Source organism: Sorex fumeus, unplaced genomic scaffold (assembly GCF_029834395.1).
Source record: "Sorex fumeus unplaced genomic scaffold, SorFum_2.1 ptg000014l, whole genome shotgun sequence".
NCBI lineage: Eukaryota > Metazoa > Chordata > Mammalia > Eulipotyphla > Soricidae > Sorex > Sorex fumeus.
In genome coordinates, this window is record NW_026606071.1 from 17,224,812 (window position 1) to 17,368,990 (window position 144,179).

The 144,179-nt window shown below is 39.0% G+C and overlaps 1 protein-coding gene across 2 annotated transcripts; it reads right to left on the reverse strand.

Annotated features, from left to right (window-relative positions):
* Positions 1–50,492: 50,492 nt before the first annotated feature.
* Positions 50,493–101,741, reverse strand: FTCDNL1 (formiminotransferase cyclodeaminase N-terminal like). 2 transcript variants are annotated; one of them, XM_056111830.1, is made up of 6 exons: positions 101,640–101,741; positions 99,681–99,799; positions 96,794–96,889; positions 95,091–95,243; positions 65,868–66,053; positions 50,493–53,507 (listed from the first exon to the last, which is right to left on the reverse strand). In XM_056111830.1, the coding sequence occupies exons 2-6, from the start codon at positions 99,793–99,795 to the stop codon at positions 53,071–53,073; spliced, it is 987 nt and encodes a 328-aa protein (XP_055967805.1). In that variant the 5' UTR covers positions 99,796–99,799; positions 101,640–101,741; the 3' UTR covers positions 50,493–53,070. The 2 variants fall into 2 exon arrangements, with proteins under 2 accessions (XP_055967805.1, XP_055967806.1); XM_056111831.1 differs by lacking the exon at positions 95,091–95,243.
* Positions 101,742–144,179: the final 42,438 nt, after the last annotated feature.

Genomic DNA, 144,179 nt, shown 5'->3' on the forward strand with positions numbered 1-144,179 from the left:
TCCTTTCCTTTCCTTTTCTTTCTTTCTTTCTTTCTTTTTTTTTAATTGAACCACTGTGAAATACACAGTTACAAAACTGTTCATGGTTCAGTTTCAAACAATGTTTCAACACCCATCCCTTTACTAATGTACATTTTCCACCACTTATGTCCCCAGTTTTCCTCCTGCCAATCACCTACCCCCGAACGTGGCCTTTCTCTATGGCATTTTGTTCTTTCTCTTTCTTTCCCCTTTTGGACATTATGGTTTGCAATACAGGTACTAAGAGGTTACCATGTTTGTTCCTTTACCTACTTTCAGCACACAGTTCTTATCCAGAATGATCATTTCCAACTATCAATGTCATAGTGCTCCCTTCTCTATCCCAACTGCCTTCTGCCCCAGCACTTGGGGCAGGCTTTCAACCATGGATCAATCCTCCTGGCCCTTGTTTCTACTGTCCTTGGGTATTAATCTCATACTATAATTTTTATATCCCACAAATGAGTGCAATCTTCTATGTCTGTCCCTTACCTGATTTATTTTACTCAGCATGAAACTCTCCATGTCCATCCATTCATAAGTAAATTTCATGACTTCATTATTCCTGGTGCTTAGCTTTTTCTTGGAGTAGCTTCTAAGGATATGTAAAAGAAAATTTAAAACAAGACATTTTCCCAGTTTACAGTGGTTCAACGTACATTGTAAATAAAACTAGTTGTATTAAATGCATTTTAGACTAGCAATATTTTCAACTTACCAAGCTCTTATGTAACCCCCCCCCTTTTTTTGGCTTTTTGGGTCACACCCAGTGAAGGGTTACTCCTGGCTCATGCACTCAGGAATTACTTCTGGCGGTGTACTGGGGACCATATGGAATGCTGGGAATTGAACAGGGTCAGCCGTGTGCAAGGCAAACACCCTACCTGCTGTGGTATTGCTCCGGCCCCTATGTAACCCTATTGTAAGTGGAGAAATATCTGCATTGCCATGGATCATGAGGGATTTTCTATCAAGAAAAAGTTAAGAATTTGAATGATTCATTAATGACTCCTGATGGTTGCATAATGTTTCATGAACTGACCACTTCTCCAAGGCCAGACACATGCCCAGAGGGCAAGAGTAATAATGATATAGATGTGCCTCCAATAGAGCTGGGCCTCAGGACCCTGCAGAGATGACAGAGATGGGAAACAAAACAATGAGCAGGGGACAGAGCAATAGCATAGTGGAGAGGGCATTTGCCTTGCACATAGTCAACCTGGGTTCAATCCCCAGCATCCCATATGGTACCCTGAGCACCGCCAGGAGTCATTCCTGAATACAGAGCCAGAAGTAACCCCTGAGCATTGCTGGGTGTGGCCCAAAATGCCAAAAACAACCAAGACAAACAAACAAAAAACAATGAGCAGTATAGGATTATCTGTAGCTTTTAGTATTCCCCTCACTCTATAGTAAAAGTGTTATCTCAACATTCCAACCCCCAGAATACAGGCTCTAAGCCCCTCAGCCTATTTGAGAGTTGAGTGCGACCATGTGACCCAAATAAGGTGAATGGGATAAGTGGAGGAATTAAAGATAACATCTAAAATATGGCCCCAAAGAGAAGTAAGTGGCACATCCTCTCCTGTCCCCTTTTCCCCATTCCTATGGGCTAAAATGATGTTCTGGAGCTCAGCACCCTTAGATGAGAGGAAGAAGGCATACACAAGGAACAGTGGACAAAAGATGGGAAGCACCCCACCAGGCAGGACAGCTCATGCCTGGCCATGTATATTAGAAATCACTTTCATCATTTCTTTAACCTTATTTAATTATTTATTTTACTAATTAAAGTCATTATCTCTTTAATATTATTTTTATAGAGGGGTAAGTGTTGGACCACACCCAGTATTGCTCATGTGCTATGCCTGGTGGTGCTACACCCAGATTTGAACCAGGGTTGTGACCATAGCCACAGGTTAGGTAAATGCCTGAACCTTTGCACTATCTCTCAGGCCCTTGTAGCTATCATTCTAATCATTCTCATAGTTAATCCAAGTCAGTTTCTAAAGATTCTCCAATGGGTTAAAATGTTCTGTCCTACAATGGCGAGGGGAAAAATCTTTGCTCACATAACTGGATGAGGGGGGTAGAGGGGACCCAGAAATTTTATGCTGACCCCATGCAGAAGAAGCTGAATTCCAAAGGGAGTTCAAGGCTTTCTGAAACCATTTCCTTAACTGCCACAAATGAAAAATAAAATGGCTTATGCACATAGCCTAAAAATATTTATCTTTTTCTAATAGTTCTTTGAAAAAGGATCAGGTCTCAGGATTATTTGTGGTAGAAAATTTCCATTTGGACTTTGGGAATCTCTGCAAAAGACATTCCCAGATCAGCAAAACTGTGAAATCCATCATCTTGAACATACCTGAGTGAAACAGAGTCGAGTTTTACTACCAGCCCCATAAGTGACATCAGCATCCCCACCTGAATGCTGTAATGCTTTACGTCTCTATTCCACCTTTAGAAAAGTGGGGAAACTAAACTATGTTAAAGATTGTAGCATCATAAAGATGGAGGGTACAAGAACCTGTTGGACGCCCGAGTCATCCATACCTCTTCTCCCTTGTCACTGTCCCCAGGAGACAGGGGCTTCACCATCAACCAAGTTGATACATTTAGCATAATTTTTGTCAAAATTATCTATTTCCTCTGATTTATTTTTGTAGCACTAATCTGGAAAGGAAATATGAAACAGCACCAGGAAGCAAAAACACACCTTGAGGGCAGGGTGATCTTCATAGATCTTCAGGGGACCTGGATAAATGACAAAGTCTCTAAGTCTCATCTTCCCAAGAAAATGCCTTATATTTTAGGGATTTCAAATGAACATAAAGTGGTATAGTACCTGCCCAGAGCAATTACTTTATGATTCTAGGATCACCGTTGTTGCTACTTTCATCATTCTCAGCTTTATGGAAAGTATAGAAGAGTACAGGGAAACAGCTGAGGTCCAAATCCCAGTTTAGTTACTCACTGTATGACCAGACAAAAGTCTCTGAACCTTTCTGAGTCCACATTTACTCACCTATCAGTGAGAAATAATCATAAAACATCACCGATTTGCCGTGTACAACAACTAATACTTTGATCAGCTTTTTATAACTACGCATCAAGTACAGGTCAGCTCCTGGGATCATTAAGGAGTCATAGCTTGCAAAATCAGAAATCCTGTGATTCAGGAGGAGACTAGACCCTGCCTAGTGTTCTAAAATAAAATTACAGTTGGCTGATGTAGAAAAACTGCTGCATCAAGTCAACTGTAAACTGAATGAAGAGCATCATGAATGTGGATATTTTGGAACAGCGCCGACACAAAAGACCTCTTATGCATGCCTTTATAGTGAATTTGTCTCTCTAAATATATATTTAGTCAGGGTAATATTACATGTTCTCAATACGAAACAGTAGCAGAGGAAATAGGAGACAATCTGGGACAGATAGAAGTTGGATATGTATAGAGTTTTAAATTAAATAACAAAAATTTTAAATAATAGAAGATTTTAACTTAAGCATATGCTTGTATATTTTTCCATTGCTAACCATGCTGAGAGTTCAGGAGACTGCTTGGTCAAGGTAGCATTGGAGAGGGATCCTTATATTCTCTTGACTGAGCCCTATTACCAGCCCCCTCCCCGACCAGTCATTGACCTCTAGTGCGCCACTTAATATCTCTAAGCCTCGATTTCTTTGCTGGAGAAATGAGACACTGTAAGGTCCCTGCAATTTCTCATACTCTAAGATTCTATGTATTAGCAAGTAAGCACATGGTCTGGTTTTAGCAATACCTTTTCTAGGTGTTCTGCTAAACAATCTCATGTTCTGCTAAGTCTTTCCTTAAATGTTAAGGAAGACTTTGTGGTGAGACAGGCAAATGAAAGGACACTAGATTCATCTCAATAGGATTGATTATGCTGCAGTAACAACAGTCCCAGACACCTCAGTGACTCTCAGTAATTCATTTCTTATTATCTTTACATTTCATGTCAGTCAGGGCCAGCTTCTTTGCCACCCTGTGCTGTTTTCAAATCAAGACGTCAGCTTATGGAGCAGAGTTTGAGTCTCTCTCTGGCCGTGGGTGTTCTTCTGGGGAAAGATACATCTCAATCATAAGCTGGATCTTAAAACTATCCAGTGTATATTAAACACATAACTTGTGCCCACATTCTATTGGCCAAAGAAGATCACCTGGCTTGTTCTGACATCAACAGAGAAGCACTGAATAATCACTGCAAGCAGAGGAAAAAGCATGACAAGGAAATAGAATGGAATATTTCTGAACACTAGTTCATTCTATTAGAAATGTCAATGAAGAATCACTCTCCTGAAATGGAATATGATTCATCTCTCAAAAGAAAGAAGATGAGCCTGTACTAGGTTAAGCGGTGGGGAGCATGGGGGGAGGGGAGAGGCATCCAGACAGAACTGTTTAGGACCAAATACACAACTATAAGAGCACTTCTAGGAAAACAGTAGCTTGAAGAGCAGTTTCCTTTTTGCTGTTTTGTGAAAAATAATGCCAATAAATAAGGGAGAAATCAAGAAAAGGGGTGCTGCTAGGGATGAGGAGAGAGATTGGGAACTGGGGAAACCCAGTCTTGGAGAGATGACACCATTTTCTGCAGCTCCAGGCAGTTCCAGCTAATGACTACGTGCAAGCAGAATGTGAATGCAAAGGATGCCAGCAAGTACATAAAAGGCAGAGGAAGAAGGATCAACATGTTTTGCTGCCATTTCCAGGAAAGGGATGGTGTCCCCAGCAGTCTCCCACAGTAGATGACCAGAAAAAAAAAGCAAACACAAATAACACTCATTGAAAATCCGAGTCGTGACTACTGTGTTTCTCAGCACATCCTCCCTCAAATCCTGGCTGCAAACCAGCCCAGCCACTTGAAGCAGCATTGGCAGCTTGCTCGCTCTTGGCACTGGGTATGCGTGGCAGCTGGATGGCTTGTAGTCAGTGTAGTTTTGCAGCTGGTGGTGGTAGCAATTGGCAAAAACTAACTGTCCAGATGGGCATTAAATTTTCTTTAATGTTTATAATATGTCAAAAGAGAATAATCCTATGTCAAAGTAGCTTAGAAGAACTTTTACTCAGGAGCTTATAGAAATTCCTCTTTGACAAGATGGAGGTGGCATTATTTCAGTTGCATATGGGAATCTTCCTTCCTGAAATTATTCCAGGATTCTCCTTCACCATGGAATCTCCTTCAGCTACAAGGGGTTGGGGATGACTCCAACCTATTCCCTTTCTCTGGATTTCCACAATTTTTTGATCATTAACCAACAGTTAGAATTCTGAGAACAGAATTCAAGTTGAAAGTCCAAAAGGAAAACACTGCTTTCTCCTGAAATGTTTATGCCCCTCTGAGAGACTGCCATGATTAAGGTAATGTTATAAAATTCGGAGTAAAATATTAATTGTGTATTATAGAAGCAAGGACACTGAGCAAAACATTTTTAGACCTATAAAACAAAGAAGTGATTAATATCTGGAATATCTATTGATTTATCTCTACATATGTGTGTGTTAATTGTTATCAGTCAACAAGAAAAACAAGCCAGCAGTCTATTTTTAGGATGTGCTTGGGGTATAATATACTTTTACAGAAAAGAGTCAGATGGCCTGTACATTATGAAATGATAATCAACATCATTATTGATCAGAGAAAAGTGAGATATCAATTCTCATCAAACATACTGGGGACAAACTAAGGATTATCATCATCAAGGGCAGTGAGCATGTGAGGAAACAAGTACTCTCCTATTTCATACTGTGCTGAAAGGGACAGGCACATAAACAAATACATAGCAATTTTGAAGGATAATTTCTCAGGGTCTATACTTTTCAAATCCACAAGCCAGAAAAAATCCTTCTTTTCTATCTTTGAAAAAATTGTATTGATGCACCATAATTTACAAAGTTATTCATAGTTGAGGCATAGAGTGTTCAGCTAATCCCATCACCAGCATCAACTTTTCTCCACCAGGTTCACTCCTTAGCCTGCCTTTGACAGGCACATTTTTTTAAATTTTATTGAATCACCGTGAGATAGTCACAACTTTCATGTTTGAATTACAATCACACAATGGTCAAGCACCTGTCCCTCCACCAGTGCACATTCCCCACTACCAATATCCCCAGTATATCCCCCTACCCCCCATTTCCCATCCTCCCCCTGCCTCCATGGCAGACAATATTCCCCATACTCTCTCTCTACTTCTGGGAATTATGATTTGCAAAACAAACACTGAGAGGTTATCATTTTTGGTCCTTTTTCTACTTTCAACACACATCTCCCATCCCGACCGGTTCTTCAAGTCATCATTTTCTTAGTGATCCCTTCTCTATTCCATCTGCCTTCTCCCCTTTGCTCATGAGGCAGGCTTCCAGCTATGGAGCAATCTTCCTGTCCTGTGTATCTACTATCCTGAGGAGTCAGCCTTATGTTATGTTGTTTTATTCTCCACAAATGAGTGACAGGCACATTTTTAAGTTTGTTTGTAGTTAGGATCTCATGTTTTCAATTTTGTAGGTTCTTTGGTGCAGGTATATAGACATACCACAGCGCTACACCAGCAACATATCTGATACCCCTTCCCTCTGCCCTTATTACCACCCATCTGTCCTCTGGGTTTGATTTCCCCCGCCCCCCGCCATCTTTCTCAATTCTGTAATTTAGAGACAATGGTGATCTAGTCCTCAGCTTTTATACCATGCAGTCCCTTGTCCTGTTATTCTATATACCAAAGACAAGTGAAATCATCCAGCATTTCTTCTTCTGACTTACTTCACTTAACTAATATTCTCCAGTTTCATCCAACTTGCAACAAATTGCATGTAAATCCTTCTTTATCACCACATTCCTCAATCTCTAAGTAAAAGCATAAACAAATGTGAGCAGAAGTCTATGCACTACAATTCCCTGTAGGAGTACAACTCCAAGTATGGTCCTTGGACCATGAGCATTGGTATTCTCTAAGAACTTGTACAAATGTTTGAAATACAGCATGGGGCGGGGTCAGGAGATGGCTGAACATGTTTCTGGTGGCTATGCTCTCTATGGTCCTCACTCACACCATAGACAGGTATATTTCAGCGCTGGGATTTCACAGTGAGAATTCCCCCTGACAAACAAATTGCTAGCAGGAATGTGACCTTCCCCTCAAGTGAGCATGTGACTACAGTGTGCAAGCACCATAAACTCAAAGAGATGGAACATTAGTTTTGTATGCAGTATGCCCAGGTTTGATTCCCTAGTACCACATGGTCCCGTTAGCACTGTCAGGAATGACTCCAGAACACTTACCCATAAGTAACACTAAAACACACTGGAGAAAGAATGAAGGAAAGAAAGAAAGAAAGAAAGAAAGAAAGAAAGAAAGAAAGAAAGAAAGAAAGAGAGATAAAGAAAGTAGAAAGAAAAAGAAAGAAAGAAAGAAAGAAAGAAAGAAAGAGAGAGAAAGAGAGGGAGAGAGGGAGGGAGGGAGGGAGGAAGGAAGGAAGGAAGGAAGGAAGGAAGGAAGGAAGGAAGGAAGGAAGGAAAATGAAAGAAGGAAGGCAGGAAGGAAGGAAATGAAAGAAAGGAGGCAGGAAGGAAGATAGGAAGGAAAGAAGGAAGGAAGGAAGGAAGGAAGGAAGGAAGGAAGGAAGGAAGAGAGGCATGCATATAATACAAAGTACAGGGCTAAAGTTGCTTGTCTTTCATGTGACCAATCTTGGTTGTTCTACCCTGGCATCACATGTTGTCACCTAAGCACCACCAGAAGTGATCATGAAACAGTCAGGAGTAAGCCTTGACCACTTTTGGGTGTGCCACCCAAATCCAATCCTTCATAAAAAAAGTAAAGAAGGAAAAATGAAAATAATATAAAATTCAATCACATGTCATGCCTTGCTTATATTTTACAAGATGAACATGGCACAAAATGAAATGTATACTATATTCATTGTTATTTTAAGCTGTAGAACAATGACCTATATTTTCATATACATATCTTTCTATATCTGTATTTCTATAATGTGTTATATGTATTCAGCCAAACATGTGAAGTAAACATATCCATATCCATCAGTGATTATTCTGGGAAGAATATAGGAACTGGAAATATAAACAGTCAAAGAAAACTATAGGACTTTCACTTTATTTTTTGTCATTTTCTCTTTTACAAAAAAAGAGCTGAGTGACGGGCTACTGTGAACCACATTGCAGCCAGGAGATCTGCATTCTATACCCTTCCCAGGCACCATTCAGCTATGCCATCTAGACCTTCCACTTGAAACCTCTTTTGCATGAGAAATTTTTATGTACCCCTGGGCACAAGAAATAGGTATACAAATCAAACAATTACTGATGTTTTATTTATAAATAATTTATCAAATAAATTTCGTAAAGACATTTCTTTTACATGAGGCTCAGATTCCATTATGTGACCCACAGTTTAAGAAACTGGGAGCTAGAGCAAATGCCAGTCTCCCCAGATGTCCATTCCCCACCATGCTAAGCCAGACGTGGTTTAACTAACCCTAAAGTGTTTTCACTCAACTTTTTCATGCTGTGATTTTTTTGTCTGAGCCATTTGACTCTGTGAAAGTCTAAATCTTACCAGTGAAATTAAGAGGAGGGATATCTGTGTCCCTTGAGAAACTAGTTAATGATTATTTCCACATGTCATCTTAAGACAAATGACTGACACGCATTCAACCCATTTAAATATAATGGTTATGAGAAAATGCTCCACTTTAAAAGTAAAATGTAGGGGCCCGATAAAATAAATTGCTCCCGGGAGCCCAGGTTTGACTTAACAGCTAATAGTATCTGCCTTGCAGACATGAAGCTGAGAGTTTGAACTCAGCGCCAGTCCACATGCATTTCATGTGGTCCTTTCAACTGCTGTCTAGACCCTGAGCACCACAGTAGAGTGTGGGATCCCCAATGAGTACTGTAACTAAACTGCATGTGAGCACATGGCTCACAGCACAGCTAGCTTTGGGGAGCACTACACCAGGTTGTGCATATGCACTGCATCTGAAATAGCATGGCCCCTGCCCAGCACCACCACTGCAGGTGTGAGCACCAACATCAACACCCAGCATAGGTGTGGACTGAGTCAGAGCAGCAGCAAAAGGGAAGGAATATACTGTGTGGGGGACAGGCAATAACCCTACGCCCCAAAGAAATTACTCCAAGGCTCAGATTTAAGTGAATCTTCAGGATTCTGGTAACAGTAGCATCAGTGTGTGAACACAAAAGAAACAGGACTGCCCCATCCTCACAGAATGTATTGGCTCAGACGGTAATCACGCATGTGGTGAGTATGTAAATATACTGGGCACGTAACTGGTGTCAGATTGAAGAGTTATAGTGATAGGCAGTATCCTGTTCTCATTCTAACTGAATAACTAGAGATCGGTGTCAATCATTCTGTATTTCTTCAATTTTATATATCACCTAAAAAGAAAAAAAGAGAAAGAAATGAAAAAGAGATGTAGCTTATATCACATATGAATCTGCCTTGGTTTTGACTGAAATACAAAGAAATCTAAATAATCCAGGACTCCACCAGACTGATAAAAGAATCTTGATTAAATAAGAATTAAAAGAAAAACAAGATATGTACCAAAAAGCATAGCTAATTACAAATTACTTTGCCCCATAAGACAAAATACTTCTCTCTTGATCAAATGCAGCATTTAGACATAGCAATGAACCAGAAAGAATTTTAGAGACCATTAGCAGCCCTGTCATTTTATAACCAGTAAATGATAAATTTGGAACCAGAATCCAGTTTTCCTGTCTCTTAGGCCCAGATCTCCTTCCTGCATGCATATAGAGCAAACACAAAAGTCTTGGACACCTTAAATGTAAGTGGAGGCAACAGCCCAATTTCATAAGGAAACTCTTTTTTAAAAAATCAAAAACATGTAACTAAATGCTTTTCACTGTTTTTCTCTAAAGTTACTTTTAAAAAATATTTTTGGGGAAAACATTCTTTTAAAAATATAAACACATTATGTGGTCTAATGCATGGTATTTAAAGAAAAAATTCTACTGAAGCGATATCAAACTGAAAAGAAAAAATATATATATACTAAAATTATACAGTATTGAGTTTAATAATCCTGGACATAGAGTCCTTTAACACTCATCTTTATTCCCTGCCACTAAAACACAAGTGTACGGGTGGTGTCCATGTGCTTTTTCATCTTTCCCTGCCCTCCTCACGCCCCTGGAGGTGACCTCCACAACCTTGCCTACAGGTTTCTGCTGCACAGTTCATGGGGACAAGGTCAGGAGAAACCAGTATCTGGAGAAGACAGAGAAACTTGAGGTACCCTTCTCTTCCCCAGCAACTACTTTGACCCTGCTTTCTCCTACCTGAATATCCATCTGCCCTCTTCTGAGGTGCTGAACTCTGGGACTCTGGCACCAGAGGTCTCCTAGTCCCTCACCATCACCCCATTTTTGGTGGCCTTCACTCAGCCCATACCTCTAGAACTAGTCCCTGCATGAAATCACTTTTTAGTGGCTTCTATAAATACACCATCAGTTTCCTGCCAAGACCCTGGGGCTCCCTGCAGAGAGTAATCAGAAGCCTGGAGTTCTCTGGGAACACTGGGAGGAAGCCACAGATGGTAGGGAGGTCCCGTGCCATCCTGAATCAATCCTGGTCAGCCTGGGATTCCAGGCTGCCTCTCTGTACGCTGTCTCCACCTGGCTTGGACCTACTCACCTACAAAGGATAGGAGGCTCCAGCCACTGGGCATAGGTCCTCAGGCTCAGTGGGGAACAGGTCAGCTCTGTGTCCATGGCCAGTGAGGTGCGCCTTATCAGTGAAGCAGTGGGGACACCGTTTTCTGTTCTTTTGCAACTCGCAAACTCACCCAGTGAGTCTGCATCATCCCACTGCCCTTCTCTGTTGTCTCCCTACTGACTTGGGCAAGTGGGGGAAATGACACAAACATGATGCCAACCGAGACTCGGGAATCTTACTCGTCCTCACTATCCGTAATAGGGACAGATTCCAGCTTTTTTCCCTGTACACTTTTCGTACACTGCTCCATGCTATTTCAGGGTTGGGCATTTTCTGTGCACTCCACATAGAACGCTGGACAGAAGGTTTCCCAGGGCCAGGTCGACTTCCCCGAGCCTCAGGTATAGACTTCCACCCCTCTACTCCAGTCTAAAGCATTGCTCATTGGGTTTGCTTTCCAGCTTCTAAAATTATTTCTCAATTGTTTGATGCTTATCTTTCAACCACTAAAATGAAAACTCTGGTACAATTGAAATTTAGGGGATTTTGTTCTAATGTCCCCAATATTTAGGATCTTTCTTGATCTAGCACAGATGTATACTTGATGAATGACTCATAAAATGAGAAAGCCTTTATTTACAATGGCAGCCCCTGTTGTGAGATTATTGTACATGATTTAATCTTCAGGTGCCTTCTTTTCAGAAATAAGAAAATAATCTGCCAATGTCAGGTATATGACATGATATAATGTTGTTATATTATCATTGTGCATTTGTATAAAATAATGCATTGAATCTTTTGGGTTATAGGTAACAGTCAAATGGGGTGTTTTGTTGTTGTTTTGTTTTGTTTTTAGGTCACATTCAGCAATGCTCCAGGGTTACTTCTGACTCTGCACTCAGGAATTTCTCCTGGCAGTGTTCAGAAGGACCAACTGTGGATTGAATTCAGGAAAAATTATAATTTTAAAGATTGAACTTAGGTCAGCAACAAGTAAGTCAAGTGTCCTACACAATGCACTAAACAACCCTTAATTCTTTTTTTCCTTAGTGGTCAGGCCTTACTCCTAGAATCCAGGAATCACTGAGAGTGAGGCTCAGAGCCCTAGGAGGTGCCAAGGATCAAATCTGGGTCAGCCGTGTACAATGCAAGCACCCTACCACTGTACTATTGCTCAAGTTCTGTTAATATCATTTAGGTAGGTGACATAATAGTAACACAATGCATTTTCAACACAAGAAAGGGTTCTGATAAGGAAGAGGAGACAGAGGCACATCCTAATATATTCAGTTCTAAGAAATAACAGATCATTGTCTTCTAAATATAAGAACTGTTAAGGGTCTATCCATTATAAGTCACCATAGTTATGAGACATCTGCCGAGAAAACAGTGCCTTCACTGATGAGGTGGAATCTACCAGCCTCAAAGGAAAATAAGGCTCATTGACCAGGCTCTGTCTGGGGTTTGGAAAGTCCACACTCTCTTATGGCAGAACTTACTGTTGATATCAAGTTGTACAGAGCCTTGGACAATGAGGAATATCTTATACCACAAAACCAGTTTGAGAACCAATAGAAAAGACGGAAAGGGTTAAAATCTCCCTGCATTTAATACTTTAATGAAATCCCAACCATTCAAAACTCACTCTGGGTCTGCAGGAAAAGCAGTGACATCCTTATCAGCCTCCATCCCGCTGCCTCTTAATACTCTGCATATAGCCAGTTCCCGGCATGCACCTGCCTGGTCTCCCACTTTACTGGGGTGACTTTCCAGGAACAGAGAAACCTGAAGATCTGAATATGGAGAACAACCCTTAAAAAATAAAAATGAAAATAATGCTGAGATGGAAGAATTCAAAGTTCAAAATTTCTGGCACTTATGACTTCATTGATTCAAGGATTCATGGTCAAACTGGAGAAATCCTTATCAAAAAATTTTAAGACAATTATATCTGAAAGAATTTTCATTCTTTAAATGATAAGGTCAGAACATTTACTTAGAAAATGCTGCAGAGAACATATTATATGCCAAACAACAGCTAATAAGATTAAAATTACTAAATAAAATTACTAAAACATTAATTCTTACAAAAAACACTTAAATGCATATACTACTATTATGCTTGTTATATTGATGAAAAAAGATGCAGAACATTTATGTCACCTTCCCAAAATTATAGATCGAAGAGCATCTGAGTTCTAATTCCAAAGAACCTGGCTTTAGGGGTCTTCTGTGATCTACTAAGCCATTCAACCACCTAGATTATCCCATGTCTGACTTTGTGATCACACTCTTGATTCAGTTTCCCCAGGGCCTTAAGGTCCTATATATCTGCTCATGTCTAATATTCACAAGAGGAATCAATAGGTCACATTCTCTCTACTTTCCATCACATAAACCTACATTCTGGGTAATTGGGGATATGGGAGACAGATTTGATTGTCATTAAGCACTCTACAAAGGTGCCCTTTTTAGGGACCAGCAGACTCTGCCTGCTATTTATTTCAGTGGAGATAAATGCTGTAGATGCCTTATGCAAATTGTTCCAAATAGACCCAGACCTATACATATAGATTGAATTTCTTTTGGGACAGCTCTGTGGGCATGTGCAGCCTTGTGCCAGGCACACCAGCTTTTTCCTTCCTTGCTGCTACTTTCCACTTGCCCAAAATAGTGTTCCGACTTTTCCAGGCCTAGATCTGAGATGTTGGTTGTGGCTCTAAATCCTGGTGAAGCTGTCTCAAGTGCTCTAAGCATAGCTAAGTGTCAGTGTCACTTATTTTAAACAGTCTACACCCGATGTCCTTTTCCTTTCTTAACACTCAGATCAACAAGGTTCAGGTCCCAAATATTCAATAGCAAAAAGAATTAAATAACTGCCCAAAAAATGTTGAAAAGGTAATGAAACTACTCTGTATAATACTCTAAGGATGGATAACATGTCAAAATACATTTGGTTCAAACCCATGGAAGGTAAACTAGCAATTGCTCACCCTACTGCAAACTGGGAATTTCGATGATAATGATGCATCAGTGGGTTCCTTGGTTGTTTCAAATGCACCACATTGGTACCAGATGTTGGTTGTGAGGAATCTGTGGGTGTCTGGAGGCAAAGGTATGTGGGAAATCTGTGATTTTCACACAATTCCATGGCAAATTTAAAAGAGAATTAAAAAATAGTATCTATTAAAAAATAATTACTAAAGTTTTTACAGCAGCCTTTTGAAAAAAAGACTAAAGGAAAATCCCATCCTAAAATGACAACCACATGGTGTCTTTTCTGTCTTCTGAAGACTTTAGTGTTCTGAAGTCAAAGACACCACTGGCCTACTTCTATTCTCTGAGCTACTCAATTCATTTATTTTTCTAATAACAGTTTCTCACATATGTATACATTCCCCCTCCACCACCACAGAGGACAACAAAGAAAATAAGTCAATTTAGTTTCTCCTTTATTACTATTTTCTTCATGCTCCCTTTTCTCCATAACACAAACAATCACTGATAACCCAAACTTATCTGTATTTATCTGGGCAGGTACAGACAATGACATGAAACCTTTCTCAAAATATTGAGTAGCTGTAAATGCAATAAGGCACATTGTCCATTTTAAACTGCATGAGATATAAGATGCTGTGATTTTGAAACACCACTTTGACATAGTAAGAATACTGTAAAGTAAAGTAAAAGTAAAGGCCTTCCCGTTGATCATCAATTTGCTTGAGCGGGCCCAGTAACATCTCCATTGGAGACTTTGTTGTTACTGTGTTTGGCATATCGAATACGTCACCGGGAGCTTGCCAGGCCCTGCCGTGCAGGCGAGATACTCTCGGTAACTTGCCGGGCTCTACGAGAGGGGCGGAGGAATCGAACTCAGGTCGGCCATGTTGGCTGCGTGCAAGGCAAACGCCTTACCACTGTGCTGAATTTTGAAACAATGTTTATCACACACAAATAAACTTTTGTTATATGACCTAACTTTAAAATGAATAAATTGCAAACTGAATTACTGAATTTAGCCATTGCTTTGTCCTTTCTACATTATGCAATAAATGGAATTCTCCTCCTGCACCCATTCTCTTGCATCAACGGATTAGAATTCCATAAGGGCTTTGAGATTTAATTTTGGTTATGTGGTCAAGATTATCATCCTACTAAAATTATTTTCTTCCCAATACATAATATAGATATTAAAATCACACCATGTTACAGTTCTGGTATGAAATTCAACATTTCATTTCCTACTTGAATATTAATATTTTCCAAAGAGAGAAAAACAGTGGGTTTTTTTCCCAGTGTATGTGGCCCTGAACTTAAGCGTTGACTTGATGGTTAATGATGCGTCTGCTAAGTGTGCAGATTGTAAAGGAAGTACTTACTATTGTTCAATAATATGTCCTATTTAATTGCTCTATTATTGAATAAGAATCCCTAAAGAATTTTCACTTCCAGCAATGGTTTACGACTTTCTTTTGGTGTCTAGACAATAATGATTTACTGAAATGTGTGGGGAGCAACATAAGAGAAGGTCTTAAAAATATTTACTCTAGAGTTATTGGAGCAAAATGGAGAGGGACAAAAATAAGCAATATTGCACATTTCTAGGAAGTATCTGGATTGAAACAATTTTTACATAAATAGGATCTAGTGATACAAAACCCCAATGTGAAGTGTTATACTTCATTAAGATGGCAATGTCAGGGTCACAGGTACAATGCTTAACTGGTTTTCTATGAAAAATTTGAAGCACAGAGCCAAATATTTTGTATTTTTAGGGTTATACTTGGCCATCCTAGGGGCTACTCCTGGTTCTGTACTCAGGAGTGACCCCTGATAGTTGTCAGAAGGCCCCATACAGTGCTTGAGACTTGAACTATGGTCTACCAAATGCATAGCAAGTGCCTTATCTCCTTTGTTATCTCTCTGACACCATAAACTAAAAATAATTTTTAAGAAACAAAAATTTGGGGGTATGGTGCCGCCAGCAGGTCAATCTCTACCTGTGAGGTGAGTGTTTCAGCAGCCTGATGGCGCCTTCAAACTTCCAGACACCCCAAAATTTCTGCTGTGCCTTTGGTCAGACCCCAAAAACTTGGGGCAAAGTTTACCAAGAAAGTAAACGGCCAAAAGTTAGGTATGTGGGAGACACACCCACAAACTACCTCTGGCTCAGCTATATAATTGGAGGCATGGCCTCTCTGGTTCCTGATTGAACTGCGTAATGGCCATGATCCCAGAGACTCAGAAACAAATCTCGAGACCCAGTGGCTTTTGTCAGAAACGCGTCCGGTCCCTGCAGTAGGTTACCGGTGCTGGGCCAACTCAGGTGGGAATAAGTTTCATGCCTTGGCCTGTTCCCCCCCGGAGGCCCAGTGGCCGCCATACTTCAGAGGCCACTGGACAGTCAGGTTTGGGCCCCCAGTGACGAGACACGCTGGGCCTCACGGGATGGGGGTAGAGCCAGTCCTGTCCTCCCCACCCCAACAAGACCCCAAATCATCACCCATGAACGGCCTCTCTGGCTCCTGATCAAGCTGCTCAACAGCCATGATCTCAGAGACTCAAGGGCAAATTTCGAAACCCAGCAGGTTTTGGCAGAAATCCTTCCTGGTTTAAGTGTTAAAATTTCGGAATTTCAAAATCACCTCGCCCTACTGCAGCCACGTGACATCATATGTTATTCATAACCAGCAATAGAACACAAATTGTCTACTATTGTCTTTTCAGCAGATCTGAGTGTTGGGGTAAAATCTCAAATAATAATGGCGGGTCTGGTGTCGAAATATTGAATGTGATAAAAGTAGAGAGAGAGTAATGTGGAAATCATCTGCTCCACAGCTAGGGGGAGGGTCTGGGATGGGGGTATACTGGGGTTTTTGGTGGTGGAGAATGGGCACTGGTGAAGGTACAGGTGTTTCATTCTATGACCGAGACTTAGACCCAAAAGCTTTTTAACTGCTCTCACAGTGATTCAATAAATAAAATTATAAAAAATTTAAAAAAAGTAAGGTGGAGTTCATGCACAATTCAATCAGCTAATCAGTGGCTGAATAAATAGCAGTACTCCTACATTAAAAAAAAAAGAAACAAAAATTCTTCATAGTTACATACTTTCCCACACCAGACACCGTGTTTGCTACAAGTATTTTGAATAAGCTTGATTATTTTAGTTTCCAGAAAACCTGCGAAATTTAGACATCAGAAGCCCTTGGAGCTTGATCTTTCATTCAGCTTCCAAATCCTCTCATGTCAGAACCACCAAGGCCTCTACTTGAATTCCTCTATTATCACAATCTATTTGATACTGCTTGGCTAAAATTAACATTCACCATCTAGTAGTAATTTAACTGCAGGTCAGTAATGGAACAGCATTAATTGATCATCTAGTTTATAAAATCTCTTGATAAGCACTGCCCAAACAGGATTTCAATAAATTAAAAGGCCACAAACAAAGAAATTTCTCAATAAACTGACAATAATTGTGTTCCATTTGACTAGAAACATACATATGTAATATCTCGTCTATTTTTTAGTCTTGAAACAAGCCATGATGCACAGGATGGGGGCCTGTGTTCCACTTATTTCCAGATACTAGCTCTTATAAATAAATAGTGTTGATCTGAACACAGGTATTTACAAGTCTTTTTGGATTACTGTTTTTGTGTCCATGGAGTATAGGTATATTTTCTATCTGTGAAAAATGAGAAATCTACTTTAATTATTAACTGCTGAGGTTCCAGTGTTCCTTCTCTGCTTAGTCTATGCTTGGTTATTAAACTGGAGAATGAGAGGATGACCAGTGTAAAAGTCTGCCCTTCCAGAAAGGAAAGACTTGAGTGACTGGACCTGGTGAGCATTATTACAACAACCAGGAAGTGTTTGGAAATGATTTCTATGTTCCTTCACAAACTCTGAGCAATCTAATTTTGTCCATCAATGGAGAAACAGTGCTCAGACGCCCGACAAGTACAGTGCCTGGTCATGATTTCCAAGACTTCACTGACTCCCCCATTCCTTCTGGTTCCCACTTGTACATGCATGAGTGTTATGCTCCTATTTTGTTGGGCCTTTGAATGAGATTGTATAGATCCTCTTTTTCCTCCTTTTTCACCTGTGTCCCAGAGGCTGACCTTCGTGAATCTAGATCAAGCCAGGTAGAGACTCCAGAGGTAAATGAAACATGGGACAATGAGATGAGGCTATTTCTACCCTCAGTTTCTGTCAGCAGGTTACAGTAGCTCAGCTTCCATCCACTTCTTTACTGAGGGTGTTTCTTCTTTTTGACACTCAGTCCCTGTGATAGTAAGTGTTCCAGTCCCTTGCGTCTTCAGGTCCCTGTGTCACTAATTCAAGACATTATCTCATTTCTGTTCATTTACCTAAGCCTCAGCTCTACCTATGTAAATGATCTCTTCATTAAACTGTACTTGATTGCCTAGGTAGCGCGATCCATCTGTTTCCTGCCAGGATGTTGCGTCACTCTCAAATCAGCAATGACTTATTAACCTTCTTTCAGGCCACCTAACTTTTACTTCTCTAAAGTTTATTTCAGATTTTTGCTCAAATCTTGGGCTGGAGTAATAGCACAGCAGATAGGGCATTTGCCTTGCATGCAGCCGACTCAGGTTCGATTCCTCCGCCCCCCTCGGAGAGCCCAGCAAGCTACTGAGAGCATCTCGCCCACACAGCAAAGCCTGGCAAGCTACCCACGACATATTTGGTATGCCAAAAAAAAAACTGTTGCAACAAATCTCACAATTTGTTCTGAGATGTTTCTGGTGCCCTTTCGAGCAAATCAATGAACAATGGGAGGACAGTGCTACAGTGTGACAATGCTCAAATCTCAACTTCATGCATTTCTCTCTGGTATGATCCATTTGATATATTTTAGACTAACAATCTGCAGTTCACAGTTTACTCTGGTTCTGCCTCTTTTCCATTTCTTCAGCATTGCAGTACAGTTAATAACATACTTCACTTACCTCCTTACAACCCATTTCCGTGTTGGATGAGTATAAAATCCATTGAATAAAAGTCTTCCAGGGATTCTGTTATCACTTCCTCCCTTTAAGGAAGGTAAGAATGCAAGTCCCCCAAGTCTTATAATACTCCATAGCGTCTGATGGAGTAAGAAGAAACTGTCAGGTAATTTGAACCAATCTCCCTTTGTGGTGATGAGAAAACTGACACTTAAAAGTAATTTATCAGTCTAGCATCTAGCAGTAGGTGCCAAAGCTTGTACCCAAACCAGGAATTTTCCTATAACATTTTCTGATGCTTCTGATAATACCTTTAGTATCTTTGTGTCTTATTAGTAAAAAAAAAATTCACCTCATGATGAAATCCTTAATAAATTCCTTCCCTTTCAAAAACAGCATGTATTTGTCTCTCTTAGTGAAACATAAGTTTCCCAAGCCCATCTGAGCTGTTACCTATTCAGGCATTACCTCTGCACCTACCAGTTTTAAAATTAACTACCCAGACAAAGACTAGATTCTATTCTTTCCTGGCATATCTGGGAAGAGGGGAATAGAGCCCTTTGCTTCTTTGCTTCAATAGTCACAGATAAATTCAGATTCACACAAAGCATATTCTGGCCATTGTCTGCAGCTTCACTCGGAGCTACATGCTGAATAGAAAAGGGATCAACTACCCATGTTTAAAATATTCATAATTATGCACTATGTCCGACAAAAAGCACCTGGCTATTAGCAGAGGTATACACAGGGAAAGCTGCACGGGGCATGAGCTGTTACTCTGCCAGGGAATCCAGCCTCAGGAGAGGCAGACACTGGAGCTCTGAATATTCAGCCCAAATACAAGTCTGCAGGGCACGTACCCCTTGAGAAACCCATATTGTCTCAATACCTTGAGTGCTCTGTGTGAGGAAGCCATAGTGAATGTATTCCTTGCTCTGACAGGGAATGAGAGTACCAGAGTTAGTCACCTGAGCTTTCACAAGACATTAATGCTAAGATTAACACTTTATTGCTCCATTCGGTTTAGTCACATAAGTCAACGATGGGACAATAGAGAACATGAAAACAATGGAGAGCTATGGCCCATGATATGACCCGAAACATTGCAGCATGGGTTTCAGACAATGAGTTACCCACCCCTTCCTATATTAGACACCTCATTTCATGCAACACTTTTATTACATTAAAGGAGGCTCCACATAAAAATGTCAGCAGCAGCCAGTTGACTCATGGAATTGAGAACTGTGCATTAGCTGCCGATTTAAATTAATTTTGCTTCTTGAACCATGAAAAATAGTTCTTTGAACAAGAATTCATGATAAATACACATGTGTAAAAGGCCTTTAATCATAATTATTTTAAATGCATAAAACAGGGTTTAAGACTCTCAGCCTCATTAATTTCTTTTGGTATAAAAGAGCAGAAACAAATGGTAAATGAGAAAAGTATAAGTCATAATTTGAATGTATTATGCATGGTCATTTAGCTCATTAAATGAAAAGACTCTTTGTAAACTCTGGGCTACAGAACATTTCTGCATTACCCAACAACAGGGAGAAATGGTACAATTTTCTTGTGGAGAACTAAATTTTTATATCATTTTTGTCTTAAAAGGCTTAATCTACAATTTGATAAGGCAGAATTAGAATAATGAAAGCATTTTATAACTCTTTGGATCACCTCTTTCAGAACACTTAGCTCACTCTTTTCCTGCAGAAGACCATAAAACAGGTACATATTCTCAAGGTGTAGCTCACAGCAAGACTCCACAAACTACTAACAGGACTAACTCCAGTGGGAAGTATGCTCTGTATTTATATAACCATAGTGAGCTAATGCGATGTTCTTTAGGACATCAGGATGATCGAGAACTCTTCAGATTCTATTGTAAGAGGGTGAGAGGAGGAGAGTTAAAATAACACTTAAGCAAGATTTTATTTAATTTCATTTTTATTTTTTTCAAACTCTGAAGTGGTCCTTTTATTTTATTTAATTTTTTTATTAGTGAATCACTGTGGGGTACAGTTACAAACTTACACACTTTCATGTTTGCATTACAGTCATACAATAATAATTTACCCATCCCTCCATCAGTGCCCATTCTCCCCCACCAATGTTCCCAGCATCCCTCACATCACCCTCACCCCACCCCCCACCACCCCACTCTGCCTCAGTGTTAAGGCATTTCCTTTTATTCTCTCTCCTTTTGGGTGTTGTGGTTTGCAATAGAGGTATTGAGTGGCCATCGTGTTTGGTCTATAGTCTACTTTCAACATGCATCTTTCAACCCGAATGGGTCCTCCCAACATCCTTTACTTGGTGTTCCCTTCTCTATCTGAGCTGCCTTTTCCCCCAGCATGTGAGGCCGGTTTACAAGCCATGAAGCAGACCTTCTGGTCTTTATCTCTAATACTCTTGGGTGTTAGTCTCCCATTCTGTTAGTTTATATTAAACAGATGAGTGCAATCTTTCTTTGCCTGTCCCTCTCTTTCTGACTCATTTCACTTCAACATGAACTTTCCATGTTGACCCACTTATATGCAAATTTCATGACTTCATCTTTTTTAACAGTAGCATAGCATTCCATTGTGTAGATGTACCAAAGTTTCTTTAACCAGTCATCTGTTCTTGGGCAATGGGTTTTTTATTTTTCAGATTTTGGCTATTGTAAACAGTGCAGCAACGAACATACAAGTGCAGATGTCATTTCGACTATACTTTTTTGCCTTTCTGGAACGTATTCCCAGGAGTGATATTGCTGGGTCAAATGGGAACTCAATTTCTAATTTTTTGAGAATAGTCCATATTATTTTCCAAAGGGCTGAACCAGTTGGCATTCCCACCAGCAGTGAAGGAGAGTCCCTTTCTCCCCACATCCATGCCAACACCAGTTGCTTTTGTTCTGTTGGATGTGGGCCAGTCTCTGTGGTGGGAGATAATATCTCATTGTTGCTTTGATCTGCATCTCCCTGATGATTAGTGATGTAGAGAATTTTCTCATGTGCCTTTTAGCCATTCGGATGTCTTCTTTGAGAAAGTTTCTGTTCATTCATCTGGAAACAACCCAAGTGCCCTAGGACAGATGATTGGTTAAAGAAACTTTGGTACATCTACACAATGGAATACTATGCAGCTGTTAGGAGAGATGAAATCATGAAATTTGCTTATAAGTGGATAGGTATGGAGAGAATCATGCTAAGTGAAATGAGTCAGAAAGAGAGGGACAGACATAGAAGGACTGCACTTATTTGTGGAGTATAGAATAATATAACATGAGGCTGACACCCAAGGACAGTAGATACAAAGGCCAGGAGGATTGCCCCACAGCTGGAAGCCTGCCTCATGAGTGGAGGAGAGAAGGCAGATGGAATAGAGAAGGGATCACTAAGAAAACGATGGTTGGAGGAATCAGTCGGGATGAGAGATTGTGCCGAAAGTAGATAATGGACCAAACATGATGACCTCTCAGTGTATTTCAAACCGTAATACCCAAAAGTAGAGAGAGAATATGGGAATATTGTCTGCCATGGAGGTAGGGGGAGGGTGGGGAAGGGGGGGTAGGGGGTATACTGGGGATATCGGTGGTAGGGAACGTGCACTGGTAGAGGGATGTGTGTTTGCTCATTGTAACCCAAACATGAAAGCTTGTTACTTTCTCACAGTGATCAATAATTTTTAAAAAGTTTCTGTTCATTTTATCACCCCATTTTTTGATGGGGTTGGATGTTTTCTTCTTGTGGAGTTCAAACAGTACCTTGTATATCCTTGATATCAACATCATCTTCCGGAATTGCTGTACCATATTTGATAGGGATCAAATATGGTAACACCTACGAGGGCAATTAGAATTCGCCCCAAAAGCCTCTATCCCTCTTGGAAAACCTAGCAAGCTACTGAGAGTATTCCGCCCGCACGGCAGAGCCTGACAAGCTATCCGTTGTGTATTTGATATGCCAAAACCAGTAATTACAATGGGTCTCATTGACCTGACCCTGAAGGCTTCACCAATATGGCAGCATTGAGAAGAATGAGAAAGGAGAGGCCGAAAAAAATCTCAAGGCCAAACTAGGCTGCCACAACGAAGGAAGACAAAAATGATAGTCTGTACTTTCAATGCACGTACGCTAGCATCAGATGCATCCATCGAGTACATGATGGTACAAGCGCGAAAGATCAAGTACGACATCATTGGTCTGACCGAGACAAGAAGGCACCAATCTCATCATGCCATTTTCGACACTGGAGAAGAATTGATCCTCGGAACATGCGATAAAAGAGGTGTCAGAGGCATCAGTGTCCTTGTCAACACAAACTTGGCCATGAGCATTGATTCATTCAAATGCCTAACAACCCGAATCGGACGTTTACATTTGAATAGATGTGGCTCACTGCCGGCAGTTTCTATCTTTATTGTCTACGCACCAACATCTAATTATGATGAAGGAGAAATTGAGAAGTTCTATATGGAGCTGGAGAAGTTCTATAAAGAAGACCACACCTTCTACAAGATCATTGTGGGTGATTTTAATGCCAAGATAGGACCGAGAAGATCAGCTGAAGAACTTCACATTGGGACCCATGGCCTAGAATAGAACAAACAGGGTGAGAGACTGTCTGAGTTCATCATGTCGACCAAGACCATCCATGATAACTCACAGTTCCAGAAGGCCGAATCTAAACGTTAGATATGGGAGTCTCCCGGTGGACGATTCCACAACGAAATAGACCACATCATATTCAATCGACGGTTTTGCCTGACCGATGTCACTGTTGTCCCAAAATTCTGAACGGGATCGGACCACCATCTCCTTTGTGCAAAATTCTACTTCACAGTGGGTACAAAGGACTGCAAAGTTTAAAAAGAGAACTCCCAGAATGACCACCTACTGGGAGCTCTTTGGCACTATTGCGGCAACATGGAAAGATGCCATTGTTGACAACATTGATGAGGAATACGATTGACTGGTTCAGCACCTCCATGATTGTGCAAGGAACACCAAGAGAGAGATAGCCACAAAAAAATGCCTGTCTTCGAAAACTCCTGAGCTTATTCACCAAAGTGGTTTGGCGCATGCCTCAGGCAACCGCAAGTGAACATCCGAGCTCGCAAAGCAGTGCAGAGATGTGATCAAGGAAGACCTCAAAAAGAGAAGAGCAAAAGTGCTGGTAGATGCGGCAGAAGCCGGGAAAAGTATTCATAACACCCACCTGTCCTTTGCCAACTACAAGACCAAGATGACTGCCCTCTGACGTCCTGATGGATCTATCACATCCTCCAGAATGGCAATGGAGAAGATTATCCATGACTTCTACTCAAATCTCTTCAATAGCCATGTCCACTTGCCGACATACAAAATTCCACAGGATGGATATGTCATTCCCAATGTTCTCCCTTCCGAAATCTGGCACGCCATTTCGTCCATAAAGAAATGAACAGCACCCGGCCCAGACAAGGTCAGACCTGAACACCTGAAGAACCTGCCGTCAGTACTCATCAATACACTGGCTCGGCTCTTCACACACTACCTGTCTGAATGCAAGGTTCCGTCCCAGTGGAAAACTAGCAGGACTGTACTACTGTACAAGAAGGGAGACATCCATGACATTGGCAACTATTGCCCAATCTGTCCATTGTCTGTCATCTACAAGTTGTTCACTCGAGTCATCCTAAATAGGATTGGCAGAACACTAGATAAAGGACAACCATGCGAGCAAGCCGGGTTCCGCAAAGGATTCAGGACCATTGACCATATCCACAAGATAACCAAGCTCATTGAGGTTTTTTGGGAGTTCAAGATGTCGCTCTAACATTCATTGATTTAAAGAAGGCCTTTGATTCTGTTGAGATGGAAGCGGTCATTGAAGCCCTAGCCAATGAGGGCATTCAAGCTCAATACATCAAGATCCTCCGTGAGTTGTATTACGGATTCACTACAACGATCTCACCATTCTACAAAGAAGTAATCATTGATGTCAAGAGAGGGGTTCGGCAGGGTGATACCATTTCACCGAAACTCTTTAGTGTTACCCTCGAGAACATCATGCGATGACTGGAATGGGAAGAAATGGGAGTGAAGATAGATAGTTGGCAACTACACCACCTCCGCTTTGCTGATGACATTGTTTTAATAACACCAAATATCAGCCAAGCGGGACAAATCCTGGCCAACTTCGACCGTGAGTGTGGAAAGGTCGGACTACAGCTGAATCTTATGAAGAAAATGTTTATGAGAAACAGCCTCGTTCCTGACGCCCCGTTCACTCTCAACGGAACATCCATCTCCGAATGTAACAGCTATGTGTACCTAGGTCGAGAAGTCAACATGACAAATGACCTGGCACCCGAGCTGTGCAGGAGGAAGAGAGCGGCTTGGGACTCCTTCAAGAACGTCGAAGAAATAGCTAAGAGGACGAAGAACCTCCAGCTCCGGGCACATCTCTTTGATTCCACTGTTCTTCCTGCATTAACATATGCCTCAGAGAGCTGGACCCTACGTAAATAGGATGAGAACGCTATTCGGGTCTCCCAAAGAGGAATTGAAAGAGCTATGCGTGGAATATCATGTTTCACTCAAATGAGAGAAAGAATCCGGAGTTCTGACATCTGTCGACGATCAAGAATCAGGGACGCTGTCTCATTTGCCAAGGTGTCAAAAATCAGATGGGCTGGTCACGTAATGAGATTTAAAGATGACCACTGGACTAGAGCTATTACCGACTGGATTCCACGGGATGTCAAAAGACTGCATGGTCGCCCACCTACCAGATGGTCAGACTTCTTCATCAAGATCATGAAAGATTGGTTTGAGGCTCTTCATGTTCCTAGAGTGAACAGACGCCATTGGGCTACACTAACACACGACAGGGACAAATGGAGACGTTACTGGCGCCCGTTCGAGCAAATTGACAATTAACCGGAAGTCAAGTGATCAAGTGATCAAGTGATCAACACCTTGTGGAATGGGTATTGGGTGAATATCCTTTCCCATTCTGTAGACTGTGTTTATTCTGGTCACTGCTTCTTTTGAGGTGCAGAAGCTTCCTAGTTTAAGATAGTCCCATTTGTTTATCTGTTTATCTGTTTTCACTTGCTTGGCCAGTGGTTTGTCATCTTTGAAGATACCATTAGCTTCAATGTCACGGAGGGTTTTGCCAACCTTGTCTTCAATGTACATTACATTTCTGGTGTCATGTTGAGGTCTTTAATCCATTTTGATCTTACTTTTGTACATGGTGTTAGGTGGAGATCTGAGCCCATTTTTTTTTGTTTTGTGTGTAGCTGTCCAGTTTTGCCAGCACAATTTGTTAAAGAGGATTTCCTTGCTCCACTTCACATTTTTTTGCTCCCTTGTCAAAGATTAGATAATCATATATTTGGGGGTGTGTGTCAGGATATTCAACCCTGTTCCATTGGTCTGCGGCTCTGCCTTTGTTCCAGTACCATGCTGTTTTAATTATTACTGCTTTGTAGTAGAGTTTGATGGGGAGGTTAATTCCTCCCATTTTCTTCCCAAGAATTGCTTTAGCTATTTGTGGGGGCTTATTGTTCCATATGGATTTTAGGAGTGTTTGCTCCATTTCTTTGAAGAATGTCATGGGTATCCTTATAGGGATCACACTGAATTTGTACAATGCTTTGGGGATTATTGCCACATTTTCACAATGTTAATTCTCCCAATCCATGAGCAGGGGATATCTTTCCATTTCCTCACATCCTCTTTTATTTCCTGAAGTAGCGTTTTGTAGTTTTCTTTGTACAAGTCCTTTACCTCCTTAGTTAAGCTGATTCTGACATGCTTGATTTTCTGAGGCATGACTGTGAATGGTATTGCTTTTTTATGTCACTTTTTTCTCTCTTGTTTTTTTTTTTTTGCGTTTTGGGTCACACCCGGCGATGCTCAGGGGTTACTCCTGGCTCATGCACTCAGGAATCTCTCCTGGCGGTGCTCGGGGGACCATATGGAATTCTGGGAATCGAACCTGTGTCGGCCATGTTGGCTGCGTGCAAGGGAATCGCCCTACCCTCTGTGCTATCGCTCCAGCCCCTCTCTCATTATTTTTAGGCAAGATTTTAGATGTGTACTATTGTCCATATGAATGTAACCAGCTCTGTTTCTCCTTCTTAATGAAGATAGTAACGGGCACGCTTGCCAGATCTATGATACACACCATGTAGGCCTAATCATTGAGTCTATTTGCCAGGTCAGTTGAGGATTTGGCACAGCAATGGCCACATCACATTACCATTCTGAGCCAGATTGCTGTCTTCTTGATTGTATAGACAAGACTTGTAGATCTCTCATTGCTTTTTCACTTTTCTCTTAGTACATCATCCTATACTTCCCTTTAGATGTCTGCTGAACTTTACTTCATTGATTGTCTGAAAGGTAAGAGGTAAGATTGTCTGAAAAGTAAGAGGTCTAAAAGGTAAAGGTAAATTATGAAGTATATCTTACCAAATGCAGGCTTTTGCCAAATGCAGGCTTTTGCACTGTTTTTAATCAAGGGAATAGGACAACGTTGCTTTTAACAGGAAGAAGTGGACAATATTTACAACTCAAAAGCCAGATAAAGGAAACTGGAATTTAGACTTTTTTGTGTTACAAACCTCTTTAAACCACCTTTTTGCAATACTTGAAATGTAATGCTTTTCCAACCAGGGCCCAAACCTTAACCTAACAGACTTTCAGGGATTGAAACTTTCACCTTCTCTGGAGATAAGTCACTCTTCCTTAATTATGGCCTAGAATTTTTCAGCTCTGGATTACAGGAAGTAAGATTCTTTATATATCCCCAAAGAGCTCTTCTGACCTTCAATTATCTCTTATATTGATGATTAATCACTCAGTCTTTCATTTGTCTTTATCCACTGCATAAAATTGCATTCAACAACATCCACTCAGTTGCATCATCCTCATAAGTATGTTCCTTAGAATACATTTATATTGAGAACACACAGTCTGAGATATTTAAAAGTACCTTTCCTTCTAACAAACCTGAGATATTTAAACATGCCTTTTCTCCTCCCATTAACCCATTCTTTGTCATCACTGACGGAGATGTAATGGTCATAATACTAGAGAATGTTAGCAAGTTTCAGCACTTTATCTAGCACCAATAAGAGTTTCCCATTTGCTACCTGGCCAGAGAGTATTAAATCTCCAAAATCACACTTCATTGTCAGATTTCTTAAACCAATGCTGACACCAATTGTCTTACATCCATATTTCCAACAAATAGATTCTGAGATTCCAATTCCTGTTGTAAAGAAAGTTAATTGGAAATTGCTTTCAAGAATAATACTTGTGAGAGCATTAAAAGGTAATATTGATCACTTGATCACTTGACTTCCCATTACTCATCGATTTGCTCGAGCGAGGGCCAGTAACGTCTCTATTCATCCCTGTTGCGTGCTAGTGTAGCCCAGTGGCGTCTGTTTGTTCTAGGAACATGAAGAGCCTCAAACCGATCATTCAGGGTCTTGACGAAGAAGTCTGACCATCTCGTAGGTGGGCGGACATACGGTCTTTTGACATCCTGTGGAATCCAGTAGGTAATGGTTCTAGTCCAGCGGTCATCTCCAAATCTCATTACGTGTCCAGCGCATCTGATTTTCGACACCTTGGCAAACAAGACAGCGTCCCTGATTCTTGACGTCGACAAAGGATGGAACTCTGGATTCTTTCTCTCATTTGAGTGAAACGTGATACTCCAAGAATAGCTCTTTCGATTCCTCTTTGGGAGACCTGAATAGCGTTCTCATCCTGTGTTCCTAGGGCCCAGGTCTCTGAGGCATATGTTAATGCAGGAAGAACAGTGGAATCAAAGAGATGTGCCCAGAGCCAAAGGTTCTTCGTCCTCTTAGCTATTTCTTCGATGCTCTTGAAGGCGTTCCAAGCCACTCTCTTCCTCCTGCACAACTCAGGTGCCAGGTCATTCGTCATGTTGATTTCTTGACCTAGGTACACATAAGTGTTGCATTCGGAGATGGTCGTTCCGTTGAGAGAGAATAGAACGTCAGGAATGAAACTGTTTCTAATAAACATTATCAGTAAAGGTAATATTAGGCAGAAAGAAAAGTTCAAAGTAACATTGCTATCACAAAGACCAAAATGGATCTGTCAGTGAGTTCTGGAGTAGAAATGGTACTTCCGAGTAGGACCAAATTGAGACAGGGAAAGTGAATGTAAACATGAGTGGTTAAGTAACTCCTTTACAACAAAGGAAAATTTCTGTGGATACTTGGCTGTGTGTTCTCAATAGCCAACAACCTAGCAGTTTGGGAAATGAGTGACTTTGCTCTGAAACAGCCTCAGTCATCCTATAAGTCTATTGCACAGATGAGACCACTTCAAGCAAAGAAAGGAAATTAATTTTCACTTGCACACATAGATCTCAGGCAAACTAAATCCAAATGTTAAATTCAGGCATGATGAGTTAAAACTCTATTATTCCTTGCACTACGTTCTATTGTTCAAAATAGTGCAGATCATCAAAGTCCCCCATTTGAGGGCATTTAAGTTTTGCTTACATTCTTTGTGAAGAGTTTTGGTAGTTCCTGGTCGAGGAACTATCAACTTCCTGGTTGAGGGCACTAACTGTGAGAAATGCCCCCACCTGGTAGCATTAGTCTTCTTGATCTCTCCCAGATGTCTGTGCTTATTTTTTAAGTTGCTGAAAGTAAAAGTAGCATCGAGTAAAATCTCCTCAGCGGTGGAGAGACATTCTGAGGGCCTGAGAGGTACCAGGCTCAGTACCAGTGTCTTCTAACTTCTCATTTGCCCTTCAGAACAATCCCATGAAACAGGGCTTATCTTCTGTTTATAAAGTGAGCAAGGCTTATAGATTGTTTAACCATAACAGAATCTTTTTTTATGTTGCTATGACCCTTAAATCCTCATATCTGTAGAGAAGCCAGAAACTAATCTTTCCCAAAAAAAAGTCTAGCTCCCCTGCATTAAGACTCCCAACAAGTGAGCCATTGTTCAAGTTGACAAAGATAGTAGCAATAGTTAGTAAGTACATTAACATACAATAGATATAAGAAAAGCAGAACTTGGGCTATTTCATATAGCCAATCAGCAGACACTCTTAATGTATAAAGTCCCAACATGCCCTATTCTTTATTTGCCCATTGTGTCTTCTACAGCTGAAGGACCCTAAATCTGCAAAGTTGGTTGGCAGGACACCCAGGAAGAGCTGATGTTTAGTTCAAGTTTGAAGGCAGTCTGGCTTGCTGAGATCCTCTGTGTCAAGGAAAGTCAATTTTTCTATGACATTTTCTTCAACTGAGTGGTGAGACCCACTCACATCATGGAAAGTAATCTGCTTTATTCAAAGTGTATTGATATAACTGTTATTCTCATTTGAAAATAATCTTTACAAAAGCATTGAGAATAATGTTTTCCCAAATATCTGGATACTATAGCCCAGCAAGCTTGACACAAATATGTATTACACTCATATATATATATGTATATATATTATGGCCTAGCAAGCTTGACACAAACATGTATTACACTTATCTTATATGTATTGCACACACATAGTTTTCTAGGGAGAGCAGAACAGTCCCAAAGCAGATCTAAAATGGCCTAAGAGAATTTGGAAAATGTACTGCCTTGTGGGATGAGGGGGGGGGGGGGTTGAGTAGCAAAGAGGTGGGGCCAGGGTTTGAGTTCCCACATAGAAGGAAGGGCTCATGTGGTTTAGTCTTCAGTCCAGCATTAAAGGAAGCTTTCTTCTGGGCTTTCTCACCAATAATGGCTAGGGGTGTGGTTCAAGAGGGAATAAGGATGGATGAAGGAGTCAACATTCCCACGTTAAAAAAAAGTGCCTCCAAGCTCTATAACAAAAAGGAAAGTCATAGTTTACTTCGTGTAATAGATGAAAAAATGTAATGGGAGCCAAGAGTAAGAAATATTAATGAAAGGTTTAAACCCTACTAGATTAAAACTTCAGACTCCATCATTCATACAGGCAGTTATTTAAAGTCTCCACCATATATCATATACACTACCAAATAGAATAATATAGGATATGCATTTAGTTTCTGAAGTGCAGCTGGTACATTTCTGGACCTCAGGAGCTAGATCTTATCTTCCTAACACATTTTAATGATTATTGTCTTTTTTTTTCATATTGGGATCAAATCTAAAAGAGAAATCACCCAAAGTATGTTTTTAAGTGGGAACAAATAAAGATTAAGAATACAGTAGAAATGCAGAAAAATAAAGACAATCTCCACCTGTGGTATTACACACAGAGCTCCCATCTAGTCATTGATTTTATAGAGAACCTTTTGAAGGTAAAAGACCCATGTCAAAATTCAATGCCTTTCTTTTAACGTGTCTAAGGGCACCTGAGAGAACTTTAGGTTTCTTTAAACCAGGACAAAACTTTAATTCCGCTTTCTCATGAGCCAAGATGTTGGTGAACTCAACAAGCATATAAATTAAGACATGAGTCTTATTTTTCCCAGCAAAGCAACTTCAGAATGTACCATATAATTCTCCAGGCTTGACATACCTCTATTAAAGGGATGCCCACTGAGTGTGGGATTACAAAAAAGAAATTATAGATTTTCTAATAAATGTTTCAAACTGCCAAGAAAATCTGGTTCTCAGGATATTTTTTTATTTTGTGGCTGAAAATAAACATGTTCACTGCTTTATAGCTTCCTGAAATGATGACATTCTAGTATAATTGCAAATTCTTGTGACAGGAAAACAATTTTCACTGACTGTAATGACCTATAAATGGGACAGGGTAGCCTCTATCAGTGGACAAATTATCAAGTAATCATTATGAGAGGTTTTTTTTTTGTTTAGAGGGAGTACTTGGTCATGTACTTTCCCACCAGATTGCAATAAAAACCTCTGTTCAACCTTATAAGATACCTTTCTAAGTTTGTGAGTGTAAAGATTGACAGTAAACCAAAGACAACATAAATTGTTTTGACTGTTCTCTAAAACCATGGGAACTTAAATAGCCACCTACTGTATTCAAATCAGAGTTACTTACACAAAGAGTATATTAGAGTATATTTTGTATTTGTCACTGTCACTGTCACTGTCCTCCCATTGTTCACTGATTTGCTCGACCAGCTCCAGTAACATCTCCATTGTGACACTTGTTACTGTGTTTGTAAGTTGACTAAATTGTTTGTTTAAGCACAATTTCAAGACCAGAAATGCAGTGTTGAAATGAAATATAATCTAGAAGAGTTATTTGTTTATCCCAAAGAATCCGAGTATCCCAAATTCACTGGATAATTTTCTAAGTGTGGTCAACTATCTAGACTTGGGAGGCTCACTTCCTAGGAAAAATCATCGTGTACATGCTTTTTATTCCAATCTATCTTTTTCTCTAGAACCAAATGGATGTTGCATCACTTGGGCCTGATCTACTCTTAAGAGATTATCTGCCAGGCAGTCTTCCTCCACAGACTACACAGAGACTGGGAAGTAATGTCAAACGATCCTAAGCAATTATTCAATAACGGCAAATCCTAAAAAATTGTGATTTGTGTGTTCCAGGTAAAAGCAGGGAATTGAGATAAAAAGATTGACGTTAAACTCAAGTAAATATGCTTGTTGGGTCTATGACTTAAGGAGTAGTTCTTAAGTGTTTCACTCCTCAGAAGGTTCAATTGTCCCTTTTGAACCTTCAATTGGCATTGTCCCTTCCTTGATCACCACCAGGTAAATTCTATGAACAATACCAAAATGAAATCTCAGGAGCTACTGGTACTCCATTTAATACAAGGATGGGACTCCTCACACCCAAGCAACTCCCAAACCATACCCTAGACTGAGTTCCTTGGGAAACTAATCCCATGGAGACTCTGGGATTTGCCAACAAATATCTGTAACTAGATTCGGGGGATCACAAGATTATCTGAGTTCACAATTTCCAAGAAACACCCTTTATAATTTTTGCGTGGGTGGAATTGGAACACCAAGCAGTGCTCAGGGGCTACTCCAGGCTTTATACTTGGGATTTGCTCTGGGATCGCAGAGGACTATGTGGTGATGTTTGGGATAGAACTCATGCATGCAAAACACAAACTCAGCCTCTTTCTGGCCCCTAAATTATTTAGATAATTTTTCTTATGATACCTACAGATATACTTTCCATTATTTATCTATGTTAAGTAAAGTACACATATTTTGTACTTTAATAGCTCTGAAATCAGAATATGTCTTCAAATTGCTATCAGCCAAGTAGAAAACTCTTTTATGTATTATTATGGCTTATACACAGAACACATTTGTGACTTATTTATTATTTTTAAATTGTAGAACACTTATTCCTTGTAGGGACCAGGAGGAAAAATAGTTGAAAGTAATACTAGGCATAAATGTAATGTGGTATATTCATTTTGCGAAGTAATATGGCAAGTTCTACAAAATTTTCAAATACATAATATATTCTTTGACCCTTTGATTTTTAACCTTTTAGACCCATACCATAGAATTGGAAACACCATGGGTTAGTGAAGACATATGTATAGTGATAATCATGAAAGCATAATTCATTGAAGAAAAAAGGAAACAGGATGGTTCATTCATTGAACTTATAAATGATGGCCCATTCATAACTACATTCATAAGTAGCTATTAAAGGGAATAAATAAGAACTACTGTATAGCAGTTAACTGGGAGAATTTTTATGAAATCCTAATTTATATTTTGTACCTGCATTTTTATGCCTATAAATAACTATGAAAGTGGAGAAGGAAAAGGAAAGGGTACACACCATTTGTTAACATAGTTTAGTAGATGGGTAAGGTAAAAAAGAGGAGAAAGGAGATATGATACCCAGCAAAGGAAAAAAAAAAGAAATGTTAGTATGTAATATGATCAAATGATATACTTACGTAAAGTTATAAACCCACATATGTGTACACAATTTTTAAAAAAATACTCAAACATAAACATCACCTACTAGATTTTGATTGAAAAAACATGCCACTGAATTAAGACCCAGGGGAAAGACATCATAAAGCATTACAATTTAGTCACTATGGCAACTTGCAAAGTATTTCTACAGAGCTGCTCTCACTGCTCCCACATGTACAATCAAAACAAATATGCTAAATACTAAAATTTAAAGAGAATTGGTCATTTTATGTGTTGCATTAACACATTTAATAGTGTCATTGTACATAATGTAAAATTTATGTTAAATCCATATAATATAACACAGTGAAGGCCATCCATTTTTGTTTACTTTGATGACTGGAGTTTCCAAAGGACTAACTAATAGTATAAAGAAAAAAAAATAATGCTCTACCACAAGGTGGCAAGAGGGACCACAACAATTAACCATGAGGCCCAAAGGTGTTCTTTTCAAATATATGTGTATATATGCATATCTGTATGTACTCTCAGCTTTTAAAAAATCACATTGATTATATGAATTAATTTCCACAATTGTTCTTCTTATATAATAGCACACAGATAAGTAATGCAGAGTGCTAACTATTACAAATTTTGTCTTTTTTCAATTTTAAAATTTTATGTGTAAAATATAATCTGCAAATAATTCTGTTGAAAAAGAAAACATACTGAAACACTGTCCTTCCATTGTTCATCGATTTGCTCGAGTGGGCCCAGTAACTTCTCCATTTTTTAAGACTTGTTGTTACTGTGTTTTGGCATATTGAATACGTCACAGGTAGCTTGCCAGGTTTGCCGTGTGGGTGAGATAGTCTAGGTAGCTTACCGGGCTCTCTGTGAGGGATGTAGGAATCTAACCCGGCTCGGCTGGGCTGGCTGCATCCAAGGCAAACGCCCTATAGCTGTTCTATCGATCCAGCCCATGTTGAAAAGGAAAAAAGCCTAAAAATAACCTTAAAATGATAGAAGATGGAATTTGAGGAAAATTGTAAGTCATTTTTCTATCATGCTTAATGAACTGTTAGAAAGTTTCACTAATACCTAAAGTATAAAGCTCCCAAAGCAACTGTGAAACAAGGCATCATAAAATAATGTTTTTCACTGAATTTACTAGATTGATACTAGATTTTATTCATTTTAATGTTTTGACCACCTCAGTCTATGCTCAACCCTTACTCTTTATCATATTCAGAGTTCACTTGTGGGAGAGCACAGGAGGACCATATGCAGTACCAGGGATCGAGCCCCAGCAAGCATCTTACCCGCTATCTTTCTGGCCCCAATACTAGCTTTTTGTTTATTTCAGGCTGGAGTGATAGCACAGCAGGTAGGGCATTTGCCTTGCACGCGGCTGACCTGGGTTCGAATCCTCCATCCCTCTCAGAGAGCCCGGCAAGCTACCGAGAGTATCCCACTCGCACAGCAAAGCCTGGCAAGCTCCCACTGACATATTTGATATGCCAAAAATAGTTACAACAAGTCTCACAATGGAGACTTACCGGTGCCCACTGGAGCAAATCGATGAACAATGGGAGGACAGTGCTACAGTGCTATTTTGTGTCACACCCAGCAAAGCTCAGGGCTTACTCCTGGCTCTGTGCTCACTCCTAGAGAGGCTCCAGGGATTATAATGGGTGTTGGAGATTGAACCCGGGTCAGCAACCACTTGCAGGGTAAATTCCCTAACTCTATATTATCACTTTGGCCCCAATGCTAGATTTTAAAATACGTTAAAATTTCTTTCTCATCACAGATCTCACTTCTGATAAACTAAATCTAATACTCCATATATCTGAAGTCTGTAGCTATTAGAAACTTGAAGTTAAAAACCAGGGCTTGGTAATTTCTGGACCTTTGCTGTTTGTTGATTACTTGTGTGCCCACCAACAGCCCATGTACATGATGTCTACTTTTCATTTCTGTGCTTTGCTTCTGTATTTTATTCTATCCCCATTTCGGTGATATGTGTTTTTTACACAGCTGATTGTATTTTCACCTAAGTTCCTATTTCTGCAGTCCACTTGTGTCCAGCATAGAAATTTATCTTTATCCTGGAGGTAGAGCTCAAGTTCCTTTCTTCTTCTCTATTTTCAATGCCACAATAGTATATGTAAGATTAATATATTCAACTGTCTACAAGTTTTTCTATGTCTGAAGTTTCCTTGGAAACAATGATATGATTGGAAATGAAAATAATACATGAAGTTGAAAATGATAGTAATTTATCATTTAGATAACGATTAAAGGGCAAATATGGTTAGGTATGATTAAAGGGCAAATAACCCAATGTATGATTTTTGTCTAGTCTTCAACAGAAACTTTCTGGAGTTAGTGCACATTGTCTGGGGAATAGATGAAGAAGGAATATTTACTTGAGCAACTGACAGAAACATAAAACACGTATTAATGTTCCACAATAAAATAAAAATTTAAGAATGTTTATAAAGCTTTGTCCTTGTGAATCTTTATCACAAAATATTATCCACTCTTTAAAAATAACCATTAGTTTAATACTAATTAAAGGGTAATTAAAACTCAAAGTCAAATTTTGATATCTATATGTATGCATTCAATTTAAGAATCAGTGTCTAGAATTAAACGCACAGCACATATGAATGAAGTGAGCATCTAAACAGATATTGGACTAGTATACCTCTGAAACATATGGCATTGACATCAAGAACTCAGAACCACTTGGGCCAAGACCTAAACCAGCTGTAATGTGAATCTGCTGAAGAAGCAGAAAAAATTCCCGGGTTGCATTAAGCTTTAGTTTTTTTCCAGAGGTATTATTTTAACAGATACTCATTATATGTGTACTTCACTTTGTTATCATTTTTCCTCTGCAAGGTTAGCTCAAACTGTTGGACCAAAACCTCACAAGAGGAGAGACATAACGAGTAAGATCTGTATCTCTAATTATTTCAGTTAAAGATCACTTTTCCAACCAATGATGTCAATCTGAATCAGAAAGGTGGATGCTGACATATCTTAGAGGAACAGAAATGCTCTAAACTTCATCATTGAAAAAAACATACACTTCCTAACTATATTATTTCAGATGAATAGTAATGTGTTCATCTTAGGAATACAGACTGGTCAAAAAATAGGATTTGGCAAAATTTTAATACATTTCCAAGGCTATTTAAAGAAATTGGGTGGATTTTACTCAAAACAGGGGGCTGACTATATTAGTACAGACAAATCTGCACTCTAATAGCTGAAAACTCCAAAAGCACTAAAGCCAAAGTAAACGTTTTTCACTTGAGGAGAGAAAGAACTCATAGATTATGTGAATTAGTCATCCATGGGTCCAAACTTACGAGATAGGAGCCATATTTTCTATACATGGTGGAAAATCTTGAAGCTTTTAGTGAGGCCAATCAGATGTTGGTAGACCTTAGCAGTTCTAATTTTTGCCAATAGACCTTTCAGTCTCCCTCATTTCACTAAGAGCATTAGTATCTGTCACATTTTGAAGGTATTTTAATAGTCCTTTCATGTTGCTATGTTTCCAGGTATTTCACCCTTTGGGAAAGATGACGATATAGGGAGGGACTTTTGGAGTCAAACAGACCCACAGTCAAATCCTGACTCCACCATTCAAAATTACATGGGCCTGAGTAAGTGCCTTAAATTAAATTATTATCAGAGGATAGGAAATCACAGAAATTTTGTTACTGCTAGAAAATGCCCAACCCTATGCTTCCTGTGCAAGACACTTAATATAATAGTAAACAGAATAGTTTTTCAGGATATTAATTAGAAAAATAAGGAATCCTTTGATCTGCACATTCTTGTTAGCTGTATCTTTCCCACTTGGTATGATGTGTCAAACATGATTATTATTGTAAAACATGTTTATTCTGGCTGGAGTGATAGCACAGCGGGTAGGGCATTTGCCTTGCACGCAGCAGACCCATGTTGGATTCCTTTGCCCCTCTCGGAGAGCCCAGCAAGCTACTGAGAGTATCTTGCCGGCAGGGAAGAGCCTGGCAAGCTATCCGTGATGTATTCGATATGCCAAAAAACAGTAACAAGTCTCACAATTTGTTGTGAGACGTTACTGGTGCCTACTCGAACAAATCGATGAACAATGGGAGAGCAGTGCTACAGTGCTACATTCTGGCTGTCCTAGCAACTGACCTTTCTTCATACAAGCACACACTATTTCTTCTGTCCTCTATTCAAAGGGTGTCTTATCAATAAAGCTGTCTCTCACCATATTCTCCAGACCCCCGACTATCCGATATTTCCTCTTCAATTTCATTTTCAATATTTCTATGTGATACTCAGCACCATAAGAAATCTCAATTTCCTCATCTATTCGTAGGTTATCAGTAGAAAGCATGCTACAAAGAACAGACACCTGGTTCACTCTCGGCTATATCTCTTAGTACTGCCCAACCACAGTATCCTCAGTAAATACTTGTTGAATAATCTTATGAAAAGAATAGCTATTTCTTGACAGGTACTGATCTGGAAACTCCAGAAATCATTTTACACCTCTTCTAAGTCCGTGTTGAATCTGACAGTTTGCTGCCCTTCAGGCTGAAATGAGAAGAGTTTGAGGGATGCTTGTCTGACTGTACTTTCCATGTTCAATTGTCACTCCACCTTTTTCACTTTTTAAAAAATGTGTCATCTGCCTTAATTTCAGTTTTTGAGGGAAACTCATCATGTCATTATAATTTTCTACTACCATTAACTTTCAGGTGTTTTGTAAATGCTGGAGAAGAGATGATGTTTATTGTGTGGAAAACATGGCCCTCTAAAGTTTGATGGAGTCAATCATAACATTGTGAGAAATGGTACACATGTTGAAAGATATCATTTATTTATTCCAAAGATTGATGTTATAAAAAACAGAACATATGTAAATCATTTTTCCTTAAATTTTTAATAGGATAAAAAATTAAGAAAATTTCTTATTACTGTCATTTAAAAATCCTGTGTAAATCTGCCATGATGACTATAAAAATAATGAAAATATAAGGAAATTCAAAAAAGTGGAATCTTACTGAATTACTCCTTGTAATTACCCCTTGTAAGAACAGTTGCTTCAGCTTGTTACTTTTCTATGTCTCATATTAAATGACACATTTAATACTAATCATAATCAAAATATATACATTCAATGAAACTTAATACCCTCAACTAAAGCATATTTCTCTAGCAAATACAACAATCCCCAGAGCCAAAAATATGTGAATTGTATTTATAACACTAAAATTGTATACTTCTTAAAATTGACTTTATTGAATTACAATTAGGAGACTATTGACTTGTTAGTTGTTGAGTGCACTGATTTTAACTTTAAATAATCAAGTCTTGATCGGTCAGTTATTTCTTCAAGTCGATGTCCAGATTTTAATGGATAATTGAATATTTCAGATCTCATACACATAAGCTGATTAATTGTGATTGACACAATCCTTGATGCTAAAGTCTGAATCAATGGCAGACTTACTTCTGTTATAAAATTTTGTTTATGCAAGGGCTCCTTTTTGTTAAGTAATATCTTTTAAAAGAAAATCCCAATCAACTTACACCAAAATGCTCTTTCTGGCTTAGAAAGAAAGCAGTAACTATTTAATAGCCTTTTACATGTCTAATCTTTTACAGAGTAAATTGTGTTAAATTGCAGGACTATATGCTTTAAGTCCCCACTGACCAATTCAAATGTACAGAGAGACTCTGCAATTTCTGAAGAACTGACACTGAAAATTCCAGGTGGAAAAAGGTAAAATACAAAATAATTCTACATCTTATTTTATTATGTATTAGTATTACCATTATCATGAGAATTATTAATATATGTTTATAAGCCATAGAAATTATTTTAATAAACATAATATTGAATAACCATAAGATATACTTCCAATTTCATTTTCAATCTGTGTTTATTAGCAAGAGTAGCAACTAAATCTTACTTAAGTAAAAATGAATCTCAATAAGTTGGATGAATGAATCAATTACACTGTAGGTAAAATTCCACAAGATAAAGATATATTTACTCAAAGAGTGTAGAAAGCTGCATATTATATTGCCAGGGAAGGAATACCTGAAATCCCATGCTTTTGAGTGCTTAAATTCTTTTTTTTATATTTACAAAAAATTCACACACCCAAAATGCTATTTTAAAAATCAAAGAAATCTGTTCTGAATCTCATTTTACTATTTAATAGAGCAGCTGAAAAATGACTTAAAGATGTGGCCATATGGTGTGAAAATCCAGAATCAAGGAAAGAATGAGATACTGTAAACATGTAAAAAGCAATAAAAGGAGGCAACTCAGAGCTCAGTTAATGAAAAGCTGATGATGGAGACTGTCTTTTATTGATGACATTTGAGGACACTGACTCACTGGTGTTTTCCAAAACATGAATCCTGTATTTCAAGTGTTTGAAAGATTCAGCTAAGTCGCTTTCCCTCAGCCTGGGATTGTTTGCACAGAAAGACTCCACAGAATAAATTACTGAACCATCTAACACAGCTCAATTAACTGAATGAAGCAGGGAGAGCAAAGATCCAATCTGGTAGCCACAGAACAGAACTTGGCATCATTTCTGCTTAAAGAGTTTACAAGTAGATGGTGGGGCATTTAAAATGGCCCTGAATTTAAGAGCAGAGATAATAGAAGAGGTGTGAAGGACTCAAATGAACACATTTCCCTCCCCTGGCATTCCAAGGCAAGTTAGAGGCAGGTGTCTGCATTCTGGAGTCATTTTACCCTCTGCCTTTATGAGGAATTTTGGCATCTCCATGTCTGATCTCCATCCTCACAGCATAACCTTAGTCAAACTTTATGTTTCCAAAAACTTCCAAGGAGTTTCTTCTTTTAACTGAACCTCCTCAATGTGCCTCCACATTATGCGATGAGACTTTGAGTCACTTGATAAATGACGGAAATGTCTGCCTGGACTGAGGGTTGTGTAATTCTGACCCCACACCTGGACTCTGAATTTGGCTATTTTGTATTTCAGTGGATTTACTGAAGAGCTTCTGATGCCAGTCATCGAAATTACCAAAGTGAATAAAACCATCTCTGTTCTCAAATAGCTCACAGTCTAGCAGGAAAAACAACCTGGCAAACAAAATTCATTATAAATCAGTGAACTATGCCAACCAAGGAACGTAAAGTCCCCAGCTCGGACTTCCGAATCAGGACATGCTCTGGGTTCTGCCCTCTTTCAGTTTACCCATGCCCACAGAGCAGTTTTAGTTTTCAGTTCTTAGGAAACATGTGAATGTTTTAAAGGCATTATAGACATTTTTCTCCTATCCTTAAAAGTGAAACGTGTCCCCTCCCAGCCACCCCTTCCTCTTAATTCCAGTGTGTGGGTGGCCAAGAGAGATCAGAAGGGGACTGTGTGTTCTGAGGTTGACTTAGATTCTCTGCCCCTTGGCATTCCCAAACCACTTGGTGACAAGACAACAATAAAGAAGGAATAATGCTAACAATCGTAGGGTTTGCTTACACATTAACAACTGACTATTGCCTTCACCATACATAAGCCCACAGTCAAATAACTTGGTAGCTGTGGAAGTTGGGAAAACCACATCTTAAAGGCTGAACACCCCACATTGTACCAATGGCGTTTCCTTACAAATAGATGACATCCTCAGCAGTAGCAAGTGCTGAAAACACCAAGAATGGCTGAAAGATAGGAGCGATGGACATGTGGGCAGGGGAGGGAAGTGTGCTGGATGAGAAGTAGACACACTAACCTAACTGCTTCTGCCACCAGTCCATAGACTGCTTTTCCACCCAGTGCTCCTGCCTGCCTGGAGAGCTTGGCCTGACTCCAGTGGCAATGCCCTCTTGTGCTGCAACTGCAAATAAAACAAAGGATATCATTCATCATATTTTTCAACAACTGGTTTCTTTTCTTAGTTTGGAAGAAAAACTTGGCAATCACAAAGCTAAGTTTTTTATTTTTATATATTTTCTTCTTAGTGTCAAAATAAACTGAAAACTTTTTTTTAATAGCCCAATGGCAAGAAAAGAAAAATACACAAAACTCTTCAGAGCTCAGCCGGCCACACACTGCCATTCTGACACCAAAGCGTGGAAGCAACACTCTCTTTCTCCCAACCCAGAGAGCCAGCTGCCTTCTGCTTCTGTATGATGTGGCTACTTAGGGAAATTCAAATAGGCTCCCAGTGTTAACTATGCAGCATATTTACTTTAATCAAAGTGACATTACCCAGATGGTGTCATCCAGAAAAACCTCATCTGAAATGAAAAGTATAAGAGACCTTACTTGTACATTCCAGGGAAAATTGAATACAGGTGTCCCTCCATTTTCAGATGACTCAATCTACAAAAACATCAACGGTTTGAAATCGATATATTCATGGTATGTGTGGCTACCACACCCAAGTCCCACAAAATGAGTACCTGGTACCTAGAAAGAGTAGCAGACTTCCACAGGAAAGTGTGGGTGAGGAAATAATTACACCTCTCCACTTTCAAATGTATAACCCCGATACTCTTAAGGCGTTCATTTGGACTCCCTTGTCCTACAGTTTGCAAAATGCTCCTCTGTGATTGCCAGGGAGGAAGAGAGATGAGAAAGAGTTAGAAACAAGATGCTGTTCTAAGGTGCCTCTGAAAATTAGCAAACCTAAAGAAATTAATTCACTGATTTTTATTTGCTGAGCCTCTTTTAAAAAAATAAACAGAAAACAAAAATAGACAAATGTCGAAACATGATGATAGTATTCACTTTAGTAATTCCATCATTGTGATGTAAGGGCTGGGGAGAGAGCACAGGGGTTAGTTCTTGGTTTGCGTGCACTCAACCCTAGTTCAAACCCCAGAATTGTCTACCCCCAAGCATCACCAGGTGTAGGCCTGGAGGCTCCTGACAACCACTGAAGTAGTGAATCCCTCTAAGTAGAGGAGGAGCACCTCTGCTAACTCCAATGTCCCTTGGCACTACAACATCTTAGCAGCTTCACATCCTTGGGCTGAGCCTCACATTAAAATGCTGGCCAAGTTGGCGAAGAATCACCAGGAGTGGCCCAGGTCTCCTGGGTACCACTCAGAAAACCTCAGGGCGCCCAAATTTTGCCATGGGTGATGATAGTAGGAAAAATACTGGTCTCAAATTTTGTGAGGCTCAAGTAAAATGATATGTAAATCACAGACTTGCAGGTGCTCAGGAATGGAGCCAGGTTCCAGGAGGTTTCAAACATAGACCATCTTTAAGAAAAGGAACCCAAAAGTCAGTTCCCAGCTGAATTTAGATTGAGAAAACAAGTTACAGAGTACACAGTTTGAGGGGCCAGGGATTACAGAGGTCAAGACACTTGCCTTGCATAAAATCCTGATTGGCCCTAGTTCAATCCCTAGCACTGTGTAAGTTTCCACAGGAGTGATCCCTGAACATATAGAGCCAGGCACATACCCTGGACACTACTGGATGTAGCCCATCTACTCCAGTTTTATTTATTTATTTGGGGGGCAGTATTTGGTTACACTCCACAGTGCTCAGGGGTTACTCCCAAGTCTGTGCTTAGTGATCTTTCCTGGAGGTCCTCAGGGAATCATATGAGGTGCCAACTATGGACTCTGGGCCCGTCACATGCAAGGCACTGTACTCTCCCTCTGGGGCTATGGATACAGAGTTTTATATGTTGAAAAATACTATCAGTTTGGGGAATCCCTGAAAACTAATATGACAGTTTTGTGTTTCTGCAATATTTTTCTACATGTGTTTCATGATTTTTTTTGTCTGCACACTTTTTGTTCACTACTTCAAATGGGAATGATTTTCTCATTCCATAAAAAAATGAATACAAAGCCAATTCAACCATTATTCTATAATGGTAGATAGAAATCTGTTTATAATCATTAATATTTGAGATGTAACTTTCCAAGATGCAATTTCCACACAGACTTCCTCAGTTTTACCTGAGATCTGCTTCCCCTATATAGAAATTTTGATCAATTGCATTTTACATAATTATCTCCAAAAAAGGGAAAATGTGGCATATTTAAACTACATATGCTTCATCAAATATATATTCCTGTAAATAGAATTTCTGGTTCTTGTTTGTTTTAGGGTCATACCCGGCGATGCACAGGGGTTACTCCTGGCTCTGCACTCAGGAGTTACTCCTGGCGGTGCTCAGGGGACCATATGAGATGCTGGGAGTCAAACCCGGGTTGGCCGCATACAAGGCAAACGCCCTACCTGCTGTGCTATCTCTCCAGTCCCAGAACTTCTGTTTTGCGTGGATATAATTAAGAATCACATCCCTTCCTTATTTTATGTCACTAACAACTGAAAGAATTTTCTATAGATTAACTTCTGGCTCCGTATCTTTTAAAAATGTGTTTCTGGTCCACAACTTAGAAATTTCTGGTGCTGGACCGCAGAGTATGTATTTACTTGTGGTCACCCTCTGGTCCTGCCATCTGTGCCATAGCTCTGGGTGAAAGGAGAATTAGTGGATGTCTTGACAGTGTTGGCTGAATAGGCAATCTCTTATGGACAATACCACATGGAAATGAGTGTTACCCCCCTAATATGTCCCACTGAATCCCAATTATCACCAACTCAAAATGTTTATAAACCACTCCTAGAGTCAGTGACATAAATCATGGGGTAAAGTACAAATAAAAATAGGGGCCCTTTTCTTAACATTATTTAGAATTTCAGAGGGGTTGAGCATGGAACCACACAAAGGACCCTGAGTTACCACAAAGGATGCGAACCCTTGAGGTCTATGCTGACCACTCCAAAACCATCTGCTATGAAGGCAAGTATGATGATGACGCCTAAGTCAGAATAGACAACAATTTGAAAAATAGTGACCAAAATATTTTACTCTCAAGATTCACAACAATCCAACCTGATGAGCTCATTTTCAGGGCCTTCCCAGGCCTTCTAAGAAGTCAGTGCACCTGTAGTTTGAGCTTCTTTATCTGATCATGATTAATCTGCTCTACAGAAATACAGGTGGCACTCAACAAACTTGTGAGGATGAAGTATTCTCCTCAGAAACTACAGTTTAGACAGCAAGAAAAATAAGACATCAATAAAACCCTGCCACAACTCAATTAGGTCAGGGAAGAATAATATAATTGCATATAATGTGGGGATGTGAATTTAGAGTAAAAGAAATAACCCAAGTGACGCTGAAATGGTCAGCTAAGGCAGTCTGGGGTCTTTGGCTGCCCCATCCATATCCATCCTAGTTGTAGCTGCAGTTTGGGCACCATCTGGTGGCAATTTTTCTCTCTGACTTAAAAAATGATGGTGGCCACGTTAGTCCTCTGACTGAATTGGCCCTTTCTGAACAATGGGAGTGATTCCAGGAGCCCTTCAATTAGTTAGAGCAAGTTTTGTGCCTTGATCCAGGAAAATCCAGCCAGGAGCAATCTGGGGATATGAAGATGCATTCTGCACTCATGCATTCAATAAGGTAATGCTATCTCCAATAGCTCAGAGTGCAAAACCCTGAGAGGTGCCCTGTCGTCCGAGGGAAGCAGCAACAAAGCCTGATGCTAATGAGTCTTCCAGGAACAGGAAAGAGTAAATGGAAAAGAACAAAATTTATGATCATTGAGTAAAAGAGAGATCTGGGAAAAACATCAAATGAGAAAAAACTACGGAAGTGCGGGGAAGGAGTTATAAGATCTGAAACAAATTTCAGGATTCTGAGGTGGCTTCGATTGTGAGGTGCTATCCCATTCAACTGTCATAGAAGGGGAGGATCAACCAGCTGAACATACCATTTCTAACCAGATCATAAGAAACTGAAGACAAAGCTGAGCAAGACTTGGAAGAAAGATCTAGAGTTTGGAGGGTGTGAGCCCCATAGCACTGTTTAAGCTTAAAACTAAAGGATGTGAGATGTGGAGGGAAGAGATTCCTAACTGATCCATGAAGCTCAAATAAGATGAGGGAAATTTATTGCTTTAAGTCACTATAGTGAAAATCACATAACAGCGCCTGACACAGTGGGAATTCAATAAAAGGGAACTATAATTAATTATGCCACAAGGGTGTCACAATGCTCCAAGAAGTCACCATGACTTCTTTTCCTGAATAATGCTATTTTATCTTCTTTTATCCTTGTGAAGTGTTCAAGTGGGTATCATAAAAATAGAAGATGAATTACTAACATCATTTTGGGTAGCCAGAGTACTTCTCGATTACCAACAATTTTATACACTTACTAGAAACAATATAATTTTATAACATTGGGTCGCAGCTACACTATATCATATAACAGACATGACTACTTTTTCTAAAGCAATTATTCTTTTTTTTAATTGAACAGATAGTTTCAAAGCTTTCATGTTTGAGATTCAGCTATACAATGATCAAACACCCATCTCTCCACCAGTGCAAACTTTCCAATGTCCCCATTGTCCCCCTCCTCCACCCACACCCATCTCAGTCCTCACCCTGCCTCTATGGCAGACAGTTTCTCAGATACTCTCTCTCTCTACTTTTGAGCATTATACTTTGCTCAAATTTTCCCACCACCATCCAAGGCTGCCCGCTAGGGGCAGATGCTAAATCATTTATTTTCCATTAATCATTTTGTATACATGAGAGGTCACATGGCCGCTTACGTGGCCACACTTCTGAAATTCTAAGATTGTAAATGGTTGGGTTCCAGAACCAACTGGTTTTTTTTGTTTGTTTGTTTTTGCTTTTTAAGTCACAACCAGTGATGCACAGGGGTTACTCCTGGTTCATGCACTCAGGAATTACTCCTGGCCATGCTCGGGGGACCATATGGTATGCTGGGAATCGAAGCCAGGTCAGCTGCATGCAAGCCAAACACCCTACCTACTGTGCTATCACTCCAGCCCCCAGAGACATATTTGTAGGGAGCTAATTCATTTTGGGATTCAATTGGGAGTTTCTAGACCTGGGCTGTTGGTGCACCAAGATGGTGCCCGGAGGAAGGTTGTGGGTGTGACATCTGGCACCAGGAGCAGAAGGAGAGCCAGAGTGGGACTGCCCAGCTCCACTGCCACCACGCAGCTCAGAGACTTAGTTCTGGAGCCCACATACCTGGGCCTTGCTTGTGTAAGCTCATGGTCACCAGGATTCCATCTGGAGTAAGCGGGGAGACGGCACCTGCTCCATCTGGGGTCTCCCCGTGAAATTGGCTTGGTATGGGGCCTGGAGGAATCTCCAGCACTGTGGTGCCCTCCGGGACTCACTGCTGCTGTGTCTCTGGGCTGGGCTGTTGGTGCACCAAGATCCAAAGCAGTTATTCTTAATGGAGATATAGGCACTTAAGAAGTCTGGACACAGTAATAGGATACAGATGGGACTTTTGAAGAAAAAGTTAATAACTATGGTAAACAGAAGTGTTGAGGATGTTGTTTGGCTTGGTGCTTAACATCTGTCAAAAAAGCATCATTTACATATTAGATGAAGGTGTCTGCAGAAAGAAACACCAGTTAACTTTATAAAACTGAATAAGATTTATTCGATGGTAAAAGAGAGCAACTGTCTTCTAGGTATGTGTCCACATGTTTGATTCCCATTATCACCCTACATGGACTGAATATGATCCCATTAGCACCAATACAGATTGAGGTATCTTTCATGCACCACAACCAAGTGTGAGAAAGCACCACAAAGTGTGCAACCCTTAGCCAGCATTGCAATTAAGTGTGCAAACAACAGAATCAAGTGTGCAATTCTAAGTCACTATAACAACAACAGAAGTGGAGAGAAAAATAAAAAGGACATTTTAGGGGAAAAGAGATTCATTCTTTTTTATAGTGTCCATTTACATTTGAAATCATGAAATAAGCTTATAAAGTTAAACGCACTCATTGGAAAAGTCCACCCAACAGTTTACCATATTTCTAACCACTGCCCCAAATCAACCCCTATTAGCTGAAAAAATAAAAGACTATAAAAGAGAACCCAGAATTTGACAATAAGAAAACAGCAAGAGCAAGAGAATAAAGAGGTAATGAAAAGACAATCAATCATCAATAGGCTGTTTCTATTAAGATTATATCCACACAGAATATTTTCTGCCTCATTCTTGCTTCCTTCCACTGGGTCTGTTGATAGGTTTATTTCTGACAGAATCCAGTCAGGAAAACAGAAACCACACTAAAAATTTTTAAAGAAATATCAAAAGAAATTAGCCAACATTTGGAGAACAAAAAGAGCAATGAGAAAACATGGTACCCCAGAGATATAACTGCGGGCTGAACCACACCCCAAGGTTGAAGGAACAAAGGGAAGAGACTCTCATAATCTAAAAGCTTAAAGGAGAAGCTTTGCAGAGTTAGTTTCAACCATCCCACCACCACATGAGCCTCAAAAGGGCACAACATCCCTCGTTAAGTGTGTGTTAATAGCACTGGTGGTACAGTGATGTGTCTAGCTCCCTTGCAGAATACTTCAATAAAATGCTGGAACCTTGAACTAAGGGCTGTCAGTGGACAAGAGCTCCACTTCTGAAGCAGGGCTACTGAAACAGGAAGCAAACAGGAAGCAACATGACCCTTACTTCCTCCAGTTCTACAGCCACCCCATCTAGCACCCCATCATGGTAGAGCTGAAAGGGGTACTAGCTGGCAAAAGAAATGCTACCTGGGGTCTGACTGATAGTACAAGGGGTAGGGCATCTGGGTTCAATCCCCAGCATCCCATATGATCCGAGGAACAACACCAGGAGTAATTCCTGCGTGCAAAGACAGGAGTAACCACTGAGCAATACTGAGTGTGAAACAAATTTAAAAAAAAATTCAAAAAGAAATGCTATCTGCAGAGTTCCAGCAGTGTGTGGAAAAGGAGGTGTGGGACTGAAAGACAACAGCAAGACAACACACACACTACACATGTAAAAAACAAAATGATCCGGGGGCTGGAGCAATAGCACAGCGGGTAGGGCATTTGCCTTGCACGCAGCCGACCTAGGTTTGATTCCCAGCATCCCATATGGTCCCCCGAGCACCGCCAGGAGTAATTCCTGAGTCCATGAACCAGGAGTAACTACTGTGCATCTCTGGGTTTGACCCAAAAAGGAAAAAAAAAACTGATCCATGTATGACTCTCACAACAAATTTGCTTCAAAATACTTCAGATAGGGTCAGAAGTAGCAGCAGAGTAATCCACAGTCATCAGAGTACAGTCATACTCTCTCTCTCTCTCTCTCTCTCTCACACACACACACACACACACACACACACACAAAGGTGTAGGACCTTTTTTCTCACACCTTCGAGAAGCATTTTCAGAGACTGCTATTAGTGTCCTAATTGCTCTTACCTATGAAAAATGGGCTCCTTCAAAGCCATGTGCAGGCCTGCTTAAAATAATAAGCTTTTCTAACCCCCAGAGCACAACATACTCCGGGAGCATGGTCTGGATGCTTATCAAACAAGTTCCTGGGCCATTCTCTGAAGTTTCTGGGCAAGTACAAACAACAGAGTCAAATAAATGTCTTTTAAAAGCAAGGCAATGGAGCACGTACCCTGTCAGTGAGATCCTCATATCCCCACAGAGTAAACAGTAACATGAGAATATTTATACTAAACAAAACTGTGTATCATGCCTGCTTTGGCTCAGCCAGAGGGAATGATAAATTCCTTGCAGATCTCTCAAAGAGTGGTCCTTTGTGGACGGCGAACTCCACTTCCAAGACAGTACAAACCAATTATAGAGCAAGGCTTTTCATTATGTCAAGGAATGAAAATATTAACCCCCACCCCAAGTTTTGTTTTATTTTAGAGTTATGTTTTATTTAGCCCACCCCTCTCCCTTATGGTGAGGTCGTTTTTAATATATTTTGAGTCAAGATCAAATTTCAGTTGGAAACAAATGATAACTCACTCTTCTACCACCCTGCCCAGGCCCCTACTCTCCTCAACCCTGGAATCAAGCGTTTTTTGCTTTTCTTGTCCCTGGTCTAAGAAACTAAAATTAGAAAATTAAAGGTGGTGAGATCCCAGATGCTCAAGTCTTGATAGAATGTAGACTCTTATTTGTCCATATCAATTCTGTTCTGTTCACAACGGGCACATATCATGGGCAATGTCATCTGGCAGGAGATGGAGGTTAAACCAACTATGAAGCCATGCTCCATACGAGGTCCTTTGTGGTCCCAGGAAAGAACACACTATATGAAAACTTTCACAGATGTTCTGTTTCAAAGAGGTCAAGATGATAAAACATTAATAAGAATTAGGGTGTTTGAGAGTCCATTTCATCTGATTCTTTCAACACTAGTTGTTACAGATATATGTCCAAGACTTTCAACAGCCTATATATAGAAAAAAAATGACAAGTCCATGTATCTGTCCAAGCATTCTGCATCCTAAAACTATTGCAGATTCTCTAAAACAGTGTTTTTCAACTGCCTGGTTACTAGGATGCAGGTGTAAAAAGACTAAAAACCACCGAAGAACCCTGGAGCAACAAGGGAAAGGGGGAATGAGAAAAAAGATAACAGAAAAAGAAGGGGAATGAGTGGTAAGAGGTGTGGTGTGCTAGTATTAAAAAATACAACCAAAAGATAAAATCATTGCTCTAAAATAGATAGCTGGATGAAATACCAAATTGAGTATTTATTTTAAGCCATTAATTAAACCTCCTATATACTGCCAGATTCCATAATAATAGGTTAAAAAGTGGAAAAACAGAGGCTGAGGAAATGACTCGAAGACTGGAGCACATACTTTACATGTGGGAACCTCAAGTTCAAAACCCAGCACCACATGATCCACTGAGCACACAGTGAAAGTACCATCCACAGCAGTTGTGCCTCCCTGAAAATATTCAATAAACAAACAAACAAATAATGGATATTGACATTTTTCCAGCAGTTTATTTAAAACATAGAGGCATAGTAAAATTACCTTATTCAGAGGATTGTTTTCAGTTTGGGGAAGTTTTATAGATGTATTTGTAACTATTTGACTCTGATAAACTATAATACCAAATGTTTCATTTTTAAGACTATAGCACAGTGGCATTATGTGTTCATATTTTTATACAACCATCATCCATTTCAAGAATTACTGTCCTTATAAATCTGGTGCTCTGTTTGTAAATAGGCCTTGTTTATTATCAGTAGTCTAGAATGCAATATGAACCTAGAAAGGTTAAAACAAGTAACACTAATGAATCAACTCCTTCTACAACCCCTAGAATAACTCGTAGGCCTCTTGATCCTTATCTTTTGTGCCATTTCTTCCCTTCCCTGCTCCCCTCCACTGCTGTTGTTAAGATGGTGTCTGTCTGTCACTCACAAACATACAACACACACAGTTTGGCTGCAGTGCTCACACATTTGGTTTCACTGGGGTACGCACTAGAGTTGCACACTTTAGTTATGATATTCAGGCATATTCTGGTGTAGTGGTCATAGGCAGGGTAGGGAGGGGTGAGACACTGTGCAGTTTACATGGACATGCTAAATTCCTACCCATAGTGCTTGTACACCATCATTAGTTCCATGGTTCCAAGGATCCAAGCATTACCCTTTTATAGTTGCAATGCTTGCACATAGAGGACTGCAGTACTCCTGAGATCACACATTCCATTGCCCTTGGAGGTCCCAGGGAGCCAAGATGCTAGAGCTGTGCTCAGTGCAAGCATCATGCTTTTATCCTCTCCTATCTTTCATGTTCAGGGTGGATCTCCAAAGCTGAAGCAAAGCTCCAGAAGAAGGCTGAAAAGGGTACTGATGATATATTTTTTGTGTCATAGCTCATAAGGTACTTTGGCTAAGTCCTCCAGCCCTGGGAGATGGGGGCAGAGGTGGAAAGAGTCCTGCATCATGGAGGGAACTGTCTTCCCTATTTTATAAATAATTGGACTACAGCTACATGGAAGGTAAGAGAGATGCTAAAAACTCAGGCTCTCTGACCACTGTCTAGTGCTCCTCCTATAAGACCATCTGTGCCTGAGCCAAAGTGATGGAATTTCTCAACTCTTATAGACAGAAAAATCCCCAGGTGTAAGCAGACAGCATTTTCTCTCTTTACAACAGCAACTAAAAAGTCCCTGTGACTAAAACTATACCCAGTCCATCAAATCTCCATCTTTCAAGTATTTATATTGATGACAAAAAGAAAACATCTATAGAAACATGATTCTGGAACCAAATTAATTCAATTATATTTGACAGTTGAATAGTGAAAAAACAAAAAATATCAGCTCACTACACACTATAAATTGAGTTCACTCTTTACTTTTAATTCCTTTAAATAAATTCACATTTTGTACTCTTATTAGAAAAGATCACAGCGTTTCTTACCAAATAAAAACTACAGAAAAATTCATTTCTTTGTGCTTCATAAAGTATCTTATACCAACTACTAAGGATTTATGTAAAACTGTCAAAATCAACAAGTAACTTCTTATAATTCACAAAAAGGCTACATAATTTTCTTTTTTAAAAAGTTATTCCATCAATATCTTGTTCTTTGTCCAAAAGCAATATATTCACTAAACCTCTTTATTTTCCATTTCCATTCCAAAAAATATAAACACAATGTCTTGTAGTCATCCCTACATAAACACTAAAGAACTATATTAATCTGACTTTTGGAAATATCTCCTAACTTAACAAAAGTCATCTGAAAAAATGGGAAGGCAGAAAAGGACCATCATACTTTAAAAGAGGAATTGTACCTTAATTTGCCTACTTTGTAGTCACTTATCAATATTGATAGGAGTTCACAACTGAAAATTAAAATCACTCAAAAACTAAATGAATAAAAAAGTTTGGAATAAAGAGTTTAAATAAAGCCCAAATTTAGTTTTGCTCTATTAATTTAATTTAATTTGCTCAATTAATTTAAGATGAATCAGCAATCATGGTCATTTTACCTAGCAGGTTCAGCTGGTAATGTACACAATGCCTAAACTTTTTAAAAACTATTTTTATTAAAATACCATGATTTACAAAGCTGTTCATAATGCAGATTTTTCAGGCATAAAATATTCCAACATCAATACCACCATGGCGTTACCTTCCCTCCACCAATGTTCCCAGTTTCCCTCCCAACCCCAAATCCTGTCCCTCTTAGCAGACAAATAACAAATTTACTTCATATTGTTTGCTCCAGCAAAGTGGCAAACGGAATTACCAGAAAAAAAGTCAATCTGTGATGTTTCATTGCTACATTTTATCCTATGTAGATAAAGATATTCAAATTACAATAACATCCAATGCTGATATAGTGACTAATTTTGATAAAGTGGGTTCTTGAAAAGTTTTAAAGATGATGGAAATATCATCGGGGAATTATCAATAATAAACACAAATAGGGAATCCTTCCAATTTTTCAATACACAGCAACAATGAAGTTCTCTATCTTTTTATCTTCAATGGTCAAAAGATAACTTTAACAATTGAATTTTTTCCTTAAGATTTCACTGAAGCCTTAGATTGCATTACATGAAAACACCTTCTCTTGTCTTCCAGAATTCCCCAATATTTTCCCTTATAGCATGTTCGGCACAGTTCTTGCACTCTTCAGGTGTAAATCCAATTAATGCTTTCCCTAACGTACTCAGTCCCTTCTCCCTTGCCAATTCTCTAACTCTGGTTTCTATATACTGGGGAGACACATAAGAAAAACGATTCCCAAGGACAGTGTAAACCATGTACTGAGAGTCTTTGTAGGTTTCTGCAGTGCTGTGAGCTTCAAAACTCTCTACATTGCAAGCTATCTCAATTTTCCCTTCATGAGGAAAAGCCATTGCTTGGACACCCTTCAAACCATTAACATTTGAGCCTCGGATGGCGCTAGCAATCTCCTTTCCCAAAGCCAAATCTTCAGAGTCTATTGTAACATTGCAGTTCATCACATAGGGGCTGGCACCAACACCTAAACCAATAATAAAAATAACATTAGTCAGGGCAGGAGAGACAGTGCAGCAGGTAAGGTGCCTGCCTTACACAAACCTATCCCTATTCCATCTCTGTGGCTCCATATGATTCCCCCAAGCCCTGCCAGGAGTGATCATTGAGTACAGAAACAGAAGAAAGCCCCGAGCACCACCAGGTTAGGCCCCCAAACCAAGAAAGTAATAGTAGTATTAGTCAAGCCAAGTAAAACTACAATCTCAGGATTCTATTTAGTATCCACTTTTAATCAAAGCAATTTCCTCGAGTTAGTCTTCTTTAAAAATAATACAAAAGAGCCAGAGACATAGCACAGACCTTAAGACTTCTATCTTACATGACTAGTTTGATCCACTGCACTCATATAGAAGCACCTCTGGAGTGAGCACTGATAAAGAGTGAGTCCTGAACACTGCTGGGTATGGTCTATCCCATCCCCAAATAATAATAAAAATAAAATAGTAATACAAATACTCATGGTCAAAAGGTTATACATATTTCCATAGATATTTTATATGAATATATATACACATATGAAAAGAGAGAAAAACGGATTACAGCTACATGGATTACAGCTGTAATATATTCTAAAAATAGCTGAAGGATGATTGTTTGCATGGGGCGGGGGAGCAGGACAGGGATTTGGGCCACACATGGCAGTGCTCAGGGGCTACTCCTGGCCCTGTGCTCAGGAATGATCCCTGGCAGTGGCCAGAGGGATCTTATGTGATGCTGGAAATTCAAACTGGAGTTGGAAAGATGCAAGACAAGTGCCTTAACACCATACTATGGACCCCTCCTGCCCTAGAAAGACTAGTAAGAAAGGCCAAAACTTTACAAAGTGTCAAGAGAGGAGGGTAAAAGCACCCTAATTGAGTATTAGTTATTAGAAGCAGCAAAACCCTCTTAGCCTCTCATTCATTTCCAGGAATATCTCCACAGGTATCTGAATTCAAGATCAAGAACACCCTGTGGCTGGGGCTTGCATCACAGCTGACCTGGGTTCAATTCCCAGCATCCTATATGGTCCACCGAGCACTGCCAGGAGAAATTCCTAAGTGCAGAGCCAGGTGTAACCCCTAAGCATCGCTGGGTGTGACCCCAAAACCAAAATAAATAAATAAATAAATAAATAATAAGGGACAGCCTATGTCCATCCCTTCTTCCCCAAACCAGTGGCTGTCATCACTGAGCTAGATCTAAGACCTCAAACTTCTTAAATTAAAAGGAGCATCCCATAGCCCCCTCTTTAGGAAAACAATCCCTCAGCACACTCCGCTGCCCCTGCAAATCAACCCGCTTTAAGCAACCACACAGAAACTATTGCCCCTCTGCACCTACATTCTGGGATATTTCAGCATCCTCCAGAGGGTGGTATCACAGTCTTTGGGAAACAAAGAGTCAGATTAACATGGAACTCCACCGAACCGACCCACAGATCCTGGTTAGAGAAGCAGGTCACTAAACAATGACAAGCAGCCTTAGTGTTCAGATGGGCAGAGGAATTCCTGAGTCTCCTGACAACAGGAGTTGGGCAAGGACTGGTGCCCTGGAGTAACCTTTGGGAAATACCTCCTCCTTCAATCCCCGGCTTGCCACCCTGGAGTCTGGGTCCTCTGCAGTCCAGAGGCAAATGGACCACTTTTCCTTGCCTTGGGGATGATGCAGCTTGTGTTACAGAAATATTCCCACTCTAATTATAGTTTACATTATAAGATGGACAACTTGGTTAAATTAGCATTGGTATAAAAAAGCTTAGGTTTGCAGTTTCCTCATTTGGGGGCAACCTTACATTTCTAAAAGCAAAACTGACTGGGGATTGAGGGGGGATAGAAGGCTGACCTCATCTTCAGTGTATGACAACTCCTTAGTTCCTATTTCAACCATATTTTACTGTCATTGCTCTTTCTCACTACTTTCAAACTTATTGCTCATGATGTCAGTAACCATCAGAGGTAGCCTTCTGCTTTCACGTTCCCCTAGACCGCGTGGTGGTTTGGGAGCTTTGTTGCCTAGCCTGAGTCCTCTCATACTAATAGATGCTTCACAGAAAATCAGCACACGGAAACCACATTGCTTTTTTCCCCCCACACATGTACATAATGAGATATTTCAATTCCCCAGGCTGGCCCTCTTCCTACTGGGAATTCTGCAGGGATGAATCAGATTACAGTATTTCTCCATAATGCTGATTTAAGAAAAATTAAATTTCCTAACAGTCAATACATCTCATTCTCATAATTTCATACCCCAATCACTTACTCTAAATATCTTTGAGAATTATATCAGTTTTAACATTTCACAGAGTACAACAGGAATTTTCTTTTGTCAATGCTAATGTTATTCATTAACAGAAAACATCGAAACACAGTTTCTCTTTCCTTCACCCCTCAAAAAGGTATGTTACAAATAGCCTTATTTCCGCAAACACAGGCTTTTTTTTTACTCAAGCCGTGGCAACATTTTTACCATTTCCAAAAAGACCTGGGCAACATTCAGATTTTACTTGAATATATACACATTGGGTTGCAGTCAGCACAGCTATTCAAAACATACATTGGGCCTATTGTACTTCACTATTCCAGAATTTTCAAATTAACATTCAAATATTCCCATTTAATTTATCAGTTTAGGGAAGCATCTCCTTGCATTGTTCATCGATTTGTTCGAGCGGGCCCAGTAATGACTCCATTGTGAGACTTGTTGTTACTGTGCTTGGCGTAGTGAATTTGCCGTGTGGGCGAGATACTCTTGGTAGCTTGCCGGGATTTTGTGACTTAGGGAAGCAAGTCACAAAAATAGTGGAAGTTCCTTACTATAAGCCTGAGGAGCTTTCTCACCAAAGAACCACAGCATGGACCATTCTAACCTCACAGTTATGAGACTTCCAAATCACCTACCAAACAAGATCCAAGTCACCTTTTAACATCAGATTCCCTATTACTGTTCCCTTGTTAGAAGTATTTCCGAACTTGATCATTCTTGCTAATAAGTGACTTTACTACCTGAGACAAATTATCCAATACCTTTTAAAATTTAGATATCATGTATTTACTTCCAGAGCACAAGATTTCATAAAGAATGTTCTTGTCTCAACACTGATTTACTTAATTAAAATGAAATCCTATCTTCAAAATTCCTTCAAAGTAATTCTTAATTGGGCCAGATTTGTAGCCTAGTGGTGGAGCAATTAACTTGCAAGTACGAGGCCCTGATCTTGGTACTATAAAAATAAATAAATAAATAATAGATAAATAAATAAATAAAAGAACAAAGTATACCTGAGTTATTTTTTTAGAAAAATTAAAATAAAATAACAAAGTAATATTTATATTCTCTTTTAAATAAAAGTTCTCTTAACAGAATAGTAAGTCTTCATATGTGCTTTGGTTATATGTATTGTGAATTCTTTTATACTTTTGTTAGACAGTAATTCTATTCCATTTTATGCTATCCTGATTCAAATCGTCACGAAACAGGGACTATTCCTGAGAGAAGTTTCTGAACTAATCAGCATAGTATCTTCCTCCCTGAGGGGTTATAAGAACTTGACTCATTTCTCCTTGGAAATAGAAGAGAGAGAGGGTAAGCGTGATTGAGAGTGTGAGTGACTGACAGACAGACAGAAGACGGAAAGACAGGAGAAAACTTTCACATTTCCTCCCCTTAATCCTCCTCAGTCCAACTCCAATAAGGTGGCCCAACTGCGAGGAGTCAAGGTCCTGTTTAAATTCAGCTGTCCTATTCAAAGCTGCATTTCCTATGCTAATTTAAACTTAGTAAGGATTCTTAAATAAGAGAGATAATTAATCCCAGAAAATTGTATTTCTAGTTAAATGTCATATAATTAAAGAAATTCCATTTTTCGCTCTAAAATTAGCAAACTGATGTGAAAGTTTGTTTCTCAGTTTGCGGTTTCGCTCTGCTCCTGCCTCCTGCAGATTGGCACTCGGCTGCTCTGGTGGCAGAATGAATCTCTTCGCTGCAAAGCTGAAATTCCAATTTTATTCCAACGCAACTGTCACAACGCCCTGAAGCAAGCTAAAAACAAGGAAAAAAATCTTTGGTATGATTTCACTTTCCATGTGTTCTTTAATGAAAAATTTATCATTCTAAATATTGGTGTTTACTCCTAGTTAAATGCTTTTTTTTATCAAAAGGAAAAAGAAACTGAGATTCAGTTGCTATTATTTCACAGGGAAATATAACAGGCCTGATGTTTTCCTGACAATTCTGTTATTTTCTTGTGTGGAAACACTGTATTTATCATATACTGTACGGCTGGTAATTCAGATATTGTAGAGACCTTATGGTGAACTGATATAGATGTAAACTCTTTATGCCAGATTGTTTAAGCAGAAAAAACCAAATGCACTTAATTAACATCTGATGTGTAGCTTTTGCAAACACAAATGCAATATTTGTGTTTGAGCACTGGCAGTAATGACTGTGAACTATGCTATTAATGTCTGGTTTAAAGATGCTTGTGGTAGGACCACGTCTGGAATAACACAAATAAAAAACTACATTTAGACAAAACAATAGTGAAGAGCCCATTAGAAAAATGGAAAAGTGGCACTCAGAAGAGACACATGTATTTTTTCCCACTTCAGATCAAAATTATTCTTCAGAAAAAGTTTCAGACACTATCATTCTCAATCAAAGGTGAAAGAGCCTATATATTTTTCTCCACAGAAAAACTTTCACTTTAAAGGGTTAGAAATTAGGGATGTTTTTAGAAAATCTGGTTCTTATCCTAAGCTATTCTTTGGTGATCAATATTAAGAAATGCACAAGGAAACAGTTGGAAGAGGAGAGAGGCTGAGGTGGGATTTTGAAATATTTGATGTTTTCAGAACTTCAAATTTGTGGATAACATTAGCTGGAATAAACATATTCTCTTGGTCCAATGTGCACCTCCCTCATTAAATATGCTTTGATTGAAAACCTGCTCTATGCCAGGAACCCCAAGTAGACTTCTGGGAATAAAAACATAAAAAAATAAAAAGAAGGTTAAATGAAGATAAAATTTAGCATAACTGTAACCTTTGATTTAGTGTAGCAAAGTAAGGCAACAGATTCAGCAATCAGGTTCAAACATATAAATGGCTAGCATACAAAAATCTTAGTCATCATTATATATTGGTACCTCAATTTTTTATATAATGTGCACTAAAGAGAAACCACAGCTGAAACAGGACATTGGATGACTAAAGTCGTAAACTCAAACATAATTGCTAAATCCAATGCTCCCATGGTGAGAAGAATGTAGGGCTCTCAGGCATGTGGCTGAATCCACAAATAAAAGAGTTGAGACCCACGTAGCACAGCGCTCTGGAATGGCTCCCCATGGATGTGAATTCAAGTTCCACCTCTTCAGTCACTGCCCCTGTGGCAGCTGTCTTTCTGCAAAATGGCTATGATGTTTTTCCCACTCTGCAAGGAATTGTGAACCTCAATTTCTTAACTGTAAATCTTTCAGAACGGCAATCATTCTTAGAGGAAGATACAGAAATGGGTACCCATTAACGTGGCCATGGAGAGAAGCCAGACCAGGTGAGGGCCAATCTCCAGAGACCTGTCTGCTACCAGAGTTTGCAGGCTGGAATGGAGTCCTTGTCCATGCATGTAGCAATAATGTCCAAGACCTCTATGTTTCAATGACAGGTCATATACTTAATTATGCATTGAGACTTTCCTTTTCCATCAGCCCAATTCAAATATAAGCAAAGAGTAAAATGATGAAAATAAGTTCTTAAAACAGGACTCATCCTAAAACTGTAAACATTTTTGGTGTGGAGTAAACTGGGTTACTCAATGTCAAAGAGAAGTGCCTCTAAATAAGCGCAGTTATTTACAGAGAAAGAAATAAGCAGGGCAGCTCTCAGTAACACATTTGAATAACAAAACCAGAAGCCCCTGATTCCAAGATTCACCAATTATCTCCATCTAAGATTCCCAAGGCATATGAAAGTGCAATTTGAAGAATGGTTCCTGTATTTTTAAACACTGATGCATATAAGCAAGTCATTCATACAGCATATTGGTCAGAATGTTTAATTTACCCCATAAATGTTTAAAATATATATGCATAAAGTATTTATATATAGATCTAAAAGTATCAACTATTATTACTTTGCCCTTATTTATGTTCCCCATGAGCTGGCCAACTACAAAGTTTCAAAAGGAATTTGGTTTAAAAGAGCTTATGTGTTTGGCACTGACTATGAGTGTTAATCATTTCTGAGCTCACTTTTTCTCTCTTCTGTTTGTAAAAATTGTAGGAAACTTCAAAACAGAAACCTGTTCCCTCATAGATCCCACTTCCTCCTAGGCTCTGTGTAAATTAACTTGTCATTGGAAAGTTAACCCTAAAGTCCAATTGATAGTTCAACTATTTATACAATTTTAAGAAAGGAAATATATGTGGCAACTGTGTTGAAGCTTTTTTGTTTGAATGGAAGGAGTAGGAAATAAAATAAAAAACACTGATACATCTAAAGAATATTAGAAGTGTATATAATATTATTAAATTTTTTAAATAAAGGAGAAATTGCCCCTGGTGGCAACTAAATCAACTGGCAAGTAAATCCACTCGATAATGGAATGAATAACTTCTCTACACTAATAGCAGAGGTTCTATAAGTTCTACTTAAGTAGACTTTCAGCAGCTTTTAAAAAGTGAAAGTATTTTCATTCTTTCTATGTGTTTCTTTAAGGAAGAATTTGAGCAAGTAAGATAATGTAAGAATCTAGTTGATCACATTGTAAAGTGCAACTGCAATCTAGTTTATGAAATATTAGAAAGCAATGATTCAATCATTTATTCATGGTTCTTCATGGAAATATTTTATTTTTGTGATCCGAGCACCTGCTTTGACTCCATTAAATGACGTTCTATCTTTGAACAGTGCCCTACCTATTCCTGACAACTCTTGTAGTTTCTCAATCTCTGTCATTTGTCAGAAGGCAACAACAACACCAAAAAATTCTAATTTTTTCTTGGCTGATTTCCATCAGTTTGAATCTGAATGAGAGCATTGAAATACAACTCTTATGAAATTAACTCTTCTCAATCTCAGTATTCACATGAAAGATAATAGAAAATAATATCAAGATTGTTTTATCTTATATTTGTTTATTTTGGAGCCACACCTGATGATGTTGAGGAATTACTCCTGGATCTGTGCTCAGAAATCACTCCTGGCAATGCCTGAGGGATCTTTTGGGATGCCAGGGAGCAAACCTGGGTCTACAGAGGCAAGGCAAGTAAGTATCTTACCCACTGTACTATCTCTCCAGCCTGCCAATATTATTTTAGAGAAAGTGTGAAGATAAGTTGGAAGCTTCAACAAGTTGAAAATACTTTTATTTTTGTTGTGTGTTGTTCATTTGAGGGCCACAACCAGCTATACTCCTGGCTCTCCACTCAGGAATTAATCCTGGTGGTGCTTGGAGGACCACATGGGATGTCAGGGATCAAACCCTGGTCGACCTTGTGTAAGGCAAGCACCCTACCCACTGTACTATTGCTCTGGGCCCATTTTTCTTATACATGAGATCAGCAAAATGAACATACATATACTTCACAATGTTGAGACCACAGTGCTCACACAACTTTGTACTTTTGGGCCTTGACACTGGCTTCTCCCTCACCTGAACCTCACCTCACCTCCACATCTGCAGGCCTTGTTCCTTCAATCTTTGCCCAATGCTGCTTTCATAATTTAGAATATCCCACTTAAAACTGCAATCTATCACCACCCCTGAATTTATAATGCCACTTGCCCTGTTAATTTTTAGAGGGTTTGTTGTTGATGTTATTGTTATTGTTTTGGATTATGATTTTCAAGCAAACTATCTAATTCATTCTTTATCAAACCTAATATTTAGATCAATTTCCTCACCTCTTCCCCACAGGACTGTAAATTATTCGAAAAATATAAATTCTATGATAGTGCCTGACATGTACTAGATACTTATAGATACTTATAGATACTTATAGGTACTTTAAACAATTGGTGCTAATTTTCCTTCTTAAAGTTTTAACTCTGTACTGTGGATGCTGAGAAAATTCTCCACCTCAATCACAGATCTCCACATGGAATGAAAACAGAGAAGATATTCAAAAGCCCCATGGGCAGAAACATAGACTATCTCAACTGCATCATTGGGTGCAACTGAGAAGCAATGCTCATCTGTTTTTAAACAATTACAAACCAATGTTATTCTCAGGAAACTAAATATTAGTGATAACTTAGTAGTATGAAAAATTTTATCACAGATGTAATGTTTATATGATGTGATATATACATACATATATATATATATATACATGTATATATCACTTGATCACTTGACATCTTGTTACTCATGGATTTGCTCGAGCCGGCACCAGTAATGTCTCCATTCGTCCCTGTCGCGTGCTAGTGTAGCCCAATGGTGTCTGCTTGTTCGAGGAACACAAACAGCCTCAAACCGATCATTCAGGGTCTTGATGAAGAAGTCTGACCATCTCGTACGTGGGCGGCCACGCGATCTTTTGGATCCCATGAAATACAGTCAATAATGACTCTAGTCCAGTGTCCAGCCCATCTGATTTTAGACGCCTTGGCAAACAAGACAGTGTCCCTGATTCTTGACTGTCGACGGAGGTTGGAACTCCGGATTCTTTCTCTCATTTGAGTGAAATGTGATACTCCCAAGCATAGCACTTTTGATTCCTCTTTGAAAGACCCGAATAGTGTTCTCAGCGTATGCCAATACAGAAAGAAAGGTGGAATCAAAAAGATGTGCTGGAAGCTGGAAATTCTTCATGCTTTTAGCTATTTCTTCAAAACTCTTGAAGGCGTTCCAAACCACTCTCTTCCTCCTGTGCAACTCGGGTGCCAGATCATTTGTCATGTTGACTTCTCGACCTAGGTACACATAACTGTTGTATTCAGAGATGTTCGTTCTGTTGAGAGTGAATGGAACATTAGGAACGAGACTGTTTCTCATAAACATTGTCCTTGTGAGATTCAGCTGTAGTCCAACATTTCCACATCATGGTTGAAGTCGGCCAGCATTTGTGCTGCTTGGCTAATGTTTGGTGTTATTAGAATGATGTCATCAGCAAAGTGGAGGTGGTGTAGTTGCCGACCATCTATCTTCACTCCCATTCCTTCCCATTCCAGTCGTCTCGTGACGTTCTCGATGGTGGCACTGAAGAGTTTCGGTGAAATGGTATCACCCTGCCAAACCCCTCTCTTGACATGGATGATCACTTCCTTGTAGAATGGTGAGATCCTGGTAGTGAATCCCTAATACAGCTCAGGGAGGATCCTGATGTACTGAGTTTGAACACACTGTTTGGCTAGGGCTTCGATGACTCCTTCTGTCTCAACAGAATCAAAGGCCTTCTTTAAATCAATGAATGTTAGGTGGAGCGGCATCTTGAACTCCTGAGAAACCTCAATGAGCTTGGGTATTGTGTGGATATGGTTGACGGTGCTGAATCCTTTTCAGAACCCGGCTTGCTCACATGGTTGTCCTTCATCTAGTGTTCTGCCAATCCTATTTAGGATGACTCAAGTGAACAGCTTGTAGACGACAGACAACAAGTAGATTGGGCGATAGTTGCCAATGTCGTGAATGTCTCTCTTCTTGTACAGTAGTACAGTCCTGCTAGTTTTCCACTGGGACAGAACCTTGCATTCAGACTGGTAGCGTGTGAAGAGCCAAGCCAGTGTATTGATGAATACTGACGGTAGGTTCTTCAGGTGTTCAGGTCTGACCTTGTCTGGGCCAGGTGTTCTTTGTTTCTTTACCGACGAAATGGTATGTCGGATTTTGGAAGGGAGAACTCTGGGAATGACATATCCATCCTGCGGAATTTGGTATGTGGGCAGATGGATGTGGCTATCGAGAGATCCTAGTAGAAGTCATAGATAATCTTCTCCATTGCCCTTCTGGCAGATGTGATAGATTCATCAGGATCTTGGATGGCAGTCATCTTGGTCTTCTAGTTGGTGAAGGACAGGAGGACATTGTGAATGCTTTTCCCGGCTTCTGCCGCATCTGCCAGGACTTCTGCTCTTCTCTCTTTGAGGTCTTCCTTATTCGCTTGTCTGCACTGTTTTGTGAGCTCGGACGTTCCCTTGCCGTTGCCTGAGGCTTGCACCAAGCCATGTTGGCGAATAGCTCAAGAGTTTTCAAAGACAGGCATTTTTTTTTGTCACTATCTCTCTTTTGGTGTTCCTCACACAATCATGGAGGTGCTGAACCAGTTGATCATATTCCTCGTCAATGTTGTCAACGACGGCATCTTCTCACGTTGCTACAATAGTGCAATTTGGCATTATTGCAGCAACATATATATACACACATACACACACACACACACACACATATATATATATATATATATATATATATATATATGGGTCACCATATATATGTGTCACACAAGGCAGTGCCCTTTTTGAGGTCACAACATGTTGCTGGGAAATGAACTAAGGACTTCAAATATGCAAGGCATATGCTCTGCCACTTGATTTATCTCACTGTTTTAACTCAGATATGCTTTTGTATCAAGTTAGGTTCTCCCTAAATACCACAGCACTGAAACAACGAGAAATATTTTAAGGCCTGGCCTAACTTCATACTGAACACAGTTCTTCTGCCCTCTACTACTTGCAGCTCCCCACCCCTGAATTGAAATCCAGTCCAGGGACAATGATACCAGTCTAGCTAATTCTAACCCTTGGCACCTGTCACTGGCCTGGATTAGGTTTGTGGTGTGATATCTTCCTTCTTTAGTGAGTTCAAATTTGAAATCAGGAAATAGATTTCTGTAACCTTAGTCACAAAACTTACACCTCTCAATTTGTGAGACAAGTTGTGGGAAAATATGTGAGGTTCAAATTGGCAGGGGAGTAATCAGCTTCTGCCTTTCTTCCATAACTAAATACTGAAACATATTTATAATCATGTTTTTTATAAACTTCTTCTCTACAGAGGAGAAAAAGATCGACCCTTTAGTGCTGCCTGTGACACTGTATAAATGTTATTTTGATCCTAGAATCTTATGAGAGAAATGCTATTATTATCTTCATCTTATAGTTATAGGTGTTTAGGACTAACGAGATTAGTTATTCTCCAAGGTCACAGTGCCAATAACATCAAGGCAAAGATCCGAACACAGCTTCAATATCTATGGGTTTTTCCTTGTTGCACTACTCTACTGAACTTGAGGTTTCGTACATCCAAGAGCAGAATTCTGCATGAAGAGTTAGTAACGCATAACTGAGGTAAAGCTGGGCCAAGAGGAGTGGTTTTCTTCTTTTTTTTTATGCCTTGCTTCCTCTTGCTCCGTGAATAACTAGTACTATTATGTGTTGCTTAATGACTGGGATATGTTCTGAGAAGCAAGTGGTTAGACCATTTCATCAGTGTGTGCCCATCAGACATTGTGATTACACTGACCCAGTCAGTACAGTCTTCTCAAAACGTATGCAGCACAGCACAGCCTGCTGGAAACGCCACCCAGTGCATGGTCCATTGTTGCTATCACTGACTACTGACACCGAGCTACAGTTGAGAAACTGCTGAGGTACTAGTTGATGATCCCAACATATCTGTAGTGTTCTATCTTGTGTGTAGTGCTACCCCACTCCCCTACACACTCACAAACATGATAATCAATACTCAAAGAATCATCTTGAATAAAGCACTTGGCATCCTGGTGTCATGTTATGTTTGCCTGCATATAACACCAGGATGGGTACAGGTTTGGGCACTGACTCTTTTCTTCAGGTATGCCCTTAGCACGGGAGAGAGTCGAAGAGATAGAGGTAAGAGTTAGTGAGATCCACGGGAGGGAAAGGGCCACTCCTGAGGAAGGGGATGTTTCCTCTGCTGTGTTGTCCAGATAAGCTTCTCCCTGGCCTGTCTCTACTGGTTTTCTACTGTAATCACAAACTTGGTCATAATAGATGTTCAAGTACTAAAAGGTTTACCAGCTAGCTGAAAGAAACCTCTACTCAAGAAGCTGACCCTGGAGGTTTTGGCCACACCCAAGGCTCACAAGTGGCTCTGTGGCAGGCCTCTGTCAGGAACCCCATCCATTCTCAACACTGAAAGCCATGCTCTAGGTCATGCTGAGTCTCGGAAACCCACACCCTGCATTCTGGCCTCTCCAGTCAGCTTAGAGGCCTGGTGTGAGTAGGAGTTGAGAGAAAATCCCCGCTGATGCCAAAAGCAGCCACCACCAAGTGCTCCTGACTATATAGGAAGATAGATACTCAGGTTTTCTATAAGCAGATTAAAAAAGAAAAAGACAGAACAAAGTAATACAGAAAACCTGTCAGGCCACATCTTCGTGCAGGTGTAGCTCCCAGGTCACGTTCAAGTGCACTGAAGTCTCTCCTTGTGAACCAGCCCAGTTGCTTTCTTCTCTGGACCAGGCTGCGCTTCGCTGGCAGGTCAGCCTCACCAAAGAGAAATACGCTGCATCCAGGGACGTGCAGGATTAGACTCTCTGCCAGGTCTATGGGCAGTGGGAAATGGTAATGAAATAAATGAATATCAGACCCAGTGACACAATCCTCTATTGTGGCAACATATATTTCCCCCAGATTCCAAAAGATTTACTATTTTATTTATTTGCTTGTTTGTTTTCTGGTCACTCCTGGCAGTGCTCAAGGTTATTTCTGGCTCTGTGCTCATGGATCACTCCTGGATAACTTATATCCACATCATTGGGTAGCAATCACCAAGGCCCATTATTTGCATAAATTTTTTAAATCAAAGTTTGAACATAACACATTTTATCTTAAAATTAAATCATGTATGGGGTACCAGGATCAAACCTAGGTTGGCTGAATGCAAGGGAAGTGCCCTACTTGATGTATAACCTCCTCAGCCCCAAGGAAAATATTATTTTAAAAGTAGGGTTCATGAATGCAGCTTTAAAAATCCAAATAATATATGCAGAAAAAATTCTATAATTAGAAATCACTTTTTTTTAGCACAGAAGTAAGTCACTGAGGAAAATATCGTCAATGAATGAAATCCTCATGAAAAGCAATTTATCTTTGCATCACTAATAGTGTGATAACCAGGCAATGGCCTACTTATATAACAGAGTATTCAACTCATTGCCCAGCTCTAAAGACTATTTGTCCCATGAAATTCTCCAATAATAACTTCAAAATAGTTTTCTAGAAAGAATTTCAAGTTTGTAGAAAATGTGAAGGTTAAAAATACAAATTATTGCAGTACTGTTTACAATAGCCAGAATCTGGAAAAAAACCGAGTGCCCAAAAACAGATGACTCGTTAAAGAAACTTTGGTACATCTACACAATGGAGTACTATGTAGCTGTTAGAAAAGATGAAGTCATGAAATTTACATACAAGTGGTACTACATGGAAAGTATAATGCTAAGTGAAATGAGTCAGAAAGAGAGGGACAGACATAGAAAGATTGCATTCATCTGGGGAATATAAAGTAACAAAACAGGGGACTAACACCCAAGAATAGCCGACATAAGTACCAGGAGGTTCACTTTATGGCTTGGAGGCCGCCGCACATGCTAGGGGAAAAGGCAGCTCAGATAGAGAAGGGAGCACCAAATAAAGGTGTTGGGAGGATCCTCCCAGGATGGGAGATGCATGCTGAAAGCTGACTATAGACCAAACATGATTGCCACTCAATGCAAATCACAACACCCAAAAGGAGAGAGAGACAAAGGGAAATGCCCTCCCACAAAGGCAGGGTGGAATGGGGGGGGAGGGCAGGGTGGAATGGGGGTGGGGGATCCCCTGTGGTGGGATCAGTGGTGGTGGAAAATGGGCACTGGTGGAGGGATGGGTGTTCGATCAATGTATATTAGAAACCCAAGCACAAAAATTTGTAAGTCTACAATTGTACCTCATGGTTTTTCACTAATAAAAATTTTTAAAAAAATACAAACTATGTGGGACCATGGAAAACAAATAGATGTAAAATGTAGGAATTCTATGTAACAAATACTGTAACCAATGAATAACAGGAGGAAAGGGGATGTGGGGAGGGGGGCAGCTTAGATCAAAGAGAGAACAGTTTAGGTCAAAAGAGACAGGTGTCTGGGGGCCTGAGAGGTAGTAGAGCAGGTAAGGCACTGACCAGGTTCAATCCCCCGCATCCCATAAGGTCCCCTTAGTACTTCCAGGAGTGAGTCCTGATTGCAAAGCCAGGAGTAACCTCTGAGCATCACCAGGTATAGTCCAAATACCAAAGAGAGACAGAGACAGAGAGACAGAGACAGAGAGGCAGAGAAAGAGAGATAGGAGGGGGGAGAGAGAGAGGTATAATAGTCAATGTAATATATCAACCACATAAAGATCCAGATTCAAATAAATCGCTCATGAAAATTTGCTCAGATTATAACTCTGTGTATCGGACACGGCACCAAAGAGGTATTACAATTAGTTTGATAATGGTACTGCAGTAACAAAAGAAAATGTTAACACTATTTAAAAATACATGGAGAAATAATAAATTTTTGGAATTTACATAGCACAGTGGGTACGGCATTTGCCTTGCATGCAGCTGACCCAGGTTCGATTTTTCCATCCCTCTCAGAGAGCTTGGCAAGCTACTGCGAGTATCTCGCCCACATGACAAAGCCTGGCAAGCTACCCATGATGTATTTGATATGCCAATAACAGTAACAACAAGTCTCACAATGGAGACGTTACTGGTGCCCACTCAAGCAAATCGATGAACAACAGGAGGACAGTTCTACAGTGCTACAGTGCTAAATTAAAATAATTTAGAAAAACCACAGAGGAAAAGAGCAGTCTGCAGAATCCTCAGGATGTAACTCAGTGTTAGGGCAACTGCTCGCAATCTTTAGGCTGCAAATTTGATCCCCAACAGGCTGAATGTGATTTTAGCTGCACTCTCTTTGTGATCCTCGTGGCCACAACCAAGTGCTCAATCTCTGCTGCATAACAACACAGTGATGACCCTCATCATCCCGACAACCACATGAGAAGGAAAGAGAATGGGGGTGGAGGGAGAGGGAGATAAAGGAAGAAGAAAGAAAGGCAAGCAAAGGAAGTAAGGGAGAGGGGACTACCCCATAGGTTATATGAAGAGATTAAGATTAGAACAACTAAGAAAAGCATCTTAACATGCCTACTGCACTGTAAACCAAGCTTTCCTTCCCCTTTGCAAGTCTCTCCCACTGCTCTGAATTCTAAAGGCTGGGCCATGCCTGCCTGGAGAAGTATGTCCCTAGTTACTAGAAGTTTCTGTGTTTCTTCACAGTATTTAACAGCTCCTCTTCCATGAGCTCTTCTACACAAATCCATGGTAGAATTAATCCAATTTACTTTGTGTTCCCAAATAAAGCAAGACAATTAAAGCATGTCCTTATTTTCAAAGCCAAAGGGTACCTAGTAACAAAGTGCAGACTACATTCTTCATTGTCAGGGTAAAGGTAAAGGTAAAGGCCCTCCCGTTGATCGTCGATTTGCTCAAGCGGGCCCAGTAACGTCTCCATTGGAGACTTTGTTGTTACTGTGTCTGGCATATCGAATACTCTCGGTAGCTTCCCGGGCTCTCCGAGAGGGGCGGAGGAATCGAACTCGGGTCGGCCATGTTGGCTGCGTGTAAGGCGAACGCCCTACCCGCTGTGCTATCGCTCAGGGTAATAACATTGATATTTCTAGCGATTTGTAACCCAAGGGCCCATGGCAGATCAGGTGGGCATTTGGAATTTTGCTGAAAAGTAAATTTAGATTGCCTGTATTTGAAAGACTTCTCTCAAATGAAGTCAGAAGAAGACTAGTTTTCAATTGAATCATTTCTTTCATCAATCTATCTAACTACCACCCCAAATAATTTCAAACACTAACATAATTGGAGAAAAAGAAAGATAAAAATTCTAAAAACTTTAAATCCAAGCCTGGGGAAGACTAAGTCTCAAGAGCATTATTATTATTAGGTAAAGCAAGAGTTCCATGTGCCTTTCCTGCAAAGCCAGACCCTCCAGAGACATTCCCAGGGCAAGGACATTTGTGACTTGCACCGGGATCCAAGGAACCAGAGAAGTGAAAGAATCCCTGCCGGGGCTGGAGAGATAGCACAGCGGGTAGGGTGTTTGCCTTACATGTGGCTGACCTGGGTTCGATTCCCAGCATCCCATATGGTCCCCTGAGCACCACCAGGAGTAACTCCTGAGTGCAGAGCCAGGAGTAACCCCAAAAAGCAAAAAAAAAAAAAAAAGGAAAGAAAGAATCCCTGCCCAAGAACTGCGCTCTCCTACTGAAACCTATTTCTCCCTCCCTTGTTGTCACTTAGTCTTTTTCAGCTTGCATTCAACACAAAGTCACATCTGACCCACTTGCATTATTATAGTTCATTGTGAACTTTACTTCTCCCTCTAGCTTTCAAACTCCTTGAACAATCCATGTTTGTTCATCTGAATAAGCTGAGTTTGGTTCTTAAAACCCTTGCAAATATTGCACTTTACCCATCAGGAATGCTGTCCACTCGAAATCAACAAAAAAAAAATTGGGTTTAATATCAGCTAAGTGACAATGCAATCCCAGCAAGAAAGCATAGAACAGTTTCCACCACTATCCCACATTAACCAACTGTCCCCAGAACAACTGGTGCTGTTGAACAAGGGCACCGTGGAAATCACCTGTGTCCGAATAATACAATGCCCACAGGTTGTCTTGAATTTGGCAAAACAAAAGTCTGCAACTTCCTAAAATTTTTTTTATTAAACGACCAGACATTTTTCATTTTTCTTCTATTTTTTAGTTTTCTCCATCATTATTAGTAGCAACTCTTATTTTTCCATTTTCACTTGTCATATTCTAAAAAAAAATTGGCAATATTTTTGTTTGGTTGGGTTTTGTTTTGGCCCACTGCTGGTAGAGTTGTGAGCTACTTCTGGCTTGGAGTTTGAGGATGATGAGCCAGCAGTGCCGGAGAAGGGAAAACATGCAGTGCTGGGTATCAAACCTGGAACTCCTACATGTGAAGCATTTGCTCTAGCCCTGCTCCCTAGCACTTTCAATATTTTAAAATACGTAATTAATTTTCATGACTGGATAATGTTTCTTTTCTTTAGGGAGGGCCACACACAGTGGTGCTCAGGGATTACTTACTCTTGGTTGTGCACTCAGAGACCACTCCTGGTAGACTTGGGGGACTATATGGGATGCTGAGGATCAAACAGAGGTTGGGTCTGTGCACAGCAGGATCCCTACCCACTGCACCATCTCTTGGGCTGGCTGACCTTTTCACGCAAAACTGCTGTCAGTCATTTTACACAGGCATATTTTCTCATTGTCAATTTTAACTTTAGAGACATCTGTGAATTTGGTTGTTACTTTTTGTAAAAGGAAAGCCAAAGAAATGCAATGCTTCTTGGTACAAAGAAAAGTTTAAGATTCACTTGTTGTTGTTGTTGTTCTGTTTTGGTTTGGGGCCACAGGTAGCAGAGCTCAGAGGTTACTCCTGGCTTTGCACTCAGGGATCACTCATGGCAGTGCTCAGTGAGCCATAGAGGAGTCTGAGAATCAAACCAGGATCAAACCCATGTCAGCTGCATGCAAGGCAAAGCAAGTGTCACAGTCATTGTACTAACACTCTGGTCTAAGCTTTACATGCTTTTTTTTTTTTTTGCGTGGGGGTGTGTGTCTTTTGGGACCATATAGCTGTGCTCAGAGCTTACTCCCAACTCTGTGCTTAGGGATCACTTCTGGCAGTGCTTGGAGGGGGGGGGGGAAATCCTATGGAATACTGGGGTCAAACCCCAGGTTGGCTCCATGCAAGGCAAGCGCCTTACCCCATATACTATCACTCTAGCCCTGAAGCTTTATATTCTTATCACCACTGCTTTCATTTATGAGCCCGTAAGAAACGCTACAGTGCCTGAAATGTATATTTATGAGAAAATATTTAAGATACTATTTTAAGTAAACTTAATTAAACATATATACCTTCTTTATGACTACAGTTATATCCAGTATAGTCCTTACCCTCTGATTTTGCTTCTTTCAGAAGCAATTTAGGATGACTGGTAAAATGCAGCTAAAACTCAGCAATAAATAGATTTTCACTTTAGCTACTTCAGGAACATAATTGATAAGTTTGGTTTTGTTACATTTTTGATAGCAGTCATAATGCACAACTAGGAAAAATTTCCAAATCTGTCTTCTCTTTTCCTCTAGAAATACATATATTTGCTTCCCTCTGGCCAGGGTATGAACATGTGGCTTATTATTAGCATTTTTAAATAGCTAATTTTTATTTAAAAAGTACCCCCAAAATGTCAGAAGATAAAACTCTTTCTATAATAGTCAAAAAAGAGCAGTGTTTGACCTGTATGGCCTCAAACTCAACAAGTAGAGGAGAAAACATACAAAATCTAAAAATTAAACAGAGTGCTAGACTTGCAATCATATAAGCATCTTCTAGTTTTAGTAGAGCTTTCTCAATATAGCCAAGTTTTTGTTTAGTTAATTTTTTTATTTATGTATTTTTAAATGAGCGGGGGGGATCTCTACCAGAAGCCATTAAGAAACTCAGATGGTAAAACAGATAGCCCTCTTAGTTTTTTGCCTAAATTTACACACATACCTAAAATAAAACTCGCCGATTGATCTTGCTCAGTGCTTTGAAAAAGAATGTCATTTGCAAATACAGTGAAGTAGCAGTGTGATGTTGCACTGCCTCTAATTAAGTGCAGACTAGGAAAAATTATTCTTAGTTTCGTTTATGGAAGGGATGATGGAAATTTCTCTTTGCAATTCAAAATTATTTTAAAGATAGAGCATTTCTTTTCCAATGTCTTCATTAAAAGGAGCTGTTAGGAATTGTCTCCCAACCATTCCCAAAGAGCACAAAGCTACCCAGTATTCGCCCCATATGCTCGACTTTGAAGTGTGAAGCTGTGACCATCCCACTAGACTCTTACACCACCATCAAAGCCATCTCATTACGCCCAGCACTGAGAGTTAAAGCGCAGGGCCGTAACCGCTCCAACACAAACACTGCATTAACAAAGCAACCACAATATTCCTCCCCCACATGGCTAGAACGTGGAGAAATTTTTACCATATGTACACATGCACGAGATACAAAAATTTATTGTGCTAGAACATCATTGAAAAGTACATTAAACATGCTGACTAGAACTGCCTGTTATACTAAAGGATGGAGCGGGGCGGGGAATAAAATGCAGCTGATCTTTATGATGAAAGAACAAAACATTAGGCTGAAAAATGAGATCAAGTGCAATTCTTAAATTGCATTTCTACTGACACACTCTCTTGCCTGCTCTTTCTTGAGGTAGCAGAAAACAATTTAAGGGAAGAAACAGAACTCTACTGCATGTCACTGAACGCTACTGTTTATTCTGTCACATTTAATTTCTAAAGGACAATAGCTTACAAAAAGTGATATGCTAACAATAGCATCTAAAACTCTATAGGACAAGACTTGTTAAGAAAGAGTCATTTTTGTTGTGTCTCAGTTGTCAATTATCATTGGCATGGAAATGAAAACTAAAATGTAAGGGAAAAACTGTGACATGTTCTTGAATGGAAAATGAGGCCAGGGTAAGAAGTTGATTGATTTTCTTTCTTTCTTTCTTTCTTTTTGATGGGGGTAATCTGTAAAATATCTATTTAAGCATTTGCAGCAAGTGTTTGTGCTCTAGAAAATTCTTGAATTTATAAATAAAATGCTATTCAAAATGTTCATTCAGAATTATTTGCAATGGGGACATGTGAATTTAAATGTCAATAAATAAGGGAATAGGTAAAATATGATAGATCTGTATATAACACCATAATCACAGAGTAGTTTAAAAAAATGTGTTGAATGATATAATACCACAGCCAAAATTCTAAGATAATGTGATGAATGACAAAGTTACAGAATGACAGCATTTATATTACAAGTATATCTAAAAAATCCTATATTGGACTTATTGGATTATATACACATATACACATATATAAATAAAAGCATGAAAAAAATTCTGGATTGAGTATGGATATACCATACTCAGGCCATAATTTGTCAGATATGGTTCAAGGAATCACATTCTGGAATGTTGACCAAAAATGAGTTCAATTTACCTGTAATGTTTGAAATTTTGAAAAATAAAAATGAAAAGTTGTAGGTCAGATCTAATAAACAGTTGTGAAGATCCATTGTTCTGTTATTGTTTGCATGGGAGAATCTGAATATATTTCTTAATGTTCCTAGGTGTTATTTTGCAGCTATAGAATGAAAAGTTCACCAATACCATATATCCACTATAAATCTATGAATTTATACCCCAAAAATCATGAATATGCCTTATATTTTCAAGGAGATAAAGCATCTATAAATATATGTGGCATACTAAGAATTTGGAGAATGCTTTACTGTAAAGAACAAAAAATATTATTCCCTTGCATATACTTTCATAATGATACAAGCAGAGTTTTTTTAGTCTTTTGTAGGGAACATGCTGATATAATTACCATTTTGTTCAGACTTAACGCAGTTAACTTAAAGAATTACAATGGACTCAGTGACAAATTCCAATGGACTCAGTGACCTAACCTAACCTAACTTATGCTGTATTCAGTAACTTGTTTTAGTGTGTCCAATAGCACTCTTTAATTGTTCAGGTACAGAGTTCATGGTGCCAGTTTTTTTGGGAGATGTTACTCTATTCTTTGTCTCTGATATTCACATTGGTATTTAACATGGCAAAGAAAATTGTCAAGAGGCATTCCAATACTATTTGTATAATCATGTGAACCTCTTTATTTATCTAGATAATATTTCTTTCGTGTAGGGATTGAATATCACTTTGCAAATGAAGAATTGATGATAAGGAGAAACTGTTACAAAATATGGACTTTTAGAACTAAAAGCACTTCAAAGGTATCATCCACTCGAAAGAGGTCTTCCAACATCTTGTCATATGACCCCTTCCCTCAGAAGGTACCTTATTTCAACTCTTGATAACATAAAACTGACAAGACAGAGATCTATGCTTCTATGGTCTAAGAGGATTAGCATGGGCCCCTGTTCTATTTGGTGAGTCAGTGTCATTAACATTAATGACAACTACTCACTGGTGGGATGCAGAAAATCAAAACTTTTTCAAATGGGCATCATTTCTCATTAACATTCTTACAGGATGTTACTATTCCCCATTTTATAGATACACAAATGAAAACAACTATATGTTTCTTAAAATCAGTTGGCAAATAAATAGGTGATATGGGATTTGAACTCAAGGAAATCATTTCAAAATTTTTACTGTTCCCAATTCTTAACAATGTCTTCCCTGTCTAGCCAAAGTAATCTCATGTTGATCAAAAGACTCCCGGTCCTATACACAGGTATGTGTAATGGGTAGATGGGCCTGGAATTGGGCCAAAGGCTTCCAAACAGTTTTGCCTATTTGTTAAAGATCTCTCCCTTTCTTTCATACGGGCTAATGAGAAGTTGGCTTCCTCAGAAGGAAGTTCAGATAGGATATGGTAAATTCTTAGGGATGATTAAGAATCTTTCCAGTGAGCAATGCATGAGCAATGTGTAAACAGTCTTCACTATAAAGTATATTCCCTATAGCAGTGAAGAGTTAACTTGGCTCTTCCACCCAACCAGTGTTCTCTACAATGGAAAACAAATGGTTTGCATAAATTAGTTTGAGTTCTTTATAGAAGCTGCTCCCATACATCTTCCTGCCCACTGGCCACTAACAATACTCAAATACTTCTCAGGGGTCTCAAATCTCAGCCTAACTCCCTTTGAGCCCCAAACAGGTCAAATATTCTTATTCCCTTTCCCACACTCCCTATTTTTCACGTTTCCGGGAGGCCCATTTCCACCCACTCTCACTTTTAAAAATCTCCTTTTGGATAAAAGTGTTTCTTTTTCATCACTGATACTTCCTTCCATATGGGTCCTGCCAATGTTGCTGACTTCAGAATGTGAACTTTTTGGGAAAAGGATCACTACTGATACAATTAGTTATGAAGAGATCATCTACTGGAGAATAGGGGACCAAATCCAATATTATTGTTGTCCTCATACAAAGGGGGAAATTTGGATGCAGACAATACCAGGAAAATGTCATGTGAACAGAAAAAGAGTCATTTACAAGTAAAAAGAGAATAGTTCCTAAGTAAAAAGAGAATAGTTCCTTCCTCCACAGGTCTCAGAAAAAGTCAACCTTACTGATAACCAGATTCCAAACATTTAGCCTCCAGAACAACAAAAGAATGCATTATTGCTGCTTAAACTACCTCACCTGGGGCCACAGGACACAGATGAGCACAGAAGACGAATGTTTGCCTGCACATGGTAAACGTGGATTTGATGCCCAGCATCCCATATGGTCGCCGAGTACTACCAGAAGTGATTCTTGAGTGCAAAGTCAGGAATAACTCCTGAGCATCACGAGGTATGGCCCCCCCAAACAAACCAAGAAAAGTTAACTAACTGAACTACCTTATCTGTGACATTTTTGTTTGTCGTATTTGTCTCTGTTTGGTTTGGGTGCCCCAACTGCAATGCTCAGGTGTCACTGCCAGGTTAGGGATGGAACCCAGGCTTTTTGTATACAAAGCAGGTTCTCAGTCCATTGAGTAATCTCTACTGTATTTTTTATTATTATTAATTTAGGGCCAGGAAATGAATACATTGGTTTTGATCCTTTCCAGTGGCAATTCCCTATTAAGGAGTTTGCACTGACCTTCTCCAGCAGGTCTGTGCTTTCCAGCTCTACCAAGTGACTGGCTAAATGAGGCTGATAATTCTTCAGGTGGGTAAAGATAGCAAGCAACAATGTTACTTTATCAGTAACGAAGTTAGCATTTCCATTTCTCATGGGCTACTACTGTCCAATCAATTCAAATTAGAAAAGGAAGTGTTCTATTCACAATAGCCTCCTCTTCAGCCCCTCTCTGGCCTCCTATTTCCTGGATCAGGGAGTGCCCAATTTCTTAATTCTATTGTTCTGGAGTAAGCCATGTGCATTACTTTACAAATGCTTCTCTTTTGGGCTGCCAACAATTTCAGCACAAACATTGCAACTTTCTCACAAAACAATTTGACACCTCCATGAGATGGCAGGTAGCTCAGGGTGCCTAGGAGAGACACAAATGATAAGGGAAATACCCACTATTTACCTCAACATATTATCTTACATTATATTGTGGCTTAATAAAAATCAGGTTCATTTAATAAAAGTGATTTTCATAGTCACACAATAAACAGTAATCTGATTAATAGTGAGGCTCGAATTATTACAATAACACCAATGTATGTTGCTGTCACTTCCATCATCGTGTGCTCTGGGTCTCCTTGAGAAGCACACCTATGCTCAGCCCTTGGAGGACAGACAGACAGGCTGCTGTGTGCATGAGGTCATAAGGCCTTAGGCTGATGCACTTTGAGCTTAGAGGTTTTTTGATGCCACCAACATGTCAGAATCTTCATTTAGAATCTTCTAATCTAGTTTGATAACAAAAATTCTGTAAACGCTGCAAGAAAGAAAAATAAAAAGGAATTCTGGGGACACAGAGATAGAGCAGGTAGGGCACTTGCCTTGCATATAGCCAACCTGAGTTCTATCCCCAGCTTCCCATATGGTCCTCCAAGCACTGTTTGGAATGATTCCTGAGCACAAAGCCAGGAATAACCCCTGAGACTGCCAAATGTGGCCCCCAGCCCCCCCCCCCAAAGAAAAAGGAATTCATGGAATTTCTAACAATCTATCGGGGCCCAGGCTTGGAAAGTTAATATGGTATCAGTCACCTGCTAAAATCCCCTTCTAAGATACCATCAGAAACTTCTGAGGAAAGTAAATTCCACTAAACATTAGAAACTTCTAGTCTTAAACTCTGAGGTTGCCTTTTTGTTTTAACTTCCCTGCTAGGAATGAATTAAAAAAAGTTTACAGTTAAGCAGCAAACATTTCATGTTCTTCACTTTTTCATCCCAATACTAAATACTCTTTTAGTATATTTATCATTGTCAATATTCTCAATAAATACTATTTAGTACATATCAGGAGGGAAATATGAAAAAAGGGAATGGGTTATCACTGACCATCACTGTAGGCCACTGGGGCTCAATCTTTCTGACATACGCCCAAGAATCATTCATTTCAGTAACAAAAGAGGACAGCATTTATATACCTTTCAGTGAGTGCCCCATCAGATGTTAACTTCCTTGAACTTGCATAACCCAAGTGAGAAAGAATGAAGTTTTTCAAATATGGCTGGATTCATCCATAACTGCAATCACTGAAGAAAGGTTAAGTACCCCAGCTCTCCCAATGTTCTTTTTCTTCCTCATTACTACTCTGTTTCACAGAAACAGTCTATAAATCTGTTATATTTATTCAGTCTCTACCAATACACATGTGTGAACCTGGTAACTCTACTTCATAAATAAAATGCTCTAAGTCACTGGAAGTCAGTCTTAATGTATAAGGTATATTGCAAATGTACAATTTTCTGTATTATTCTTAGATTTTTTTATGGTGGCAGCATCCTATAATTCTCAAACTAAATGCTATGTTCTAAAACGACATTAACATTTTTTGAAAAATCAATCACTAGTTTTATGCTTTTGCAATGAAGGTAATACTAATAGTGGAGAGAACTATATGAGAATCCAGTATCTAAGTAGACTAATCTCAACCAAATCAGGGCTGCTTTATGAGACGATCTCCATAGCAACCAGAGAATCGGAGTAGAAAATTCTTGAAGTGAAAAGTTGCTCCTGATTTGCCAGATCAGCCCATGTTTTGACAATCTGTAATAAGGTAATCAAAGGGTCTCAAGACTATCACATAAGTGTTGACATCGTGTGAATTTGTCATGGCACATGTCCTCCAAGTCATAAAAATACCCCCCAAAACTCTATGAGGCTGATAATTCTAATCAAATTCATTAATGCTTTATAAATTGTGAGATTAAAAAATTAAAATCTTCATATAAGTGCTATTTTTTACTCATATAACTTATTTAGCCAGCATTTTATTGTTTCATACTTATTTATAATATATCATTGTACAATCTAAAGTAATTAAATTGATGACAGAAAACAAATATCAGATTTTTATATCCTTTGAAAAATTCATAATTATTTTGGTAAATAATAAATATGGTAGGGAGTGGCTAAAGGAGACCCTAAGCAATGGTCGAGGGAAGCAAAGACTCTGGTAGAGTATGTGGTTTTGAAACACTGTATGCATAAAACCCCATCACTACAGTATTGTAAGTAGCAGTGCTTCAAATAAAATAAATAAACAATAAAGTTAAAGTGTCATAGGTATGACCCAGACTTTGATAACTAAATATTAGGAGCCTATATGCTAGGTCCAGTTTTGCTTTTGCTGCAAATCAATAACAGCATATATCCAAGCACCTTCACCACTGACCCTCCCTTCCCTCTTCATTCAATCTATTTCATGAAGTTTCATGTATAAATGAGAAACAGAATCATATTTCAGAAACAAAGGTTCCTGCAAGTTAAAATACAGAATAAATAAGTAGTGAACAATACACAAGAAATTCTATGGCCCACACCCGTCTTTCAGAGAAATTACCTAGAAAATTTTACTGAAGGGCCAGGGATGTAGCTCAGTGGTATAAAGCATGCATTGCATATGGGGTCCAAATTCTGATTCTAGGAAGCATGCGTACACGTGCGTGCACCCACCCTCCCAACACCCCCCCCCCCACACACACACACACAAATGCATTAAGAAAATGGCAAGAACACTTCCCTTGCATATGTGAGAGTTTGAGTTTGATCTTTGGCTGCAAAAAAAAAAAATACTAAAGTCCAGAAATTAGATGGAAAATCTTCAGTACTGAGCTAGAAGACAGTGGGGAAAAAGAATACTATGCCTGTTAATTTAACACTGATTTAAAATGAAGTGAATTCACTGTTCTTGAAGAGTCCAAGATAATTCAGAACCACCAAGAATAATTAGAGAAGTAAAGACTTCTAGCTGGCTTGGGAATGTGATCTGCACACTCATTATTACTTTTCCCAATTCCCAACCCCACTAACCCCCTTCAAAAAAAAGTAAAGAGATCAGTTTTATTTTATTCTATTTTATTTATTTAATGTAGGAGTACTGCTATTTATTCAACCACTGATTAGGCTGATTTAACTGGGCATGAACTCCACCTTACTTTTTTTTTTCATTTTTTGTAATTTTATTTACTGAATCACCGTAAAGGAGATCAGTTTTAAAGCATTGATTCACTCACCCAAACAAACAGAAACAGCAGAGAAAACAATAGCACTGGAACTTGGAGAGCAGATATAAGAACAATAGGAGACGCAGCAGCACACCTAGGACAGCAAGAGGGTAGGGCAGAAGTAAGTAGTAGTAAGTAGGGTACCTGCTTATATATAGGTACCTGAAAATGATCAGAACTGGCAGAATGCCTTTGGGACAGAAGAAGCAAGCAAAGCTGAAACAGAATTGTGAGAAGTCTGATACACAACAGTTATATTCTACCCCTCTTCACGTAGGCTCCTGCTCTCTTCTACCCTGGCAAAAGGTCTGAGGTAAAACACAGGATTCTGTGCCAGGGGTAAGGGATATGGTATAGCTGAAATAGGCATGACAGACATTAAGGAAACATTTCAGAATTAAATGCTCAGACTCTTACAGCCCTTTTCTGCAACTGAATTTCTAAAACCTAGGTAGGTATGTCTACATTCCAGCTTGAAGACTAGAAGATCCTTCTCCAGGGAAATAGAAGAGTCCAAGAGGAAACCAAATGAAAATTAAAAAAAAATAAAAGAAGGGCTTTTTCTAATGAAAAGACACCTCCACCTCACTCTAAAACTGACAACACATATCCCACCTACATACCCAAACTATGTGTCCAATCTTTACTGTCCATTTTTTAGAGCAAGGAGTCAACCAAAGATCTTGAGAAGACTTTAAAATAAACAAAAAGGGGCCAGAAATATTGTTCAGGAGTTAAAGCTCAGGTCTTTTATATAGAAGAGCCCCAATCAATTTCAGGCACTACATGGTCCCTCAAGAATCAATGGATGTACAGCAAGACCACTTCTGGGAATATACTCTGGGTCCCCAAAAAAACAGCAGAAATACCCCCTGCACTGCTATGTTCATTGCAGTACTATTCACAATAACCAGAATCTGGAAACAACCTAAGTGCCTGGGAACAGATGACTAGATAAAGTAACTATGGTTCTTCTACCCAATGGAATACTACACAGGTGTTAGGGGGGAAAAAATGAAATCATAAAATTTGTATATAATGGTCACAGAGAGTATCTTGCTGAGTGAAATGAGTCAGAAGGAGAGGGGCAGATATAGAATGACTGCATTCATTTCTGAGATATGAAAAAAACAGCATGAGACCAATATCCAAGGTCATGGAAAACAGGGACCAGGAGGACTGGTCAATGGTCGGAAGCTTGTCACAGTATGTTGAGGTGGGAGCTGAGGGTGGGGACTGGGGGAGGAAGGGCAGTAGGGTAGAGAAGGAACCAATACAGTAATTGTTGGAAATAATCACTCTGGACAAGAATTGACACTTGAAAGTAGGTAAAGGGATATACATGACAACCTTGCATTATTGCAAGTCATAATGCCCAAAAAGAAAGACAGAGGGAGAGAGAGGGGGAGGGAAAGAGAAAGAGGTGAGAGAGAAAGAGAAGAACAGTGCATGCCATAGAGGAAAGGGGTGGGCGGGAAGGAAACTGGAGGCATTGGTGGTGGGAAATTGGGAAACATACACTGGTGAAGGGACAGGTGTTGAAACATTATATGACAGAAACTCAATAATGAATAACTTTGGAACTGTGTATCTCACTGTCAATTATGCAGTACTGGAGCACTGTCCTCCTGTTGTTCATTGATTTGCTCCAGTGAGCACCAGTAATGTCTCCATTGTGAGACTTGTTACTGTTTTTGGCATATCAAATACATCATGGGTAGCTTGCCAGGCTTTGCCATGTGGGTGAGATACTCTTGGTAGCTTGCCAAGCTCTCCGAGAGGGGAGGAGGAATGGAACCTGGGTCGGCTGTGTGCAAGGCAAACGCCCTACTCGCTCTGCTATTGCTCCAGCCCAATTCAATTATAAATAATAAATAGATAATATTTTGTAAAGATTCAATGGGTGCAGTTCTGGAGGTCACTGAGAACCACCAAATGACTTTGGTCATCTCTGGCATACCTGGGCCCAAGTATCATATCGCATCCTTGAACCCTCATATTGAATTGCCAGCCCAGTTGGCTAAGAATCACCCAAAAGGACCCCAGCCTTTTTAGCACTTCTTAGGAGGCCCCAGAACTTCTGAAAAGGTTGAGAGGCCCCCCCATGCAGAAAACAAAAACAAACAAAAACAGGAAAAAAGCAATCTGGGGATAAGTATGTGTACAGCTATGAAGAAGAGACCCCATACAAAAGAAAAAAATGTCAAAAACTATCCATTTCCACTGCATTCCTGAAACAAAATCAGGATGCTCCCTAAACAACTTTTTTAAAAAGCGCATTCATCGAGTAAATAAACGCACTGGAGAAATGCAGGAAAAAGTTTTTAAAAACTTTTTTAAGGTTTAAAATATAAAATATCGTAAATATATCAGAAGCACTGAGCTGCACTGTCGTCCCGTTGTTCATCGGTTTGCTCGAGCGGGCACGAGTAACATCTCCATTTTGAGACTTGCTATTACTGGTTTTGACATTTTGAATATGCTACGGTTAGCTTGCCATGCTCTGCCGTGCAGGCTGGATACTCTCAGTAGCTTGCTGGGTTCTCCGAGAAGGATGGAGGAATCAAACATGGGTCGGCCCCATGCAAGGCAAACACCCTACCCTCTGTGCTATAGCTCCAGCCATCAGAAGGCATTATAAAAATATAAAGCTACAAAAACATAGAAATAAATATAGAAAACTAGTATGGATTCCAATGTCCAAATAATAAAACTTTTAGAAATAACTGAGAGAATAAAAGTCCCACTGAATGAAAGGATTCAAAGTGCCTACCAACTATTCAACATAATAAATAAAAACAACAGTCCCATTCACAGGCAAATTACTTAACTTTAAAGAACATTAGGAACAAAGGAAGATCACAAAAATTTATAGAACACTAGGAACTCCTTACAAAATTCCAGTAAAAAATAACAGTTCATTTATAATTTTTAGTAAACATAATGAATCAGAAATCTCAATAGGAACATGGAAATAATAACTCTAGCAAGCAAATAGCATCTTCAAGATAAATGAAAATCAGCTCTTACATAGAATTCTACATCTTTATCACATCTTCCAGAAGGGCAATGGAGAAGATTATTCATGACTTCTACTCAGATCTCTTTAATAGCCACATCCACCTGTCGACATACCAAATTCTGCAGGATGGATATGTCTTTCCCAACGTTCTCCCTTCCAAAATCCGACACGCCATCTCGTCAGTAAAGAAAGGAAGAGCACCTGGCCCAGACAAGGTCAGACCTGAACACCTGAAGAACCTACCATCAGTACTCATCAATACACAGGCTCAGCTCTTCATACGCTACCTGTCTGAATGCAAGGTTCCATCCCAGTGGAAAACCAGCAGGACTGTACTACTATACAAGAAGGGAGACATCCACGACATTGGCAACTATCACCAAATCTGCCTATTCTCTGCCATGTACAATCTGTTCACTCGAGTCATACTGAAAAGGATTGGCAGAACGCTAGATGAAGGACAGCCATGCGAGCAAGCCAGGTTCTGAAAAGGATTCAGCACCATCAACCATATCCACACAATAACCAAGCTCATTGTGGTTTCTCAGGAGTTCAAGATGCCGCTCCATCTAACGTTCATTGATTTAAAGAAGGCCTTTGATTCTATTGAGATAGAAGCGGTTATCGAAGCCCTAGCCAATCAGGGCGTTCAAACATCAGGATCCTCCATGTGCTGTACTATGGATTCACTACCAGGATCTCACCATTCTACAAAGAAGTGATCATCAATGTCAAGAGAAGGGTTTGGCAGGGTGATACTATATCACCGAAACTCTTCAGTGCCACTATCGAGAACGTCACGCGATGACTGGAATGGGAAGGAATGGGAGTGAAGATAGATGGTCGGCAACTACACCACCTCCGCTTTGCTGATGACATCATTCTAATAACACCAAACATCAGCCAAGAGGCACAGATGCTGACCAACTTCGACCATGAGTGTGGAAAGGTCAGATTACAACCGAATATCACAAAGACAATGTTCATGAGAAACAGTCTTGTTCTTGATGTTCCATTCGCTCTCAATGGAACGACCATCTCCGAATGCAACAGTTATGTGTACCTAGGTCGAGAAGTCAACATGATGAATGACCTGGCACCTGAGTTGCGCAGGAGGAAGAGAGCAGCTTGGAACACCTTTAAGAACATCAAAGAAGGCCATCTTGACAGCATTCAGCCGAAGAGAAGGACTACATGGAGGGCGGGATCTACAGATCCCGAAGGAAAAAAAAAATAAACAGTTTCCAAAAAGAGCCGAGATCATCAGGAAGTCTGAGATGGGGTAGGTACCGCATCCCGCCTCCCCCAGATGGAACCCCGGTGACCAGAAACCTCTACAAGCACAGCTCGAGTATGCGGGAACTAGGACTTTTCCTCAAAAATGCCGGGACTACACCTCCCAGGTAACCTCAGATTCCGGAAGTCACGCCCACAGCCCGCCCCCCAGCGCCATCTTGACAGCATTCAGCCGAAGAGAAGGACTACATGGAGGGCGGGATCCACAGATCCCGAAGGAAAAAAATAAATAAATAAACAGTTTCCAAAAAGAGCCGAGATCATCGGGAAGTCCGAGATGGGGTAGGTACCGCATCCCGCCTCCCCCAGATGGAACCCCGGTGACCAGAAACCTCTACAAGCACAGCTCGAGTATGCGGGAACTAGGACTTTTCCTCAAAAACTCGCGGCCGCGTAAGCGACATCTCTCTATATACAAAGTGATCCATGGGAAGTAAACCACCTAACGTTTCCCTCTGAAAATCATAGTTAAGCTTGGAGCACGGCCACAGCCCCAGAAACACAAGGACTTAATGCAAAACCCAGCAGCTTGGAGCAGAAATGTGAACGGGCTATGTGTTAACCCAGGCCATCAAGTCTGCCAGAGGGGAAAGGGTGTTGGTCCCTTCCGCCCTCCTCCCTCTGGAAAGAAAGGTGGCGGCCATATGGGAGCCTTGTGGACAGCAGGTATGAGCCGGGGGTGTGGGGGCGATTAAAACCTCATGGGAAGGGGGGCGTTCCGGTCCGTCCTTCACGCCCTACCGAGGTCACCAGTTTCCCCCCACGAGCGGCTCTCCAGCATGGCCACAGCCCCAGAAACACAAGGATTTAATGCAGAACCCAACAGCTTGGAGCAGAAAAGTGAACGGACTATGCGTTAATCCAGGTCATCAAATCTGCTGGAGGGGAAAGGGTGTTGCCCCATTCGCCCTCTCCTCTCTGGAAAGAAAGATGGCGGCCACATGGGAGCCTTGTGGACAGCAGGCATGAGCCGGGGGAGTGGGGGCGACTGAAACCTCATGGGAAGGGGGGCGTTCCGGTCCGTCCTTCAGGCCCTACCGAGGTCACCAGTTTCCCCCCACGAGCGGCTCTCCAGCACGGCCACAGCCCCAGAAGCACAAGGACTTAATGCAGAACCCAGCAGCTTGGAGCAGAAAAGTGAAAGGACTATGCATTAATCCAGGCCATCATGTCTGCCCGGAGGGGAAAGGGTGTTGGTCCCTTCCGCCCTCCTCCCTCTGGAAAGAAAGGTGGCGGCCACATGGCAGCCTTGTGGACAGCAGGTATGAGCCGGGGGTGTGGGGGCGACTAAAACCTCATGGGAAGGGGGTCATTCCGGTCCGTCCTTCATGCCCTACCGAGGCCACCAGTTGCCCCCCACGAGCGGCTCTCCAGCACGGCCACAGCCCCAGAAACATAAGGATTTAATGCAGAACCCAGCAGCTTGGAGCAGAAAAGTGAACGAACTATGCGTTAATCCAGGCCATCATGTCTGTCCGGAAGGGAAAGGGTGTTGCCCCAGTCGCCTTCTCCTCTCTGGAAAGAAAGATGGCGGCCGCATGGGAGCCTTGTGGACAGCAGGTATGAGCCGGGGGAGTGGGGGCAACTAAAACCTCATGGGAAGGGGGGCGTTCCGGTCCACCCTTCACGCCCTACTGAGGCCACCAGTTGCCCCCCACTAGTGGCTCTCCAGCACGGCCACGACTCCAGAGCACAGAAACCAATTTCTTAACTATCTGACTTTCAGTAGAAATACTTCCAGGGTCAATAAGTAAAATAGCAGAAATCTAAAACCAACATTTAATTCTTGAACCCAGCTGTAGAAAGCAAATCATGTCACAATGCTTTTTCAGCATGTCTGATTTGGGGGGGGGGGTAAACTCTAAATAATAGTGGTGAATCTTTTATTGAAACAATGAATCTAATCAAAGCAGATAGAGTGTTAACTAGAATTCATCTGCCCCACAGGGACTGGGAGGGGTGGGGGGTGGGGTTTTATTGGGGTTCTTCATGGTAAAAAAAAAGTATTGGTAAAGGGAAATGTGTTTGATATTTGCATGACTGAGACCTAAACCTGAAAGCTTTGTAACCTTTCCCTCGGTGATTCAATAAATAAATAAATAAATAAATAAATAAAAAAGAACATCAAAGAAATAACTAAGAGGATGAAGAACCTCCAGCTCCGGAGCACATCTCTTCGATTCCATTGTTCTTCCTGCATTAACATACGCCTCAGAGACCTGGGCCCTATGAAAACAGGATGAGAACGCTATTTGGATCTCTCAAAGAAGAATCAAAAGAGCTATGCTTGGAGTATCACGCTTCACTCAAATGAGAGAAAGAATCCGGAGTTCCAATCTCCGTGGACGGTCAAGAATCAGGGATGCTGTCTCATTTTCTAAGGCATCAAAAATCAGATGGTCTGAACACGTAATGAGATTTGAAGACGACCACTGGACTAGAGTCATTACTGACTGGATTCACAGAACGTCAAAAGATCACGTGGCCACCCACCTATGAGATGGTCATACTTCTTCGTCAAGGCCCTGAATGATTGGTTTGAGGCTCTCCGTGTTCATAGAACGAGCAGATGTCATTGGACTACACCAGCACGCAACAGGGATGGATGGAGACATTACTGGTGCCCACTCGAGCAAATCGATGAATAACAGGATAACAAGTGATGAAGTGATAGAATTCTACACCTAACAAAACTAGCAATCACGTGTAATAGTAAAATATCAGTATTTTCAGACATGTAAGGTTTCAAAAAGGTACTACCTCTTTTTCCCAAAAGCTACTAAAGAATGTGTTACACCAAAACAAAATCATAAGCTATCAAGGTACTGAGAAGACATGAAATGCAGGAACAAGAGACCCAGCAGGAGGAAAGAAATAAAGAGAACAACGAGACAGATGGTAAAACAACACCTGTGTATTTACTAAGGGACCACAGCGCTCTATCTCTTCTGCTGCCTGCGTTCATTAGTCTCGGGCTGCATTCCCCACACTGGGGACGCCAATGGCAAAGGGCAAGTGAAGGAAGGAACGAGGGTCCAGCTGGTTGGTCTCAATTGCAGTTTATTCCAATCTTGTCTCCATTCACTTCTCAATCTCCTCCTGCTTCTTCCTCCCCTATGCTACTCCATTCTCCTTCTTGATCCCACTTTATTCTCCTTCTGCCACCTACTTCATTCTCCTTCTTGCTCTGGATTCCCCAGGTGTGATCATACAATCAACAGAGATAAAGTCTTTCCCTCAGGGGAAGCTTCTTATAGGACAGATTCTCATTCAAAAGGACGATCCACCCAAGAGCTGAATCAAATGGATGTGTTTTCCCTCTCCTTGTCCAACAAACAGATAAATATTCATGATATTAACCATTTTGTATGAACACAATAAGAGATACATTAAGCTTATAGAATTGTTCTCCTGGGGTCATCTCGATCTCAGACTACAGTGCTCAGGCCAGATTAGTCTTTCATATCCCTAGCAGGGCCCTAATCTTGTCGTTACTTTTGTATCGTGACAGCATCTGTCAATGACCATGCTCTCAACTTATAGTTGAGTATTGTGGTGCTTTGGTCTGGCCCATTTCGATGCCAGGGTAGCTAACAGCTTGCCCTGGGTCCATTCAGTCCTTCATCGGGACCCTGCTTTGGGGGTGCTAGGAACTAAGGGCAACTGAGGCTTAAGTTGAGGAAGCAGATGCCCCAGAGTGCAGATTGTTTGGAGACAATTTACTCCCAAGTTACAAAAGCATAATATTAACTGTCTTCCTTTGTCCATACAAAAAGGACATTGCTTTAAAGTAAACTATTCAAACGATATAAAGAGAGGAGAAAGGCAATATTTCACTCATACATATAAAACCATAGATTTCTGAGGAATCTGACCTTACAAGTTAACAGAATCTGAGTAGGGAAAAAGCTTATTACTGGGGAGGAAAGTACAAAGAAGAGGTTACAGATAAACCTCTGTAATGGGAATGGGAGTGACTCGGAAGCACTGTGATGGGTGTAACTTGATAAACCTAAGCTCCCTATGGCAAGGGAGAAAGGACAAACCAATGTTATCCTACGAACACCAAAAATAATACCAACTTCATAATGACAGGCGTCCTCAACAAGCTGAAAGTAGTGCTCCTGACTGCAACAGGTCAGAGAGTTCTGACAGCTATGTCTTTAAGAAAAAAGTTGATAGACCATTGCATGGAATGTCTATCAGAATACATGGAGCAATTCTGTTACTGACAGTCTGAGTTTAAACCACTGATAAACATAAAAAAGTCTAACTAAACAAATAATCAAAAATACAATAATCAATTCCAGTAAAAAAGATGCAGAAAAGTTCAAATAATTCTTAGAAAAAACATTGTATTTCATTATGTTTAATACGTAATGTATCCATTAAATACTATGCAAATTTTTATATAAGTATACTTAAAAGAAGAATTGTGTGATGAGAAAGAGTGTCAAGGGTGTGTGCTAAGAGTAAAAGTAAGCTAAATTCTCATCTTCTGCAGTGAGATGTGAATAGACAATATTATGCATAGCAAAATTTTTATAATCAATAATACCGTATTGCATATTTAAAACTGTAAGAGAGCTGATCTTAAAAACCCTTCAGGGGGTATGGTGCCACCAGTAGATCAATCTGTACCTGTGAGGCGAGTGCTTCAGCAGCCTGATGGCACCTTCAAAATTTCAGATACCCCAAAATTGCTGCTATGCCTTTGGCCAGACCCCCAAAAATTGGGGCAAAGTTTACAAACAAAGTAAATGGACAAAAGTTAGGTATGTGGGAGACACACCCACAAAACACTTCCGGCTCAGCTATATAACTGAAGGCATGGCCTCTCTGGTTCCTGATTGAACTGTTTAATGGCCATGATCCCAGAGAGTCAGAAATAAATCTCGAAACCCAATGCAGAAATGCGTCCAGTCCCTACAGTAGGTTACTGGCGCTGGGCCATCCCAGGTGGGAATAGGTTTCATGCCTTGGCCTGTTCCCCCTGGCGGTCCAGTGACCGCCATCCTCCAGAGGTCATTGGACAGTCAGGTTTGAGCCCACAGTGACGAAACATGCAGGGTCTCATGGGATGGGGGTGGAGCTGGCCCTTTCCTCCCCGTCCCAATAAGACCCCGAATCGAATTGCCACCCACGAACGGTCTCTCTGGCTCCTGATCAAGCTGCTTAATGGCCATGATCACAGAGACTCAGAAACAATTCTCGAAACCCCACGGCTTTTGGCAGAAATGCATCTGGACCACGCAGTAGATTACTGTCGCCGGGCCATCCCAGGGGGGAAAAGGGTGCTGTCCCTCCACCTGCTCCCCCTTGCCAGCTCAGTGGCCGCCATCCGCCAGAGGCCATTGGACAGTCAGGTTTGGGCCCAAAGTGACGAGGCACGTAGGGCCTCATGGGATGGGTGTGGAGCCTGCCCTTTCCCTCCCATTCCAATGAGACCCTGAGTCGCCTCCAATGAATGGCCTCTCTGGCTTCTGATCAAGCTGTTTAATGGCCATGATCCCAGAGACTCAGAAACAAATCACGGAACCCAGGGGATTTGGGCAGAAATACATCTAGTCCTACAGTAGGTTACTGGCGCTGGGCCACCCCCAGGTAAAAATAGGTTTCATGCCTTGGCCTGTTCCCCTTGGTAGCTCGGTGGCCACCATCCTCCAGAGGCCACTGGACAGTCAGGTTTGGGCCTGCAGTGACGAGACATGCGGGGCCTCATAGGATGGGGTGGAGCCAGCCCTTTCCTCCCCATCCCAACAAGACACTGAGGAGTCGCCCATGAATGGCCTCTCTGGCTCCTGATCAAGCTGCTTAATGGCCAGGATCCAAGAGACTCAGAAACAATTCTTGATACCCAATGCTTTTGGCGGAAATGCATCCGGACTCCGCAGTAGGTTATTGTTGCAGGACCACCCCAGTGGGGAAAGGGTGCTGTCCCTCCATCTGCTCCCCCTTGGTGGTTCGGTGGCCACCATATGCCAGAGGCCACTGGACAGTCAGGTTTGGGCCCGCAGTGACGAGACACGTGGGACCTCAGGGGATGGGAGTGGAGACGGCCCTTCCCCCCCATCCCAAGGAGACCCTGAGTCGCCGCCTACAAACGGCCTCTCTGGCTCCTGATCAAGCTTTTAACAGCCATGATCCAAGAGACTCAGGAACAAATCTTGGAACCCAGCAGGTTTTGGCAGAAATCCCTCCAGATTTAATTGTTAAAATTTCAGAATTTCAAAATCGTGTGGTCGCTACTTGCAGCCACGTGACATCATGTGTTATTCATAACTAGCAATAGAAAACAATGTGTCTACTGTTGCCTTTTCAGCAGATATGAGTGTTGGGGTAAAATCCCAAATAATAATGGTGAGTCTGGTGTCAAAATATTGAATGTAATCAAAGTATAGAGAGAGTAATGTGGAAATCATCTGCCCCACAGGTAGGGGGAGGGTGTGAGTTGGGGGTATACTGGGGTTTGGGGGGGGTGGAGAATGGGCACTGGTGAAGGTATAGGTGTTTCATTGTATGACCGAGATTAAACCCGAAAGCTTTGTAACTGCTCTCATGGTGATTCAATAAATAAAATTATAAAAAAAAATTTTTTTTTAAAGTAAGGTGGAGTTCACAAGAAGAAAACATCCAACCCCATCCAAAAATGGGGCAATGAAATGAACAGAAACTTTCTCAAAGAAGAAATCCGAATGGCAAAAAAGCACATGAGAAAATGCTCTACATCATTAATCATCAGGGAGATGCAGATCAAAACCACAATGAGATACCATCTCACACCTCAGAGACTGGCCCACATTCAAAAGAACAAAAGCAACCGATGCTGGCGTGGATGTGGTGAGAAAGGGACACTCCTTCACTGTTGGTGGGAATGTCCACTGGTTCAGCCCTTCTGGAAAACAGTATGGACGATTCTCAAAAAATTAGAAATTGAGCTCCCATTTGACCCAGCAATACCACTCCTGGGAATATATCCCAGAGAGGCAAAAATGTATAGTCGAAATGACATCTGCACTTGTTTGTTCATTGCAGCACTCTTTACAATAGCCAGAAACTGGAAGAAACCTGAATGCCCAAGAACAGATGACTGGTTAAAGAAACTTTGGTACATCTACACAATGGAGTACTATGTAGCTCTTAGAAAAGATGAAGTCATGAAATTTACATACAAGTGGTACAATATGGAAAGTATCATGCTAAGCGAAATGAGTCAGAAAGAGAGGGATAGACATAGAAAGATTGCATTCATCTGGGGGATATAAAGTAACAAAATATGAGATTAATACCCAAGAATAGCTGAGATCAGCACCAGGAGGATTACTCCATAACTTAGAGGCCAGCCAGGTATCCTAGAGGAAAGGGCAGTTCAGATAGAGAAGGGAGCACCAAATAAAGTATGTTTGTAGGATCCTCCCAGGAGGGGAGATGCATGTCGAAAGTAGACTATGGACTGAACATGTTTGCCACTCAATGCCTCTTTTGCAGACCACAACACCCAAAAGGAAAGAGAGAACACAGGGGATTGCCCTGCCACAGAGACAGGGGGGATGGGGGGATGGGGGTGGGAGGGATATTATCCATGGTGGTGGAAAATGGGCACTGGTGGAGGGATGGGTATCTGATCATTGTATAATTGAAACCAAAGCACAAAAAATTGTAAATCTACAACTTTAATAAAAATAAAATAAAATAAAGGGAAAAAAAAGTAAAAAAAAAAAAAAGTAAGGTGGAGTTCATGCCCAATTCAATCAGCTAACGAGTGGTTGAATAAATAGCAGTACTCCTACATAAAAAAAAAAGCCCTTCCAACTGCAGTGTCATGGGAAGGGGGACGGTACTGGCTCGTCCTTCACACCCTACTGAGGTCACGAGTTGCCCCCCATGAGCGGCTCTCTGGCACAGCTATGGCTCCAGAGGCAAAAGGACTTAGTTCAGAGCCTGAGAGCTTGCAGCAGAAAAGTGAATGGACCATGCGTTCAACTACGGCGCTATGCCTTCCGTGAAGGGAAAGGGTGTTGCTCCTTCCGCCTCCCCCTCCCCCCCCCCCCCCCCCCGCAGCAAGGTGGCCACCACCTCAGAACTTACAGGAAAGCCAAGTATGAGCCGGTGGTGACGGGGCAACTGCAGTCTCATGGGAAGGAGGGTGGTCTCGTTCTTCGCGCCCTACCGAAGTCACTAGTTGCCCCCCACAAGTGGCTCTCTGGCACAGCCATAACACCCAATTCACAGAAACCAATCTCGTAATGATCTGGCTCTTTGCAGAAATCCAAAATAATTATATGACATTATATGATTTTCATACCAGCTATAGAAAACAAAGTATTTCACAATGCCTTTTCAACAACTCTGATTTTTTGGGGGTAAATTCTAAACAAAAATGGTGCATCTTTTGTCGAAATAATGAATGTAATCAATGTAGAGAAGAGTTCAGTAGAAATCATCTGCCTCACAGGCATTGGGAGGGGTGGGAGGTATATTGGGGTATTCTTGGTGGTGAAAAATGAGTACTGGTGAAGGGAAAGGTGTTTGATCATTGTATGACCGAGACTTAAACCTGAAAGCTTTGTAACTTTTCCCACAGTGAATAAATGTAAGAAAATAAATAAGCCCTTCGTCACAAGGAAAAGAATTTTTCTGTTTGTGGACAAATATCACTTGATTCACTGTGTGATCATTTCTCAATATGTACAAAATTAAATATTAAGTCATTCACCTGAAATTAATAGATTCATAGTGTTACATGTGAAGTGATTTCTTCTTAAAAAGTCAGTAGACAATGCCTACAAGAAGTACCAACAGAAACATAATATCTAGATATCTGGAGTTGAACTTGAATTATAGGACTTGGGTGCACTTGACTCTAAGGTAAAGGAAAAGGCAATAGATGTGTGTTGGGGTGGAGGAAGAATTATATGCTTACAATTAACGAGAAAAACCTAGAATTTTTTTTCTAAAAAGCCACATGCATGGATCACTTCAGCAAAAACTAAATAGGATAAAAAGAGGAAAGGAAGGAGAAGAAATGGGAGAGAAGAAAGGATGTAAAGAGGGAACTTGGAAGGGAGGAAAAGAGATAGGGAAAAGGAAGAAGAGGAAGTTTTCAGAAACATAAACATGATATAAAAAATGATGGAAGTTGGGGCTAGAGAGATAGTGTAGTGAGTGAGGCATTTGCTTTGCATGCGGCTGACCCAGGTTCAATCCCTGCCTTCCTATGTGAGCCCCTGAGCATTACCAGAAAAAATAATTTCAAAATATATTAAATTTTTAAATATAAAATATACACTATACACACATAAATTTTTTTATCACTAGAATGTTCTTCATTGCCTTTGTTCCAAAGAAAATTAGTTAGATTACTATCTTAAAATGGTTTCCTAAGAAGGCATTATGCTGGTAACAAAACATCCCTTCACTATTCTCTGATCAGTGAGATCCCAAAATTCAAATACTGATGCCTCATAAGAATGCTTAAGTAGGCTGTTACGAGAGAGAGAGAAAGAGAGAGAGAGAGAGAGAGAGAGAATTTTTAAAAATTTGGATGATATTAGATGAACAGCTGTGTAGAAGGGGGAATATAAAAATAAAAACTGCATGTTGGAGCATCAAAATAGTAACCATGTACAGTATATGACTGTTTTTAATCAGATGAAGATTGAAGCTATTACATTTCAAATCAAACGTTATAAATTAGTTCAAGAATGCAGCTGAGCTCTCATTTAATTAGAAATGTCCATGTTTAAATCATGAGGTACAGTAGCTGCCAATGAAGCAAAAGGGCAAGGGAAGAGAGAAATACTGTGTCCAGACCCTCCGATTGTCAACTGTCTCCTATGCAGGACGAACATCTGGGGAGGACTAGTCCTGATGTAATGGAGAACTTCATGTACTAGCTAATTTGAGATTTAATGTAATTGAACATAATTGTTTTGAAGACAATTAAAATCATTATTCTGGTCTGAACAATCCTGAACTCTTCATCTTTGTGTGAAACAGATTCTCCCTCATGCTGAACTTTTTTTTAACTCTTTCTTAGATGAAAACTAAAGCAATTTGGGGGCCAAGGTTTCCTTGTAAAAGAAAACACAGACTCTCGAGTCACATGGAAATGCAACTCAACACATGAAGTACTCCTTTGAAAACAAGGCTCACTCCCTATTCCTATTGATGAATGTAGCCGACCTGTTGGAGTCCAGATCTATTCCACCGGAGTTAGATAATTCACTATGAACTAAAAACGAAGCAACATTATAGAGGGATTTCTGAGGTCATACAGAGAAAAACACAATTATCTTAAGGCCAAATTTTCCCCAAAGGTTATGAGCCACTACATCTCATAATTAACCCTGGTAAAGCTGGAGTGTCTAAGCAAAAGGTCCTTCTTTTCTCCCAATTTGCCTAATTCAAGAACACCTCAAGTGACATAGCTGAATTTTCCAAATTAAACTTACCCTTGGGGCTCAAATCAAGCATGTGACAGTTCAGTTCTAAAGAAATTCTTAAAGAGAGTTACACACAGGGAAAAAAAGAAAAAAATAATCAGAGGCAAAAGGGGTAGGATTTAACATTTAAGTGGTTTTTCAACCTCATCATTACCCCTGCTCAAGAAAATGGAACACAGATGGGCAAAACACACCATCGTTCTGCCCGGAGAGTCTAAGGAACTCATTAGAAACTACTGTTGTTTCCTCAATGCTCTATCGTGAGTTTGTAAGGGAGAATAGTGATCAATTGGCTGCATCCCACAGTATTTAGTGCTGCATGGGGTCATGGGGTGGGAGGTGGAAGGATGAGTCATAAAGACACAGTGTGCCTTCGGAGCCATGAAAGCTTTCTGTTGACAGAATTCTTCAAGGTTGACTTTTCCCAGGGAGTTGAGAATAGATTGGATCGTCACAAACTGTTAGGATTTGTAAGAATGGTTTCCACTAAGGAATAACTTACTACACCAAATTTCTCTTACTTCTGGCCACAGCTCCACACTCTTCCACTCCTACACCACAGAGTGGGTAAATGGGAATCAGGTCCACTGCACCAAGGCAAGGGTGGATCCCCTCTTGAACCTCCATATTCACAGACTGGAAGGTCTCCAAGCAGGCAGCCAGAACAGAATTACCTTCAAATCGTTTGAAAAAAAAAATCAAACTTTCAATCTTATCCAGAAAGGCAGCTATAAATAAATTCAATTGCTTTATTGTTGCATTCCTTTTGGAATATCTATGGAAAAGTTTTCCCATCCAAACATAACAATAAAAGATCCACACATTCTACTCACTCACCTTCCAACTGTTTTGTCATGTTTCTTCAATTCTTATACTTCTTCAGCACTTAATTCCCCAAAGTGGAATTAAGCGATGCTTATTTATCAATGTTAAGTAACTCTGTAATTTTTTACAGCTGATTATTTCAATTTTTTCCTAATGCTATCAAGTTAATCCGTAAAATTCTTATTATCAGAATGTTTTATTAATAATTATGTAGCCACAGATAAAATACATTTTAGAATTGTTCTTGTCCATTACACTTCTCATTGAATTAATTTATTGACATTATTAATATGTTTAAATATATTTATGTTATAGACATTTATAAGTTTTATGTGATTATCCTGAACTTTCATTAGCCATGCAATATAATCTTACTTCAGCAATAAACAAGACAGAAGTAAGTTTTATATCTGGTGATTAATAGTTAAGAGAATCAATTCTATTTTTGATTGGAGCTATGAGTCAGTAATTTGTTCTACAAATATTCTTACCTTTCCAAAGAAGATAGTCTGTTAAGTTAAAATTAAATTTATTTCCAAATATTTTAACTCTTCATAAGGAAATGTGAATATGATTTTTTTCTTTTATATTGTATTTTGGGCTATACTCAGCTGTGCTCAGGCCTTATTCCTGGTTTTACACTTGAGAATCATTCCTGGTAGGTTTGGGGGACTATATGTGTTGCCCAGGATCAAATCCACTCAGACATATGCAAGCCCTACTCATTGTACTATTGCTCCAATACATTTTTGAAACAATTATTAACACTTCAAATCCAAGTTGTTCCACTGAATCTTATTACAGCCTAATAAAACAAGGGGCCCATATAATTCCAACTCATGAATCAACTCAATATTTCAGACTCCCAATTCAAAACACCACCACACAGCAAGTTCTAGTCCATAACAATTTATCAGTGAAATTAAGGCTAACTCAACACTATTGTTTCACATATTAAACTTGTAGATGTTTATATAAAAGTAAAGGACATGTGATCATCTTCAAGGAAAGAATGACATTAAATGTTAGACTCCGAGATTCATTTTAATAAGGAAGAAGTTGGAAATGAATGAATGTTCCAAAAGAATGAAATTCAGAGGCTGGAGCAATAGTACAGTGGGTAGGGCATTTGCCTTGCACACGGCCAATCTTGGTTCAATCTGTAGCATCCCATATGGTTCCCCAAGCACTGCCAGGAGTAATTCCTGAGTGCAGAGTCAGGAGTAACCCCTGACCATCGCTGGATGTGACCCCCAAAAGAAAAATATTCAGTTTTGCAGTAAACTGTGCAATAGGGATGTGGGGCATTCAGATTTTATACAGAAAACCAATAATTAAAGAATATTCAGGTCGACCTTTAAAAAGTGCACATACAGGTACAGAAAGAAATAAATCATACCTAATTCATCAATAGATGCAGCTATTGTAATCACTGATCTGTTGTAATCTTGATCAGAAAATATATTGAGCACTGACACTTCAGGATGTCTCTGACCTGTAAAGAAAACAACATATAGGATCCAGAAAGATAATTCAGGGGTGAAGGCACGTGCCTTGAATGCAGCCAACTCCATTCAATTCCTGTGCCACATATGGTCCTCAAAGAGAAGCCAGAAGTGATTTTTTAACCAGGGATAAGCCCTAAGAACTTTCAGGTGTTGGTCCAAGCCCACCCCCCTCCCACACACACATACACATACACAAAAGAAAAGAAAACATTATGCAATAATTTTTTCTATGATTTAATCTTAGTTTAATATTCTGATACAATTGATTTAATAAAAAACAGGGGGCTGTGATCGTTAAAGTAGCACTGGCCACTCATAAAATTCAAGGGCATAATGGGCTCTCTTCAGAGCATTTCTTCTATGCAGATCCTCAGTTCAAGCATTGACTTTTGGTGTCCATGAGAGAACTATTATTAGTCTTGTTACTGTCTAAGTTCTCTTTGAAAGTGGCCTCTCCTTACAATGGCCAATGTCACTGTAAATTCTGCTCCTTAATCAATCACATGTAAGGCAGCTCAATTTTTCCCTCCAAAACCCAGAAATCAAATTATGTGTACCAAAATTTGACACTTGGTGAAGCTAAGATATGCCAAAAAGGGCCAACAGCAGAGTTTTCTGGGATGCATGCACCTGTCTGTTCAAAACTGTTTATACTTCACTCCATTCCAGAGGCTATCATCAGCATTCAGATGTTAACAACTTCCAGCTTTCAGTAACTTGAATGTGTAACCTGGAGGAGAAAGCTGCCATACCACTGTATGGCAACCGCACATAATCCCAAAGTTATTTTTGAAGTTTACAAGCCTAGTTCAAGCTCCTTAAAAGTCTCCCTCAAGCCTACAAAAGCAAATTCAAAGTGAAGGACAAAAGTTTTCAGGCCTTAATTAAACCTTTAGCTATGCTATTATACCTTCTAGCCCTGTCCCCTGGCAGATTTACAACTAATCTTTCAGGGGAAAGGAAAAACAAGTTAAAAGCACAAACTACAGAACTTACAGCAGCCCTATACACTATTAATTTTAATAATGTCAAAGATAAAAATATGTCACTCACTCACAGCCAAATTGGCATCTAGAGAGCCCTGCCCTGATGTAGGTCTAAAATTTATAACTCAGATTTCTTTACTGAGGTAAGAACTTTTAGGCCATTTAAGTGTTTTCGCATTGCTTAATTAGAAAAAAACATAGGTGATACAGTTTTATTCCACCCACAAAAAATAAATGCCTTTAAAATATTTTTAAAACAATGGATCATTTTCTTAACTAGTGCCACCTTCCCTTCATTTTTAAAACGATGAAAGATGAAAAATAACAGGATCATACAAACTATTTTATGTACTTTTCAACATACTCCAGATCCTGGAAGAAAAGAAATGATTTGATTTTTCTTTTTTTCCAGATCTTATGGAAAGCTTTTATTCTCAGTTTCATATGATTCAATAGAATCCAATGCTGAAAGAATGAAATACTCTCCTGCAATTTCTTAAGCACGCATGCAGAAAAAAAAAATTACTGTTGGCAGGAGTAGCTGTCGGTAGGAATCTCAGCAGAAGTAAATTGTTTGGTATTTGTAATGGAGCATAATAGCTGTAATTCCTTTTGAGCTGCTGCCACTAATACACTGATAAAACCTATGAGTTGAGACCCAGGCATCTATCAGTGTGTGGCTTCCACAAATGTCTCTGCACATTCACTTAAATCACAGAGACAGGTAACCCAATCCCATTAGAGGTACTATCTAACAATGAGAGGTCCAAGCCAGCTCTTCTGACAAAGAAAACGTAAAAGCACAGCTGCACACTGACTCTGGAGTTTTCTTATCAGTAATTATCAAGAATCATCATAGACATTTATGGTTCCTGCAAAGTTGAAAAACAGAAACTTAAATGTGCCTGTTGTTGGAAATGGAGGAAAACCTTTCTCATGAGATGTGGTAACCTAATCAAAACCAACCATCAGAAATTAAAAGATACTGTTCTTTAGTGCTTCACTATGCTCAATAGTTTCCAAAAAAAGTTGATTTAATAAAACATTTCTATTTAAATGACTCAGTCTGTATATAGACTGGTGGTGGTGGTGATGGGGTATGTGTCTACGTGCGTGTGTGTGCATGCATGTGTGTGACTAAAAACAAATGACATCTAGAACTGTGTGACCTCTTACTAACATTTTACCAAAGATTTAAAATAAAATAAAATAAACAGAGTAGTATCTTTCATGGTAAGTAAGAAGACTTGTATTCTAGTCTGAATTGCTGTGTGATCGTATGCACATCACTTAAATGCAATTGCTTAAGTGTCTTTTTACAGAGAAAATGGAGTAGAAATAATAATGCTATAATAATAGCATTGGCTATGCTGGCAGAAGGGCTTGGAAAAGTAGTAGGAATTTGGCAAGTTTATTTTTTTACTTAACCAAATGAATAAAAAGAATACTGTATAATTACAGACAATCTATTAATGACCAATAAGTGGTCCAGGAGGGAAACACTGAACCTTTATGTAAAGCTCCCTTCTCTGGTGCCTGTCAATATCCTGAAATCCCAAATGAGTGAACCCTGACTGTCCCTGTGAAGGGGGTGCAAGGCTTGTAACAGAGCATATGTGCATGTCTGAGTGGCTGACGGAGCTCAGTATTCTGGTGTCCTGCAGAAGCTATCACAACCCCCAAAGGAGAGGGAAAACTAGGAGGACAAGTGTTCTAGAGACACTGGGTGCAGAACACAAAAATTGTTATCTTATCAAAACGTTCCCTGTCCCCTTCAACTGCTTGTTCTTACCTTTTTTTTCAAGTAGAGCTGCCTTTGCTATCTTCTCAACGATGTGTTTTCTTCTGGCTTCTGAAATGTTTAGTAAACAGGCAGCCAAACGAAGTCCCAGTCTGGAGGAAGACATTTTTCTAGAATAAGGAAAATGATTTTTAATTTTGGTTTCCACAGTTCTTTTTTTTTCCATGTTCATTAACCATTAAAAAAGACAAACTCAGCTCTTTGGAAACCAGACAGTCACAATATGAACACTTCACTATTTCATTCCTAGAATACATCTATAGTATCTTCAACTTGTCTCAAGCAGGAAACCAAGTTTATTGGGTCATGCACGTATGTTATATGAACAAAGTCACACCGAATAATTTCTGTAAGTTACTTAGCCTGAATTGTCATTTAAATTAAATATATTCATTAAGGAATATTATTCCCTTTTAAGCATCCTCTACTTTTGCGCATGCCTATTTTTAAGCTCTGTGCAAGTAAGCATGATCTTTCTGTTAAGTGAGACTTACTAGGCAGATACAGAAAATAAAAACCAGGGAGATTTAATATGCTAGTTTTATAAATACTCGTAGCAAAATAAATTAATAAGAGGTATCTTCAAATGCTGCACAGTGGCCCAAATAAGAAAAAAACAAAACAAAAAGAACAACAAAACGCACCAGGGATTTTTTGGGGGGGGATTTTTTTTTTTGGATGGGGGAGGTCATCTGGACACTTTAAATGGCAACTATTCCACTATGTTCCTCTTGTACTTTGATCTAAGTTTCCAAATCAGTTTCAAATCACAGGACTCTGTACCTAAAAGCGAACATCTATTTTAATATGTTAACTGGAAATTGCCAAAAAAAAAAAATGATCAATTCTTGTCAAAAACGGATGAAATACACAAGTTTTGGATATTGATTCCATTCTGTTTTGTTTTCTGGGATGGGATTTTTCATCTTGCCAGCCTTCAATGATACTATAAACTAAAGAAATTCAAACAGCTCAAATAATTTAAAAATAACCTTCTCTTTTTGAGATCAGACCACTGTATTTTGGGCTCTTTTAAAAGGCCTAACTCAAAATGAAATCATGGCCTTCATGAAATCACTCAATGAGTATTGGTAAAGAATCAATCTTTGGGGGAGAGGCTGTAGTGAAGTGTCCAATTCTGAGATTCAGGTTAAACTGTGCTGGGGCGGGTTGGGGGGCAATAACAGTGATTTTGCCACATTAATTCACATCTTCAGCCATCAGCTCCCAGCTATTGTCCCTTGGCCTTATCCTCCTAACCTAAAAGAGAAAGAGTTCGCGGCTAGTTCAGGTCCATACGTACATTTTTATATTATGACCATCATCGCACAACTGAAAATTCACAAAAGCACATTCATTAGGCTTTTCAAGACATTAATAACGTTGTTGTAATAAAGCAGTTCCGACCTCTCTCATTTTTATGTAAACAAAAAATTACTTTACACAAGGGGTGTGGGCGTCTTCTGGCTTTCATTTGTTTTCAGTGTGTTTATGTAGCTTAATTGTCTCATCAGGCACTTTCCCAACATAATTATGCTTTTTAACAAATGGTGTTTATGGCAACCCCTAACAGTGCAAAAGAAAGGATTAGTTTCATCCTCTCATTCCACATTTTTGATTCCCTGTGGACAGCTAAATCACACAAAGATGGTGTTAGAAAAATCTACCTTCCCAGCAAAAGCCGAAGAAGTCAGCGGCAGCACCCGGATTTGGGCGGGAGTGGGGGCGAGGCGCAGACAGGCCTGTTAGCCTAAAGGGCAAAGGTACTCGCGCCCTCCTCGTTCAAGAGAGGGACCCAGAACCAGCACCCCACCACCACCCTGTGCTTTGAAGGCAGATGAGGCCGGCCCTCTAGAGCGGCCTCCTGCTCCCAGGAGGCGCCAGCAGGGACTGCGCTGAGTGCAGGGGCTCGCCCGCCGCCCTCGGAGCACTCGCCTCCCGCGCACGTACCCCGAACTGCACGTCTAGGCCCGCGCAGGGGCTCGGCGGCAGGAGTGCGCGCGTGCCCGGTCTCCAGCGCGCTGTGCGCCCGCCCCGGTTCCGGGGTGGAGAGTCGCTGGGCCACGTGGGCCCCAGAGGAACCCGAGTCCCGCGGGCACTTCCCCCAGGCACCCGGCAGGGCGGCCAGGACGGCCGCAAAGAGCCGCGTTTGCCGTGTGTAGGGTTAAGCCCGAGCCGGGAGGGGCGGCGGGGCCGGACAACGGGCCCCGCCTCCCGCGCGCCCCGACGGTCTCCGGCTCGGTCACCGGCCGCGTGCGGCCGCCTCGCGCTGCGCTCGCTGACCCCCGAGCCCGCCCGCTGGCGTCCCGGAAAGCCCCACTAAGGTCCTTTGAGAATCCCCTTCTCGGCTCGATCTTGGAACTCTAACATCGACATCGACTTGTGAGAGTGAAAGAGTTTGGGGCTTCTTTTTTTTTTAAGGGTATTATCATCTATTGACGAGGTTAAAACCCATTCATCAGACACCAGCAGGGGGCTCTTGTCCCTGCCAAAGAGCACAGCCCCTTCCCCCGACTGGTTAATTCCCTACTGAGAAGCGCAGTCCAAGAGCACTGGTGAATATGAACTGGACTCACCCCAAGACAAGAACAGGGTTTGCACATGCCCATTAATCTAAGCTACAACCAACATGAACCAGGCTTTAAGTATTTCCCTTTTTTCTAGGCCAGTGAACCTTGAGAACGCATTTCTCTTCCAAAAAATCAGGACCTGATTTTTTTTTCTAATGTAACAAGGATTAAATGTCACCATTTTGATCCAATTTCATTTCTAAAGTGAAATAATCACTAAATAACTACTTCGAAGGAATTAAATTAATTTTTAAATCTATTTTTTATTTTCTAATTATACTTTTTAAACACAGATTTGAGGAAATTAACATTTATGTGGACATTTGGTTTCTAGCCTAATGTGGCATAAAAATAAGTAACATAATGAGTGTTAAAAAAAATCAGGTTCACGATGCTTCTCACATCATCATCATTGTGCTTAGATGTCACAACAGTATTATGTGCGATTGTGTCAGATCCAGCCTTCTCCATCTCAGAGTGTTGGCAGGTAGGAGGGTTGTTGGCAAGAGGAGGGGTGTTAACCTCAGGATCCTGGATCCTTTCCAAGGCTGGTAATTACATTCTGCCAGCCAAAATTCATCCCATAATTTTAATTGGATAAATCCTTTCTGGCCTAAGCTACTGCTATGCCTGTCAAACTGTTGCCACATTTCACCCCAGAGGTGTCTGTGTTTTAGTTGCAAGAATCAGTCCCTTTGAGGTTGGCTTATCAGTTTAAATCCTCAGAGTGCTTTGGGATCTTATGAAATTAAATATATATTTGGTTATTTTTCCCTGCTCAATCTACATTAAAATGCATAAAATATATAACGACATTAATGTCTAATGATCAACACATGCCTAATAGCATCAGATCTGAGGGTTTTTAAGCATTAGATTGATATTTCTTTCTCATCTTTTTTTTTTTTTGAAGAAAGTTTGCTGCCCACAGCTTTATCTTCCAATTTCAAAAAACATGCTATGATGTCCCAAGTTTCCTTTCATAGAGGTCAATGGAACTGGAGTCCTGTTTTTCAACCCTCCAAACAATCCCATGATGAGATTATTTGCTATGACTTGCTGAAATGAAAAAATAGTCATTAACAGCTGGTCTTACCATATCCCAGCAGAGATGGTAGTGGGTGGTGGGGGTCGGGGGACCCAGCAGAACACCTAGTCTCCCAGGTCTCCTTGAAAATCTTGTTTGTAGGGCTTCTGGGGTGTCAAGTCAGCACTTCTGAAAACATAACACAGGTTACTCAGTAAACCTTAGTTCACTTCCCAAATCTAGGCTCTAGGTTCAGCAGAGAAGAAGAACAAATAGGAGACCAGTGATTTTTCTGAAGTGGGTGAGAAAGGGGACCTGTTTATGCCCAGGCCTAAGGACCCAAACAAGCGGGTCTAGGCAGAGGACAGTAAGTAGGTCTTTTAGGGACAGGCAGGAGAGAAATACCAGCATGTCTGAGGACCTCTTCAGTAACAAGAGAGTTCTCATCAAGAATAGAAAAATACCTTTGGAGTTAGTTTAGTTCTACCACATGTAATCCTGTTTATTTCCAGATTTAACAGTTTTGTGTCACATTGACAATCAAGTCTTTATTTAGTTTAGTGTGTTTAGTGGGAGGAATTTTTCATAATTGAGGGGAAATGTATTGTTCTGACTCCTCATTTCTCCTGCTAAGTTCATATTCAAGGGCATTATTTCTTTTGCCTGTTGGAGTTCCTATTCAGAAACAAATTCACATTGGGAGAGTTATAAGTTCCACGTCAGTTCTATCACTGACAGCTCTGTTTCCTAATATCCCCACTGATCCTCAGTGAGACTGGGACCCTTTACCCTTCATTTGCATTTTTGCAAGCAGGGTCAACTGAGTTTTTAAAGACTCTCACCTGGCCCTTTGAACTGAGGTGGGTCAAAGGGAAAGGTTGTGTGCTAATGTTACTTTCCAGATCTGCTTGAATCCAACACCCAGGTACTGCTTGAAGAGGAAAGGTCTGGAGTAGAAAAACTTAGTAATGTAGTATTTCAAAAAGTTAAAATTAATGAAGAATAAGCAATCTGTGGTAAATAAAATATCAACATTTTAAGTAAAGACAGGATCCTCCACTGCAGTTGCCCAAACTCAGTCTCTCGCCTCACCCTGATCCCTGCCCTGTGGTTGACTTCTCCGTGCCAGTCTGTTTCTGATTGTAGGGTTGAGAGGAAACTGCACCACTCTATCCTGACTGCATCCTCTCTTCTGGCCCCCAAGACGGGCAACAAAACCAGAAATGACAAGGGTAGAAGTTTCCAGACCAGTAGATACATATAATTTATAGTCTATTCAGGAGTTTCCTAAACTTCCACATATAGGATGCTTGCCCAATTTATCTCAAAAGAGGACAAACATGGATTAGAACAAGCAAAAGATTTGACTGTACTAATACATTATAAAATCTGGTCAATAGAAAGCTTCTTATTGTGCTATGAAATTTTCCAATAATATTATAAAGAACACCTTAATTTATACTGTGATTATTTTTATATTCTGGCATCTACCTATGTTTGGGAAAATGTGAGTAGAGAGTCTTTCTTAGAAAGACAGAGGTATAATTCCTAGTGAATTCTTTTTTCTTTGGAGATTTATTTCATCTTCGCCATACTTTTGCAGTGTATCAAATTTCATTATGCCTCTTCCTTTTTATGAAACATGAAAGCATTTTCTTTATTCCTTTTTGGAGAGGAAGGCACAGTTCTATTCCAGGAAACCATGTGGTACCAGGTGTTAAAGTAGATCAACTTGTCTTAATAAAGGAGAGGAAAACCCATAAATTTTCCAGAATAAAGTATCTTTACCTTAATATTTTGGCATACTACATGTTTATGGTGCATTCATCAAGCTTGGTTTTATCCCCAACTTGGCATGATTCCCCCAAGCACCATTGGGAGTAACCCTCTCCCCACACATACACACCAAGATAGAGCCAGTCCTAACCCTTAAACATCACCAGGGTGTGGCCCTAAGACCAAAACAACCTCCCAAACCTTACATGATACAGGGTGGATTCTTCCTATTCATTCTGCTGATTTCTTTATCATGAAAGACCTGTAGGCTATAACTGGATTTCTTAACTTTTTCTACTCTCAACTACTTTGCATACAAGAAATACCTCAAGGGCAAGTGCTACCAAAAACATTTGGCTTCATTATGTGTATGTTTGGTATGTTTGATTTTGAATTAATTTTTGGTCATTGCACTCTCAGAAGTCTCTTACTACTATTGCCAGTTTTTCCATGACCCCACTTTCAGTGACATGACTCCATCAGCAGTCGTGACCCACAGTTTTAAAAAAGCTAGGACTAGAGTAAGCATAGTAATTAACTTAAATTGGAATCACTTGTTATGCTTTCTACTCCTTCATAACCAGAATATCTCATGTAACTAGCCAAAAGTTAAAATCTGATCCATCTACCCCTTAATTCATCCCTTACCTTCTTATTCCTCCCATGTGGTCATTCAGTTATGCATCCCTTCATTAAGGAGAGCTTCACTGAACAGAATGAAGTGTCTATCTCCTGGAACCTCTCTGCAAAGCTGGTTTTGTTTTTATCTTTTTTTCTCATAATTATTAGTTATATTGCAGATGAAAATCAATTCCTGGGGCTGGAGCGATAGCACAGCAGATAGGGTGTTTGCCTTGCACCTGGCCAACCCGGGTTCAATTCCCAGCATCCCATATGGTCCCTCGGGCACCACCAGGAGTAATTACTGAGTGTAGAGCCAGGAGTAACCCCTGTGCATCACCAGGTGTGACCCCAAAAAAGAAATAAAAAGAAAAGAAAGTCAATTTCTGAAATTGCTTTTGTAATTTAACTTCAAATTTGTAGTGATCTGTGGTATTAAATTAAGAAGATTTATAAAATTAGTAGAGTACACAAAATACAACTTATAATATATGGGAAAATGCTGAGAATTTTAGAAAGATTAATCTCTAAATAACATGAATTCCTTATTGTGTTATGAGGCTCTATCAACAAATGTCTGTTAGAATTACTCTATTTCTGGAGAGATAGCACAACATGCTAGAGTATAAGCTTTGCAAACAGGCATGCGAAGAGCATAGATTCCATCTGTGGAACTGAATATAGTCCCCCCCCAAGGTCCACCAGGAGCAAACCCCAACCACTGAGCTGAGAATAGCTTCTGAGTAATGCTGGTATAGTTGCCCAAACAAACAAAAATTTAAAAATATAAAAATTTTTACCAATAAGTAATGACTGCCAACTTTCATTTCCGTAACACTTCTGGTGACATTCCATGAGTAGCCAGTCAAATTGCATGTACTTGTTGGCACTTCTGTATTGTTGCTATTCTTTGATGTCATAGCCAAGTGAATTTCTATTCTTATTGACACCAAGAGGGTAACACTCTGGTGTGCATGCAGATTAGACCCTGAACAGAAGCATCCACAAAGTGTCTGCATGTCATGACTCAGATGTGTTTTCAGAGATGCCCCTTGTCTTGAGAAGGATCCAGTTCTGCTCTTGAGCAAATCTCCAAGCTGTGTGTCTTCAAACTGAAGATTCAAATGCAGGTTTTCCTGCTGATTTATTTGTCTTTGACCATATACCTCTCAGAGCTTGAAGAATTTAACTTGTTTTAAATGCATCTTTCATTCATTTAAATAGAAAATGCCTAACTTCTTAGGAACACGTGGGGAAGGTGAATCTTAATATATTTTTTATCCTGCCTTGAATCTCTCAGTTATTATGCTACTCGTTTAGCTTGAAGCTCCATGTTTTTTAGAAAAGATTGAGAAACTATTAAAAATTCGTAAAAGCTCATGTGAGAAGGGACCTTAGAGATCATTTGGCGTCTCTTCATAATCTTTTATTCAGACAATATCTGATCTGAAATAGTAGTGGTAGGAATAGGGCTGGTGATAAATTATAGCTATGAGTGGGCAGTGGGAGTGTCCTTCTAATCCTACATGTTAGGCTACTCTACTGTTTTTGTCTCCATGAGCCCCAAACCATCCACCCATTCACTTTTATAGTATCATACACACGCACAGTTTTCCTCTTTTGGAACTAACACTTTCTAGTAATAAGCCCACAATGCTGTTTTAAAATGCAAGTAGTATGGAAAATCCACCCTACTTTTTAAGTTATTCAATAGGTTTTATTTCATTTTATTTTATTTGGTTTTGGATCACACCTGACAATGTTCAGGACTTACTCCCAATTCTGTGCTCAAGGATCAATCCAGGGATCAGAGGTGATGCCAGGGATTGAATCTGGGCTGGCAATATGCAAGCAAGTGTCTCATCTGCTGTCCTATGTCTCCAGAAACTGGGTTTTTATAATAATTCTTATGAAGGAAAATAGATATAAATGGATATTCAAATCTGAAATAGTCCATCAAAGGTTTGCATTAACATTGAAGAAATGTGATTCAGAAACCAAAAGAATAAATATTTTTGAGAGAAAAATAAAAGCACTCAAAAAAGCTACAATCAAATATAGTCGACAGTTGCGGTCAGACCACAGGCAAAGACAATAGCAGCTTAGCTTTGAATCACCAAGACGCTCAGAGGATCGTAACACAACCCTGCCTTTCCCAGTACCTCTGTCTGATTCCACAGAGGTATTTTCATTTCTCTACTTGTGGCAAAAATATGGCAGTATTTCCCCATAGATTTTCAGAATTTGTTTTATTTAGATGAGACTCAATTTTCTTTTCTGTACCTCCCGATGCATTTTTTTCTCCTTTTGTTTTTTATTTTGCTGTTTGACATGTGGACTTAAACTCAAATGACAATAGAGCTTATTTAAATCAGTGGTTTCACCTACCCATATTATTTGGGGATAGGGGCACACTTGATGCTGCTCAGAGCTTACTCCTGATTCTTCAAGCTGAAGAATCACTCCTGGTTAGGCTCAAGGGACCATATGGGGTGTCAGGGATCAAATCTGGTCGGTTCCATGTAAGGCAAGAATCCTACCCACTTACCTATCTTACTTAAATTCTGTCCTCTTCCCCAGAATTAATCATACTCTTTTCTATGTCCTGAAAGTACATTATAGATACTCCTGGAATACAGATCACATCATTTTATTTCTATATTATTTTATGAGTACCTCTATTACTTATTAGCTTGAATAGGAATAGGATAATGCTTACTTTTTTTGTGCTGAGAAGTTAATCCACTCACGAAGTATACTAGGTGCTCTGTAGAAATTTGTTAGAGAGATGAATTAATGGAATGATGGATGGGTACATACATCCATAAGTGAATGAAAGTATAAGCTTATTGATGAGTGAATAGGTAAACCAGCACAGGGGTGGAAAAATAGCATGGCACTCTTGATATAATGGGCAGAATAATTTTTTGTTTGGGAATGCTGTGCTGTGCTGTGCAGGATTGGATGATAAGCAGCTTTGCTGACATTTGTACTCAGATGCTAGTAGCACCCTCTCCCTCCACCCCCGGTTGTGATGATCCCAAATGTCCCTGACAACTCTATTCCCCAATGGGTTGAATGCCCTGAGTTGAGAAACTCTAGAGGAGATGGAGGAATGACTGAACACATCCTTAATTTAGGTGGAGGGAGAACTTTCTGTTCCAGTTCAAATAATTTCTCCATTATGACTTGGACTTGCTAGGAGCCAAGTTCAATCATTCACTTTCTCATTCGTTTTCTTAAAATATCTCTTGAGTAATGGTTAACCAAAGTGTCAGTGATGGGATAAAGTACTTAAAACAAACAAACAAACAAAAACTAGTACTAGGAATAAAGAAAGGCATGTCTTTCTTCTATTATCTAATCTGGTTTATATTACTTTTTAAAAAATAGCTTTTGTAGGTCAGGGATATAGCTCAAAGGGTTAGAGTTAGTTCAATCCCTGACACCCTGACACTACATGACTTCCCAAGCATGACTGAATATAGTTGTGATGGTACGTGAGCACCACAGGAGTGACCTGGGTCGTCACTGGGCCAATGTAGCACTGCAGCTGTAGGTCCAAACACTGACCTGTTATATTAGTGCAAGAACAACCTGGTTCGTAAGCACCACTTGTGAGGCCCCCGCAAAAGATAGCACTGCACTGTAGCACTGCTCTCCCATTGTTCATCGATTTGCTCGAACCGGCAACAGTAACATCTCACAACAAACTGTGAGACTTGTTGTTACTGGTTTTTTTTTTTTTTTTGCATATTGAATATATCACAGGAGCTTGCCAGGCCTTCCTGGGTGGGCGAAATACTCTCGGTAGCTTGCCAGGCTCTCTGAGAGGTGTGGAGGAATCAAACCCGGGTCGTCCGCGTGCAAGGCAAACACCTTACCCACTGTGCTATCGCTCCAGCCTCCCGCAAAAGATAAATAAAATAAGTGAAAATAGTTTTTATTTCTATGTCAGTACTATGACACTGATTTGGCTCTGCCTAAAAATTACTACTCTTAGAAGGCTTTAAAATTTTTTCCCCAAATGCCACTTCATAGCACCATCTTGTGGATCTTTGAAGAATTCATTGACTTCAATTTTAAAATGGCTATAGTTATTTCTTTCTCCAGCAAAGAGAATAAATGAATAAAGGATTAAAAACAAAAAAACAAAACAGAACATTCCTTGCTTATTGAAATGTTTTATCAAGCTATGGATTAGAAACTCAATAATTAGACACTCTGCTATTGACTTTGGTATTTGGCCTATTTATATTTGTCTTCAGTCTGCCTCATTAGTCTTAAAATGCTAAATAGCCACCCACCTCTCTCATCCTTATTATGTCTGCTGAATGTACAGTCAGCAAAGCAAGAGCATGATCCCAGTTAAGAAGGCCATTCTAATGTAATGATTAATATATGAATATTCACTTTGAATATACAAATATTTTGCAGTTAAAATTTCTTTGTATTTGAAGAGCAAAGTGCTGCAAAATCAGGGCACATTCTGAAGACTAGTAATCTTGGGTTAAATAAAGGAAAGAAATTTTATGTTATTAAATTGGGAAGTACATAAAGGAGAGTAATATAAATACTTTTTACCATAGTGTCACAATTTGGAATTTTTATTACTGAGTTTTTTATGGTCCTGAGAATAATTTTACATTTGTTCATAGAAGAAACTCATTCCATGATGGTGTCTAGCTTCAGCCTCTGAAATTTATTGATATAATATTAAGCCATTTGGCATTTAGCCTAAATACGTATTTATACATTTCTAAATATAAAAGGGTAGTAAAATATAAAGAAGATCATGTAAAACATATTAGCTTTGAAGTTTCTTCATCTTTTAGAAATGTGAGTTTTCTTTTCTGACTGTAAAAATTATTCATCACAACTATTAGGAATATCAAATGCTAAAGACAGAAAAGAAAGCGCACATGGATTATTGATATGGAAAAGCAGTTCTCCCAACAAATGCAATTAAAATCTAATTTTATAAACAAAACATTTAGTTATTCTTATTTGTTTTTCTCATCCCAACACATAATTGCCTTCCCTTTTCTAAGAGATATATCTAGCATATCCATATACTGAAATATTTTATTTCTTTATCATTTCTTTTGTTCATCTTCAAGTGGAAACACCAAGAATTCCCTGTTGGGTTCAGACTGGGGCAATTGGATATTCAGGCTCTTTTCTTATCTAAAATAACATATTATTTGAGAAAAGAGAGAAGACAGGAGTGTTAAAAAGAGAACTTTTCCTACAGGAACTTCCACAAAATTGTTTTGACTCCCAAATAACTATTTGTTACAGAACAGTAGATTACTTTACCTGTTTGTGTGACTTAAAATAGAGCCCCAGCAGATGGATCAGGGCAGGGAGACCTAACAACCATGACAATAATTGTAGTGGCATTTATCTCTATTAAACCTACTTTACCTCTGTAAGAAGGCAATCAATGCCATGAATAACACATTTTGGCTTTGAGTTAATATAGAGATACCTCTGATTAGTCACTAGTACATGGTGGGAAAAACTTTGAACCAGAACTAAAAAAGTTCTATTTCTCCTCTAGTCTGTCAACAAATGTGTGGCATTGAAGAAATGATTCAGGCTCTCTGCATCTTAGTTCCCATATTGGTAAAATGAGAAAATTAGATACAGTATTCCATAAATTTCTTTTTTTAATTTTTATAGTGATATTTGTATTTTTTTTATTAGTGAAACACCATGAAGTACAGTTGTAGATTTACAATTTTTTGTGCTTGGGTTTTGATTATACAATGATCAGATACCCTTCCCTCCACCAGTGCCCATTTTCCACCACCATGGATAATATCCCCCCCACCCCCATCCCCCCATCCCCCCCTGCCTCTGTGGCAGGGCAATCCCCTGTGTTCTCTCTCTCCTTTTGGGTGTTGTGGTCTGCAAAAGAGGCATTGAGTGGCAAACATGTTTAGTCCGTAGTCTACTTTCGACATGCATCTCCCCTCCTGGGAGGATCCTCCAAACACCCTTTATTTGGTGCTCCCTTCTCTATCTGAACTGCCCTTTCCTCTAGAATGCCCGACTGGCCACTAAGCTATGGAGTAATCCTCCTGGTGCTGATCTCAGCTATTCTTGGGTATTAATCTCATATTTTGTTACTTTATATCCCCCAGATGAATGCAATCTTTCTATGTCTATCCCTCTCTTTCTGACTCATTTCGCTTAGCATGATACTTTCCATGTTGTACCACTTGTATGTAAATTTCATGACTTCATCTTTTCTAACAGCTACATAGCACTCCATTGTGTAGATGTACCAAAGTTTCTTTAACCAGTCATCTGTTCTTGAACATTCAGGTTTCTTCCAGTTTCTGGCTATTGTAAAGAGTGCTGCAATGAACAAACAAGTGCAGATGTCATTTCGACTATACATTTTTGCCTCTCTGGGATATATTCCCAGGAGTGGTATTGCTGGGTCAAATGGGAGCTCAATTTCTAATTTTTTGAGAATCGTCCATACTGTTTTCCAGAAGGGCTGAACCAGTCGACATTCCCACCAACAGTGAAGGAGTCTCCCTTTCTCACCACATCCGCGCCATCATCGGTTGCTTTTATTCTTTTGAATGTGGGCCAGTCTCTGAGGTGTGAGATGGTATCTCATTGTGGTTTTGATCTGCATCTCCCTGATGATTAATGATGTAGAGAATTTTCTCATGTGCTTTTTTGCCGTTCGGATTTCTTCTTTGAGAAAGTTTCTGTTCATTTCATTCCCCCATTTTTGGATGGGGTTGGATGTTTTCTTCTTGTGGAGTTTAACCAGTATTTTGTATATCCTGGATATCAACCCCTTGTCAGATGTGTATTCGGCGAATATCCTTTCCCATTCTGTAGACTGTCTTTGTATTTTGGTCACTGTTTCTTTGGAGGTGCAGAAGCTTCTTAGTTTAAGATAGTCCCATTTATCTATCTCTGTTTTCACTTGCTCAGCCAGTGGCGTGGCATCTTTGAAGATACCATTAGCTTCAATGTCACGGAGGGTTTTGCCAACTTTGTCTTCAATGTACCTTATGGTTTCTGGTCTGATGTTGAGGTCTTTAATCCATTTTGATCCTACTTTTGTACATGGTGTTAGGCAGAGTTCTGAGCCCATTTTTTTGCATGTAGCCGTATCCAGTGATGCCAGCACAATTTGTTAAAGAGGCTTTCCCTACTCCACTTCACATTACTTGCACCTTTATCAAAGATTAGATGAGCATATGATTGAGGGGAGATGTCAGTGTATTCAACCCTGTTCCATTGGTCTGCAGTTCTGCCTTTGTTCCAGTACCATGCTTTTTTAATTATTACTGCTTTGTAGTACAGTTTGAAATTCGGGAGGTTGATTCCTCCCATTTTCTTTTTCCCAAGAATTGCTTTAGCTATTCGTGGGGGCTTATTGTTCCATATAAATTTCAGGAGTGTTTGCTCCATTTCTTTGAAGAATGTCATGGGTATCCTTATAGGGATTGCATTGAATTTATACAATGCTTTCGGTAGTATTGCCATTTTGACAATGTTAAGTCTCCCGACCCATGAGCAGGGGATATCTTTCCATTTCCTCATGTCCTCTTTTATTTCCTGAAGTAGCGTTTTGTAGTTTTCTTTGTACAGGTCCTTTACTTCCTTAGTTAAGCTGATTCCTAGGTACTTGATTTTCTGGGGCACAATTGTGAACGGGATTGTTTTTTTCATGTTGCTTTCTTCTCTCTCACTGTTTGCATATAGGAAAGCCATGGACTTTTGGGTATTGATTTTATAGCCTGCAACTTTACTATATGAGTCTATTGTTTCTAGTTTTTTGGTGGAGGTTATTGGGTTCTCTAAGTATAGTATCATATCATCTGCGAATAGTGAGAGCTTGATTTCTTCCTTTCCTACCTGAATGCCTTAATATCTTTTTCTTGCCTAATCGCTAGTATTCCATAAATTTCTTTACAGATTAACAGATTAAGATTTTATTGTCATAATGGGTTAGGGACATTGCCAAACTTTCATGTTCCTTTTTTTTAAAAAAATTTTTTAGGGTGGTGTTGAAACACAGGGATGGTTTGAACAGCACTATCCTGCCCAGTTTGCAAATTTAACAAAACAATCTCTAATTTTTCCATCTGGTGTTAAGGTAGTACTGTCTTTATTTTATTGTTTTTTCACTTCTGTTGATAAAATTTGTCTTCTGTATATTTCAAAGATATCCAGATATATTTTACTTTACTTCCAAATAGTCCTCCAACTTTCATAGGAGAGTTCCTAATTCTACTATTTAAAATTTTAGGTTACAGTTCTCCGACCTTTCATATTTTTTTGACCTTTCATATTTTATAAAATTTAATAAGATATCTTTTAAACATTCTTTTCCTATTGGGGCCTGAGAGATAGTATAGTGGCTAAAATACTTGCCTTATCCGATCTGATCCCTGGAACCTCAAAGCTTGTCCCAAACATTGTCAGGAGTGATCACTTAGAGACAGGAGTAGTCCCTGAGCACTGCTGGATGTGGCTCTCAAAACTTGCAAACAAAATAAAGCAACCTAGTCTTTATATACAGAGATCCTGAAGAATACTTATTCCTTGTGGTGTTCTCGAAATTCAAAAAAAGCCTGGGTATTACCACATCGCATTCTTGCAATGTTTTCTTACAATAATCATGATCATTTTTGATCACGAAATCTTGTAGCATTGTCCTCTCGTTCATTGATTTGCTCCAGTGGGCACCAGTAACGTCTCCATTGTGAGACTTGTTGTTACTGTTTTTGGCATATTGAATACATCACAGGGAGCTTGCCAGGCTCTGCTGTTGGGTGATCTTCTCGGTAGCTTGCAAGACTCTCCAAGAGGGAGGGAGGAATCAAACCTGGGTTGGCCGCGTGCAAGGCAAATGCCCTACCCACTTGGCTATTGTTCCACCCAATCATCTCAGATCATGAAATCCATCTTTATTTTTCTGAATTAGTTTTGGCTTGATTAATTTGTTTATTTTTGGCAGAATTTTGTTTGTTTTGGCTATTACTCTGAGAAATGGCTTTATCTTTATAGACAAACTTACCATTTCTACAACTCTTGACACAAACCCTTCCTGGGAAGATGTAATATATCTAGATCCCCAGCTTCTTTAGTTCGTTGTTATTTAGTTTTTCTACTTAATTATTTATTTATAGACACAAATAAGAATTTTGAACTTTTTTTTAACTTTTTGGGTTTTTTTTTTTCCCTGGGGGAAGGGGGGACAGGAGTTGCCTTACTCACTGTACTATTTCTCCAGTCCTGAATGTTCTTTAATTTGAGGATGGCCATTTGACAGTTACATGAACTTAGTATACTACTTAACTACACTTGATAATTCAGACTTCTCTAATTTATATTCCTATAACTATCATTTCAGCATTTGCTGGATTTAATTCAAATTTAAAAATACTTGAGACCAATTAGGTAGTTTCCTTTGTCCACTTTGCTAAAACATAGTTTGAGTATTAAATCACATTCAGAGAACTAAGATCAGTGTAAGAACTAGAAAACTGGTGCAATAAGAAGAGGTGATCACTGTACCACTGTATCACTGTCATCCTGTTGTTCATTGATTTGCTTGAGAGGACACCAGTAATGTCTCCATTCGTCCCAGAAGAGGTGATATACCCATTTATTTTGGGTAGGAGGTTTGGCCACACACTGCAGTGCTCAGGGATCACTCCTGGAGGTGCTCAGAGGACCATATACAGTGCATAGGATTAAACTAATATCAGCCACAAGCAAGACAAACACCTTTATCCCTGTGGATTTCAATTTCTAAACTCCTGCTATATACTAACAACTCACTTACTGAAATAGTGTACTAATTATGTAAAATCAGAATCCTGATGTGTCATATGTAGAACATTAGTCAACAGTTGTAATAAAGGTGGCAAATTCATTATTCTTTTATTAGGCATGATTTTAAATCTAAAAATATCATAATAAAAACATTGAAGCAATCAGCATAATTTATTGTAATTAAACATAAAGTATATTATCAAATATTCTGATAAAATAATCATAATATATTTTTCAAATAAATTTTATACAATTTATGTATCTTGTATATCTTAGCATTTTGTGGTCTTAACTGATAGCTTTTTCTGTTTATATTTAATATTTAAAGCTTTTTATATTACTATTTTTATCTTAAAGTTATCTCATACACATCATATTATTTTTATCTTATTTTCAATTAAGCATATTTAAATTACCAATATACTCCACTTTCAAATTTTAAATGAGAAATTTTTTTAAAAAAAAAACAGAAATTAGACTTCATGAGCCCAAAATGTTGAAAACATAATCTCTTTAAAAATATCCATCTCTCTTCTCTCCTTCTAATTCAAACTAGTTAGTTTCCTTTGAAGATGCCTTTTGCCAATGTTTCTGCAAACTATTTTTGTTTGAAAATTTCAGGGTGGAATAGTTTTTTAGATGAAGGAAACTATATTTGCAATTACAGCTTATAAAGTAAAGCAAACCATAAACTCTCTTTGCCATCAATTTGACTGAAGGTCAAAATTAGATTTCCTCTTCCTATGATATTTGAATTATAAATGTCTCTTCTTGTAAGTAGATTTGGGGGTCAGCTGGAAACTACAATATACTGTATGAATACTACCGATAAAATACAATTTCAAATGAATAACTCACTGAATTATGACCTTGGTTTATTACAGTAAAGATTTTTTAGTCTTAATACTGATGCTATTATATGTTTTCTTAATTCAGTAACACCATTTGGCTTTTAAATTTTTAGATTAACACTATTACAGGCTGAAATAATTTAGTTTTCATATCAGGTTATGTGATGATAGTGATGGTAGTAGTTGCAAAGAAAAAGTGTTGGGGTCTGCTAAGCAACAGAACTAAGAATTAAGAAAATAAATAGGGTGCTTGTGAAAAAGATAAGTTCTATCCTCTAGAATCCTGTAGTATGAAGTTTTGTTTTGTTTTTTTTAGATTTCCTGCCAAACATCACGAATCACTCTTACCAAAACTATTCTTTGAGTGGGAAAATACAGGAGTTGAGCTAGAAACATTACCTTATTTCCTCCCACCAACTCTTATTTGAATGTATCACATAACTTCTGATGATGCCTAAAGATAAATTAAAATTAATTTTACCTTTCTATATAGATGTACATATATATTTACATATATATGCTATTTATGAAGTCACAAATCATTAAGCTAAAAAAGATCCAGAAAAGTTCTCTATAGAATCAAGAATATATATGTGTACTTGTTAAGAAATTAGACTTTAAGAGAAATAGAAACGTGTTATAAGGATTGTTATTGCCAAAATACCTTCATCCTCCCAAAATTCAAAGATTCAAAATTAAATGTCCAAAATGCTGGTTTTATTTTCTTTCCATTTGCACCATACTTGGGAGTGCTCGGAGTTACTCCTGACTCTGGACTCAGAAATTACTTCTGACAGCACACAGGAGGTCAGATGGGATCTCCAGATTCAACCCAGGAAACCAACGTGCAAGGCAAGCAACCACCCTCTGGACTACTGTCCCAACTCCCACATGATGGTTTGGTAAGATAGGGACTCAAAGAGGTGATTTGATCATAAGAATTGAGCCCTCATGAATAGGTTTAGTGTGTTTGTAAAGGAATAAAAATTAATTAATTAATTAATAAAAATATAGGATGCAGGGAGAAGTCTGTTGTTGCAACTTGAAAGAGGCTCTTCGCCAGAACTCAATAATTCTAATACTTTAATCTCAGACATTTAGGCTCAAAAAGCATGAGAAATACAATTCTGTTGTTTGTGGGCAACCAGATCTATGGTATTTTATTAATATGGCTAAAATCAACTATGACAGGTTGTTAAGGCAGAATCTAAGATTAATTTTATTTGGTAAATAAATAGGGCTCACAATCAAGTAGTAAGAATCACATTAAAACTCTATAAATTAATAAATCTCAAGATTCAATAGGAGGGCCACCCCCAAATTTATTCTGTAGCAGTGGGTAGGTTATCACAGTTACCTTGGCTATTTGGCTACCTTTCCTATACTCTTGTTCTTTGGTCCTTGTCCAGATGACTCTAAAAATGTGCTGAGATCACTTTGGTAAATAAGTATATACTTACCTCCTTAACTTTTCCCTGGATATTAAAACCTGATATCAGTGTATAACAATTCCATTACAATATGCAGTATTTATGATGCCCTACAATACAGCATATTGTAGCACTGCACTGCACTGTCCTCCCGTTGTTCATCGATTTGCTCGAGCGGGCCCAGTAACATCTCCATTTTGAGACTTGTTACTGTTTGGCATATTGAATACGTCACGGGTAGCTTGCCAGGCTTTGCCGTGTAGGCGAGATACTCTGGGTAGCTTGCTGGGCTCTCCGAGAGGGGCGGAGGAATCGAACCCTGCTAGGCTGGGCTGGCTACGCACAAGGCAAACGACCGACCGCTGTGCTATCACTCCAGCCACAGCATATTGTAATGAAAATTAATGCTATATTGTGGATATCAGGGGTCACTGGTGGAGGGAAGGTGACATTGATGATGGATATATATGTATGTACATATATATATATGTGTGTGTTGTATCTAGAGATTAAGGTAATTTGGGATCACAAAAATAAATCTTTAAAAAGTTTTTCCCTTAATTTACAGATTATAAGGAATTTCTAAAATTAGATTATTTACATATAAAGCATCAAAAATGTTTATTATGTTGTTGTTGAATGTGTATATTTTGACCCTTTTTTCTTTTTAAAAAAATTTTTATTAGTGAAACACCATGAGGTACAGTTGTAGATTTACAAATTTTTGTGCTTGGGTTTCAATTATACAATGATCAAATACCCATCCCTCCACCAGTGCCCATTTTCCACCACCATGGATCCCAGTATCCCTCCCACACCCATCCCCCCCACCCCACCCTGCCTTTGTGGCAGGGCATTCCCTTTTGTTCTCTCTCTCCTTCTGGGTGTTGTGGTCTGCAAAAGAGGCATTGAGTGGCAATCATGTTCAGTCCATAGTCTACTTTCAACATGCATCTCGCCTCCTGGGAGGATCCTTCAAACACCCTTTATTTGGTGCTCCCTTCTCTATCTGAGCTGCCCTTTCCCCTAGAATGTCCGGCTGGCCTCTAAGCCATAGAGTAATCCTTCTGGTACTGATCTCGGCTATTCTTGGGTATTAATCTCATATTTTGTTACTTTATGTCCCCCAGATGAATGTAATCTTTTTATGTCTATCCCTCTCTTTCTGACTCATTTCGCTTAGCATGATACTTTCCATGTTGTACCACTTGTATGTAAATTTCATGACTTCATCTTTTCTAACAGCTACATAGTACTCCATTGTGTAGATGTACCAAAGTTTCTTTAACCAGTCATCTGTTCTTGGGCACTCAGGTTTTTTCCAGATTCTGGCTATTGTAAAGAGTGCTGCAATGAACAAACAAGTGCAGATATTTTGACCCTTTTTTATAGAAAATTCAAATACAAAAATAGAAAAGAGTATTCATGCATCTAGCTTTAACAATGATCAACAAGCAACAAATTTTATTTTCTTTATACTCCACTATTCTTCTCTTCTTTCCACCATAATCCTCAAAGGATAACTTTAAAGGAAACATGATAGAACAGCTATCATACTACTGTCATAAATTTCAAAGAAAGTTTCCTATCTGCATAACAGCCTTTCTATGGCTTATACCTGTTTTAGAAACATTCGGGTTACTCAAGTAACCATTGTTAAAAGTTATTTGCCCTCTAGAATCCCCAAATGCAGTATTGTTCTCTCAAACCTGTTCAATGTGTGTGCTTCCCACACTACTCACTGAGCAGTGCTATTATTCATGACAATCAGTGTATCCACTCACTATTTGTCCTTTCATTCATTCATAAATTTAACAAATATGTATTAAGCAAATTAATTAGAGAAGCTGCGCTCAGGGCTTATCTCTTCAGATTTTATTAAAAAGGCAACTACTACTTGAAAGACTGCCTCTTTATATGGGCATTAATGTTCCTGATTACACCCTATTTTTTCTCTTATATACTTTTTTTTTTTTTTAGTTATAAGCCTCCATGTTTGGGTTACAATTACACAATGATCAAATACCCATCCCTCCACCAGTGCACATTCCCCACCACCAATATCCCCGGTATAACCCCTCTTCCCCACCCTCCCTCTGCCTTCATCTCTCATATACTCTTTATACTCTCACAAGACTTCTGACTCATATAAAGTCAACAAGTTTTATGTGTTTATTGCTACTGTCCATCTCCAACTCCCACTTCCTGTGCTGAAGATCACTGCAAGAAGGTCTCAAAAAATAGGAATAACTAAATTTTCATGTAAAATAATGTGTTAATGGGAAAAAACTATGTCAAAATCTCATAGTTATGAGAATACAATTTATTAAATAATTGCATAGTATTATTCAGAAGCTACGTCTGTTGCTAAAAGTACTGTATAATTTAGTAATGATGGTTCTTTTTCTTCAATGGCAATGCGAGATCATTTCCCTTATAAATCGATCTCTAGTTTTAAAAAGCGATGACTAGAGTTATATAAATATCTAAACTCTTTGAAACAGTAAATACTGTCTAATTCAAAATCCTTCAGAAGGCCATCTGAAATATTAGATTTTTCTGTTCCAAAATTCACTTTCTCTTTCCAGGGACTTGAAAAAAATTAACCTTGTTTTTAACACATGATATTTACTTGACATGAACAAAGCAAAATAATAAACAATTGCATAAAATATTTCTCTCTGTAACTTTAAATTAAACTGGTTTTAGCTGTTTAATTTTATTTTTCCAATCAAAATAATTGAACTATAATATGCTATAAGGCATTTTCTGTCATTGTGTCTCTGGGGACAGCAAATAGAAATGGTTTCTAATTTTAAAGATTGAAAGATTTAATAAGTGGATGAATTATATTTTTAAATCCCCATTAATTTATTTTCAAATGAGGAAAACCCACAACTCTGACACACTGATTATTATGTGGAAAAGAGCCTTGATTTGTAATTGTACCCAAATATGAAAGCCTACATTTTGTAAGCATAAAGATTACATTCTCTTCAAAAGATTTTCAAATTCTCATAGGCATATAACTTAGAGAATGAGAAGATTGTAATTTGAAAAATTACAGATTTCATTGTTTTTTTGATGTGTGAAACCTATAAACAAATATCAAGGATTGTATTGCAAGACTGAAAATCCCTTGTTTAGTTTTGTAAGGGACAGTGCCCTATGTGGCTTACAACCCTGACTTAAAAGAAAAATGCAGAGTAATGCAATAGACACTCTAATCACTGCATCTAATTACAAAGAAGAATAACTCAGTAAAAAATGTAAGTATCCTTGGTCAGGGTTGTGGTCTGGTGGTCAGAGAATGGAATTTCAAGTCAGTAGTCTAAATTTCTATTTTAAACACTACTTCTAAATTTCTCCAAAGCTTTGTGCATGACATTAACTTTATTTTAAAATAAGAATTTAAGATTTGTGCTTAATAATTACAAAGTAGTTTTAAATTCCTCTATTAGAGATATAAGTCTAATACTATAGAAAACTCTATAAATAGGCAGGTGCTTTCTTAATTCATTAGGGCTGGGAAATGTACTACACCAAATGAAATATCAGGTAAATAGAAATAAATCCAGACTTTTTTCTTTCTCATTTGCCAGTCCATTACAGGACGGTTATATACATATGGTATTTCAAAGTCAGTTCGGGGTCATTATCTAATAGTAATATGGTGACTAATTCTGATGGCTTTTCTTGAAATTACTTCTTTGCTTTTAAGGAAATTGCAGTCCTTTCTCTGAGGGGTCAACATTGCTCTTTTCATACTAATTGTTATTGTCACTCTAAGGAACTTATACTACACACCAACGTTGCCTACTTTGTATTTTGTTTATGTGTAGTGTTTTTAAAGTATTCCTCTAAGTGTAATAAGTATAGACAAATTACCATGTAAGTTTTTTTTAAGCTACAGATAGATTTCTAGGGATAAATGTAGGTTAGGTGGTTCAAATTCTAATATATCTCTATAAATCAACTACTATAATTTTCACTGGCAATAATTAACATTTAAATTCTAAAAATGTGTCTGACTTATAGATGGTTCTACTTCCTTCTTTCTTTTTGAAAATAGTTTCACTACTCTTTGGAGTTTTTTGAAAATGAAGATACTCTTTTATGCTCATTTTAGTCCTTAGTTTAACTTAGTTTAGGCATAGAGTATGCAATATCACTGGGAGAATCTATCCTAGTTAAATTACTTAATTAGCCAGAATACTATTAGAAATAAAGAGAAAATCAGGAGTTCAGTGGGTGTATTAATACAGCATGCAGTAGTGGCCAAAATTTCAACTCAACAAGAATCTTCAGTACCCGATATATTGTACACTCTCCACACAAAAAGTGATCTTTAAAAATTTATCAAATTATCAAGATAATATTGCATTAAAGGAAAAAGACAATTTTAAAGCAAAGTAAAACACTTTTAAGACACCTTATTTTGTGTTTTTCTGATTTAAACTGCAGCATAAGAATGTCTTGCTAAAGTACTTAAAGCTCAATTAAAAAGTCCAAATCTCAGGTGAGAAATCAGTGAGTTAAAGGATCAAATCCCAACAGGGTTAGTTTGGTCTTCTGGCATTATGTAGGAGGAAAATTAGAACTGAGCTTTCATTAAATTTGTCCTCTAGGGAAGATGTTAAAATGGAAACCTTGTGGGGTGTTTTGCAGTAGCTCTAATAGCTTCTGAGAATGACTCTAGAGCCCTAAGTGAATTTATGTTAAAATAAAGAAGGGAGTAAAGCCAACTTATGAAATTAAAGTTGTACTCATATTTAAAACCTGAATATTTAAGGAAATATTAGCATCTAAATACATATATTTAGTTTTGTACAAGGTTCATTAAATCTGTTTCTCAAATTTGGGCCTGTTCAATGAATCTTGCATTCAAAATAGTAACGAGAAAGAGAGGAATTCCTTAACATGTGTTACCTTAGTTACAAAACCTGAAGTTTTTCTTTTAGTCAAATTGGTTCTTCAGAAACAAAATATGTTAGACTCCCAAATCCAACCCTATGTTACCTCATCACTTCCTAAACATGCATTGGAAATAGATTAAAAACACCACCATTGCCTACACATATGCTGATGTCCCTCTGAGAAGGAAAGATGAAAAAATAAAATTTAAACCACAAGAATAAATGGTGCTATAACAAATGTAGGTACAGTGGGTCAGCTTCTAGAATAGGGAGTGCAGGATTTTCACCTTCATTCTTCAAAAAACACTTTTCTAAATACTTACTATAATTATAAACTACAGTTCCTACACTAGTTTTCTTGATTTTTGATCTTTACCAAGAGTTCCTATTTTCTCCATTGGCCTCAGTTTTATCCAACATTACCCTGTAAAGCTAGCATTCCGATGTTAAGTCTTCTAGAATACTTTATATTCTAATACCAGACATTATATTATAATACCAGACATTTGGCTGGGAGTCAGAAACATAGTTGAAAATTATTGGGGGAAAAGTCCCTTTGTTATCTCAATGTATTATTTATCCCATAAAATTCAAGTTTTATTTTTGACATAGCAAGCTGTCTTTAAAGTACTATTATAGAATCAGAAATAATGATTTTTACAATGAATTTTTTTCATTTATTTTAAATTTAAGGTATGCTATAAGTTATTCACAAAATTTCTAATGGGTATATAAGAAACATATAACATTTTCTTACACATAAAAATTCTTTTTTAGATTATTAAATATAATAGATATTTTATAAATGTAACAGAAGTTTTTAAATTGCTTTTAAGGTAAGGTAAGGTAAAGGCCCTCCCGTTGATCGTCGATTTGCTCGAGCGGGCCCAGTAACGTCTCCATTGGAGACTTTGTTGTTACTGTGTCTGGCATATTGAATACTCTCGGTAGCTTGCCGGGCTCTCCGAGAGGGGCAGAGGAATCGAACTCGAGTCGGCCATGTTGGCCGCTTGTAAGGCGAACGCCCTACCCACTGTGCTATCGCTCTACGGCTTTTAAAATACATATTCTAGGTCTGAAGAGATAGTACAACTGAGTAAGGTGTTTGGGTAGGTACCCCACATGGTCATCTGAGCCCACCAAAAGTGATTCCTGAGTAAAGAAACAGGAGTAAACCCTGAGCACTTCTGGGTGTGGTTCAAAAACATATAAAATAAAATAAAATAATGCATTCTCATCATTGGCTTAGATTTTTAAAATTATACAAAATAGAACTCACAATCACTAATATTTACCATGATATAATTTTATAACAGAAGTATATTACAGGTTTTAAAGAAGAGAGTTTTTTTTCCACATAAAATCCAGAAAGCATGTAAGGCTCATATTCTGGGTGCAGACAGATTCAGGTTCTTCTTACCATCTGATAAATCAGTTTCTACCTTATGACTTAAGGTGGCTGCTCTTCTCTAACTATTATATCCCAGTCTGGCTAACATACCTGGCACAGAACATTTTATGTTATTATGACATACTCATACTTTTCAATTCTTTTGTCATTATGTTTGACTATATTTTTGTTATGTTAAAGATAGCTTTCAGGGAAAAATATAATCATAAGCCATATATAAAAGCAAATATGTATCATGAGCCAGAGTGATAGTACAGTGGGTAAGGTGCTTACACACGGTGGCTGATCCTTGACATCCCACATGGTCCTCCAAGGAATAATTCCTGAATGCAGAGCCAGGAGTAACCCCTAAGTGACCCCAAAACTAAAAAAAAAACCTAACTTGTATCAAAGATTTTATTTATTTATACGATGTGAGGGAACCAGGTAGATGTTATAATCTGTTGAAGCAGAAGTAAAACAACACAGACTTATAAAGAGAAAAGAAGTGCTGAGATGAATTGCAAATAAAAATAAAACTATTAGGTCTGTGGGAATGAAGACTATAATAAAATTAACAGTATAAAGAAAAGAATTTATAGAATTTACAGAATCTGACAATTATGTATAATTAAAGGGTTATTAAATAGTTCAAAAACAATGAACAGAGCTAGAATCTAATAAACAGACAGGTGTGTATAAAGAATACATACTTCCACCATGTCTTCCTGCATACCCTAGTATCTCCTTCATTTATATAAAAATAATGAAGATTTCTGATTTATTTTCTAAATATAACATTATCTTAATATAAAAACTAACAAGGACCCTATAAGAAAAGAAAATTATAGGCCAATATCTGTGGTAAGATAAATTCAAAAATCTTCAACAAAATAAAATGAAGGATAAAAAGCATTGATCATTTCAATTGATTCAGAAAGTACATCCAAAAAAATTCAAAATTAATTTACATGAAAATACTCAAGAAAGTAGTAATGAGGTACATTACAGATGTACATATAAAGACATCGGATCTAAGTTCAGTCTTCAAGGTTGAAAAGAGAAGTCCATTGGGTCTTCCAGGGAGATGCCTTCAAGAAAGAGACATACAAATATTGTTTTTAAAGATTTTTTAAAATCAGCCTCACCACTTTTGTTCAAGTACTTGATGGAACAAATTAGGTCAGGAAAGAGAAATCCAAATTCGAAAGTAAAAAGTAAAACTGTCTATTTGCAGATAACATGATATGACATCTAAGAAATCTTAAAAGGGGGGCCTCTTAGAAGAGTCCACCAAAAAAAGCCAAAACCAACAAATAAACTTAATAAATTCTCACAATACAAATACGTAAAACTAAGTTACATTTATATACTAGGAACAACCAAATAGGAATTAGGAACAACCAAAGAGGAAATTAAGAAATAAAAACTAAAAAACATGTTTTAAATAAATTAAGAACGTATCCCATTTATAATTGCATCAAAAAGAATAAAATGATTAGGAATAAGTTTAGCCAATAACAAAATAAGTTAATTTTATACACTACAAATTGCAAATATGAAGGAAAGAAATCAAGAAAAATGTTAACTGAAAGATATTTCATGTTCGTGAATTGGAAGAATATTGTTTAAATATTAATATAATACTACAATAATCTGCATATTCAAAGCAATCCTTTTATAGGAGATCAAAAATTGAACACAGCAAATAAGTATTTGAGAGACAGCTTGGGAGAGGTCCTAAAGGCAGGATAGAAAAAAAAACCTTTAAAAACAAATTTGTACGTAAGCCTCTCTCTTAAAGGAGTTTCCGTGCAAGACCCAGTGGACTTATCTTTTCAACAGCAAAGGTTGAACTTATATTTGATGTCTTTGTTTACCATGTCTTTCTCAACAGCACCCCCCCAACAGATCTTACCTTTCTCCTTTATGTTCTCTATATACAGGTAAAATATTTAAAGATGGTATCTAATATGATGCGATAAGTTGCTTAGTTTTGCTAGGTCTCTCCCATGAATACAGAAGCCCACACACTATCAGTAAATTTCTTTTTTACTTTTTCTCATACCAATCTGATGCTTGTTTGATCAATTGTCCAGATTTTTAAGAATTCAAGAGCTGGGGGTCTGGGATGAGATCATTTGCTTGTGCTTCAACACTATCAATTTCTAATGGTACTCTTCGCAGAAATGAAACAAACAACCCTAAAATTTCTGTACAACCACAAAAGACCTGAATGCCACTGCAATCTTGAGAAAACAAAATCAGAAGCACCATACTTTTTGGTTTCAAACTATGTAATAAAGCCACACAATTCAAAGCATACAAACAGACATAGTGATCAAAGGAAGAGAATAGAGTACAGAAATAAATCTACACCTGTATGGTCAACTGATTTACAACAAAGGATGCAAGAACATGCAATGGGAAAACGGCAGTCTCTTCAGTAAACAGGGCTGGGAAATCAAGAGTCATATGCAAGAGTGAGACTAAACCACTATCTTTATACTATACACAAAAATCAACTCCAAACAGATTAAAGTCTTGAATGTAAAACCTGAAATTATAAAACTCTTAGAAGAAAACCTAGGTAATAACTACTTGTTGGTCTTGGCAATGACTTTTTTCCATATGACACCAAAAGTAAAGGCAACAAAGACAAAAATAAACAACTAAAACTATAGTAAGCTAGAAAGCTTCTTCATTTCAAAGGAATTGGCCAACAATAAAAAAAAGTTTTAATCTTCCAATGTGAAAAAATTTGAAAATTATAAACTTGTTAAAGAATTAATATCATGTACATATATATATATATAAACTCATACAACTCATTAACAAAGCAAACAAACAGAAACCAAAACCAACTCCACTTAAAATATGAACAGATTGATATCTTTAGGTTTCCTGACACCCCAAAATTGCCACTGTGTCTCTGGATGGACCCCAACAACTTGAGACCAAGTTTCCCGGAAAATTAAACCGTCAAATTAGGCATGTGGAAGTTACGCTCACAAGCCACCTCCAGCTTAGCTATACAAGCTCATTTATCGACCTTGCTTCAGAGACCTATAAACAAATCTCAAGAGATCAAAAGCAGGTCATTTAAGTGCATTTATGGCCATGATTCAGAGACTCACAAATAAATTTCAGAGGAGAGCAGCATGCCAGAGATGTCACCCCACCCCACAGCAGGCTGATTTCACTGGGGCAATTTGGAGGACGGCAGGGATGTCCTTCTTCCTGCTCCAAATGAACCCCGGCAGCTGCAAATCCCCAGAACCCAATCACTGCCACACTCATGGCCAATCTTCACAGGCTCTTCACGAGCCCCCCACGTCCCCCCACTGCATGAGAATGAATCTGCTAAAAAAATATACCAGGTATGCTGGACCTGTGACTGAAAACTCCAGGCTTCATGGAGTTGGCGATGAGCGAGCTTCCCCCCTTCTCCCCACCCTTCCAGTTTCCTAGCAGTCACACCAAAGAACTGCCTCTGAGCACCATTTAAGCTCATTAACAGCCATGATTCAGAGATTCACAAATGAATTTCACAAGAGATGTGAAATTGTGGCACACGACAGAGATGCCTCTGGACTCCAAATATTCAAAACTTTTAGAATTCCAGGAGCACATGGCCACTTTCATGTGAGATCTGAGTTCCCTTTCTAGCATCACACAATCCTCCAATCATGAGTAGCCCTTGAGCACCACTGGGTACAACCCCAAAGCCAAAATAACAAAACAAATTTCAAAAACAAACAAACAAAAAAACAAAACTCTGTAGATCTTAAGAGGCATTTTTTAAAAAATTAGATGGTTTTTAAATGAGACATTTTTTAAATTAGATGGTTAACTAATACATAAAAAGGGGGAATAAAATCAAATCCACAGTATTATTGTGGATAAGAATGGTTAGATAATACCTCATATTAGTTAAATAAAGGATAACAAGTATTGGTGAAGAAGTGGAGAAAAGGGGATTTTTGTTTACTGAAGTAAATTGCTTTACTTGTATATATGGGAAATAAATTGGTACCACCACAGAAAAATATAATATGAAGTTTCTTCAAAAAATCAAAAATAGAACCAGACTATCTAGAAATTCTATTTCTGAGTATTTATCTGTAGAAACAGACACATTGACTTAAACAAACAAAACCTGTATAATATTCATTACAGCATTATTTACATCAACCAACATATGAAATCAATCCAGGTACATATAAATTACGGTCACGGTCCTCCCGTTGTTCATCGATTTGCTCGAGCAGGCCCAGTAACATCTCCACTGTGACACTTATTACTGTGTTTGGCATATCAAATACATCACGGGGAGCTTGCCAGGCTTTGCTGTGCAGGCGATATACTCTTGGTAGCTTGCCAGACTCTCCGAGAGGGGCGGAGGAATCGAACTCGGGTTGGCCATATTGGCTGCGTGCAAGACAAACGCCCTACCACTGTGCTATCGCTCCAGCCTGTCCACATGAAATTAATATCAATAGACTTCAATTTAAAAATTTGAATGAGTTAATCAATTTATCTGTTACATAATTTACAGCAGTGCTTTTGAAATATTTTTTTCACTCAGAGACCCTTTATGCCAGAGAGATTTGTATGCAATATCAGGCATATAAAATAGGTATACAAATAAAAAATAACTGATAAAGTTATAAAAGGTTATTTAAATTGAAATAAAACTTTCATGACTTGCAATTTAAGCAGTTGATTATGAGTTGATATTAACTTTGTACTATGTTCTGAACTATGAAATTAATATAAACTCATATATATGATAACATTTATTATGTCTAATCATACTAAGCTAAATTTAAAATATCTATCATGCCACAGTTCTTTTTGTATGTTGGGGAGAATCACACTCAGCGGTCCTCAGGGTTTACTACTCGGTACTCAGGAATCACTCCTGGCAGGGCTCAAGGACCATGTAGGATGCTGGGAGCAAACCTGGTAAGCATGTGCAATGTAAGCACCCTACCCAACGTACTAAAACTCCAGCTCCCCATGCCACAGTTCTTAAATTTCAGATTGATGAAGGAAGACACGTATTCTTTCAGATTGCTTCATCAAATTACTAGATGAGTGCTACTGGACACTCAACTCTCTTTGCTATTAAATAAACATAAGAAAATCTATCTCAATGAACTTTGTAAAATTAAATTAACAAAAAATATAAATAGGTTTAAAAAAGAGATATACAACATAGTATGTGCACATAAAGTACTGTTACTTCACTAACTTTGAAAACAGGAGAGAGTTTTGGTTTTGTTTTTTCTTTTTTTGCATTTTTTCAAACTCCTCTCTTTACTGTGCCAGAGAATCACTTTGAAACGTATTGAATTGAAAACTCTTGGGGCTGGAGCGATAGTACAGCGGGGAGGGCATTTGCCTTGCATGCGGGTGACCCGGGTTCGATTCCCAGCATCCCATATGGTCCCCTGAGCACAGCAAGGAGAGATTCCTGAGTGCAGAGCCAGGAGTAAGCCCTGTGCATCACCGGGTGTGACCCCCCCCCCCCAAAAAAAGAAAAGAATTTAAGACTCTTAAGCCCCATCTCCTGAATCTGTGAATCCTTGAATTTGGAAAGAAGCAAACAGATGACTCTTGAGCCATCAAATGGTCCCTAAAACCTCTTTTTAGAAAAATTGGTCCAGGTGATAAGAGCACCAAGTGGTAACAGATAGGAGGTAATTGTTCTTTAGTTTGCTTTCCTAACAGATTTAAGAAGCAGTTAAAGATGCAGTTCTACACCATTCCACACCTCCTTCAGCTCTCTGTAAATATAGATAATAGCAATTTCCTTCTTATAAAGTGCAAAGAATTTAGAGATCAATGCTATTGCATTTTCCTAGGTAAAAAATGTGTAAATAATAACAGAGGGGGAAAAGTTAAAGCTCAAAAAGGGGGTAGGGAAGAGAAAACATGTTTGGTAAAAAAGTTTAAAAATATGTTTAGAATGAGGTGAGTAATGAACAGAAACAGAAAAGCGACTGGAACCAGCAAAAGAAAGACACAGCAGATAACTGCGGCAAATTAACAACCAAATACTCAGTCTGGGTTTGTAGCACTGTAGCACTGTCCTCCCGTTGTTCATCGATTTGGTTGAGCGGGCACCAGTAACATCTCCACTGTGAGACTTGTTACTGTGCTTGGAATACTGAATACATCATGGGGAGCTTGCCAGGCTTTGCCGTGTGGGCGAGATAGTCTCAGTAGTTTGTCGGTCTCTCCGAGAGGGGTGGAGGAATCGAACCCTGGTCGGCCGTGTAAAAGGCAAACATCCTACCTGCTGTGCTATCTGTGTTTATAGTTGGAAATTGGGAATGAATAATTACACAGAAAAGGACTTAAAAGGAAAAGTAGCAGAAGTTAGAAGAAGAAAGGAGTGAACACAGAAAGAGGAAAACTGAAGGTCAGATGAAAAAAAAATAAGGGAAGCAAACTAGTTCTGGAATTTGCCTCTGGCCTAATCATTCCCCTCATATCTATGAGAAAAAAATAATTCTGTTAAGATAATAAATATCTTACACACAATATCTGAAGGAAAGAGAACAGAAACCAGAACCTAAAGAACAATTTGTAGTTGGAAGATTTTTAAGTCAGCAAATATCTACACAAGGACTTCATTGAAGAAAATTTGATTATAAAGTCACAAGAGAGATTTAAGATTCTTTCATTGACTCAGATGTCAGGATGAAAGACTTACTTTTAGAAACAGACCAATTTAAAACAAACTTTTAAAAGCCACGAGAAGAGAAAAACTTGTGCTTATTAATATTATGGGATATGTTTTTTAAAAAATAAACTTGCTTATAAATTGTTAGGGAGAGCATAAATGACTATTTTTCTAAAAAATTTAATGTAATAAGAGAAATTATTAAAAATTTTAATCATAGAAAATAAAATAGATATAGCCAGGTAATTTGAGGATTAATTGTTCACACTCTATGTGTATTTTCTTTATTTTTTTCTCACTCTATTTTGAGCAGGCAACCATGCTGTGGATATTTCTTTTGTCAGGACAGGGTTGTAGCTGGTTTGGTTTAGAAGCAACAGTTCCTCTACAAACTCTTTTTATCTTTTGTAAAAGCCACAAATCATCAAAGATATTATGGTAGAAAGCAGCCAGAAAGAGACAACAACTGTGCCAGTTAGGTTTTGAAATGCTCTAAAGGGCTTTTCTCAGTGGAAAAAAATGGCAATACTTAACAACTGTTGTGTTTTTAATAGCATGCAATTTGTCCAAGTTCTAAATGTAAGTCTAGTTTTTTAAATCTTGAAATGCAACTTGGAAAGCTAACAAATTCTCTTTATTTTACTGAGGATTTTTTAAATTATGCACTATTTCATGCTTACAAAAATATATGGATACTCATGTATATATAATTAGACATAAAAATAATATCTCCAGTTCAAGGAATAATAAAATAAAAATAAGTATCCATACTTAGCTGGTAACCACCACCAGCTAGATAAAAGCAACATTACCTCTGAATTTACTGATCATCACATTCTTTTTTCCCTACCACCTCTTCCAGAAATAACTACTTATTTTATTTTTTATTTTAATTCCCTTGATTGTAGAAATGACTGTATCTGAATATTTCAAATCATATCACTTAGTTTTGTATGTCTTTGAACATATGTGAGATCATACTTTGTAATTAGTTTTAACTCAACATTGTATTTATGAGATTCACTTAAGTTACTCTGTCTGGTTATAGTTCATTAATTTTTCATTGCTATAACATATTCCACAATTTAAATAAAACCATATATCTTTCATTTTGTCGGTGACCTGTATATATGTAGGATTTGTTTGTACAGCCTTTAGGGTTGTAAGGCATGCCAAGTTACATAAAAAAATGTCAATATATATTTCTTCAAGCAGAGTTGTCTTTACCCTCACCAATTCCTGCTATCATCAGAATTTTCTTTTCATCATTACCAATGTTCTTCAGAATAAAAATCCTTTATAAATTACTTCAGTAACTTTTTGGTGAGCCAGAAATTCAAGTTTGAGATCCAGAGAGGTTTTATGGTTAAGGCACAAGCCTTGCTTGTGGCTGTCTCCAGTTAGATCTCCAGTACCATCTGATTCCCTGAGTCTGTCTGGTTATATCTCTGAAGCCCCACTGGAGTGGCCAGGGTGATACCTGATACCACAGTTCCCTAGTAGCACTGCATCCTTGGGCATTGGCTTGAGGGTTCCTCTACTTTATAGAGCTTTGACTACCAGGCTACTTGGTGGTATTTATCTGATAGCTGGTCCATACTGGAGGGTTGAAGACAGTATAACTCAATCATCTGGTATCTTAAAGTGGACACAGATAACCGAAATTAAGTGGGTCCCACTTCATGCTGTTGCCCTTGCAAAATAGTAACAAATTTCTTTGTTGTTGTTGTTGTTGTTGTTTTAGTCAGAAATTTTATATGGCCCCTCAGGGTTCTGAAAGGAAGCATTTCAAAGGGCCAAACAGAAGCTCCTAGTCTTTTTACAATTTAGTCTCAAAAGCACAAGAATATCACTTTCACCTGTATTCTATTCTTCAAGCAAGTTATTAAACCCAATGCGATTCAAGAAGAGGAATTAGGTCCCATCTCTCAATAAAAACAATGTCAAATAATTTCTAGCATTTAAAATTTTTGTGATTTTTATTTTATTGGTTTGTGGCCCTCATCTGATCTATTCAGGGACTACTCAGTGGTGCTTGGGGGACCATGCATTGCCAGATATCTAACTCAGGACTCCTGCATTCTAAGCATGTACTACTGTGTCTTAGCTATCTTTAATCCATGATATGTGTTTTCTGTTTTGGTTTATCAACTGATGACCTACACTCCTAACCTAATGATCCAGAACATAGTTTCCCAGAAAAAAAAATTTATTCCTAGGCATCTTTCAAATGACCCATGTTCAAAAATATGTTGTAAATATTTAAAACATTTAATCACCTGGTTTGGAAAAATAAGATTCTGTACTTCATACCAAAGTTGCAGCTAACATCTAAAATTTTAGCACTTATGAATTAATTTAATATTACACTCCACAACTACTCCCAATATGGTTTCAATACTACATTTTTTAAAATTCAGAATGTTAATTTTATTTTATTATTATTTTTCGCCCCCTTTTTTTTGATTCACCATGAGATACAGTTAGAAAATTTTCGTGTTTGAGCTTCAGTCATACAATCATCAAACACCCATCCCTTCACCAGTGCACATTTTCTACCACCAAAATCCCCAGTATTCCCCCCCCCCCCACTCCTGTTTCAACCCTTCCCCTGCATGTGTGGCAGACAATTTCCCCCATGCTCTCTATTTTGGTTACTTTTGATATTGCAACACCAGTCCCACCACCACTCAAACCTGCTGAAAAGGCAACGCTAGACGATTTGTTTTGTATTGCTTATTATGGATAGAATATAAAGTCCAGGGTCCAGGAAATTCTGTGTTGTTCTCTTCTGGGACATTAAGTTTATAGTCTCTGGGTCTCGGCTGTTGATGAGATTACATGGCGCTAGGGGCAGTTTGTGGGTGTGACTGCCAAGCTACTGGAAAACTAGGGACGTGGTGGGGAGGAGGCCCAGTCCCAATCCAGGTGGGCTTGGAGGTCTCAGTCACAGGTTCCCACCTACCTCCGCACTACAGGCCCTAACTGCTGTCTTTTGATCTCTTTTGAAATTTGTGGGTCTCTGAAATAAGGCCAATAAATCATATATTATATAGCTGAGCCAGAGGTGTTTTGTGGGTGTTTCTCCCAATACCTGACTTTTGACCATTTTAATTTCTTGGTAACCTTGACCCCAAGATGTTGGGGTCTAGCCAAAGGCACATCAGCAATTTGGGGGGATCTGGAAGTCTGAAGGCACCATCAGGCTGCTGATGCACTTACCCCGCAGGTACAGGTTGACCTGTACCCCCTCAATACTACATTTAAATCTTCATTTTTAACCTGTCTCTCTGGATACAGTGTTATAGTTACAATCTTACATCCTTTATTTGGAAAGGTCAGTGGTTGGCAGGTCCCAGAATGTTAACACCAGGTATATAATAAGACATCAGAGGGCAAACAGAAATGGGAGGCAAGTGGATCCTAGCAAATAAGCAGAAGACTCCTATTCTCCAAGCAGACAGTGGAGTGACTGAACCTAAAGAAATGGTGATTAGTTATTTCAGTACTAAATAAAGGGAGTCAATGACTTGCATCCAAGTATATAAAGGGCCTCTGCAATAAAGGTTTTTTTATAGTTCTTGGAGATGGTTTTAAAAAACCAATAGTGATTGTGAATGAATTATTCTCTAGCTTCATTAATTTGTAATTCAGAGTTAAATTGTATGAAAAACAAGTTGTTAGTGTTTTCTTTAGACCTAAGATTGTGGACTTAAGAGATATTTGGATATTAGCACTGTAATACAATTTACCAATTTTTTGTTATATTTTTGACAACAGTTCTAATCCATCAATCCCGTCTTCTACTTCAAGTAGTTATTATAAACATCTATCACACTCCTACTCTCACATTGTCAGCTCAATGCCCTGTTTTCTTCTTCACAGAAGACTCAATTTCCTGTCCAGAAGAATCTGTATGTTAGGAGGGTTAGGTACTCCTCTTCAAGCTTAACTACTCTTCTGCCTCTTTTCTAGCAAATAACTCTCTTTAATGCACACTCTATTGCTTTCCATTTGATACTTTAGTTCCACCTGTAAACTGATGAAAACTTTTCCAACTTGGAAATAAAAACGATCTTTGGTGCTAAGTTACACCCTAGCTAATTGCTTTATACCTCTGTTTTTTTAATAGTCAATTTTCCAAATATAATTCTAAGTTATTCCACATCTATTATTACTTCTTCACCTCACTACAATCTGGCTTTGACCTCCACTGCTTATACTACAACTTATTTTGCAAAAGGAACAAAGACTGAAGGCCCCAACTTTGGCTTTCTTTTGACAGAGGTATTTGTAAGATATTTTGTAAGAGGTCAAATGTGAGCACTCTGCACCATTCTACCCTGTTACAAAAGCCTCCTAAAAGATATTTCCATCTTGACTGGTTAAAAAAACTTTGATACATCTACACAATGGAGTACTATGTAGCTGTTAGAAAGGATGAAGTCATGAAATTTACATACAAGTGGTACTACATGGAAAGTATCATGCTAAGCGAAATGAGTCAAAAAGAGAGGGACAGACATAGAAAGATTGCATTCATCTGGGGAACATAAAGTAACAAAATAGGAGACTAACACCCAAGAATAGCAGAGTACCAGCTTTTAAGTGCCAGGAGGATTACTCCATGGCTTGGAGGCCAACCACACATACTAGGGGAAAAGGGAGCTCAGATAAAGAGGGGAACACCAAATAAAGGTGTTGAGAGGATCCTCCTAGGATGGGAGATGCGTGCTGAGAGTAGACTCTAGACCGAACATGATTGCTACTCAACACCTCTTTGGCAAACCACAGCATCCAAACGGAGAGAGAGGCAGGGTGGGATGGGCGGGACGGGGGAGTGGGAGGGATACTCGGTTTTGTGGTGGTGAATGGGCACTGGTAGAGGGATGGGTATTCAATCATTGTATAACTGAAACCCAAGCACAAAAATTTGTAAATCTACAACTGTACCTCATGGTGTTTCACTAAAAAAGTCTAAATAAAAAAAAATTAAAAAAACAAAAAAAAAGATATTTCCATCTTAATCTATCTTAAAACATCCATATTTAGGCTGGAGAAATGGCAAGGCACTTGCTTTATATGAAACTGGCCTGGATTCAACTTTGGTACCACATACTGTTCTTTGATCACTAACAGAAGTAATCACTGAGCAAGGAGTGAACCCTAAGCACCTTTCCATAAAATGAACAAAGATATCCCTTTCTTCCTGACCATAAATTCTTAGTTTCCATCACTAAATTCTCTTCCTATATATGATACTGAAATGTTTGTTATTAGACTTCTGATATTGGTCCCCTAATTATTCAATATTCTTTTCTTAAGCATTTGTACATGTTTACGTACTATTATTATATGCTTCTGACATCCTATTTAGTATACGCCTCCTCTTTTGAATTGCAGAGCATTTTATTCAGTTCTAGTTATATTCCAATAGCTTGCAGCTGTGTTCTAGAGGAAAAAAATGCTGAAAAAAAGCTGAAAGAGGCTGAGATAAGAATGGGCTTTTCTATCTTAAGAGAAAACTCAAGGGAACCTTTTAGAGATGTACACTGAAAAAATTAAGAGATATTCAGGGCAGAGAGATGGTATTGGGATTAAGAACCTTGCTTTACGTGCAGCAAGCACTTATGGTTCCCTAAGCATAGAGCCAGGAATAGCCTATGAGCATGAGCAGGTGTGGGACAGTCACACACCAGCCAAATACATAAAAATAAAAAATAATAAAGTTATTCAAAAAGGAGGCCAAAATTGTGAACCAGGCAGAAAATAGGTTATTTTAGGAAACCGGTAATCAGTATGGCAAAAACTTAACACAAAAGCCCAGAATTAGCATATTGAGCATGCCTAATATTATCTTCCCAAATGTTAAAGAGAAGTTTCTCTACTGCTGGAAGCTTACTCTTTTTTTCTCTCTTCTTTCCAACCCTACTCATACTGGCTGGAGGTTGAGCCACTGAGATACTCTGGGCACCAGGTAAGTTTCTCTACCTCTCCTGGAAAATATTATCAACTGAGTCATTGCAACCATCACCCATAGAACATGTCTTTGAATAGAAATGTGACAGAAAGGGGAGCTGTTCCATGATGAAAATGAATGGAGTCAAGGAATTGAAAGAAAACAATGAAATCAATAGCTTGCAGCTGTGTGTTCTAGGAAAAATTGCTGAAAGGAAAAAGGATTAAGTCAGATATTTTTAGCTAAGATTTCAGAGGTAATACACCCTTTGGTCCTGATAAATTCAGAAAATGACTAGCATGGCTATCATGAAATGGACGGATAAGCATTGAGGCGCGATGGTCACAGTACAGTCCTTTGTTTTCTGACCCTGTCATCTTTACATAGCATTCTCTTCCTTCACCAATCTTTCTGATCCCTAGTATCTTCATAGCTGCTTCCTTCTCCTGCTATTGTTTCTCTCCTTGTCTGTTAAAAACCATTCATATCTATTTGAAGTTCCATTTTCAGTACTATTCTTTAATACCTTTCCTGACTTTGATTTCCCAGATTTAATTTCATCTACATTACTCTTCCTTGCTTATTACTCTGCAACATTGCAGAACTGATTTATCTTTGTCTCACAAATTATGCTGTGCCAACTTGGGCAAAGAGTTATTTTTAATACATGTTAGTCTCCATAGTGATTCATACATTGTAACTTCAAGAGTTTAGTGAATGGATGATGTAATGTACCAAATAACCCATTTCCTAAAGTATTTTTTCACCAAAAGGGCATCCCCTCAACATTTTCCCTTTTCCGGTCTCATCAAAGGAAGATAGTTCCCAATTCTCTTCATATTCGATCACAAGGCCCTTATTCCCAGGTCTTTATGCACTCAAGGGGCTTTGTCCATTGTTCATTTTCACATTTATCCTGTCACTCCTTTTAAAATGGCTTTTTCTTCTGCTTTCAGATATATGCAAGTTTTCATTATTCACCTACTTTTGATGGTGCTAAGTTATGGTAATGCAACTCCTTGTAGATATTATTTCAATCATCTCTTCCCACTAACAGAAATTCCAAGAGCTATTAACTTATCCTGCAGGTGACTGTCAGATTGTACATAGGCACACATGCCATAAACAAAACCTAAAACACCTAAAGAAATATTTAACTAATCTGTAATCTTCAGGGTCACTGCACAAAGGTCAGCAAATGTTTTCAATAAATTATCACCTGTATAAACTCATATAATGTTTAATTTTTTTGTGGGGCTGGGGTCCCATGCAGTTCTGAGGGCACCATAAGTCACCCCTAGCAATACTAGGCCAAAAGAGTCATTCAGTTTAAGCTAGCTCTGCCTAGGTCACTGCTCCAGCCTAGAATGACACCTCCAAGGCAATCTGGTAGCTTGGGGCATCCAGGCCACCACAGGCAGTGCTGGAGATGGCAAGAGCACTATATTTAGGACTCCCATTTAACATTTTAAGTGAGGCCAATTGCTTTCTCACACTGACTATTGATGGTGTCTTGGTTCACCCAGTCACATATTAAAAGTCCAGAAGAATGGAGATTACTCCTGGCGGTGCTCAGGGGACCATCTGAGATAGCAGGGATCAAACCCAGGTTGGTCGTGTGCAAGGCAAACACCCTACCCACTGTACTATTGCTCCAGCCCCTGGAGATCATCTTATGTTTTCATTAGCATCTGTTTGACAAAGTGATAAAATGCAGTTCTTCAGCCCAGAAAAAATAAAAAGAATTTCAGTTTCCCGAAAGCCCAACCATAAACTAAGTTTTCAAAAATTCCTGATATGGGACCTCTAAAGATAGCACAGTGGGATAGGGTGCTTGCCTTGTTATGTGGTAGCCCCAGGTTCTATCCCCGGCATCCCATATGGCCCCCAAGCATCGGCAGGAGCAATTCCTGAGTGTATAGCTGGGAGTAACCCCTGAGTATAGCTAGGTGTGTCCCCCAAAACTAAAAAATAAGTTTTTGATATAAAAATTTAAGTTATACAAGTTGATTTAACGATTTTCTTTTTCAGGTACCAGAGAGATAGTACAGTGGGTAGGGTGTTTGCCTTGCATGCTGCTGACCCCAATACCTCATATGGTCCCCTGATGCTGCCAGGAGTGATCCCTGAGCTGAGGCAGGAATAAGCTGAGCACTGCTGGATGTGACCTCAAAGCAAAACAAAAAGATTTCCCTTTTTCTTATTTTAACTTTCTAATTATACTAAAATGAATGTGGATTATCTGTGAAAAATCCTGTTTTCTAAAAATTTACCCTGTGATAACTTAAAAGATTTTGCCAAATAACATTATTATGTAGTGAATTTATCAAAGACTGACAGTGTTTGAATTGTCATACAAGACACTCAGTTTTCTCATCTGCAAAATGGAATAATATTAATCAGTCATTCTGTAGCTTGATACTTATAAAATTCTAATAATTGTGAGTATGTAGGGTTCCTCTGAGTAGCCTCTGTTGTATTTTTCTTCCCTAACCTTGAAGCAGATATAATGCCACAGCTGTTTCTTCAGCTATTCTTTTTTCTTTGAAAGAACACCTGCTTAGAAGGTACCCGAGGAGTTCTTTCTTTGTTTTTTGACAATTAAAGCACTGCAACGGTGATGGCTGACATCTGGATTCACTTTTAAAGACTTCACTGTGCTTTTCCTTGCTCCTGTGAGATTCATGAACTATAATGCATTGGATGGAAATGTGGTGGTATGCTTCACTTTGCAACTGCAATTTTTCTTTTCCTTTATTTCCCCACTGCAATGAATGAGAGCTGCCACTCTGTTACTGCTGCTATGAGATTAAGGGAACTGAGCTGAGCCCCAGAAATTTAATATGCCATATAATGCCTGATTTATTTTGATTCTGGCGATGACTTGAATTGATAGACTCATTTGGGAATCCTCTGCAGAATCAATATCCAGGGATTTAAAACAAAATTTTTATAAAATTGTTTTTGGAATAATTTCTTTTAGGAAAATGTGAGTCTGTTTTCTTAACCATTTTCAATAGTAATAGGGAGACCTGGCAAAAGTTTTCTTATGTGTGTGTGTGTGTGTGTGTGTGTGTGTGTGCGCGCGCGCGCGCGCGCGCGCGCGCGGGTACATGTGTATAAAATGTTCCTTAAAAGCTACCATTTTCAATTATTACTCAGTTACAATTCTCTAAATAAATATTTCTAGGGTTTTATCTCCAGAATTATGGACTTTGTTTAAGGTGATTATTCAAATAAAGAAATGTGTATCCATCAGGGTTCACAGTTGAACAAAATAGAATAATGTGTCTGGCTCAGTGAGCATAAATGTGTGTTAAATGAAGATGAGAAAAGCAGAATATTGTGGGGAAACTGGAAGAAAAACTCAGTCTCCAGAAACAGCTTAAAACTAACCTACAGAACTGGCCCAGAGAGGAAGCAAGAGTCAGCACCAACTGCCCTAGAAAATACTAAAAGCACTTGCTCATTTCTGCTGCCAGTAAAAGCATCACTCACTTTTTAAAAATTTTATTTTAATGTATCACCATGAGATACAGTTACAGACTTACAAACTTTCATGATTATGTTTTAGTCATACAATGTTCAAGTACCCATGCCTCCACCAGTGCCCATTCTCCACCACCAATGTTTTCAGTATCCCTTCCCACCCCCTGCCTCTGTGGCAGGCACATTCCCTCTCACTCTCTCTCTCTCTCCTTTTGGGAAGCACCACTTACTTCTGTGCAAGGAATTCCATCTTGCAAGCACCACCACTCTATCATACTCCTTTCCCAGCAAATCCATTTCCGAAAGAATCTTTTCTTTCTCAAGCTACTCCCTTCACTATCAAGTTTTATGCAGCTGTGCTCAGTGTTGAAGCCTCAGTCGTTACCTGTACACTAGCTGTGCAAGTCTGGAAATTTAGTTTTCAAGGATACCTCAGGAAGTAGCACTTCCATTAAGATAGAAAATTCTCTAAACACACAAATATACTCAAAATATCCTGGACATGAAGAAAATATGAAAATGCTCACTATTAATATTAATGCTTACAGTTAATTCTAACTGTTGCTGAAACTGCATGCTGTCAGATTACATTAACATGTAGATACCTGGGCTGCAATTTTCACTAATTCAAATACACTCAAGTGTGAGCTACAGGTGCTATGTGTTGGTTACATGTTAAATGGCAATAAAATTTTTTCTCTTACCAAGGACTGCCTGCACTATGGCAGTGAAAATGAACCCGGGGCTCATTGTTGTCCAGGGCACTTCCTAAACTGCTGAGCCATCTTTTTTTGCTGGGGATCCCAAACATTCTAGCTGTCAGGATCACTTTAGTATGCAAGAAGCACTAGAGTTTGAACTCATGACCTTATGCTTCAAGAAAAATGTTTTAAGCCACTAGCCATTTCCTAGGTACCTAAGATAGACTTTATAACCCTATTTAGTGAATGGGAAGAATGAAATTACTAACCTTGGTAATTTTGTCGGTAAAATGGAGAACAGATTCTTGCCCAGGATTTCTTTCTTCAGAATTCTTCCTTGGTTCAGCACTTGTAACACAACACTTTTTCCAGCTTCACATGTGCCAAGGAGTGGGTTGGAGGGTGAGTGAAAGCAGCAGCTCTTGAGCAGGCAGAAAATTGAAGACACCAGGGATCAGAGAGACAGTACAATGGATAGGGCATTTGCGTTGCACATGGCCAACCCAGGTTCAATCCCCAGCACCCCATATGGTCCTTTGAGTGATCCTCAAGAGATGGTTTTCCAGGAGTCAACTTAGAGCAGAGCCAGGAGTAAGTCCAGAGTACTGTTGGTTGCGGCAAAAAAATATTTATTTTAAAACATATAGTAAAAGACATTTAAACATAGGCCTAAGCCTGGTCATTCTTTGGGATTCAAATCCAGGTTAGCTGTGTGCAAACCAAGCACCTTAACCCCTTTGCTATCTCTAGCACTATATAAAAATTCCTTTCGTCATGTGACAGCATTTCTAAACTATGTAAAAAATACTACTTCTTGCTCAGAAATTTATTTACCATTATACCAACATAAGTATGAAGTGTTTAACTTACTTTTCAAGTTCTTTGTTTAAACTTGTCAGTTCTAAACTGAAAAGCTAGTTTTATGTGCCTAACATTTACAATAAAGGAGCATTCAATACATGATATACTAATACCTTTATTTCATTTTAGAAGCACATCTCTCCCAACTTTGGCAGTGAGTAGAGGTTTTCTCTGCTAGTAGCACCAACACCTTCTTGGAGAGTTCCCTGGTAAGGGAGATCCTCCTGGCAAGGTGGCTGTTGGTAATGAGGGGGGAGATGTATTCTAGTAATCTACTGTGCAACAGTAAGAAGTGCCTCTACAAATTGGCACTAAGAAACATATTGTGTAGGCTAATTTGAGAACTTAATTTTTTTACCCCAACATCAAATTTTAGTTTCTCTCCTAAATGTCTCTCAAATCTGCTTCCCTTCCTGGTCCATTCAAGCCCTATTAAAAGCAAACTGCTATTAAAACCCTGTGCACTGGTCCTCCCTGTTCATTTGTCTCAGTTAATATCAATCTACTGACCACATAAATGCCAGAGTAATTTAAGCATGAGTGAGATGATGAAATTTTGTTGCTTAAACCTTATGACTTTCATGTTCAGGATAATACAAAGTTCTTTCCAAGACTCAGAAATTTATGGCCCTTCCCTACTGTTTGGCATCAAGTTTTGACATTCTTTAAATCAAACATGGTAGCATAGCTAATCTGAACACGTGCATTCCAGTTGTGTGTTGTGCCTTTTGCATATGCTGTGAATTCTGTGGTCTAACTCCACTTTGTGATCCTCTGGTGTCTCTTTCAAAGCCCAAATTGTATTAAGTGCTATTCACTCTGCTTCCTATCAAGGTACTGAAGGTTTACTTTCATATTAAAACTTCGATTATAGAAATGATTGTTTTGACATTTCCTACAAAAACTATAAACATTTTTAAGGCAGTGGCTATGACTATTACCTTTGCTACCTCAGCACTTAGTTCAAACTTTGGAATAGATATTAGGTATTCAATAACACCTTTCAAAAACTAAAGGCCAGATTCTACACAATTTGCAAAATGTCACTGAAGTGACAGTCTAAGAGTATGGGTAAGTAAAATTCTTATCACTAAAACATAAGGCATGAGAAGTGCCAGAGGAGAGGTTTAAATGAAATGGTTTGGTTATTTTAAGGACTCACTTCCAGATTTAGAGTGAGATAGTGGCACAAAATGGAGAAAGGATGAGAGAGTTAACATTTGAGCACGCAAGACAAAAGAAACCTCAATACTTGAGGATGCAACAAGAATAGGAGGGTTTGGGTCTATACAAGGTGGGGGTGGTGAACAGAAATAGGTTATGTCATATTTTTATAGGTAAAGCAGAAATATAAAGCAATTCCTCTGAACACCTAAGAGCACTGGAAAATAAGAGCACGTTAGACTTTAAATACTAGCTAAGGAATCAGTATTTAATTTAGGAGGCAGTGATAAGAGTAATTAAAGCAGCAATTAGCAGAAAGCAGACTATTAGAGCAACTGTACTGTTTTGCAAAAGGGCCAACAAGGTCATCTTTAATAGGTAGTATAATAGGTCTGAATGAAGCCCTGGGTCATAGATCTTGAACCTGTTAAATTTATAAACCCTAACTTTTTAATTTACTTCAACATACCCTTGTGCTTAAAATTAGCGGTGCTTGCCATATACCTAGAAGTTAAATGAATGATTGATATTTCAGCTGAAAATGACAAAAAAAATCAACTCAGGCCAGAATATTTAAATAACGGAAACTAAAGGACATAGAAATAATACCTGTAGGATAACATTTGTTATAACAAGTTTTGTCCTCTGCCACAAGCTTAGGTTTACTGAGTAATATAGTTTAATGATCCTTGACAACTGAGCAAATATACTAGAGCAATAATACTCTTATATCAAAAATTTATTTTTGCTTAAAGTGTTTTACTACTCCCCATTTCTGTTTGTGATTAATGTCCATTTTCAAAGTATTGTGATCTAAGAGGATGGTTGGTATTCTCAGCATCTTAATTTTATGGAGACATGTCTTGTCACCCAGCATGTTATTTATCTTGAATGTCCCAGGTACACTGGATCAGACTGTAAAATCAAGTTTTTTGGGGGTGGATGTAGGATAACATTGATTGGTCCTTTCTGCCTTGGCAAAGGAAACTTAGGTTTATTGGGTTGCTCCCATTCCTTTGTGTTAATTTGTAAATATTGTTTTCCTCTTATCCTTAAGTCCTTTGCATAGTTAATTCAGAGTACTGTCCTTTTTGTATGGACACAGGAAGACAGTTAATGCTATGCTTTTGTAACTTGGGAGTTATTGACTCCATAGCAGGGCATCTGTTCTCAATTTAAGCCTCAGTTGCCTTTACTTCCTAGCACCCCCAAAGCAGGGTCC

Coding starts and splice junctions, on each gene's coding strand:
- FTCDNL1 (XM_056111830.1), bottom strand. CDS start 99,795: ATGTCTTCCTCCAGACTGGGACTTCGTTTGGCTGCCTGTTTACTAAAC. Junction 96,890..99,680: donor AGCTCTACTTGAAAAAAAAG/GTAAGAACAAGC, acceptor TTTTCTTTACAG/GTCAGAGACATCCTGAAGTG. Junction 95,244..96,793: donor TGCATCTATTGATGAATTAG/GTATGATTTATT, acceptor AACGATTTGAAG/GTAATTCTGTTCTGGCTGCC.